The sequence below is a fragment of the Sander lucioperca genome, chromosome 19 (assembly GCF_008315115.2).
Source record: "Sander lucioperca isolate FBNREF2018 chromosome 19, SLUC_FBN_1.2, whole genome shotgun sequence".
Taxonomy (NCBI): domain Eukaryota; kingdom Metazoa; phylum Chordata; class Actinopteri; order Perciformes; family Percidae; genus Sander; species Sander lucioperca.
The window spans coordinates 20,509,952-20,627,560 of NC_050191.1; the positions used below are offsets into that span (position 1 = coordinate 20,509,952).

At 41.9% G+C, this 117,609-nt stretch overlaps 7 protein-coding genes and 1 long non-coding RNA gene across 13 annotated transcripts; 4 read left to right on the plus strand and 4 right to left on the minus strand.

The window, feature by feature from the left end:
- Positions 1-596: 596 nt before the first annotated feature.
- On the minus strand, positions 597-8,897 carry zfyve1 (zinc finger, FYVE domain containing 1). The gene is made up of 13 exons (XM_035995002.1): positions 8,526-8,897; positions 7,506-8,029; positions 7,170-7,413; positions 6,804-7,064; positions 6,466-6,680; positions 5,774-5,880; positions 5,472-5,580; positions 5,287-5,384; positions 4,962-5,079; positions 4,280-4,450; positions 2,811-2,991; positions 2,607-2,720; positions 597-1,666 (listed from the first exon to the last, which is right to left on the minus strand). Exons 2-13 carry the CDS (start codon positions 7,992-7,994, stop codon positions 1,434-1,436), a joined length of 2,340 nt encoding a protein of 779 aa, XP_035850895.1. The 5' UTR covers positions 7,995-8,029; positions 8,526-8,897; the 3' UTR covers positions 597-1,433.
- A 341-nt stretch (positions 8,898-9,238) lies between these two features.
- pigh (phosphatidylinositol glycan anchor biosynthesis, class H) lies at positions 9,239-11,933 on the plus strand. Of its 2 annotated transcripts, XM_035995003.1 has the most exons (5): positions 9,239-9,714; positions 10,073-10,282; positions 10,399-10,482; positions 11,214-11,289; positions 11,477-11,933. In XM_035995003.1, exons 1-4 carry the CDS (start codon positions 9,538-9,540, stop codon positions 11,283-11,285), a joined length of 543 nt encoding a protein of 180 aa, XP_035850896.1. In that variant the 5' UTR covers positions 9,239-9,537; the 3' UTR covers positions 11,286-11,289; positions 11,477-11,933. The 2 variants fall into 2 exon arrangements, with proteins under 2 accessions (XP_035850896.1, XP_031178478.1); XM_031322618.2 differs by having other exon boundaries at positions 9,240-9,714; positions 11,214-11,933.
- Positions 11,934-25,343: 13,410 nt separating this feature from the next.
- On the minus strand, positions 25,344-28,308 carry rhov (ras homolog family member V). The gene is made up of 3 exons (XM_031322422.2): positions 27,980-28,308; positions 27,636-27,694; positions 25,344-27,287 (listed from the first exon to the last, which is right to left on the minus strand). Exons 1-3 carry the CDS (start codon positions 28,182-28,184, stop codon positions 26,841-26,843), a joined length of 711 nt encoding a protein of 236 aa, XP_031178282.1. The 5' UTR covers positions 28,185-28,308; the 3' UTR covers positions 25,344-26,840.
- Positions 28,309-29,243: 935 nt separating this feature from the next.
- vps18 (VPS18 core subunit of CORVET and HOPS complexes) lies at positions 29,244-35,346 on the plus strand. The gene is made up of 9 exons (XM_031322056.2): positions 29,244-29,683; positions 29,825-29,966; positions 30,175-30,266; positions 30,629-30,879; positions 31,069-31,422; positions 31,599-32,861; positions 33,263-33,472; positions 34,204-34,440; positions 34,622-35,346. The coding sequence occupies exons 1-9, from the start codon at positions 29,581-29,583 to the stop codon at positions 34,916-34,918; spliced, it is 2,949 nt and encodes a 982-aa protein (XP_031177916.1). The 5' UTR covers positions 29,244-29,580; the 3' UTR covers positions 34,919-35,346.
- A 1,299-nt stretch (positions 35,347-36,645) lies between these two features.
- Positions 36,646-81,518, plus strand: ino80 (INO80 complex ATPase subunit). Of its 4 annotated transcripts, none has more exons than XM_035995342.1 (37): positions 36,646-36,834; positions 38,173-38,234; positions 38,638-38,832; positions 39,208-39,368; positions 39,523-39,593; positions 39,727-39,873; positions 40,060-40,180; positions 40,336-40,541; positions 40,668-40,721; positions 42,301-42,504; positions 42,685-42,889; positions 43,395-43,462; positions 43,581-43,802; positions 44,219-44,299; positions 44,734-44,829; positions 45,646-45,705; positions 46,740-46,882; positions 47,565-47,649; positions 48,143-48,260; positions 48,462-48,547; positions 50,032-50,199; positions 50,561-50,694; positions 51,610-51,677; positions 51,856-51,949; positions 52,093-52,309; positions 54,921-55,061; positions 55,784-56,009; positions 64,287-64,414; positions 70,632-70,726; positions 71,281-71,353; positions 72,447-72,605; positions 72,717-72,819; positions 72,945-73,033; positions 74,818-74,982; positions 76,760-76,931; positions 78,549-78,764; positions 79,889-81,518. In XM_035995342.1, exons 3-37 carry the CDS (start codon positions 38,678-38,680, stop codon positions 80,095-80,097), a joined length of 4,740 nt encoding a protein of 1,579 aa, XP_035851235.1. In that variant the 5' UTR covers positions 36,646-36,834; positions 38,173-38,234; positions 38,638-38,677; the 3' UTR covers positions 80,098-81,518. The 4 variants fall into 4 exon arrangements, with proteins under 4 accessions (XP_035851235.1, XP_035851238.1, XP_035851236.1 ...); XM_035995345.1 differs by having other exon boundaries at positions 79,892-81,518; XM_035995343.1 differs by having other exon boundaries at positions 74,821-74,982.
- A 2,707-nt stretch (positions 81,519-84,225) lies between these two features.
- On the minus strand, positions 84,226-86,067 carry chac1 (ChaC, cation transport regulator homolog 1 (E. coli)). Of its 2 annotated transcripts, none has more exons than XR_004895925.1 (4): positions 85,405-86,067; positions 85,215-85,250; positions 84,646-85,087; positions 84,226-84,589 (listed from the first exon to the last, which is right to left on the minus strand). XR_004895925.1 is itself a non-coding variant. In XM_035995549.1 (4 exons), exons 1-3 carry the CDS (start codon positions 85,573-85,575, stop codon positions 84,704-84,706), a joined length of 591 nt encoding a protein of 196 aa, XP_035851442.1. In that variant the 5' UTR covers positions 85,576-86,067; the 3' UTR covers positions 84,226-84,616; positions 84,657-84,703. The 2 variants fall into 2 exon arrangements, 1 of the variants encoding a protein (XP_035851442.1); XM_035995549.1 differs by having other exon boundaries at positions 84,226-84,616; positions 84,657-85,087.
- Positions 86,068-92,100: 6,033 nt separating this feature from the next.
- dll4 (delta-like 4 (Drosophila)) lies at positions 92,101-101,173 on the minus strand. The gene is made up of 11 exons (XM_031322238.2): positions 100,724-101,173; positions 100,287-100,547; positions 99,835-99,892; positions 98,936-99,199; positions 96,816-96,876; positions 95,420-95,550; positions 95,021-95,190; positions 94,691-94,910; positions 93,486-94,224; positions 93,018-93,126; positions 92,101-92,556 (listed from the first exon to the last, which is right to left on the minus strand). The coding sequence occupies exons 1-11, from the start codon at positions 100,775-100,777 to the stop codon at positions 92,551-92,553; spliced, it is 2,073 nt and encodes a 690-aa protein (XP_031178098.1). The 5' UTR covers positions 100,778-101,173; the 3' UTR covers positions 92,101-92,550.
- Positions 97,468-98,777, plus strand: LOC116066273. Its single transcript, XR_004108926.2, has 3 exons — positions 97,468-97,747; positions 98,072-98,229; positions 98,702-98,777. It is a non-coding gene; the product is annotated as an uncharacterized LOC116066273 (long non-coding RNA).
- Positions 101,174-117,609: the final 16,436 nt, after the last annotated feature.

The following is a 117,609-nucleotide window of genomic DNA, read 5'->3' on the forward strand; positions in this document are numbered from 1 at the left end:
CTGCCTAAACCTCCGTTTGTCTCAGTTTACATGCAAACAAAGCTCTGGCCGGAGGTTTTAGAAAGACTCGTTTTCAGAGGCGAATTCTCCGTTTGGTTGTAAACGAAGGGCACAAATGAAGGGAAATGTCTCAGTTTTTCAAAATAACCATGTACGTGTAAACAGGGCCCAAGTCAGCACCTGATAGGAAGAAAAAAAAACAGATCAATACAGTCAAAAGCCTATCTGCATCATTATATGTTGTATTTGTCAGATAATTGTGTGGGACAGTCTCAAAACGTTGCCCACTTGGTGCTCCTAGCTAACTAGCTACACAGCCTGAGTTGACAGAGTAAACGATTACTCTTCTAATTATTTCCTGTTTTGAGGGGCCAGCCTCAAAGATGGTTTCAAGTCTTCTCTGTTCCATATTGCTTCTGTGAGCCAGCCACTATAAAAGCAGTTCCTGTTGCATTTCATCCCACTGCAGTCAGATTTGTCTTGTTAGATAACAGTTTTAACATTTTAAAAACGAGGCCATTTCTTTCTTCCTATTTAAGTAAACTGTTTTCCTATATATATATATATATATATATATATATATATACACACACATACTATGCAAAATAACAAGGTCGACAGCATTATTAAGGCTGTTCTATTATCTGCCCATTCAAATGGACAAACAACCACAAAGCATTGAGGGATGATGTAAGAAGTTAATATTATGTGCTTCTATAAGTCGGAATGCATCTCGGATCTTGCTACAGTACATCATTGGCTTCTGATTGTTCTAATCCTCCTGAAGCCAAAGAGTGGCGGGAAAGCTAAAGCTTGCAGGGTGTAAGCAGAGGAAAACTACTGTAGATCCATTCAAAAGGATCCAAATTTATTGTGGTGGATATGAGGTTTTCCATTGTTTCCTCTAAAGCTAGCCCTAAATGCTATAAAAGTGCTTACCCGGAATCAGTTTAAGATGCTCAGTCAGTGATTCTATTATAACGGTTCACCCATGTAGCCCCAGACTACAAAAGGTGCTAATAGTACTAGTGTGTCACACTGGGAGGGATTGTCAAGGGGGGGATCACGTGCATCATTACAAGTTTTAAAGGATCGAATGGGTACATGGGTAGTTACCTGAACTTAATTGCAAGCAAGCACGTACAATACTCACTTTTATAAAACGCTGTCAAGTTCTCACTCTGACTGGTATTCTTCACAGTGTAAAATATAGGCATATTAAAGTGAAATAGCATCAGGGGACTGACGTGACGTGAGGACGGCGTTAGAAAACAATAAACCAAAGAGTCCAACCTGCCACAGGACAGTAGTGGCAGCCAAGAAATGCCACTAAAGAGACGAAAGGGAGCTGAAGCCTCTAAGCCAAAATGTTGTCAATTCCAGTTTTCGCAGAGGCCAGCTTCCTTAACCGTCCCCCTCTCTGCCTCGTACTGCTAGAGCTCCCCGGGTTTCTGGTTGCAGCCGTTGCAGACCCTCACTGGGTGGTCCCAGCCACGGGAGGGCACGGCGCGCCGCTCCTGAGAGCAGTCGTCGCACACTCCCTGGCCACAGGCGCGGCAGTGGTGGATGGAGAGACGTGGGGAGAACTCCCTCTGGCACTCGCTGCAGGAGTGGATGTCCTGATCTGGGACCCAGTAGGCCGGCCGAGCTGCGTCCTTCACCAGGCCTGGAAGCAGCGGTTAATATTAGGGCTGAATGATTTTGGAAAATAATCTAATTGTGATTTAATATTAGGGGTGGAAAATCACCAGAGGCCAGGCATCACGATACAATATTATTGTGATTTTGAACATATTGCAGTATTCTGCGATATACTGAAATGTATTACCTTTTTTTCAAACTAAACAAACAAATTTTTCCCAATTTCAAATGATGTCCTCAAAAGGAAACTTTGTCAACATTTGTTTGTTATACTATGCTGTATCGATCCCCCCCCCCCGCCCCACCTCTATATGATATGCGCCTATTTTTTTTAAGCGTGAGGCAGTTTTTGCACAATACCTGACGCATCTTCTTTTTTTAAAGCCAAAATTGTCCCACACAATTGACGTACTGTTCCTTTTTGACACTAAAGTTTCCATTTATCGGTGTTTTTTTTAAGCCCCCAACGTCTTCTTCCAGGCAGCGCTGCCTGGAAGGCACTAGGATTAGGCAATGGTTAGGGTTAGGGTTAAGGTTAGGTGCCTTGAAGTCAACGAACGCAGCGCTGCCTGGAAGTCGATTAGGCAGTGGTTATGGTTAGGGTTAGGTGCCTTGAAGTCAACGAACGCAGCGCTGCCTGGAAGGAGACGTTGGGAGCTTAACACCATCGAGCAAAGTTTCCGCAGTGTCAGGTTCTGTCAAGGTACGGCATAGCGTGCCAAGTTGACGCTTCCTCTGCAGACTGCTTTACCCTCGTGTGTCACAGGAGTATCTAGTACCAGAGTGTAATTGCAGCCTTTGCGATAAAAAAAAAATCTTTTAACATATTGCGATATTATTGCCAACGCAATTATTTTTTCAGCCCTAGTTAATATGACTGTTGATCAACAGCTGGGGTAGTTTCAGTTAGAAGTGATCTTTGTCTGCATTGTTTTGATAATCCTGTCGGCGGATGTAATGCTCACCGAGAGGTATGTCGATGGCACCGACTACAGCTCCTAAAGTGTTCTGAACCGCCTCCCCAACCTTCCTGGCTATCAGGGTGCCTCCCTCCTCCTCCAAGGCAGCATCCAGTAACTCTGCAAAAAGGGGAAACATGCACACGTGAAATCAGGCACTCACAAAACGTTTAAATTGATATCACATTGAATATTGAGAGAGAGATTTACCAGTTGAGATTCCCCTGTTGTGGAAACACGCGTCGCAGACTCGGACAGGTGCGAGGCCCCAGCCCCTCTCCGGGACCGGACGAGTCTTTGAGGAGCAGGGGTCACAGAAGCCCTCTCCGCAGGCACGACAGTGGTGCTTGGTGTCGTTGGGCTGGAACTCTTCCCCACATTTATGACATTTCTGCAACACACACAGTACTTCCAGTTGTCACACTGTAGATAGATTTTTGGGGGATTTTCACCATCAAATCCTGTCCATATTAGGAACACCATGTCTGGTTTCACAGGTGTGTAATAAACAGCCTGGGCATCTATTGTCCGTTGGCCTGTCGTGGGTAAAGCCCTGCTGGAAGGGCTTTACCCTACTAATGGAAGTAGGATCTCTATTACGCCCACCGGTCTTCATTTCCCCCTCACCACTGCTTCATCTAAGGAACAAATGTCCCTCTTCGAAATAAAATCTCTGTTTTAAATTGTTGCATTATTGAAAAGCTGACAGCTGGTTCTGCAGAAACTACCGTTTAACTGTTACAGTTTAATTTAGTTTATTATAGGATCTCTATGAGCTGGGCCCTTAAGCACAGCTAGTCTTCCTGGGGTCCACTTAGAAAAGCCAAATACGTGAAGTAAAAAGGCAAAACCCTGGTGAACAAGACCCTGAGCTGTGTACCAAGTTGAATTTTATGGAAATATATAACGCGTGGACTCTACTAGACTTTATGCTCTCTTGGCAGTGACTGAGGCTGGAATGTGTGAGAAGAAAAGTACTGTGTACCATGTACTCATGGTTCCGTTTCTTTTTTTCCAAGATTTTTTTGTGGCATTTGTAGGCCTTTATTAGATAGGACAGCTTTAGACATGAAAGGGGAGAGAGAGGGGAGGACGACACGCAGCAAAGGAACGCAGATCGGAATCGAACCCGCGACCACTGTGTCGAGGACTAAGCCTCTGTATATGGGCGCGCGCGCTCTACCAAGTGAGCTACCCAGTCGCCCTCGGTTCGGTTTCTTGAATCGACAGTTACACTCTCAGTGTAGAGCTGCAAAGATGAATCGATCAGCTGTGAACTATTACATGAATCGGCAACTATTTTCATTATCGATTAATCGGTTTGCGTAATTTCTTAAGAAAGAAAAGTTTTAATTCTCTAAATTTAGCCCTACCTCAGTGCTTATTAGGGGTGTGAATCTTCACTGGTCTCACGATTCAATTCGATTACGATTATCCCTCCTGTCAACGATTCGATATCACGATGCGCCACCACCTCAAATGTATTATATATTGCTACACATGGTTCTGAACACGGCAGACAACAAAAGGCAAAAACTAAAAACAGCAGCGAATGGAAAATCATCAAGCAACATCAGCAGGCAATAATCGATTAATGTCTGTCACTGCATCGATGCAGAATCATCCACGTCGCGATGCATCAATGCAATGGTTCATTTCGTGCAGTTTTAGTCACGTACCAGGATAAGGGAGTTGGGTTTCCAGTAGGTGGGAGCGATCTGGTCGGTAAGCCAGGAGGTGACTGCTTTGGCAGGCTTGACGCTGAGTTCAGACACTGACTGAGAAATGTATTTGACTCCATCCAGCAGCCTCTGGGCAGCGTTGTTGTTGTCTTTCAAAAAACCGTCAGACTGAAAAGAAAGGCAAGAAGAAAAGAACATACAAAGATACAAATGAATACACTTTCTGTTGTACCCGCATCATACTGTAACTATATATTGTAATATAATTTTAATTTTATAATATAATGTTAATTTTAGAGTTGTGTACAGTACACAGTTACAGTAGAGTATTTTAGTGTGCGACTATCGTCACTGATAACTGACCAGCACAGAGAATGCCAGAAATACAATAATTTAGGCAGTAGCATGATATGTGCTTGGCATTTATGCCTCTATACTCAGCACTTTTGATTGAGTATGCTTACGTCATCATGATTCCATGAAAAAAGGTCATAAACCACATTTTGCATTAGTTTTCTGGGCATCAACATACAACCGACTGGCAAGAATATACTGAACATGCAGCTCGCAATAGATGTGACAACACTGATTTGAGTTAAAACCTTTGAAATCTTGGCTTGCAACTTTGTTTAATTGGTTTAGACAGAATCTCATTTAGGCTGTTCCACTGTGGCCTTACCCCAGGCCAGATGTGCTGGATCTCTGTTCTAACCACTGTTTCCACTGGGTCCTGGTTTCCATACCAGTACTGCCTGCTTCTGTAGATCACTGCACAGTTGGGGCACTCGATTACATACCTGGACAAAGACAAAATAAATCTCAGTTCCAGTATGAAGGGGACAGATTTGATTGCCTCTTGGTCTTGCAATACATTTCTCTACGCACTTTCTGTTGTTATAATTGTGAACTAATAGCAAATAACAAGTAGGTTGATCACACTGTGCTCACAAGGAAAGCCATTTCCAATCATCTTCCAAATGGTTGTGTGTTGTAGCTGGACTCACCCAGACCAGGCGTAGATGGCCAAGCCAAACCACGGTGAGTCAGACGAGGCCGTCGTTTTGGGAACCACTACCACCTCCTTCCCGCCCTCATAGCAGGCCTGAGAAGTTCAGCACAGACACTCAGAACCTCGTCAAGCAGGAATACTTAAACATATACACGTGTGGCATTTTGGGCTTGTACTTGCCTTGCAAGTGTAGATGCGGTTGTCATACTGTGCAGAGTAGCGGCAGCGATGTTTGGCTTCGTGGTCGAGGCCCTCCTTTAGGTGGTTCATGCTTCTCTTACAGCCTGAACTGAAAGTCAGAGACAAAGGCCAGAATATTTAAGGGATATATTAATGTTGATTCTTTGAGGGTGACTTTTTTTTAACAAAACATTATTAAATCACAATTCCAAAAAAAAAAAAAAATACTGTTCCATTACTTATTCATGTAATAATTATCTCGTTAACAATGTTGTCATTTATAGATCCAGAGAGACACGTACCCACAGCTGAGGCAGAGGCTAGAGCAGGTAAAGTACTCATCTGGAAAGAAGGAGTTACTGGCCATGTACTCTTCGGAAATCTCCCCGCTAAAGCGCTCGCTCAGAGCCTGAGGGAAGGAGCCGGGAGGAGATGGAGGGACAGGAAGAGTCAGTAACGTTCACTGTAAATTAAGTAAATATTAGGGGTCGACCAATACTGGTTTTTCAGGGCCGATATCGATACCTATTATAAGTAGTTAAAAAAACCGATAACCGATATTTGGAACCGATATGCATTTACAGTAAAACATTTTGATCTTTTAGTCAAAATTGACATTTTGGAATGTTACAAACTTCCAACACAAAAGTTTGTTTAAATGTTTTAAGCAATTATTTAATAAAACTGAAACTTTAAAACATAATACACAGTCAAAAAAGATGAATAAATAAAAACAAAAATAGCTTCCTGGAGTTTTAACATGCTAACAGTTTGTTTGCAAGCGTTGCAGACTGCTCAGAGAGCTGTAGCGGAGCCAAAGTAGCCGCACTTTTTAATGAATTAACTTTATCGGTAAAATAAAACACTGATACAGATAATCTGCAAATTGCCCAATAACAGCCCCGATAATCGGCCAGGCCAATTTTTGGTCAATCAACAGTAAATAATAACACATTCTAATACGCACTTCTTCCATACAATCAAGCATCACTACCTGCAGAGCCTTGTAGATGACGCTGGCAGAGCGTGGCGAGCGGGTGGTGTTGTTGTCCAGCTGTTGCTCCAGGCTGCGCAGCAGACCGCTGAAGTCTGTGGGAGGGTTGTAGGTTCGAGTTCCACGGTACTGGATGGAGCTGAACGCTTCTGGAAACAGACCCAGCTTCCTGAAACGCTCCTGGAGAAGACGCTCGGCCGACTCAGATGGTTTGTCTAGAGACGGAGAACAAATAGTCACAGAGAGGAGAAAGAACATTAAAAAAAATCTTATCCCAGTCACGTTTATTAAATTCTAACAAAGTACAGTCCAAAGGAAAAAAAGGGTGACACATGTACCTGATCCTAGTAGCTTGGTGTGGACGGTCTCATGGAAGATGATTACAGCAGGGCCCAGAGTGGACAACGGGACGTCCAGACCACAGCGGGTGGTAGTCGCTTTCAGCTCCCTGGTGAAATGTTTAAGGTAGGCATCTGATGCGTCACCAAGGAACTTGAAGAGATCGTCATGGAGACGGTCGGCATGGGTACGGTAGATGACCACATCACAGATAGCCAGGACTTTGAGGAGCAGGCGTGTTCGCTGACCCTGATTAGCTCCTGAAGAGTGAAAACAACACAGTGGTGTGTTAATGGAGAAAAACAGCTTCCCACTAGACGCTGTTTATTTCGTGATATTACGCTAATCCATTGTTAGTCCCATACCAGCCCCAAGCAGTCCTTCTGTGTCGATGACTACCACCCGGTGTACAGGGTCCATAGCCGCCCACACACCCACAGTGCAGGACTCTTGGGTGGGTGAGGTCTTAAACACTTCTCTTCCAAGGAAAAATGTATGGTTCAGGGTGTGCGACTTGCCCTCCCCAGTGTTTCCAAAGATGGAGACCACTTTGAGGAGCTCGTCTGACCTGCAGCCCAGTCTGCTCACAAAGTCGTCCTCATCCTTCACCTGAGAATCCACACATGATCAAGCCCCATCGTCATAACATCCTCACAATGAGGTGCTATCAAATGATTAAAACGTGATTTTAAGATATTTACCTGCATCTCCTCCCTCTCGTCCACCAATAGGAAGCTGCACACCTTCTCCAGTTCGCCTTTCAGGATCTCCATCTGTGACTCCCCAGCACCCAGACTGTTATCCTGGGGAGCTTTGGCAGGGGGGTAGGGTGTCAGAGGGTGCTTCCTCTTGTTGACTCCACTGTGGGTGCGTTTCTGGCAGTCCAAACACAGGTTGATCTTACAACCCTGGCAGCGCACCAGCGCTCGGAGCCGTCCACCGTTGTAAGAGCAGCTGCTGTCCCCTTTACACGAGTCACAGAAAGGAACGTGGCCTGGCGCAATCCGAACCCGGTCGTGATTCCTCATCCGCTCCTGGCGATGGAGCTCCAGTTCACAGCGGGCACACTGCAAGCTGCCGCATTCATCACATTCAAAGGCAGCCTCATCTGAACCCCCACAGGCGTAGCTCTCCTGACAGCCTAAGACTGTGTTCATTGCTTTATCTACAGCTGGACCTTGACCACTCATCTCAAAGCTGACGGGTCAGGGGTTAGTGAGAGTAACTAGGGTTGCAAAGGCAGTGCAGCGGAAGACACAACGACTCGGTTAACCAAATGCCTACGACCAGATGTGATAACCTTGTTTGTTCAAATGACCCAAAAAGCCATTTCACTCATACTGTCATAGAGTAGCCTATTATGATGTTAAGCTGAGGATCCAATTACTGCTTACTATTAAGGGTAGCCTATTCAGTCGGTAGTAAAGCAAGACCAGGCAGCAATTTCAAACACTTGTTCAGAATAGTAATTACTTTATGTTTGGCACAACAGTTTGCTATTGTAGCTAACAGTAGCTGCCTTGCATCTCTTGGCTTGTTTTGGTAATGTTGCTGCTTAGTTGTCGATGCTGCGTTGCTATTTAAAAGTAGCCCGGTACGCTCGTCATGTCTAAAAAAAATACGTTCTCAAACTCAGTAATAAATATGTTTATGTTATCAATCAATAGCGACACAAAGAGACACACTGAAGAAACAAGCAACCTTCGTTTCTATCGACTGACCTAGCAGTGGCTTCCAGTCCGACGGACGACGACTTACTAAAATGCTGCCTCAACAGTCTAAAACTGGACACGTATACTGTCTAACACCATACCGCCGACTGCCACATAATAGCAAACGTTGTTGCAAAGGTTAGCTAGCTGAACTATTCAGACCCTTGTAGATGTTGTTGCTTTTACATCAGCTGATCGGCTTGTTTTTATCCAGAGTTCAAAAGTCATAAAACAGAATGCATTTTGGGAAATGCAGGATTTGGGAGTTGCAAAGAAAGACGAGGATTACATCGAAATTATAACTATTTGATAGGACACACACGAATATATACTCCTGTCCTGAAACGGTTGCTAAAGGTAGTTTGACAATAGCTACCCGCCTACTTAAACAAATCAATGCGGATGAAGACGACGAAGATACTAACCGTTGCCCATAATGCTTTGCACCGTCCAGCTGCTGTGTTCACTTTTATTTGTATCCGGCGTACACCGAAGCTTACAAAGTTAGACGGAGATAGCAACTGATATTAGTACACACCGTGTAATAACTAATTTCGGCGTCATATGTGTTTTATTACTAAGTGTATTGAATTGACTCTGGTTGTTGTAAAGACGCAGAACGACAGTGCCCGCACCGTACGTTATTTTAGTTACTCTAACAACATCCAACCGAACAACCCGGTGTCAGTAACGAGTGCATCTAATGTGAGAATTGATTGTGACAGTTGTCCTGCGAGTATTCAGTATTTTTGCCCTCACTTTTTATCTTATATTATATTTAACTAGAAAGACTTAGCATCGTATGTATGTAACGTGATGTATGTATGTAAGTATGCATGCATAATTCCCCGTCTAAGAAAGCACTACTTTATGATTTTAAACGCGAGTGACCTTGCCTGTTCACAGATAGCCAAAGCTAATTCGATGCTAACCTGTCTTCAGTGTTAGCTGGCTAAGCTAACGGTTTTTGCGAGTTCGCTTTTCCTCTCACGTTACTCTCCCTGTATTTGTTGGGTTCGTGATGGAAGATGAAGCCTTCACCGACATTAATGGCAAAAGCATATCTCTGGACTGTCAGAGTCACTCTAGCCTTTGTAGCGAGTTCATTGTTAGCGTCCCCAAAGTGTCCATCGGCAAGGTGATGGTGTACACCTGCTGTGTTTGGCTTTTGGCGTACGCTGTGTTCTTCTTCACAGAGGTAAGACAAATGACTGAATAACTGAATCACTGTGCCCAAATCGCTAAATACTAGACCACAATCATGTCCACAAGTGATACATCAATGTACTGTGACAGCTTTTTACTCTAGTATAAATATGCGCTGTTTCTGTGATAGTTTGCTATACATGTAGCATTAAGTAAAAGCTAATTATACATATTTTCTAAATCTTTATTACTTTCTATACTTTTTAGTGGACAGAATATTAGTGGTACTCCCTTTTGATCTGTAAATGTGTATGATCAGAGTATTCTTTTTGTTTTTGAGTGGTATAACGATTCATATGAACATGTTACACTAGCAAGATCTTCATGTATATGTCTTCCCTCTCTTGCAGAACACAGCTGTTCTGTCCAGCGCTATATTCATCACCCTGGTTGGCATGATGCTTCACATCCACTTTGTGAAGGTAGACCACGAGTCCCTGCTTGTCATCGGCTCCTTAGGCATACAGGTGTCCTCCAGCTACGCCTCAGGCCGCGAGACCACCACATTCATTGAGATGAGCAAGATCAAGGACATTGTCATCAATGAAGCTATTTACATGGTGAATAAGGACATTTGCATTATACACGTCGTTATTCTATATTATTCATACTACAGTTACGCCAGTTTATGCTTTTTGTAGGAAGAGCGCACTGACGTCTAATGCTTTTATTTCAGCATCAAATCATCTACTACCTTTGTGTGCTGTTGAAGGAGCCTTCAGATCCAAATGCAGTGTCAAGTGTTGTGCCATTGTTTCAGGTGAGGTTGAATGCAAGGTGTACGCGTATCCCATAGAGCACATGTTTCAAACTCTCAGCCCGCGGGCCGAATCCGGCCCCTTGCAGATTTAGATTCGGCCCGTATATCAATTTGGGTTCACAATCAATTTTGGCCTGCCTAGTTGTGCGCCAAACTAAAAACATAGGAAAGTGTTTTTTAAACTGCTGTTACCTGACATTCAAAGCAGAATATGGCAGATTTGCTGACTCTGAGACTCAGAAATTCCCCCAGAAGAAGCAGAGAGTTTTCATATTCAGGCTGAGAAAAAAAAATGTATCATTGTTTTTGCTTGATTTGCTAAATTCTATGATGGCTAAGGAACTCTTTTGATGACTTTTGTAGGGCTTCATGTCAACAAAAAGCATACAAAAATGTCGGAAAAAGCATCAAATTTACAAAAAGGTGACAAATGTCTGAGAATGCCACAAAAAAGTCGGAACAAAAATGAGGAAAAAAAACTACCAAAATGTTTTAAAAAAAAAGTGACATGCAGTAACAAAGCACGTCAATAAACTCTACATGTCTGGCCCTTGGTGTGATTCTCTTTTTCCAGTGTGGCCCTTAGTGAAAATGAGTTTGACACCCCTGCCATAGAGCAACTTGCTTTTGTGTTTTGGTTCTTGTTTACTTCCTGTGTATAGAATTCTAATGCACACAGTGTCATTCACAGTAACCTGTTTCTAATGAACTTTCTTTTCTCATTTTTTCAGAGTTCGAAGCCAAGGCTGAACTGCTTAGTGAAAGTTTACAAAAGCTGTCAGGAGATTATTTCAAAGTGCTAATGACACACAAGTCTTACATTAGCGGTGTTTCTGGTCATGTAGTATGCTTTTAATATTTCTTTAACTTATTTTTCTTTTCAGTTGATTAAAGCAGGTACTTTTTCTTTTCTTTTGGTACATCTTGATTTAATGTACAGTGTATTTTTCATTATTTTTCTCACCTGTATGAATGTGAATGTGATCTGTTGAATACAAAAGCAAGTGCTGCCATGTTTTAAACAACAATATTAGTTTCACAATGACTTTATGTTATACGTTGTTGTGTAGTTACTTGAATAATGTGAAAATAGCACTGGTGTTAGACTACTTCTTTAAACCTAAAGAGCCAAACCTTTTAACTGACATTGTATTTAAAGATAGACATTACCTTTAACAGTTTCAATTGACTAATAATGGCGATATCTGTATTTTACAAGCATTCCCACACTGTATTTTTTTATACAAAAAATACATTTGATAAACAAAATGAATATTGTTCCTATTGAAATATTTGTGTGCTTGGGGTTAACGTTTTTGAGGAGCTTTACTTTCCGTCCCCATTAGGGGGCAGTACCACACTTATCAAACTTTTGGAAATCAGAATCATGAATCAGTTCAGACAAAAGCACTTAAGTTGTACCAAAAATAATAACACACTTTTTTAATTAACCCTGTATAGCATAACGCTAACGTGAAAAGAGTTGTTAAATGTGTAGTGTCAGATGTACAATACATTTGTAAACCTAAACAATTCACACCTTCCTTAAGTATGTCTTCACTTCCTCATAACTACATATATCTTCATCTTTAGGCAGTTGCTCAGGTTGACCTCAGTTGTCATCTTACTTGAGACTGTTAATATACCAGACCTGTTTTTTTTTTTTTTTTTTTTTTTTTTTTTAGAAATTTTACCCAAGGTTACCTCACAGACCAAATGACAATGACCGTTTATGTAGGATCAAGATAAGAATGAGTAATATTTAGTACCAGAGGAATGACCCTACAGTTTGATAAGGCCTTAACTCCTCAAATGTGGAAGTGCTGACCTGATGTTTTACCCTGTCACTATAAGAAGTATGATGCAACAAATCACATCTTGTCTTAGATTATTGCTCAAGTGTATTTTTTTTAATCTATTATATTTTTTTCACTATTCATTTTAAAAACCAAGCGCCTTTGGCAAAGAAGCAGTGATTTTTGAGTAAGGAGCTATGTGCCCAGTGCTAACTGTAAAGTTACACTGCTTAAATAAATTGCTATATTAATATATTGAGGTGAGGACAATATAAGCATAGAGGGTGTGTTTATTAGTTTCTTCCTGGAGCAAAATGTTTTCCTCAAAATGCTTCCTGGTTGTAACTAATTAATAATAATGAAAGTTTAATAAGTCTCTATTACCCACAGTTTAAAGTTCAGAGCCCTTGTTTTCAACCCCACTCGGCCTGTGTTTCACCTCCAGGCCTTGTTTTTTTCCCATCCATTCTAATTGTCGATGACCATCTTCAGACCAGTGTGTGAACTCCACGCTCCACCGGCCAACAAGGCAGGAGGGTGTGACTTTCTTGGGGCGAAGCGTTCTGCTGATGTGAAGAGAAGCCCTTTGACAGGATAATAGTCCCTGCTGGAGGTGTGAAATAGCCAGGAACCAGGCCCAGGAGAAAACCTGGGAGTGACACCCCAGGGCTTCTGAATAGGCCTCATAAACCAGAACCCCCCCTCCTGAGTAAATTATAGATAGTGTTGAGGTTTTTTCAGCCCAGAAACACAGTGAGGCTTTCTTCAGCTAGAGGTGTGGACTGTTAATTACCTCCGTTTATTGGGGCTGTGATTGCACATTTACTTTTGTGCTTCACCTCCAGTATTTCTGTGAATGATTTGAACTTTATTAAAAAGTACCCAGCAATAAATACTGAACTCCTGTTACTGTTGGTTTCATTAAATGTGTGTTCTACGTAGGCCTAATTTTTATTTTTTTTTTTAGTTCTGTGTAATCCAAACGGTAGATGTGTAAAATCAGTTTACAGAGTTTTGGGTGTAGGAACCTCATGGTTTAGTGGGAGAGGAGGGATTGGAGCCCTACTGTGATGGGGAATTGCCACTTTACCACCTGCAGTGCACACACACCCACACACACGTGTACACATTCAAAGGTTGTGAGGTAAATTAAAGGAATAGTTGGAACCAGTCAAGAAATAGTGCAGCACATAACCACTTGTAAAAAGGTAGGTACATTTTGATACCCTCCCACAGAGCCAGGCTAGCTGTTTCTGTCTTCTTCCAGTATTTATGCTAAGCTAAGCTAACCGACTGCTGAATAACACAAATAAATCACTTTAACCATTTAACCTTTATTCCAAGTCTGAGAAGGACTTAATTAACCCATTGTACCTTTAGACAGAACTAGGCTGGCTGTTTCCCTCCATTTCCTTCCGTTTCCAGTTTTTTAAGCTAAGCTAACCGGCTGCTGACAGTACCTTCATATTTACAGTACAAACAAGTTTCAAGCCTATATTTTCCAGATGCAAAACAAGTGGAGCAGTCATTGGCAATGCAATTATTGTCCTCATGCTCCCTCCTACAATGCTACTACAAAATGTATAAAAGAAAAAACACACAAGTAAAAATAAGAATCCAAGACATAAAATAGTGAAGAAGTTAAAATATAGGAATAGAATAGAATATAAAATATGAATATATGCTACTGTAGTAGACTGGTAAACTGAAATAAATATATATGTAGACTGCAACAGCAGTGTAGGTAAAAACAGGAAGTAGAAGTAGTATAAAGATAAAGTGTACCAGCGCAGTGTGAACAAAGTTTCTAGTGATGAGCTCAAGAGTTCAGCAGTCTTATGGCCTGCGGGATAAGGCTGTCCCTGAGCCTGGTGCTGTGGGACCCGATGCTAAAACAGGAACACTCTCAGCAAGAATGCAAATGTTTCCCAAAATGTTAGTCACACATTTACTGTATTTAACCTTTACTCCGAGGTACATGAAAGATCTGACTAAATGAATATAACAGAAATGTATACGCATACACCAATAAAGGTTACATAAATGAATAGTGTGCAAAGGCTCGGCACTTGTCAGTGTTGTGTCTTTGTATTGTTATTCTCGTGTAGGGAGTTCTTGGCTGACAGATGAGGAAGGAAGAAAGCGTAATGGTATTGTTTGAAATGCATGAACAGTTTATCCACTCTACCTACCGGTCCATACAGGCCGGTGTAACTTGATGTCAGTTTAGATTTGAATTTCACAAAATCCCTCCCTGCCTCGCTGGTAACGTCAGAGAGAGTTTTACCGGTCGCTTCATTCTCCCTCTGCTGAACACATGTACTGTAAACTGTGTTGTAGGAGTGTATCCTCCTGTGGGACGTGCTTTTACATATTACCCTGCAAACCATTTTCTCCATGCAGGATTTCATATATGTATGTTATTACTTATAAAAAAGTTATTGGAGAAAATCAACATTTTTTGGGGATTTGGGCAGGTATCAATAATGCTAGGCTCCATATAATTTTCCTGACTGTTTGTCATTGGAGCTTACCTCGGGGACTCTAACTGCAGAACCTTATTGTTCTTCTCCATCAACGCTCAAAATGGACCTGATCACCTCTCCGTCCACAGAAATGGGGGGACTGACTGATACAGCCTATCAATGAAAGAGAAAGCAAACCATAGGGGAAATGTTTAGAATAATTGCTATCAAATGCTGTAGTTTTGGCTGTAAACAAGATAGTAAAAACAACTGTCCATAGACATGTCCAGATTTTTACTGACACATAACAATACACAGTAGCCTAGTATTTATGGAAGTGCAGTATACAGAAAACAGAATCTATTCATGTTCAACAGTGCTCAGCCCCTCCACACTGAACTAGATTGTGATCACATTAATGACAACTGAAGTGCAGATAAAACTGGGCTGCAAGTTGAGGGATACGCCTGGTCTGCTGAGTGGCATTGCAGAACCGGTCTTGGCACACTTATCAACGGAACCTTTTTGGTAACATGATACACGACTAAAGGTAAATTGTAGATGCTACAGCACATTGCAGAAAAAGTCCACAATAGGAAACCAAACGTGCAATTTCTAATCTTTGAATCTTGTCAGAGTGTTGTCTAATAAGGGTTGTTACGCTGCTGGCTTGCAAAAACTTCCCTTCCATCTCCTATTTAAAATATAAAAAGTGCTGCCTTCGTCTCCTCCAATTAAAGCTGGGTGTGTTGCCTGCAATGTTTGTTTTTGTCATACTTGGGTACTATGAATAAATGGCTCAAAAACTGGAATATTCATCTGAGTTGACCATAAAATCCTGATAAACCACTCTGAGGCTGTTTGACAAGGACCTTGAGGAAAAAAAGTCACATTTATTGTTACGTATCGCTTTATGTTCAAAAAAGTAGGATATTTATTTAATCCATCAACCCTGTAACTAAAGGCCGTGACATTGCATTGCTTTTGGTGTCTGAAACCAATGTGATTTATAGTTTTCTTTCTTCAGGGAAAGACTTAAGCGGTTATTTGTTCAGGGACCAGTTTCCTCCCTGGACAGGAAAGTCCAGTGTTGCCCTCCTTCTGAGCTCTATGTTGAACCTCAGTGTTGAGGCTGCCAAAATGTATTTACCCAAGCTTTTTTCACCTCAACCGGCCTGTTACTCAGTGAAACTTTTAACGACACTGTACATTTAACATTTGGCAAGGTGACAGCCAAGCTCTCTCCTTCTAAGTTTTTTTTATCTGATAGTCAGTTTTAATGCAAATGATTGAGAACAAAAAAAAAAACTACAATGAAACAAATGAAACTGACTCCTCTCAGGCCACGCCCTGGCAAGCGTCACCTGGTTAGTGTGAGGTAAGTGAGACGAACTTCAAGTCGGACCAGCTGGCAGCCGATAAGAGAGCGAGAAGCCTGCTCTACAGGTCTGTCAGGGCAGCTGACAGCAGAGAGCTGGCTGCAAACACATCCGTTTACTCTCTCTGTCTTAAGAGAAAAGAGCCAAGCCATTGTAATGTGTGTGTGTGTGTGTGTGTGTGTGTGTGTGTGTGTGTACATGAGCTTGTGTCGTTTTGTGTGTATGTATGAAGGCAGGTCTAAACTGCAATATTCAAACCCTCTGGTCATATTTGTGCTTTTAGTCAGTCTGCAAATAATCACAATCAGAATAAGTGATTTGATTTTCCTACCATTGTGTGCCCCCTCATTATATTGCTCTGTTCCCATTCCTATATTGGTTGTATACCATTGCTGTGTGATGACAGCTCCTCCGTTTCTTGATTTCCATTGGTGCCGCAGTGTCTGTGACTTGTGATTAAGTCAGAAATAATGTGGTTTGCATAAAACTTTAAAGGCAATACATTGAAAAAGGGCCATTGAATTTATAGATGGTCTTCTTATTTATGGAGTCTTCATACTAAAGACCACAAACAAACAGCACCAACTTGTATGGTTTTGTTGATGCTATAATGCCTTTTCTAAAGCCTGGTTGTGAATCATCCACACTGAAAACTCCCCTTAGACATCTACAAGGGTATAATGACAGGGATGTTTTCTTCATGCCTTCAATAGATAGGCATGCACTGATACTGTATCAGTAAGTGCAGTATGCTGCTCTGTAATCAGATGTTGCAGAGATGTGAATTTTAAAGATGCTTTGTCACAAATGCCCCCATGGTTTTTCCACATACCGATGGCATGCGCTCCACACGTGAAATGACATCACATGTTACAGACAATGGACAGGATGAGTGAGCGAGGATTAGAACATAATCCCAATGAATTATAACTTAATTATAATTCAAATTTATACTTTATTGACACACTACACACAGGCCTGAAATACACACACATGCTCAGGTCCTATACATGCACAAATGAAGCAATGTCAGAGCTAGGGGGCTGCGACTGCTGGCCAGGCGCCCCGAGCAATTGGGGGAGGGGGGGGATACAAACTACAATATTAAATAATTTAAAAAATAAATATTGGTACAACAACCAATATTTGGCTAATTTTTAAGGTTCATCCTTTGTATGCATGCATTTGGGGTTTCTATTGGAACATGTTTACATGCTTTAATGTAAAAAAAAAAAACTAAAAAAAAACATTATTTTCCTCATAGTGTCTGTATGAATATACCTGTTTTCACTCTTGGTGTCTCTGCACCATCTTTACAGCCGGGGAATGACTGTAACGGCACAGCATAGTGGCACTTTTTACCTAAGTATAGTATAGTTGTGACATCATAACAATAAGGAAGTCCTGACGGCTCATTTAAAGGCATTGTTTCTAAATTGTGTGCAATTTCTCTGAGAACTGAGCGTTTTGATAAATTCACAGTATTTTTTTATACTATAAATCTGCTTCATTATAAAAAAAATCATGGAAATCATACTGTTAGCAACATGGGACATTTAAAGGAAAACAATTGTCTAAATGAACACAAATGGGATAAGGAAGCACTTTTTCTAGACTTCTCTTCCAGTGCATGACATTTTTTTTAAGATACAAGGTGTGGTAGAAAAATGTGTCATGAAGAAATGTATGGTTTGTGTATTGTCATGGGTTTGGTATTTTCAGAAGTCCTTCACACTTTGGCATGCTTCATGTTGGGAGTCTCTGGTGCCAGAGGTAACAGATAAGATGGACCTTGTAGCTGTTCCAGACTCCTATGATAGAGTCTGGACCGAGGGTTACACAAGTTTATACTGTACATGATTCTGTATGACATACAGCTGAGCGGGTGTAATGTTACTTTAAGTTTTTGGTATGTATGTCTATGCACATGTGCTGTTCCAAGATCTTCTCTGATATCAGATTTGTGATGTAATAAACTTTTATATTTAAGTAGGGACAACCGAGGCTCATTGAGTTATTCCTTCTATTCATCTGGTGAAAATGGACCTGAAGTACAAGTTTTTCCCCATCACACAGTTTAACATTAAAACGACTTTATGTTATGTGATGAGAATATTAATCTTAGATTTACTTGGTGTTAACAGTGAAGGCCACATGCTCTGGAAAATAACCTAAAAGGTTCATCCTGCTTGCTGTCTCATTATCTTGACTCTTGGGAAGCCCTGCAGCAGGTTTCTGTTACGTCATGATGATTACATGACACATCCGCACAGTCCTAAAAGACTCGAAGGAATAGAAACATTGCACCTGAACAGCTTTGCTATCAAATTTAAAGACTTCTCACCATTTAAACTAGCAACGCAGTTGGCTCAGTGCAGGAGTGTTGCTGTGTTTTTGGTCGATTGCATTTCTGCATTAACCTATCACCTTAAGCTTCTTCTTGTTTTCCTGAGGTAAGTGGTTGAGGTCAACAGGCCCGCTTTACGTCACTACAGTTGTGTTGACAATCAATTAACACTGTTTGCCTCATGTTGCAACACATTAGAGCTGCGACTCTATACGTCTTTCTTGTATGACGAGTCAATAATGCTAAATACATTTACTCAAGCACATTTACTTAAGTACAGCTTTTGGGTACTTGTACATAAGTGTTGTTATGGTATTTTATACTTTATACTTCTATTCCACTACAGTTCAGAAGGAAACATTCTACTTTTGACAGCTATTTTCATAATTTATATTCATCATATATTTAAATTATTTTTCATACTAAACAAAACAATCAAGCCATTTTAACTCTACTCTACTAATTGAGTCAGTAACGTTTTATTTTCTCATAAAAAAAAAAAATATTCTGAAAAAAAAACAAAATGCCATTGAGGTTTTTGGAGATTAAACTGCCCAATACTTCAGATCCAACTAAACTTATTACCACAAAAAGTCTGCTTGCACATAAATGCATCAGTGTTAATATAGTATATACTGTATATATTACTATGAAAGAGGCTATTATAATGCATAATGTGCACTCTTATTGTGCTACTTTAAGTACATTTTTCTCATACTTCATTTGTTAAGTAAGATTTTGCATGCAGGATGTTTACTTGTATTTTACATTGTAATATTTCTACATTTAAAGAAATAGATATTTTTTTGGGGAATTTGCTTATTCACTTAGATCTTCTAACTACCTCTGTATTCATTTTCTCATCTTTCTCATCTAAAGCTCAGCTTAAGTAAATAAGCATATTTCCCAAAATGTCGAAGTACTCCTAACTAATTCATAAATAATAACTTAAGGATCTGATATTTCCTCTACCCCGTGCTAGCCTATTATAACAACAATAAAGGTTTAGATGTAAGAACAGAATTCATTGTAAATTGAACAGCTCTACTGACTCCCACCTTTTTAGACTGTCTTTATGGTGATATTAGGTCATTATATTGAGAGGTCTGGTGATGTTGTTCATATGGGAACACTGATTTATATAAATGTGAAACCCCACCCTTCGACACGCTCGTCTGATGGTGACACAGACAGGCTGAGTAAGCCGATTTACTGTACTCTGAGTAACCGGACAGCAACCAGCCACTCTCTACTGAACAAGTCCAGACACACCTTATCACTCTTTCAGAAAGTTGATTGAAACACACAATATCTATTGTCATGAACCCAGAACACTGTCTATATGTATGTGGGAGATGGTACGTGGGACAATAAGGGTTGTATCGACTTGCATCATGTCCACACTTGCTTCACTGCCACCATGTGTGTTGTGTGGATGTCACAACAGCCCCTGCTTTTCTCCTCACCTTACCCCCTCCCCCAGCGCCACTGTGAGAACACCTCAACCCCTTGATTCCCAGACGTGGACACGCCCAATAAACAGACTCACCAGCAATCCAATCACACACTTGCCATATGCAAATTGCACTCAGTGTTGGCTTCAAAAGAAGGTTAACTGTCACTTCTCGAACATATAACAACAAAATGTACTTGTCTATCTGTCCATCTCTTCTCCAGCTTGGCTGCAGATTAGGATGCAGCTCGATAAACTGCATCAAAGCAAACTCAAAGATACTGTTTAAGGGGCCATCTTTACTTTAGAATTTACCGTACCTTTGATATTACATATATAACATATATAACATATAGATACGTAGCTCTTTGGGTCAATTGAGAAGCAAATACTCACCCAGCACATTTTCAGTGTAGCCTAAATATATTTCAATATATGCCCTATAATACTGGAAGACTGAAGCAATTGTGCAAAAATGTAATCTTATATGACATTTTCCAGAGAAATTCCTGGCCTGGTTAGTTTAAACATTATGAAGGCAAATTGAATCAGCCAACATCACTCCCAGAATCACAATATTTTTAACAGTCTAAATTTACATTTGGACTTCAGGCACAAAAGCAAATACATTATTTATGTAATCCACAACCAATGTGTATCTCACACTTGATACTGTCACTCCTCACAACAGGTAGCAGTCGACTCTTTTAATTCAAATCAGAAGGAAGGTGTGAAGATCTGACACAGATGACTCCTACACTCTCTATTCTGGAAAGATAATACAGTGATTTACCTGTGATCTTCAGGGGATGTGTCCTGAAAAGAGAACAGTGCATTGGTAACATTTTGACATTTTTAGTGAGCAAACCATCACTCAGACTTTCATCAGATTATGTCAGTTTTTCATCATAGAGAAAACCTTACACTTTCAATAGACAGGACATGATGATTTCACAATAAACAACAGCACTGAGTTATACTGTATGTACAAATAATGTAAGTAATAAGCAAAAATAAAGAAATTGCAATCTATAGAACTGTTATAAGAACTCTTTTGGATGTGTTATATGAATACAATGCTACGTGTCTCTCAGAATAAGAACATCATTTAGGCCTTAAATTTGCAACAAGAAAATCTCATCATTGACTAGTAGCTGTTGCAGCAACCTTATGAGTCACCAGTCTTACAATTAAAAGATAATTAGTTGTTTTGTAACACACCTGTATGAGTTAAAGCAGTGTTGCAAACAGTAATTTCTGCCAACTTTAGCTTTGCAGCTGAATTTCATAGTACTATTATCAGCCTTACGGCTGTATTCTCTCATTTACACCTATGCTTATATAAGTACTTGCATACACACTATAGGCTGGTGCTGGTGTGTGTTTGTGTGTGTGTATTGCATCTGTCTGTCACTTCCTTTTGCCTATATTGTACTGTCAGTTACTTTTATGTGTATTTTCTTTTTATGTGCCTGCATTGCCAATCCGTTTGGGACAATAAACTTAATTAGCTAATCAGTGTCACGATATGATTGTGAATTCTGTGAAAGCACATCAAAAAAGCACACGTCACACACCAGTTTTCCCATTTTACAACACAAAACACAACACTTCCCCTCTGAGCTATGGAGAGCATGATGATGTCCTGGATGTCTTTGAGTCATCAGTGACATAATGAACCCCGAGACAGCCTGTTTGAAATGCTAATCACCTCATCGTCCCCAGACTGTGAAATGCACCCTTCATTTGTTTCATCTCAAAAGCTGCATGTACTAATAGCTGTGCACAACTTTGATCATGTGTGGTTATTGACGGTCACTCTAAAGTCATTATGTCCATGATGACACTGACAGCATACAATAGAAAGAAGTGTATCTAATAATGCTTTGGATGACCCAGGTGTACATCAAACCCTTGGAAAGCAAATTTAAAGTGTCCTGCAAAATGAGCAACAGCTTGTGATTGTCCGCTGTTGACCTGGTTTGCAAGTGTATGAGGCTGTTTGTATATTAACCTCCCTGTGTATTACTCCACTGCAGCAGATTAAGGACGACGCACTGTTGACTGTGGGACAGAAATAATCGTTGTTGCCTCCAGGCACAGTCACAGTCAGGAACTGGGACTATTCTCACTGGCTTTGCTTGACACCGAAACTGACAGTTTATGTTTTGACAGAAATAATGGGAGTTTTTAAATCAACAGACCTGCACAGTTGATGTGACTGACAGTTGGCTTTTGTTATTCAAATGAACCATATAAGTGATGTACATAAGAAATAGATGTATAGAAATAGTAATATAGTAAAATAGACAATTGACATTTTATAGCCACATGTTTTTTTCAGCTCTGTTGGGTAAAATATTAAGTTGCCAATAAATAAGTGGCAACATGTTTTGTCATTTCTGCCTTCTATCTTAACTTTGAACTCTGCCATCCAATCATAATGTCACACACACGCACGCGCGCGCACACACACACACACACACACACACACACACACACACACACACACACACACACGCACATGCACGCACAAATGGGGAAATACAACAATAACACAGAGTTTTTTTATCTGTGTGAAAGAGACATTGCCAAGTCTTCTCCAAAGCATAACTGTTCAAACTGCCAATTTGGATGGTCGAGAAGCAGCAGTAGTGAGCCAATAGGCTTTGTCCTGGGCCAGGTAGACGTGTCGGTGCACCTGCTCATTCCCAGGCCTCCTTGCCAATCTTCGACTACAGTGAAACCCAGCGAGAGTGAAACTGGCTGTGAGCCAGAGGTAGAGCTGGTTGACTACTCCTGACACAAGAGCTAAAAACAGGGGATCCTGGGAGGACCAGCCCTGTGTCGAGATGAGAAAAATAGATGACTAACCATGAGAAGAGAAAGAGAGGAGGAGGAACAGTTCTCTGCACTCCTGGGAACCTAAAACCTGTCTGACACCGCATTCACGATTGCTCAATGAATGTGACTGCACAACCTGTATGTGTATGTGTATGTGTTTGCATCATGTGTTAATGAGTGTATAACCACACGCATTTTAGATAGAGAATGTTTCATATTTGATATTGTTTGTATTAATGTGAAGGACCTTGCAAAGTGTCTGTTTGTCCTTTAAACGAAAGATGGAAAACAAGTTTGAGTGGAAAAGAGTCATAAATAAGACATGGCATTTGAGTGTCATGGCCTGCTTTGACCTTTCAAGAAGTTATGTAATAGCCAAAGTGCTCCTGACCTTCACCTGGCCTCACAGAAAGCTGAACATGCCTTACTTTCTGTAAAACACAGAGACACACGCTGTAAAGCAATGGCAACAGGATTAATCTTTTGATTAACAGCGATCATGTTTCAAAGTGTTCCCTCGGCTCCTTCTGAGCCTTCTAAATAACTGAGGGCTTAAAGGTGCCTGTTCATACTTACAGGGTCATTCCAGCTAATTCTGATTTTAGTCTTATTTTTGTAGTTGTGTTACATAATTTCTCTCTGCCATGATAACATCACACTCACCAAATAAATTGCAGAGATTTCGGCAACATTGCTGCAACAAGTCAGTCAACTCCACTCAGCCTAATGGGGTAAGAAACACAAGCAGACAAGTTATACAAATTTGGAGGTCAAGTGGAACATAAGCACACCTGAAATTTTGGAAATAATCCCTCCTGCCACTGAAAAACTATTTGCATGCAACTACAGTAGGCATAGTCTGTCAAGGTTGAAACTGTAAATTGTGATGGCTGTTTGGGTGACAATTTCACCATTTTCCTGTCTTGTGTTTTCTCCCTCAAATAAATTAGGTTAAATTGGGGTTTATGTGAACTGGTAAATAATATATTATTATTACTAATAGGAAAAATGGCCAAAACTACAAAAAAATAAGACCCAAGTTGGTAATGAACGGGTGTTTGAGCACTGGTTGGGGTTAAGCCATTGGTTAGAATTTAGGTTATGGTTAAGCATCGTAGAATATGACTTGTTGGGATTAAGGCTGAGGTTCCTCATTGGTAAGGGGAAACCAAAGAAATGGGACAACACCGAAAATATTCCTTAAACCTGCATTAGCTGTATATATGGCCAGTTGGGGAAGACAATATTAGCAGTTATTCGCATGCATAAAAAAACTCCTATGGGGGATTATTGGGGCCTTTAGCCGTTAAATGTTTCGCTATGTTCACCAGCTCGTCTCTAGCTTTGCCTGCCATTTGGTGTTGGGTTTTAAGAGCCTTTTTTCTAAAACAACTTCATCTGAAACAATGCTGATACAAGTGTAAGAGTAAGCAATAACAAGTAAGTCAGGGCCTTATAAAAACAAATGAAAAACTATGACTTGAAAGATGCTAAAAAGGGAATGATAATTTGTTGTGTGTTCATCACCACGAGCGACCCCTTTCACTTTAAACCACCCACTGTTAATATTAAAATATTGATTAGAGTAGCTTTAAATCCCTATATACATTTGATATCCCTCTTGGATCAAGCTTTCCAAACTGCCATGGCTGGCACCAACTGGTCCCTGAGGGTCAAATAGAAGTTCCTCATTGGTCCAATTGCATCAGCAGCGGTGGCGGATGACAACACATTGGCTCCTCTCAGTGACCCCTCCATACGATTTCATTTGGCTGAGACGAAGGATGTCCCACTTTAACCCATTGATAACAGCCATTCAAACAGAACCCTGACACATGGCTGCATGATGGACGGCACACTGACTAATGGCAAACAGACTGCTGATGTATTGGGGTGAGTGTGTGTTTTTTGTCCTCTCGCTCATCTGTGACTCATCCACCCTACTTTGAACAAATGACAGCTCCACAAGTGTTTTGTAACCCCTCTTTATATCTCTCTTTGTCACGTTCACTTCAGTTTGCTGTACAAAGACTCCTCTGTTCATGTATTTTTCTCTAACTCAGGCTAAATGCAGAACATAAGTTTTCATAGTCACACCTTTCAGACAACTGTCAATAATGTTAAAAAAAAGTTATAAAGTTTCATAAACAATGTGCCCACTCCATTGTTGTGATGAATCAGCACATTGCCATTGTTTCTTCTGAATCAGTGAATTTGACACTCTCTCGTGTCTATGGCCTTTCAAAATCAGACACAGCCATCAGTCACAGCATGGCACTGCCAAACCCCATCAGCAGTCATGTGGTTTGCATTAGAATTGGTTGAGCCGAGGCACAGCTGGAGGCTGGAGGTTACTTAACATATCCCTGCACCGATAGATGGTTGAGGAAAAGTACCCTCAGTGCTGATGAGGATTATTCAAACTCCCTGCAGAGAGAACAGTGCTCCCTGCTTTTTTAGGGCTTCATTTTTATTTAAAACTCTTCCCTATCAGACTTGATATGCGATCGGTTGTGAATTGCACGGTTTTGACATTGCAGGCAAGCTGTTCTAAAAATACACATAACACAGAAGATATAATTTGCACTTTGTTTATTTGCATCACATCACTCCCACGTGTTAAAAAACACACAGGTTAGAGAAGGAGATGGTAAATCGAGATTATACAAAATGTAACAAAACATGTGGAGTATATTAATGCATTTAAAATTCATGTCTTATCTAATATTTCATATACATACATTTGACAAATGACCTGTTTTAACAAACAGAATAGCATATATATTAAGCTGACTTCCACAAGAAGTATAGTGAAGCCTATCCCTGGCTCTGGTCACTCGTATATCCATCAGATATCACTACACTGGAGTGCAAAATCTAAATCTGATTTTCTTTAGCACATACATCACAGTCAAGGCGTTGAAAAAGTGTATTACCTAACACTTACATTCAAGCAGAGGCTGTTTAGCGTCCTCTAACTCTGTACACACTATAGGCTATTGAGGAGATAAGGAGTGTATTGAGCATGTAAACAAAGAGGGGAAAATTAAAAAAGCCAGGCTGACGGTGGTGGTGGGAGGATCCGCAGGGTGGAAGTCAAGACTCCTGCAGTGCTTGCTTTCAGATGCAGATTAAAGGGAGACACAGACAAAAAGCCAAAGGGTACCGCTCCCATGCAACCTTTCACCTCGGACAAGATAATTTTCAAAAAGTTCCTGTGCCAATCCGAGAATTAAGACATGCATTTGTTTCTGATTTGTCACAACTCTCATCCTGCTGTTTCCATAGATGTTAAATCGGCTGATACAATTCCAATTAAAGAGAAATGTCAGGGACGATACGATGTTCAGTCGATTAGCTTGACAGGTGAGAAAATACCAGCCCAAAGCAGCCAGGGGAGCTTTCACACACAGGTAAGAATGTGGCACCTCGCGCTGCAATCTGAGCTTGCAGCTGCCGCATATAAATAGGCTGGTGTAGCCAGACAGCAAGAATACAACAGAGAAGTGGCTAACGCCCATCAGTTTAAACACAGCCCCGGACACTTTCTGTTTCTCTCTCGCCTACATTAAAGGCTGCAGCTGGAAGCAAAGCTCAGCATGCAAATTCACGACATTTACATGATGGCCTATGCTTTCTCTCTGTGACTGTACATTGATATGTTCCTTTAAAGTCTCAATACACTGCCCTTCGTCTCTCAAGTGGCTCACCAGTGATGCATCCACATTAAAGCATACACACACTTTGATTGAATATGCAACATATGTTTTTTTTTCTATCGCCCTGTAACAATCAAACATTTGAATTTAATGTAAACAACACTCTGTCTGCTGGAGTGTGAAACAAGACCCAGAATCCTCTCTGCTGTCTCCACAGGGGTTAGTTCCCAATGCTCACTGTGCTGTTTTGTTTCCCCTTGCACCATTTGGCATCCCAGAGTAAAATGAGCCAAATACTTAATACAGGGAAGGATGCTAAACTGCCACAGATCAGAACTGTGACAACAAAAGCAAATGATTAAAATAAATTAAAGTTTAGTCCACAACCCACAGGGTTAGCAGTCTGTTTATGAGTTCAGATGAAGCAGAAGAACTTCTTCCAGCTGCACCTTGAGAAAGCTTTAGTGCGTCGGTCAGAAAACCTCCTCTTCTTAGTCTTGCGGTTTTTGTTTTTAATGGCAGCAAAGATGGCCGCATCAAACGCCTCCTTCAAGTTCTTTTGCGTGAGTGACGAACACTCTACATAGTCTGTAGCCCTGATCTTCGCTGCCATGCTCCGGGCCCGGGAGCTAAGAATAGGTTTGACGTTAGATCTGTCCAGGTTGATGAGAACGTTCACGTCCAGCAAGAGGTCCGACTGAGTCCCAACAAGAATGATGGGCGAGGACGGATTATGAGCCCGGATCTCCGGAACCCACTTCTTGGTGATGTTGTGAAACGAGGTGGGGTTGACCATGCTGAAGCACAGGAGGAAGACGTCCGTGTGGGCATAGGACAGAGCTCTGAATCCATCAAACTCTTCCTGAAAGGATCATGAAGACAGAAAGCAAAGGTTAGTGTCAATCAAACTATGTACAGACAGTAGGAATCAGTGAAAGAAAATGACTCACTAAAGTGTCAGGAAAAGATCATCTATTAACATTCAGGGTGAAACCCTGTCACTGAGTCACATATTGGATGAAGCAAGTGTACAAGTTCATCTTTCATGACTTTAAAAAAAATCTGTATATTATATTAAGAATGGGGGTTTATGTTATATATAATAATTTGGGACTTACAACAAAAACACACAAAAAATACCTTATAAAAATAACATAGTGGCATTTGTCTACATCATTTCTTATTGAAAACAAAAAACTAATAGTCTTACCTGTCCAGCAGTGTCCAGAAGCTGAACTTTAACTGGAGATCCTTCTACTTGGACCTGACCTGTTGAAAATCAGTGACATGAATCAGTCAGTATCAATTTAGTTCACTTTATATATTTAAAAGAAATAAAAATATTTCAAACATCAAAATTGCACATAAAGTACATAACATGCACACATTAAAAAGTAAAATATAGGCTACAAGTTTTAAGTTAAACCTCTCAAATGACAGTGTTGCATGTGTCAGTAAACACACCAGCATTCATGCAAATTATTGCCATTCTTAATTAATTTAGCCTAATAAAACTAGTGACTAAAAATAAAATAAAAGTCCACGATCACTAACCAGAGAAGACATCAAAACCGGTCTGTTGGTATTCTGTCGGGTATCCATTGGAGGTGTAGCTGACAATCATGCTGGTCTTCCCGACGGCTCCGTCTCCGACCAGCATACAGCTGATGACCCCGGGCTCCAGCTCATCTTCCCGGGTAAGCCCGCAATTGGAAGGGACTCGGGATTCGTGGTAAAAGTAATCCATTCGAGGTGGCATGTCGAGCCGCACATAAAACTTGTGAATGCAGACTCGCCTCCTTACTGATCTCTGACTGAGAGACTATGAGAGTCAGTCACATATCACCAGGATGCCTATCCTGTTCTGAGTGACGGGCGTCATGTGTGGGGCCGGACGTTTTTAGGGGAAGTTTGTGCTACAGGTTGTGATTTGCATAGACACACCCACCGAGAAAAGAAAGAAAGAAAGAAAGAAAAAAAGAAAGATAGATAGATAGATAGATAGATAGATAGATAGATAGATAGATATGTGTATTCCTGTAGGCTACTGATCATTTGCAATGTGCTGTACATAGACATAGCAGGCTACATACAGAACAGATGCCTTTAAATACATTTATTTCTCTTTTTTTTTTTTTTACTTACGTTATAGTTACTTATCTGTATGGGCTATTGTACATATTTTTAAGAGTAAAATAGGCTAAAAAAATGTTCTATTAGTATTTTTATGGTAAACTTACAACCTATTTTCGCCTATATTTGATTACAATTTTGCAGCTTTGTTCATATGCTACATTTCTTTATTTTAGTAGATCTGTACTTATTGTGCTACATGTTTAGTTTTTATTTCACACTTGCTATGGCAATGTAGGTTACATGTATGTTGCCAATTATGCTCCTTTGAGTTGAATTGAATTGAAATAGGCCTATGTAGGCTACATAGATAGATAGATAGATAGATAGATAGATAGATAGATAGATAGATAGATAGATAGATAGATAGATAGATGCAAGGCTATTGTTATAGCTTGTTCATAGGAAAATATTTAGGCATAAAATAAAAAGCTATGATAGCCTACATATCCTTTACAATCAATGATACAATTTGACAACTTTATGGTGCACCAAAAAATAAAGTGTAAAAGTATGGTAACTAAGGCACATAGGAGTTTATTTAGCCTATAATCATTTTTAATGCTACCAAATTTTCATGGTAACAAACCCATGGACTTACCAGCCACTCACCACTCTAAGTTTGGACGAACTGCAGCTGCGCCCCCTAGCGCCTAAAATGAACACGACTACACCAAATGTTATCACATGATTCCGTGTGTCACCTGATTATCCGTGTCCACCCCTGTATTGTGTAGTCGGAAGCTAAGCTAGCTGTTATGATAGCATGAATGATTGAAATTTCATATATTCACGTTTACTGCAGCGCAAGATATTATACTCCAGATCTTGCTTCTGAATTTAGACGCATGCGGAGAGAGGAAGTACGCTCGTGTGCCCTTAACCGGCAGAAGTTGTTTTAGCTAGCTAACGTTAGCTGTTTAGTCATGGCGTCCTAGGATTGTTTCTTCACCACTCATTATATATGTATAGCATTCATTTACAGGTAGTCGAATAAGGTGGGACTGTACAATCATAGAACCATGGCTTCAATTCTTGATGAGTACGAAGACTCGCAGAACACCAGGCAAAGTGCGCAGCAGCACAGCCGCTTGTCAACAGCCAACATCGGGATAACACATTCAGGTAGCCAGGTCGCTATTCAAGGATGCTATAACGTTATTATTACTTTTTAAGGAATGCTAAAGCACACACCTAAATATGGCAGTCATGTTGTTGACGCAGTGCCTTCACTGACATTACGCTGTACTTGTTCTCTAACGTTAGGTTTTGTGAATGTGAGACTTGAGGAAGAGAAACCGATATTCAACAAGCAGAGGATCGATTTTACACCGCCTGAGAGGATAAACCATCTTGTTGTCTGCAACAATCAGCTATGCATGAGTCTGGGAAAGGACACCCTGCTGAGGCAAATTACACAATCATAAGCACTTCAAACGCTGTTAATGGTCACTAGTGTTTGTGTGGTTTGGATTGGATTAGTTTGAGTTAATGGCTGTTCTTCTCTGTGATTTGTACTCATCTGTTGTTTGCTGTTGTTTATTGCAGCCTCTCAACGTGTTGTTATTACTGATACAAGATGCTGATACTGATGTGTCATGATCTGTTCTGTACAGGATTGATTTGGCCAAGCCAGATCAGCCTAATCAGATTGAACTGGGAAGGAAAGATGAAAGTAAAGTGCACAGACTGTTCCTGGACCAAACCGGTGAGAAAAAAAACCCTAATGCTTATTCAAAACAATGCCCATAGGCTTTACTTAGATAACTAATTTACATATTATTTATTGTGATTAAACTTTCTTTGAGTCTGCCTTCTATCATATTGCTATCTGAAGATATAGTCCTTTTTAATTGTATATTGATTGCTGCTATGCATTCTACATGACAAGTTTTTTTTTATTCTTATCCAGTAAATTTGAATAAATAAAATGTCTGAGAGACTGCAGAAACACCTTTAAGCCCTGAAAATATATGCTACTATATAATGCATAAGATTACTGTGGCAGTATCATGGTTATGACTTATTAACAGCAGCAGCTGTATCCTCCTCCAAATTTTCCCATTGCAGGCTCCCATCTGCTGATCTGCCTGAGCACCAGTGAGTGTTTGTACCTTAACAGGAACACGCAGAAGGTGCGCAGTCTGTCCCGTTGGAGAGGCCACCTCATCGAGAGCGTGGGCTGGAACAAGCTGCTGGGCAATGAGACCAACACAGGACCCATCCTGGTTGGCACCAGTCAAGGCATTATCTTTGAGGCTGAGATCTCTGCCACTGAAGGCAGCCTGTTCAACACCAATCCAGATCAGTACTTCAGACAGGTCAGAGCATGTGTGCTCATCCCATATTTGTAGTGTTTAGGGTGTGTTATTTATTTTATTTTGTGTATATATACTATGTTTAGTGGTACTGTTAGGTTGGTTTATACTACTGTAGAAAACACTGACCTACACCTTTTATTTCTTCTGCTTGGCATGCAACTGCACAATAATATTCTCTTCCTGAGACAGGTCCACTCTGTGGACGAGGATGGGAAGCCTGCACCAGTCTGCTGCCTGGAGGTGGAGCGGGGCCTGGAGAACAAGTACTTCATCATCGCCACCACCCGCAAACGCCTGTTCCAGTTTGTGGGTAAGGTGGCTGAGGGGTCAGAGCAGCAAGGCTTCAGCTCCATCTTCAGCCAGAACCAGGACCTGCTGCCCAGTTTCCAGGAGTTCCCAGCCAACATGGGCTACAGCGAGATCACCTTCTACACCTCCAAGCTCCGAACCTGCCCTAAGGCGTTCGCCTGGATGATGGGTAATGGAGTTCTTTATGGTCAGCTGGACTATGTCAGGCCTGATTCCCTGCTGAGTGATGTGCAGGTAAATATCTTTGTATGTGAGAATGTTTTTCTTTTAAATAGGTCTTGTTCTTTAGAAGCTCAAAGTAATGCATCTCTCAATAATGTTTAGTTCTACCCTCTCCACATTTACCTCTGTTCTCTTTGTCTTTATGTTTCACGTACTTTCTCTGTATTTTCTCCCTCGCAATGAAACAGGTATGGGACTACACCCCGGACATTGACCTTAGTCTCAACAAGCCCATCTCCATTGTGCTGACGCAGTTCCACTTTCTGCTGCTGCTCCATGACCGAGTGAAGGCCATCTGCACTCTGAACGGACAGGTGGTATATGAGGATGTGTTCCCAGATAAATTTGGCGCCCTTAAGAAGATGATCAAGGACCCAGTTGGTGGGTTGGTGTGGATCTACACTGAGAGGGCAGTTTTCCGGTACCACATCCAGCGCGAGGCCAGGGACGTGTGGCAGATGTATATGAGCATGACTAAATTTGACCTGGCCAAGGAGTACTGCCGTGACCGGCCGGAGTGCATGGACATGGTGCTGGCCAAGGAGGCTGAGCACTGCTTCCAGAACAAGCGATACATTGAGAGTGCCAAGTGCTATGCGCTGACACAGAACTACTTTGAAGAGATAGCACTCAAGTTCATCGAAGCCAAACAAGAGGAAGCTCTAAAGGAGTTCTTGCTGAAGAAACTGAACAATTTGAAACAGAGTGAGAGAACGCAGATCACCTTGCTGGTCACCTGGCTAGCCGAGCTCTACCTTAATCGGCTCGGCCAGCTGGAGAGCGATGGTAACAGCGTCATCTTACAGGAGACCCGTGAGGAGTTTCGGCAATTCCTCAGCAGCGCCAAGCATAAGGAGTGCTTGTTCAACAACCGCAGCACCATCTACGACCTGCTGGCCAGCCACGGCAACGTGGACGACATGGTTTACTTCTCAGTCGTCATGCAGGACTATGAGAGAGTCATATCCCACTACTGCCAACATGACGATTACAGCGCTGCCCTGGACGTGCTTTCCAAGCACTGTGATGAAAAGCTTTTTTACAAGTTCTCTCCCGTCCTCATGCAGCACATTCCCAAAAAAGTGGTCGATGCGTGGATTCAGATGGGCAAGCGGCTGGACCCGAAGAAGCTCATCCCAGCTCTGATGAACTACAGCCAGATGGGCAGCACCCAGCAGATCAGTGAAACCATCCGCTACATGGAGTTCTGTGTGTACGAGCTGACCGTGACAGAGGAGGCCATCCATAATTACCTGCTGTCGCTCTATGCCAAGTACAAGCCGGACTCTCTGCTCTGGTATCTGGAGCAGGCAGGTACACACGCCTCAGAGATCCACTATGACTTGAAGTACGCCCTCAGGCTGTGTGCAGAAAATGGCTACCTCCGGGCCTGTGTCCTGGTTTATAGGATCATGGAACTGTATGAGGAGGCAGTGGATCTTGCTTTACAAGTAAGCATTGCATGTAAATAAATACTATTCAGTCACAAAACATTACATGTCATTTAGCCAACACTTTTATCCAAAGCGACTTACAATTGCTATATATGTCAGAGGTTGCACTCCTCTGGAGCAACTAGTGGTTAACTGTCTTGCTCAGGGACACATTGGTTGATGTATTGCAGTGGGAATCGAACTCAGATGTCCCGCAACAAAGGCATGTGTCATATCCACTGCCCCATCACCACCCAAAACATATTATCTAAATCGTCCAGCCACTGTGTGGAATCTGTATTTTTATAATTGTGTATAAATGTTTCACCAGATTATTGTCCAAAAAAATCCTGTCATCATCAATCTTTGACAGAATTTGACAAAATGCCACTGACTTGCACTGTATTGATGGTCCGTAGGTAGATGTAGACTTGGCCAAGTCATGTGCGGACCTTCCTGAAGATGACGAGGAGCTGAGGAAAAAGCTTTGGCTGAAGATCGCCCGGCATGTGGTGCAGGAGGAAAAAGATGTGAAGAAAGCCATGAACTGTCTGTCCAGCTGCAACCTGCTCAAGATCGAAGACATCCTGCCCTTCTTCCCAGACTTTGTCACCATTGACCATTTTAAGGTCTGCAACAAAATATTTCCTTTCTCTTTTTTAGTATTAATAAGAAATACACATCATCAAATAAATAATACAATAAAGGCCTTTTTTTCAGTAGCTGCAGCCGAGCTGGTGCGCGCAAATGTGACGTCACGAGAGCGCCGTAACTGTTTATACTCACGCGTGGTGCTCCCATCACTAGTTGCAGTCTTCTCCTGAACAGAGGTGGCGCTAATGAGGAAAGGCTACCGACTTTGCTATTTCTACGGACTAGAAGAAGAAGAAAAAGGTAAACAACGGCAGAACTGGCAGCAGCATTGTCGTCAATGCTTCGATTTGATTCGATGACCTACTTCGTCGTATCAAGCCTTTCATTCACCATAAAAGAACTCCTCTTCACCCAGTAAGTTTACAAGAGAGACTTGCAGTCGCTCTGAGAGTCCTGGCATCCGGTTGCCCTCGAGCTCGTTCAGGCTTCCTGTTTCCGCTTTGTCGCGCGCCGCTGAGAAAAATAAAGTGGTGCACAACCTCTGGTCACGTGCTATAAATCCTCGCGCGCCAGCGAGATCTACGTCATTTTGACGTCACATTGGTGCGGCTTCTAGTTTTTTTTTTTTTCTCCATTTCATTGACAACCTGGGTGTCACCTACAATGGATGAAAGTATGCTCAATGTATGGTTAACATACAAACACAAAATATAGTACATTTCTTCAAATCTTTGTACTTTATCCTCTGTGCATTCTGGTTTCTCAGGAGGCCATCTGCAGCTCCCTGGAGGAGTACAATCAGCACATCGAGGAGCTGAAGCAGGAAATGGAAGAGGCCACGGAGAGCGCTAAACGCATCAGAGAAGACATCCAGGAAATGAGGAACAAATATGGCGTAGTGGATTCCCAAGAAAAGTGTGCTTCTTGTGACTTCCCTTTGCTCAACAGGCCCTTCTATCTGTTCCTATGTGGACACATGTTCCACTATGACTGCCTGTTCCAGGTAACTCCCCAAGCTGCTTCCATACTGTTTTTTCAATGTCACTATGTTCTCTCAGTTTAGTAACAATCACATTAGTATCATGTTTGAAACTTACCACAAATTATACATTTTAAAGATACCTAAACTATGTTTGTGTAGTAATAATTCCCATGTGTCCCTTTTTATTTCTTCTACCTTCTAGGAGGTGACCCCTCACCTGACGGTCTATAAGCAGAGTCGTCTGGAGGAGCTGCAGAAAAAGCTGGCCGCGACCACGCAATCGTCCAAGTCACGCCACCGCCCGGCACCCAAGGACGAAGGAGACACTTCCAGCCTGGGAAAGGGCAATGCAGGCACAAGCCGCGAGCAGATAAAATCAGACATGGATGACATCATTGCGTCTGAATGCGTGTACTGCGGCGAACTGATGATCAAGTCCATCGACAAGCCTTTCATTGATCCACAGAAATTTGAGGAGGAAAAATCCAGCTGGCTATGAATGAGGCCTCTCAATGTGAAAAGACACCAGATGAGCCCATCATCTTACACTGTATGTCAATGAAAACGGCACCATCCGTAGGACTGACCCATTCAGTGGATACATACATTCTCCTGATTACCTGTTGGTAGTGCCTACTTTGAAAAATGTATGAGCTTCAGTTGCTCTCTACAGAATACCCTTTTTTGTTGGCAGTATTTGAAGCAGAGTTAAAGACCTTTGCACTTTGTATGGGAACGTCTAGTGAAAGGTGGACATTGTGGGCAATGATGTAAGATGATGTGGTGATGTAAAATATTGGCAGGGTATTACAGTGCATACAATGTGCCTGAACTAGGGCTGCTCAATATGAGGAAAATATGCGATAACGTTGTTGAATATCGCGATAACGATATTACATGCGATAAATAAACAGATATTAAAGTGTACTCAGTTCTGCTGCTTTCAGTATTCTGCTAAAATACAACAAACTGCTCGTTAAATTTAAAACAAATAAAAGGAAATCATTTCTAACATTCTTTTATTGAACATTGAATTGAACATAAAAGGCACCACTTAAAAAAAAAATGTTACATTTTAATTTGCAATTTTGTACTGATATTTTCTTTCAACTAACGCAAAAAAATCTCGTGTCTATCGCGATATGTTGCAGCCTTTCGCGATGTGTATATTTCGCTAGTTGATATTGCGATGACGATTAAAAAAACAACATATTGTGCAGCCCTAGCCTGAACCTCTGATTATAATGGCAGAAAAGAGTTCAAAAGCTAGAATCAGATATAACTGCACTATTCATCTAGGTTATGCTCTTGTTTTGTCTACTGGAAACATAATCTGTCTGTGTCTCTTTAGCTCAGTTCAATCACTCCACTCAACTCTGTGTTCATATTACAGTTAACGTGGGGGCAGCTTATCTGTTAACTGTTATTTCATATATTAACAGTTTTGCAATTGAATTGTGCCACATTAAAGCTTGTCAGCAAGGATATACTGATTGTTCTTTTTGTTTGAAATGTAATAAATATTTAACAAATCATTTTAACAATCAGCTGGACTGAGAGAAATCCATACCCTTTATCACAATTCCTCGGAATGGCATCTACTGCTCCATGAGCAGTACAATACACAGCACACTGGGGACCTGAAGCAGGACACGAACAAGATCATACGTACGCTGCGTAAAAGAAAAATATGTAAGCTGTGGTTTAACAGGAAGATTTGAGTTAAGGCCAATGTGACAGCAAGCATTGTTTGGATCCAAACCAGACCCATGATGAACGTTTTGTGTGTATCACATAATCATTACCATTATAAGTGACAATAAACGTTCATACGTTTATACATAAAAATAAGTATGTTATTTTGAAATAATCCTAGAGTTCTCTTTCAACGCTTGACATCAGAATATATATATATTTTTTATAGTTATAGTCACATTTACTCTGGGTATCCCAACTGCCTCGCCATACCTAAAACGGAGTTCCCGTCTGATGACGTCAGACGTCGCTCGGTAATCTTCGCAGTGAGCAGACGCTGTTAATCGACATCGGAATTTAGTCGATGCGTTTGTATTAGTTGTGCATATACGGCCTAAAACGATATACACGGTGGACGTGTGCCTTACAAAATTAGTAAAAGATACCGCTGGGGTTTCTTTGCACAGTTATATCCTCTGAGACATCGACGAGCGAGCGTCCCTCTCTCTGCGATTGATTAAAATGCCTGCTCCTTGCTGTACCCTCGCCATGGCGTCGTGTCTCTGCTCTCTCAGTAACAGAAAGTGGCCGCCTCTCTGCTGTTGCTGCCGACTCAAAGCTCACAGACTCGCTCGGCGCCTCAAACCGCCATTTTGGAGTCAGAGAACCGTGAGTCGGCAGCAGCGAAGAGAGAGACGAAAAGGGGGACACGGGGCCGAGGTGAGAGACTCCATAGTGGTTGTTATGGCGAAGGAGCAATGGGGGAAGATGGCCGGGAGGGAGAAAGAATTAAAACATGGGGATCATTCGTTCACCAGGCAACCGAGTCTCCGCTCGTGTCCGCAATAAGGGTACGGGAGGCGCGGGCGACGGGCCTTGCTGTCTCCGCATCGCCACTAGCCTGTTTAAAAAATGCTATTAAACCAATATCAGATCTTAATACATTGTTAAGGCAGCAGGGAGGTGGTGGTCTTAAAGAGACAGAGCCGATTTGAATACTTCATATTAATGGTGTTTGATCAGCTTATAATGAAAAGCTAACGTTACATTAGGAAAGAGATAGCATAGAGGCAGTCGGAAAGGTTAACGTTAGATGTTTAGGAAAACAACTAGCTACCAGTGCTAATATATGGTGTGGCTTTACGTTAGCTACCTAAACCCCTAAGTTGTCAGTGTGCGTGTATACAAGCACCTTGACCCTTTACTATCATTGATCGGAAGCAATGCTGCTTGTGCTTACACAGCAAGGCAGCTAACGGTCGTTAGCCTGCAAGCTACAATTCAGCCAAGGTTAGCTAGCAACCCTGGCTAACGCTAGCTTGGATTTGCTAGCTGGCTAATAATAATATAACCACGGGATAGCAAAATAAGATACATATTATTTATAATAACACAGCTCTCAGTTTTTCTTCATTTAAAAAAAGAGGACCACATTCTTGCTTGGCTTTAGTTCTTGTCATCCTCTCACACGCGAGACTGCGAAGTTGCCTCAGAAAGTGAAGTGAATAGGTAATGAGTAGTAATTACAGAGGACAGGTTTAACGTTACCACACAATCGTCACTGTCAGAACAATCACTTGCACACACAGAAATGAAATGATAACTCCGACAATGTGGTAATACTTGGCTAAGTCACATTTATAGCGGAATTGGTGAAATCAAACGTATTCAGTCTGACCCTTTAATGAACTGAATGGACTGATATGAACATAGTATGCAATATAATGGCCTTGTATGTTATATAAAGAGGAAAACAACTCTAACAGCCAGTGCATTTCTTCAGTTAAGAAGTTACATTATAAACATGATAGCTAATCATGTACAGTTTAAATACATACTAATGTTGCAGGAGCTGCTGTTTCCTTTATTTTTATTTATTTTTTAGACATTTGTAAACAATATTTTATCGTTCCTTGAAAATCATGAGCATTCACATTGTCACTATTGCACAGAACACAACATGTGAAAGAGCACCATCAGCACCATCAGCCCATAAAAACACTTCATTATTGTCATGTGGATATCAGTGTGTTACTGTGGGCTTTTCGTTTTGTAGGTGGGATTTCCATCATTGATCATTAATCTTGGAATCAAGAACAATGGCTTTCCTTACTGAAAAGGTAGGTCCACTTTTGCTCAATTAACTATCTGCTAGTACCATACTGCGTGCCCCGCCATTAATTGAGAGTAGTCTGATATTTAAAGTAAAGGACCATGACAAAGTTTGAGATGTAGGCAGTGATTGAGCGGTGTGGAACCAGGCTAGAAGGAAATGAGTTTTCAGACTATCTGGGAAAATCTGGATTGGGAAAATAAAAGCAAAACTAAGCAACATCTTATGAACCTCTCGTAAACAATTTATAAATCCTAACTACCTCCAGTTCTTGCTAGATAAATGAAATAAAACAGCAGAGCATTACTCATCCCATACTGTAGTAGACAGTGTCCTGTGCTGCTCATTCTGACCTTGAGCCATCTGCCCATCCCTTTCGTTTTATCTTCTCTCTGCTTCTCTCCCTTTAGTAAAAGTTGCTGCCCTGCTGGGCAGAGGTGTTTGTGCTGCATGGCGTCAGGGCAGGGTGGCCGACTGGAGGCTGGGGCATCAGGGAGCTCTGGCCTGGCCAAACCTCTCTACCTGCAGCGCTTGGAAAGATCCCTGAGGTTGGACAGCTTCCTGCGCCAGACTGCTGCCATCTTCAACGGAGACATAACCACAAGGTACAGGCAAAGTTCCGGGTGGGTAACACACTCATCACTTTTAGACTCGGGTTTGTTCCTGAGAACATTCTCGGATCAGTTTCTGTCGGTGCTGCAGTTTGAAGATGGCTCATGCATGGATGTAGAGATTAGTTCTATAAATGCAATTTTGTTGGAATGGAGTTGCAAGCTGAACCAACTGCAGCCAAATGAATTCAAAAACACTGTGTGCATTGTAGCGATTTTCCATTCTATCTGTAGACCATCCAGTTAGATCAGGTCATTAGTACCTAATGTTCTCCCCCCAATGTTCCCGTTATGGATATCCCAACAGATGATTTGAGATATATAGGATGCAGTGAGTTGGCTTACAGCTACATACTTCTTATGTTCTAGTGATGACAGTGATGACAGCGATGGTGCATTGGGGACAGGGCTATCCATGGACCCCTCCGCCACTCAGCATACAGCTTTGACCGTTAAGAGTGAGCCATGTGAGCAAGAGGACTGCTTGTCAGAGGGAAAGCCCCTCAATGGAATTCTGCTGCAGGGTAAAGGTAAGATACATACAGCAACACTAATATTTATGTTACACACCTGTTACTACACAGCCTCACTGGTGTCATTTAGCTGTGACACCAGTGGAAGATATAGTTCATGCACATCTATATTGTGATGTTTTTTTGCCCCCCCCCCCCCCCGTGAACTCAGCAGACCAAAAGGCAGATAAAGCTAGCCTCTACAATTTCTCCAAGCTGAAGAAGAACAGAAAATGGCTTAAGGTATTTCACTACTTGTTCAGAACTTTTCACTGCTATGTTCATCTTCTTTCTTACACACTACATATCTATACAGTATATACATACGCACACCCTCAGCATCCTTTAACCATGTTCCCCCCTCTGTCACCTGCAGAGCATCCTGTTGAGTGACGATACCACAGACTCGGACACAGACTCAGATGACTCTGACTTCAGTTTATCTCGGGAGGAGCTGCATGACATGCTCAGGCTTCATCGCTACACCAGGCAGCATCAGAGCAAGTTCCACTCTGACCGGGAGGTACAAACGCGCACACACACACACACACACACACACACACACACACACACACACACACACACAAACACAAACAAACAAACAAACAAACAAACAAACAAACCTGGTAATATTAAGAATATCTCTGACATAATGTTTTTTGTGGTGACATCACTGTATTTTTTTCATTTGTGTATATTTGTCCTGCAGCTTCACCAATATCAGTACTACAGCACTGGACTCCTCTCTACTCATGACCCCTTCTATGAGCAACAGCGCCACCTACTGGGGCCGAAGAAGAAGAAAATCAAAGATGAGAAGAAATTCAAGGGTAAAGACAACAACAACAAAAATAAATCTCTGACATCTGCCAGATTGGTGATAAATGCCCCAAGGAGGAAAACAACTTAAATAGTTATTGGAATAGTTGAAAAGTTTTCATATTGATCATTCACATGCTTTTTTTCTTTTCTTTTCATTTTTTAGCCAAATTGAAAAAGGTGAAGAAAAAGAAGAAACGGGGAGAGGGAGAGTTTCTGGATGATGGGCGTCCTTATATCACCAAGATCTTCGCAAAGTTCTCCCATGATGCTCCGCTGCCCGTAGTGAAGAAGAAACATCTCACTACTGAGCAGCTGAATGCACGGCGGCGTAAGGTCTGGCTCACCATCTCTAAAAAGGAGATTCCCAAGGTTTGTATGCACGACACTGATAAAAACGATGGTCCAAAATTGATGCTTACAAACTTTCTGTTTTTTGGTGAAATATTCAGCACCATTTGAAATGGTCCTAATTATCCTGTTATACCTATTTCACAGTCTTTCAAGCAGAAGACCTCTGCTAAGAACTTAGTATTGACCAATACTAAAAAGGTAAGAAGTTGTTTCAATGTATCCTCTGACCTGAATGTAACATGTTATCAGTCAACTATATCTTACAAACTGATACCACCCCCACCCCTACCCCCTTTTCATGTTATGTTTCTACATGCTTTGTAATTCCAGTGTTACTAGTATACTATTTTATATAATTTCTTAACCCGCTGAGGACAAAAGACACACCGGCGAGTAGGGTTGCAACTAACGATTATTTTCATAGTCGATTATTCTGTTCATTATTTCCTCGATTAATCACTTAGTTGTTTGGTCTATAAAATGTCAGAAAATGGTGAAAAATGTGGATCAGTGTTTCCCCAAAAGCCCAAGATGACGTCCTCAAATGTCTTGTTTTGTCCACAACTCAAAGATATTCAGTTTACAGTACTGTCACAGAGGAGAAAAGAAACTAGAAAATATTCACATTTAAGAAGCTGGAATCAAAGAATTTTTACTTTTGTCTTAAAGGTCCTATGACATGCTGCTTTTTGGATGCTTTTATATAGGCCTTAGTGGTCCCCTAATACTGTATCTGAAGTCTCTTTACCGAAATTCAGCCTTGGTGCTGAATTACAGCCACTAGAGCCAGTCCCACAATGAGCTTTACTTACTATGTGCCATTTCTGTGTCTGTAGCTTTAAATGCTATTGAGGAGGAGAGAGGGGGGGCAAGGTGGAGGGTGGGGGTGTGGCCTTGACCAACTGCCACTTTGCTTGTTTGTAAGCCATGATGTCTCTCTCTTTCTCATGGGCAGACCAAATTCTCTGGGTGGGCAAAGCAGAGAAAGGGGAGGTAACCTTCCTCCTTATGACCTCATAAAGAGCAGATTCCAGATCGGCCCATCTGAGCTTTCATTTTCTCAAAGGCAGAGCAGGATACCCAGGGCTCGGTTTACACCTATCGCCATTTCTAGCCACTGGGGGACCATAGGCAGGCTGGGGGAACTCATATTAATGTTAAAAAAGACCTCATCAAGTGAAATTTTCATGCCATGGGACCTTTAAAAAATTACTCAAACCAACTAATCCATTATCAAAACAGTTGGCGATTAATTTAAACTAATCGATTAATCGATTAATCTTTGCAGCTCTACCGGCGAGTCCAAGCGATGTTTGACAACACTCCTACTCAAAATGCGATATTACAAAATTTCATTTTAGACATTTATTTACTACTTTTGTAAACCCAAGACTTTTGTAAACTCATTTCAAACACCAACACAATTGAGTGTAGGTATGATTTCACAACTGACAAATTTCAACAAATGATGTTGATGTTTATTATCTCTTTATACATTGCTCTGGAACAAATTTGGGCATAACTGGACAGAAAGCTGAGTTTGTTCTGGACATTTTGATAAGAAACACATTGGTATCAGGTTATATGCAAAGACCCTTAAAAGGTGAATTCAAGAAGATATGTAAAAATGCCCGTAGACCTCAGAGGGTTAATATGGAAAAAAATAATAATTAAAAAAAAGGTAAGTAAAGTGAACACATTATTGTTGTTAAACCGAACTTTTGAAGGTAAATTGTAGATTAAGTACAGCATTGAACCTCCGTTCTGTTTGTCCCAGTTGGCTCATCAGTGCATGAGAGAGGTTCGACGTGCAGCCATCCAGGCGCAGAAGAACTGTAAGGAGACGTTACCCCGGGCTCGCCGCCTCACCAAGGAGATGATGCTTTACTGGAAGAAATATGACAAAGTGGAGAAGGAGCACAGGAAGAGGGCAGAGAAGGAGGCCCTGGAGCAACGTAAACTGGACGAAGAGATGAGAGAAGTAGGTGGAATGGAAATTGTTGTCTTTAGTCTCGTTTGGCTTTTGCTATCTACAGCTAATGATATTGTTTTTATGGCAATATTTGCATCGATATAAGTTTTGAAAACATGAAAAAAACAAGTTTTAAATTGTAAAGATTTAGAATATGTTGAACAATTTTTTTTTCTCTGTCTCTCGCAGGCCAAGCGTCAGCAGCGTAAACTGAATTTCCTCATCACCCAGACAGAGCTGTATGCTCATTTCATGGGCGGTAAAGCCAGCGGGGGGGGTCCAGAAGGAGGTACGTCTCAGGAGGAAATTCTGAGCAAGCTGGAAGACACTGGGGCACACAGACAGATTGACATTGGAGGCGGTGTAATGGTCAACATGGGACAGGAGGACTATGGTACGAACAGCTCAGTCAAATTTTAGTGTTTGGAGCAGAGTCAGTTAGTAACTGAAACTCAATATTGATGGTGGACATGTTTATATCTTACTAAGTAACCAGACATGTGTCAATATCAGTCATTAAATGGCAAATGGGCCAGTTATCAATATATTTATTACCACCTCAGCTTATTTTCTCTCTGTAGATTATATTTCACGTGTTTCCCTCCCCACAGTGTGTGTGTGTGTGTGTGTGTGTGTGTGTGTGTGTATGTATATATATATATGGTTATTTAGGGGCCTTTGTATGTCAACCAGCAGATCACTTATCACTACAAATTACAATCTGCTGTTGACTAATGACGATATTCTACAATTAATTGTCTGCTTAGTCAGAAAATACATGGTATTTCTTTGTAAAATAGTTTTAGACGTGAGTAATATGCCATTGTTTATAGGCAAGAAATGTGGGTTTGAATTTGATTCTTTTGTTTAATACACAAGTTGATTGTGTGCGATTTCAGATAGCGATTACTACAAGTCCCAGGCCTTGAGGAATGCCAAAGAAGCCTACCAGATTCATCAAGAGAGAGTACGTTGATGCACACACACACACACACACACACACACACACACACACACACACACTGACACAGACACACACGCTACCCTGTCTGTACTGTGCTAATCTCCAACTGTTTACCCTGTAGACGCGAATGTTTGATGAGGAGGCTAAGGACAGTCGCTGTGCGTCGCTCCACTCAGCAGTGGGCTCATCCTCAGGCGCCGGCTCTGGGTTTGGAGAGAGCTACAGCCTCTCTAACCCGTCTATCCATGCAGGTGAAGACATTCCTCAGCCCACTATCTTCAACGGCAAACTCAAGGGTTACCAACTCAAGGGCATGAACTGGCTGGCCAACCTCTATGAACAGGTAACCACATCTGTCTTTGACATTCGAGACCTGTCTGGATTTGTTTGTTTTTGATCTATTGCGATGTTATCATTCGTCATGTTGTCATTTTGTGGCTAGAGGTATGGATTGCTAAAAGAGCTCAGTGGTAATGCTTTCGTAAGGGTATACTTATAATACGGCATTAGAATAACCTGTAATTGAATTGTGAAACCACCTACATAATAAATCAGTTGCAGTGTCCTCTTTGGCCAGCAGATGTTGTGAATGGATGCTTTAGTTTATGAATCAATTAAAACTTTTTTTTCTTCTTTTTTTTTACAGTCTCTGATGTTTTTTTTTGGCATTCACATGATTCCTTATTATGATGTGCTTATTTATACACATTGAATGACATTGAATGATTTATTTTCTCCTTTGTTTTCCTCTCTCTGCAGGGAATCAATGGAATCCTGGCAGATGAGATGGGGCTGGGGAAGACAGTCCAGAGTATCGCCCTGTTGGCACACTTAGCAGAGGTGAGCCAGAGTACCAGGCCAAAGGCTTTCATTCATCACACACTTCCAAAAAACTTTGTGGAATATTCAATTGTCTCGGCTGTTTTTATAGACTTATGAAAACATCTAACATCCAGCTATTTTGTGCACCTGCATCCTTTAAAGAGTCCCTGGTTACTGGCTGTGCATTTCACTCAATGACTCACATTTCTTTATATCATTGTTGTGGAACAGCTGATTTGCCACCTCTTTAGATCGTTAAGTTTCAGAGCACCAAAAGCAGAAAAAGTGGAATTTAGGGGAAATGTGTGCTTTTCAGAGTCGAGCTATCGTTGACAGGAAGATGCACGCCGTGTTCCTCCAGGGCTTCCTGTTATCGGGTGCTCGCTCACACATAAAAAACACCACCTGTTGGGGTGGCTGACGACGTATTCTCTTTTCTTGTTCCTGCACAGAGAGACAACATCTGGGGTCCGTTCCTGATCATCTCTCCTGCATCCACACTCAACAACTGGCATCAGGAGTTCACCCGCTTTGTGCCCAAATTCAAGGTGAGAATCCTTGATGCTGCTGAGTGAGCGCGGCAGCGGAAAACCTGCAAAAAACAACAACAACATGTCTGCAGGAATCTTGGCTTCCTTATTTCTCTCCCTATTTTAGTGGTTTTCACTCCTCTAATGAACCCGGTGCTGCATTGCTCTTGTTAAAAAGTCTGTCAACATCAACGACATCTGAGAACTGACGAGGATAAAGGACTCAAAGCTGCAAGCATGTCTAGAACTATCCATCAGGGGGCAGTGTTGTACCAAAACATTGGTAGCATTGCCTATGTTAGGACTCCAAAGCTGTTAACATTTTGACTGTTGAGAGGCCGCACTTGTAAAAACTTTTTGCACGTCTTAACAGGCCTTTGACAGGCTGTGAATGAATGAATATGTCGGCTATGCTTACACACACACACACGCACACGCACACGCACAGTTTGAAAATAAATCAATTCCAGTCTGTTTTGCTAATGAGGTGTGAAAAGACCCTATTACACCATTTGAAGATAAGCTTCCTGAAAACTCAAAGCAAGACTGACTAAAAACAATGGAATGCCAGTGTGCGTTGAGTGATGTAATGATGGTTAAATCTTTTCACATCACATTTTATTATCAACTCAACAACAGAAGCTGTGATTCATACATGTTGCTATGCCTAAATGTTTCCCTTGGGAACATCAGCGTAGCTCTGTTTTCATTACATTGCTCCATGTAAAAGTAAGCGTTTAGGAAAAGCTCAGTTTGGATATAGGTTGGGTGAGTTTCTTGACAGAGCTGAGTCATTGTTTGTTCTTGTTTTAACCTCACTGATTTGTCCGTTAGGTGTTGCCATACTGGGGGAATCCACACGATCGCAAGGTGATTCGGAAATTTTGGAGCCAGGTAAGGAAGAGAAGACAATGCTGATGATTATGAACACCCAGGACCAGATGTACTAACGCTTTTGCGCCCACTTCAGGTGTATTTGTTTCGCAACGTGCGCGTAACAGCATGGCGAGGTATGTACAAACGGGCCGCACTGAGGTAAAAGGGCAGACTGCCTGTCGCGGGACAGAGCAGCAAATTGCGCTTTTCCGTGTCATGCATATATTTTCGCGGGAGGGTCAAGGGGAAAGTGGGAGTTTCCCATAAAGAGATGGGAGGGGAAGCGTAAAGTGTGCCTAATTATGTATTCCGCGGTACAAAAAACGGCCATGAAAGTGCGCCTCTATTTTGCGGTGAAAATTCTCCGCCTCTTAAAAGCAGATGTAAACCTGGAAGCAGGTTTCCTCGCATATGCCTCCTGGTGAAATGGCAGCAGTAATCCAAGCAAGACGAAGATATAGGACAAGGAGACGAGCTGAAAAGGTTTTTGCCACAAGGCTCACACTTTTTCAGTTGAGTGAACACTAAATCATTAAGCGTTACAGATTAAGCAGCCATGCAATATTACCGTTACTGGAAGAAATCAAAGATGACATTGAATCTCCGACTCAGCGTTCACATTCCATTCCAGCAGTTGTTAAACTCCTCGTTACATTACAAATATTGGCATCAGGATCATTTCAAAGAGTCATAGCATCAGCAGTGGGAATATCGCAGTCTGCACTCAGCCGTATCATAGCACCAGTACTTAACGCTTTGCTACAGCACAATTTACGGTATAGTGGGCGGAGAAAGGCGCTGATTACCCGAGGAACTGCAGGTTTGGTAAATACAACGTAAGCTGAAGTATCACAGCGTGCGCTTTCTGCAGGTTGGCCATGGCGCTGATAACGCTACATTCACAAATGTACGTACATCTGGCCCCCAGTGTTGTGAAGATACGATACTAATGAAATGCTTTGTTGTACTGTTGGCTCAATAAATCATATTCTTGTTTTCTTCTTCTAGTCTATAACTCTGTCTGTATCTATGTTTTGTCTATGTTTGAATAGAAAACCCTTTACACGCAAAATGCACCGTTCCATGTGGTGATCACAAGCTACCAGCTGGTGGTCCAGGACGTCAAGTACTTTCAGAGGGTCAAGTGGCAGTACATGGTTCTGGATGAGGCCCAGGCACTGAAGAGCAGCACCAGGTAAAAGATGAACATGCTTGCTGTATCATCATTGAACACATGGCATGTGTTGATACCCAATACTTGATTTATTATAGTTGATCATTTCAATGATTGGGTTTAGAGGACCATACTGGTGTTTCAGCACACTCACATAAATAGAGTCAAATATACATTTAAAATATGTTTTCCAAAGTTTCTCACAGCTTTCAGCTGAAAGTTGCATTTTTTACCTTTCCCTGATTCAACCGCTAGTTTCAGCAGATTGACTTATTTTTGTACAGCTTTACTAACTACACAAAAAACTAAGTGATATATAATATAATGGTGAGTTTCAAGTCTCTGCGAGTTGATTTTTATTCAGTGCTAACATGGGTTCCTTTAATTAGGTTTGACGTGCAATTTGTAATACACTGGCCTCAACATGCAGAGCTGCGAAATGGTTCTTTTAAAAACGTTTAGAAAATCAACGAAAAGTCTGAAAACCTGTGTAAAAATGTAGTTGTTCATCTGTACAACTACATAAAGTATGCATCATTTCATGGCTACTATTGGACACTGGCCAAAATCTACAAACCTAGTCACAAAATGTTTTGAAAAAGTTTAAATCTTGAAATGAGAAACATACAGTCGCATACAAATGGTGTCCCACAGTTTTGAGTAATTGGTGTGATTACAGTACTGTTTCCCTCTGTGTTTTCAGTGTTCGGTGGAAAATCCTTCTGCAGTTCCAGTGTCGAAACAGACTGCTGCTCACCGGGACGCCCATCCAGAACACGATGGCTGAGGTGTGTGTGTGTGTGTGTGTGTGTGTGTGTGTGTGTGTGTGTGTGTGTGTGTGTGTGTGTGTGTGTGTGTGTGTGTGTGTGTGTGTGTGTGTGTGTGTGTGTGTGTGTGTGTGTGTGTGTGTGTGTGTGTGTGTGTGTGTTTGTTTTACTATATTCGTGGGGCCCAAAAACCGGGGAATACAGTATACATGTGGGGTCTGCACAGCCTTGTGGGCCCAAAATGCTGGACCCCACAAGGTTAAAGGGCTGTTTGAGGGTTAAGACTTGGTTTTAGAATTAGGATTAGAATTAGGTTATGGTTAGGATGAGGGTAAGGGTTAAGGTTAGGCATTTAGTTGTGATGGTTAAGGTTAGGGTAAGGGGCTAAGGAATGCATTATGTCAATGACGGGTCCCCACAAAGATATTGAAACGTGTGTGTGTGTGTGTGTTTATGCGAGTCGGTGTGAGCAAGACAGAGGTGTTGACGGCTGTGTGTTATTACTGTCTCTCAGCTGTGGGCCCTGTTGCACTTCATCATGCCTACATTGTTCGATTCCCATGAAGAGTTTAACGAGTGGTTCTCCAAGGACATCGAGAGCCACGCTGAAAACAAGTCTGCCATTGACGAGAGTGAGTACAAACTCTTGGCTCTGAGAAACATTTTTCCTCGTTTGTTTTTCCTATTTTCCGGCTACCGACACAAGATATTTTTCAGCTGATTTGTACGGATATTCTGTTGTTTGTGTGCCCACATTGAACTTTTATCTTTGTTCAGTGTTGCGTGTGATATGTTCTGTAGCTAAACACGATTGTGTGATGTTTGTGTTCCAGACCAACTTTCCAGACTGCACATGATCCTCAAGCCTTTCATGCTGCGCAGAATCAAGAAGGATGTGGAAAACGAGCTCTCGGACAAGGTAGATGAGCCAACTTTCTTCTCTGTGTTTACTGAACCAAGCCTTTTGTCCAGAGCTGCGCATTTATTTGGACAATTGGACATTAATGCAATAGCAAGTCTCAGTTTTTAAATGACAAAAACTGTATTTACCATATTTTGAGGGAAAGGTTTTCCACACGGTGTAATCTAAAACGGATTCAGGTTTTCCATGAAGATTCTGGCGTATGATTGGACAAGATGATATAATATTATATTCTGTCAATACTATGTAGCCCCTACTTCTTTCCTCTCCTGATTAAACCTGCCCTCTTCCTCCATCCGACTCCTCGTACACCTCATTGACACAGAAACGTGTTGTAATAAGCTTGTGCTGGCAGATCCTCTTGACAGATGTTGGACTCGGAGTCTTTTGCTGTAACACAAGACACATACTCACTCACACGCTGCGGGAGTCTCGATACACGGTGTCAGAAGAATGGCAGAGTTCACCGCTCCCCCGCATCGGCCTTTTTCGCTTTCCTTCGCACCCGCATGCAGTCCTGCCAGCCCACTTCCTTTTATTCTCCACTTGTTGCTTTCTCCCGCTTTGTCAGCACTCTGAAGCCAGTAGTAACCGGCGAAGTTCCCTCGTGGTTCATGGCTGGGATTTTACAGTTTGTTGATGTTCAATTTCATTGCTTTCATCAAAGCGTGACACTAGATAAAACCAGAGATTTGTGTTTGTGAGAATACTGTGTCTTCAGTGGAGGGATAACAAAGCAGTAACGCTGAATCATTTGTCTTCACTGTTGCCTCATGTTATATATGTAGCCAAGCATTACTTTGTAAATCAATCTTTTTACTAACCAGGTCCAAAGAACAACATTTTTCATTCACTGTTGTCCAGGGCTGGGCAATATATCGATATTATATCGACATCGATATATGAGGCTAGCAATCGTCTCAGATTTTGGACATTGTAATATGACACAAGTGGTGTCTTTTCCTGGTTTTAAAGGCTGCATTACAGTAAAGTGATGTCATTTTCTGGACTTATCGGACTTACTAGCTGTTTAATTATTTGCCTTTCACTACTTAGTCATTGTATCCACATTATTGGTGATTATTTATCAAAACTCTCATTGTGTTAATATTTTGTGAAAGCACCAATAGTCAACCCTACAATATTGCCGCAATATCGACATCAATGTATTTGGTTAAAAAACATCGTATATCGTATTATATTATATACTGTTGTCATGTTACACACCCTTCCTTTTTGTTTCATTTCATCCTAAAATAATTCCGTCCTCAATCCTAAAGACCGAAACTAAACAATAAAAAAACAAAACAGAGACAGTTTACAGTGTCATTGGCCCAATAAAATCATTTATTTTATCATTCAGTTTTGAAGAAATGAATCATCAGCAAGGTAGTAGTAATGATGGTGCTTTAGTAGCACAGTTTTAATAGCTTAGTCTGTGTTTTTTTTGTTTGTTTTTTTTACACACTCTCCGTCTCCAGATTGAGATCCTGACCTACTGCCAGCTGACGTCCCGGCAGAGGTTGCTCTACCAGGCTCTGAGGAACAAGATCTCCATCGAGGATCTGCTGCAGTCGTCCATGGGCACGGCCCAGCAGTCCCACAGCACCACCTCCTCCCTCATGAACCTGGTCATGCAGTTCAGGAAGGTACGAGCTGCGGCCTGGCCTTTTTTGGCTTCCAGGGCAGAAATAGAATAAAGCACAACTAGATGATCACGGCTATAAAGAGTATGGGTTGTTTTGTCAGACGCAGCAGTCCCGATGATTAATGGCTGTTATTAATCCTAATAATTTGAGGCTCTTTTTAAAGTATCATTTTATCAAAACTCTGATTATTTTTTTTGTACAGCAGATTTCCGAAGGATGTTCCAAAAGTAATAATAGAGTTACATTTTATGAGTGGGAATACCATTTAAGATGTACAACTAAACAATGAATTGGCAGTCTTTGAGTAGTGCTGGTGCCTTTTATTTTCTTTTCTAAATACACTGTGTCTGCTTGTGTTTAGGTGTGTAACCACCCTGACTTGTTTGAGCGCCAGGAGACGCGCTCTCCTTTCCACATGTCCCTTAAGCCCTACATCATGTCTAAGTTCCTCCACCGGCATGGCCTCATCCACGCACACAACCAGGCCAAAAACAAGTAAGTTCTTCCACACAGATACACTTCTGACAAGTACAGTGCCGCTCATGAGTTTAGGAACCCATGCTAAAGTTGACTAAAAATTGATCTTAATGCCTGATAAAGTTCCCTTGGCCTTTGGAATTAAAATAGCCCCACATCATCACATACCCTTCACCATACCTAGAGATTGGCATGGTTTTATTTCAGTTAGCCTAATAGTTGGTTTGATTTGCATTGAGAAATGATTTTATGGAAAGTACCCCATGCCAATCTCTAGGTATGGTGAAGGGTATGTGATGATGTGGGGCTATTTTAATTCCAAAGGCCAAGGGAACTTTATCAGGATGCATAGTATCCTGGATCCATGAAATAACTTTAAAAATAAACATCTGCCTGCCTCTATGGGAGTTTAACATAGGGGTGTACTTACTTATGCACCCTGTATATTAAGGAAGAACATTTATTTATTTACGATACATTATTCATTCACAAAGAAAATTGGTGTTCTCAAAGGTTGGCTTTTTCCTATTTTTTTAAATTAAGGCGTTAAGATCAATTTCCAAAAGATGATTTTTTTATTCCTCTTTTTAGTCAACTTTAGAATGGGTGTCCTAAACTTATGAGCAGCACTGTATGCTCGAAATCCAATGAAAACAGGTCTATCCAAGTTTCTACAAGCATTGTTTTTAATAGGGTTAGGTTTACATTTTAAATTGCTGTGTTAAACACTGTTGAATATTTACTTTTTCTGGGCAAATCTTTGTTCTTGTGCACATTTGCTGATTCAAGCTATTATCCCGATTAAAGCTATTCATACTCGGAGAAGTAGGTTGTGGGTCGGACTGGAATTTAATAATCGCAGGACAATTCAGTCTCTTTTGCTTGTACTCACGTTTAGTGCTGTAACTCTGTCTGTCTCTACTTCCTCCTCAGATTACTTCAAGTGCTGTTGTCTCCCTTCTCTCCAAATCACATCCAGCAGTCTCTTTTTCACAGAAAAGGTGAGAACCAGGAGTTTCAAACCTCAGCTTCACCCCAGTTCCTCTCTTCTCCTCCTCCTCTGATGTTTCCGTCATTCCTTCCTATTCTCCCTGTTTGTTATTTCCACATTTGTCCTTATTGTGTTTCTTTGCTTAGTTTTCATATTCTTCGTTCTATTTTCTGTTTTTACCTCTCCAGGTGATGACAAAGGAAGCTGTTTCTCCTTCCTGCGCTTCATCGACGTGTCACCGGCTGAGATGTCCAATCTCATGCTGCAAGGCACCTTAGTAAGGTGGGCTTGAAGCTTTGAGTTTCATTCATTCATGTTAAATAATAAAATAGCGGCCAACTTTACACAACAGTTATGGTTATAGCAGAATTATTTAAAGTATTTCTATCTTTTCCTCTCCTGCCTCCTGCTATTTTCTTTCACAGATGGTTAGCCCTTTTTCTGTCCCTCAAAGCTGCATATCGGCTCCACCATCAGCGCCTGTTTGGTCTTGAAGAAGAGGGTCAGGAGGAAGCCAGACACTCGCGGGGGGAGAGCGGGAGGTTACAGCCCAGGAGTAAGTGTCTGTCTCGCAGTGACCTAATTCTGTGGCCGAACAGACCCACCAGTTTCCTGAACACGAACACCAGCCCCGTTCTACAGGTGAGAAACATACAACACACACGCACACTCTAAAATCATACTAAAATCTATGTACAAAAACCCCTGAGTAGCCATCTGCAGTGCATGTGGGTGTATGACAGACAGGAGAAACCCAGCAGTAAGGCACGTGCTGCTGATGATGCTAAAATCTTTCCGCCAGAGCATCAGTCAGTGTTTGGCCACACAGCTTGCTCTCTGCCCCAGGCTTCTTCTCCCTCCTCTGGGCTCCAGTGTGGAACACAATCCCTTTGTAGCCCCGTGATCCAGTAACACTGTCCTCTCCCTCTCTCTGTATGTCTCCAGGATCTGTGCAGTCCAGCATCTCTCTGTACTACTACTGTCAGACGTGTAGAAAAAAGGACTTAAAAAAAAAATAGGACTAAAGGCCAATCTACACCAATAGAAACATTTTTAGTTTGTCTTCCAGAGCAGATGTGCATCTATTTCTGCAAAAATGTAACATCAATGGGGAAGCCCTTCTGTTTTTGACACTATTTTAGTCTATATGTTATATACACATTAGAGCCCAATAAACAGCTATTTAAATCCTATTTTGGTGTGATATGGAAACTGTTTTGCTGACTGCTGTTTTTTCAGCACCAGAGGCTACACTGCTTACAGGGAAGCTGGTTCTGAGGACACTGATGGTCGTAACAGAGGTTGGAGTTGATGTGGATTTGGTACATGGTAGATCTTAAATGGCACCAATGTGTTGCTGCTGGTTTATGGGAGATTTGGAAACAAGTTGCATATTGTTCCATCAAACTATTCTTGTAGCTTAGCAGTCTGTAATGTTTGTCAGTTCAGTATCTCAGAGGATAAATGTAGCAAACCACAGTTGGTTTCAACTGCACTCAAATGCTTTCATATGTGTTGGATTCTGCAGAAGGAGAACCTCAGGGTTACATTGAGACAGCCCATATTTCCTCCAATTTTTTTTTTTATTATTTGGCAAGTTGGAAACCTAATCGTTGGTGAGGAAGAGACAGTACAAAGCATAGATGCCAATTCAAATATACAGACCGCCTCAAAGAAATGTGAACAGCTGCAGATCCACTGCAAAGCCACTGTGTTTTAGTCATTGTTCTTAGCTTAAACAGTTACCCAATTGGCAGATGTGTATCACGTTACCATCCTCCACCAATTTTCACTTAACTTGTTGGGTGGAAACTACTCAGGAGAAAATGCTGTCGGGGTAATTCCATCCACCTCATCCTCTCTTGGCCTTGACACACTGAGTCAGGCAGCTGCCGAGCGTCTTAGGTTCCAAACCCCGAGCGGCTTAAGGAATGAAAGAGCAGAAAAATATAAGAAGTTCAAATATGAGAAGAACCGAGAAAACTTACAGACACCTGGAGAGCTAATACTGTATGACCATGCTGACCCCAGACTCCCACCTAAGCTTCTAAAAAATGACTCACCCCCGCAGTTTACTTCTTTCAACTCCTCATTTTTCTTTTTGAAGCTGCGTGTAGCTGGCATCTTCTCTCTGCTTGGCTCATCTCTCTCTGGCTGTGGACTCGACAGTGTTCTTACCACTGCTTTCAGCTGTCCTGCTGCTACCGTTGAGGGATTCAATACATGTTTTACTTGTATAGCTTTTGAGGCTTCAATATCATGTCATACAATATGTATTGAATGTGTGTCTCACTTTTATCTCTGTTACCACTTTTGAACTGGCAACATGCAGTAGTTTCTAAACGTTATGTCTTGTCTGAATTATGAAGAATTTATTCATGAAAATCAATTTTCTTCTCTCACAGAGAGCTCTAACATCTTCCTATTTGTTTACAGTGTTAAACACTTTAATACTCTTAACCTATTGGCTACACATTGGCTTCAGAAACCAGTATCTGCTCTGGTGCATGCTGCAATACACATATTTTGACCTATCAAATCCAATAAGGCAGAGAAAAGAATTCTTACTAACCCATGGAGATGACCTGATATCATTTGATAAACTGCCATTAGGTGGCACTGTGTATCCACCATTTTTTGTGGCGTCACACAGTAACATACGCATAACTCTTGCGTTACATATATGAATTATTCATTCATGTCTTTGCTCTAAATCTATGTATAATGTATGTCTTCCCCAAAAGTTCTTTGCAGAAAAGATGACATGATCCGGCGTGCTGTTTATCCTGTGACAACTGAAATCATATAAGCTGCATAATCATAGATTTGACATAACATTTGAAGCATTTAGCTCACATTTTAAAAAACATGTCAGGCTTGTACCCAATAAAATTCAAATATGCTGTTAGAGTAGTCTAAAAAAAACAAAAACATGAGCGCTGCACTCAGTAACCTCTATCAGTTTATTATTTGTAGCACCTCTTTTTTTCTTTTGCCCACTTTGCCACAAATCAAAGCAGGAATCCGTTCAGCAGGAGCTGCAACATCAGTTGTGATGTTTTTTGAAATGACTAGCAATTTCATACAGTGTGTGTGTGTGTGTGTGTGTGTGTGTGTGTGTGTGTGTGTGTGTGTGTGTGTGTGTGTGTGTGTGTGTGTGTGTGTGTGTGTGTGTGTGCGTGCGTGCGTGCGTGCGTGCGTGCGTGCGTGCGTGCGTGCGTGCGTGCGTGCGTGTGTGTGTGTGTGTTTTCAGGACCTGGTGTTCACAGCCTTAAGACCAGGCATGATGGGACACACAGACGTGATGATCTACAGTCGAAACTCTGCCACCTCCACGCTGCGACCCTGCCAACCTACACTGCCACCCAAGTTCCTGCTAGCCGCCACACCCAGGGTATGTGTGTTGTGTGTGTGTGTGCACACGTATATCTGTGTGTGTGTGTGTGTGTGTGCTGACCCGTTTAAGACAGACAACCATTTGGGTGGTCGTGGAAAGGGAAGAGGGAAACGCTGTGCACATTGCCTTTTGTAGGCTTTCAACAATGAGAAAGTCTTATCTGTGAAATGTGTGTGTGTGTGTGTGTGTGTGTGTGTGTGTGTGTGTGGTTGGGGTGTGGGGGTGTCCACTGTGGCTTCCAGCTGCATATAAAACAAACAGAGCCTCTAAAAAAAGGGCTTCTTGCTTAGGTTGTTCACCATTGGTTAAGCTTCTGCTTGACCCTCTCCTACACATACACACACACACACACCCACACACACACACACACACACACACACACACACACACACACACACACACACAAAACCTGCTGATTCAGTGTTTTTTTCTCTATCTCTAGTGTAGGTCTCTTGGTGGTACATTTCTTAACGTTTTTTAATAAATAGTTTAATAAAAAAAAAAAAAAAAAATCATCACATCATGCAGACAAAAGCAAATGTTTTGAATAACATGTATTGTAATAAAATGTATTGCTTAGTAAAAGTAATAGCACACGTTGTATGTCAACCTATTTGTAACACGTGTATTATTATAAAATCGTCCTTCTTTCACCACACAATACGTTCTTTTGTTATAAAATAAAGAAAAAACCTTATCTTTTCTTTTTGGTTTCCTAGGTGACAGCAGTTCCGATGGAGCGCTATTGTAACGACCGCAGTGCAGAGTACGAGTGGCGGGTGACACGCAGTGGAGGGGGCACAGTCTTTAAACAGTGTTTCCTCTACGGCTCCCCCGAACTTGCCTCAGACTGGCGTGTGAGGGCCAATGCCTTTCACCCACAATGCCATGGGGGTGTGATGGCCCTCTACCCGCGACATGGATGGTCCTTCATTCGGATACCTGGTAAGGACTTTGTGTTTGTGTGTTATGTCATGTTGCTGCTATACTTTGTACTTGGGTTTGTGCCATGTCTTTATTGGACAGGTGTGCAGCTCTGCTGTAGCTCACACTGGCTAACTTGAGGCTATGTAGCTAAAGGGTAACACATAAATGAGCATCTACTAGTGAATAAATATTAGTAAATGACTATCTATTAGTAAATACACTGTTACTCCACAGCAGCAGCCTGCATTGCCATGGAAAAAAGACAGCTTGTTTCAAAAATACAGATGATGCTGTCCAGAAAAAAGTGTTTTGTAAGCTCATAACTTCAGCAATAACAATCTGATCAGTTACCCGTTATCAAAAATGTATTCATGAAATTTTTTTTTTTTTTTCTCACAGAGAGCTCTAACATGCTCCTATTTGTTCAAAGTGGTAGACGATTTAATACTAATAACCTATTGTGGCTACACACTGGCTTCAGAAAACCAGTACCCATAGTTACTACCTTCATTTGTTTGAGTCATATTTTAACTGACAAGTTTATCAAATTGTGGATATTGGATGGATATTTTCTGAGTGAAGGGTGAAATAGGGGCCCGTGGGAGAATCGACAGAGGCCAGTCCAGGGTCAGTGGGGCAGATCACTCTCCTCTGTCTGTCTGTCAGGCAGCCAATCCCTCACAATCTAATGGAACTGCTGAGATAAAGGGCTTCTGCAGAAGTTCCCTCGCATATACACATACCAGCGATTTCCAATTAAGGTTTGAATAAAGGGTTGTGTGTGTACGTGTGCTTACACGTGTGTTATCTGAAGAGAGCTTGAGTTAAGGGTCAGCTGGGGCAGAGTGGGAGCTGATACGTTGCCAGGGTTCAGATGACTGATGGATGTCCCGGGTGAGAGAGGCCATTACAGTTTTACAGAGAACACTTCCCTTCTCACTGACCTGCTCAGCCCCTCTACGTCTGATAAACTGTCTCCGTCATGGATTATGATGACTGCTCTCTTTTTTTGTTTTTGTGAGGCAACAAAAGTTCCTGGCACAGAAAATGGATGTGTGTCTTTTTTTATACTTGTTCGATAAGCCTGCAATGCAGTTATCGTGTGGGGTTTGGTACTTTAAGACACAACAGTCCCTAAACGTGATATAAAATCCTATTGACACTCTCTCACAGATTGCAGTGTTGTAAAGCTTAATTTTTTTTCTTTTCTTCTACCCATCTGTGTATGCATGTGCTTGTGAGAGTGTTTGTGTGTAAAAGTGAGAAACAAAACAAGTATTTGTGTGTCTGTGTGAGAACAGTCTGAAAGCTCCTGTGAAGTTATACGGAGGCAGACAAAGCGAGGAAGTTTAGCTACTGGTCATTGTTCAAGTGCTTAGTTAGGTAACACTAATAGATGGTCTGTGTGTGTGTGTGTGTGTGTGTGTGTGTGTGTGTGTGTGTGTGTGTGTGTGTGTGTGTGTGTGTGTGTGCGTGTGCGCACCACCGGGTCCATTTAGGGAACTGCAGCGCTCACACGGGGCCTGAGGTGTCTCTCACCTCTCCCTACACACTCTCCCACGCTCGGCGACGTTGCCTTTCTTCACACGCAGTCCGAGGACAAGCCTCACCTCCATCCTCTCCCGCTAACAGACAGGACCGGGCGCTGATCTGAAATCAGTATCTGGCCACAGCCTTTCGGTTCGTCTGGTCTCCCACTTCTTTCTCAGCCTCGGTAGGAAGGAAGTGACCCAACACTCCGGCACCCGTCCTCCGCTGAACACATTGTTGCCACATCAAGGCTCAGATATGTACAGTAGCTCAGCTGAAGTTTCCCACCCTCCCTCCTGTGCACTCCCAGCCCCACACCTTTTAGAACAAATGGCAGAGCTGAATAACTGTTTGTTTTGAGCGCCATGGCGTGAGTACCGGTGCCCGCTGATATCGACTGAGGAATCTAATCAGAGGACTTAATAAGAATCAGGCCGTAGAGGAGGAAGAAAACAATTGAGGCTGTAATGTCTCGGGCCTCAGATTAGTTTGTTTAGGATGTTATTGTGATGGCAGAATTTCCCTGGAGGGAAGATATTTTTCATTGAAAAAAAGAATGAACTATCTGCTCAATGTTAATAATGTTGACATTGACAATGATGCGATGCTGCTGCACCTGATCACAGAGAAAGCAAGATGCATGCAGGGTATTAAAAGCCGTTGAATGGAACCCATGCAGTAAACTAGTCTGAGCCACCACAAGAGAAGAGGTTTTCACTATAATCAGAGAGACATTCCAGTCTTGCTAAATTGCTGCAGTTCTGCGGTCACCTCTCTTTCACTTTCCGGAAACAAATTTCATGCAGAGAAATGGTATGAGTCGGTTTAAAAATCAGTTTGAACATTCGTGCTCTGGGATTATTTGCAGAACATTCCAGAGTGACACAGAAATAACCTTCCTCGCTGTCTGTGTGGCCCCTGTGACGCTTTCAGTAATTAGAAGGAACCGTTCCACAAAATGACGGCCTTCTCACTATAGCGCCGACCCTCAAACTCTTATTCCAGCTTTATTGTGAGCTGGGAATTGACTGTCACCGCTGTGGAGGAGGCACATTATGTGCAACTTGTTGTGCATCTTGTTTTGTAATGGCTGTATTTGAATGCATTTCTGTGTGCGAGTGTCTGTGCTTCAATCAGACTAAGAGAGAGAGAAAGAAAGGGAGAGAAAGACAAAGGGAGAGAGAGACAGAGAGTTACAGAGAGAGAGAGAAAGGGAGAGAGAGAGACAGAGAGTTAGAGAGACAGAGAGAGAAAGAGAAAGGGAGAGAGAGAGACAAAGGAGAGAGAGAAAGAGAGAGAGACAGAGAGTTAGAGAGACAGAGAGAGAGAAAGAGAAAGGGAGAGAGAGTTAGAGAGAGAAAGAGAAAGGGAGAGAGAGATAGAGAAAGGGAGAGAGAGACCAGTCAGGTCTTGTCCAGCAGCCCACATCAGGCTGTGGGAAATGCAGTTCTGCCTTCCTGTCCCTTCAAAGAAACTCTGCTCTCCAGCAAAATGGCAGGAAGCTTCCCCGACCTTCTGATAGACAGGCACAAAACAACATAGACGGCTCACCACATCACCGTCTGACTCTGCCCCTCTCAATGTGCATTATACTGGCACCGCTTCACCGTCTGCGGAATTCTTTTGGCAGCCGAGAAAAACAACAACATCCCGCCAAGTGTGTAAAGGGATCGTGATGTTTTGATTTCTTACTCCAATTTATGGCTAATAATGTGTCCACAAGATGGAAAAGCGTGTTCACTGATACTTAAGAAACTTGAATCACAAAGTAGACTGAAGGGGGAGACATTAGCCACATTATACCTCTGTGATGATATATTTGAACATGGAAGCCAAGTAGTATCTAGCTCGCTAGCTTTCATCTGTGGTGTGTGTCGAGCCAGTGTTGGCCAAGGGTAACTAGCAGTAATCTATCTTAATGACAGAGTTCACAGTGGGCTGCTGTGGTGTGGTGAGATTCCCCTGTGAATCTCTAAGTCCTCATCAGACTGTCTGTCTCTTCCCTGCTCAACGGCTCCTAGAGAACCAAGAGAAGTGCTCTTCTTGCATGTTTGAGGGGAGACAGTGATGTATTTGCAAACATGTTCTCTCTCTCATATATATATATATATATATATATATATATATATATATATATATATATATATATATATATATATATATATATATATATATATATATATATATGCGCATACGTACATACACACGCACGCACCCACGCACAAGCAGTTCATCACTCAGTTTCTGCTACAACATTTTTGGGCTTTCGTGGATGCATTTTTGTCATTTGGCTCTTCTCCAGAGCTCCAGAGTGGGAGAAACTGTAGTCTTGATGCGGACACATGTTTCTGGGGAAGCATCTGTAAAGCTTCACCAAGCCCTAAAAAGAAGCTGAAATCCCCTGTTTTCTGTCAGCCACTTCACTCCAAGCTTCCAAAACCTCCCGCTGGCATCTGGCTCTTAGCTATACTTATGCCGTGGCTGCGAGAAAATTAAGTTTAAGTCCGTTTTTTGTCAATACATGCAGAAGCAGCAAAGTAATGTCAGGCTAATATTTCCATCATCAGCAGTGCTGAACAAGTGTTGCCCATTGACTTATTGATTGCACAGTGTAATGTATCATTATACAGTGAGGGGCTGACGCTCGGTTCGATCGTTGATTCGACCTGCTCTGTGGCCCCCCATCTGTCTCTGTTTCTCACATAACCATCCATCTATCTTCTTTCATCAGCTCTCGACTCTTTTTTTTTTTTTTTTCCATTCTGCAATCTCGCTGCTGTTGGTCTCCTCCTTTTGGATTGCATCTGGCCTGCTTCCCTCCCTGGTTAGGGCGGCTCCGCTCTTAGCTTTGGCAGCAGCCACAGCAGCAGCAACAGAGGGGACCGGACAGGACAGAAGATTGTAGTGGCGTATTAATGAAATTAGCGCCATGGTTGGTTTGGGAGTATCAGGCGCCAGGCACCAGGGCTGGGCCGGGGTTAATTAGCTGGCAGCAGGCCTCTAATTGGGTCAGGACCGTGTCAGGCCCCTGGCTCTGGCCCTACAGGGATTGGATTACACTGTCGGGGGACAGACAGCAGGGGGAGAGGGTGTATTGGGAGGAGCGGGAGGGAGAGTTTGTAGTAGCGGAGGAGGGAAGGATTGAGAGGAAGCTGGAGGGTGCAGTGGATGTGGTAGAAAGAGGGAGAGCGGAGGGACAGAAGAGTGTAGCTTAATCTGCCAGCAGGAGGTAGGGAGGGCTGGCCGGGTGAATACCGCTGTTAGACTGGATTGGATTTAGGCGGGTGGGGGTGGGGGGTGCAATGAAAGGGGGGCAGGGCAGGTGGTGAAGCTTGATATGTGTATCCATAGCAACAGCAGAGTGGTGTGATACCACATGGGATTTGCTTGTGTTTTGGGGTGTGGTCTTAACCCAGTCCTTGTCCTTGTCCGTCCACAATAAGAAAGTTGTTTTGTGTCCACTTCAGTGCATTTTAATCCACATTTTCATTTTGCCACTCGGGTATTCAGATTGGAATTTTTCGTCCCAAATGTCCTGCTGTTTGGTTTTTGTGTGAGGTCATCTTTTGTTTTGCTATCCGCTATATATGATATATATGATGCTGGTACTATGTGAGGTAATTTTGACTGACTTTTAGCTGATCAAATCTTGTCAGACAATTCTTTTAAAGTGCCACACGAGTGAGATGTACAGACATATCCATTTTAATCCTTCTAAACTCTCCATAATCCATGTTACATGCATTACTACATCTAGTTTGCTCACATTTATGACCAATGGTCATGCATTTCACTGCAGCCACATGCAGCTTATAATGTAAGCCATAAGTGTTATGTTGGAATGAGACAGACCACAAAAACCCTTCCTAAATTGCAATTATTCATTTTCTTGGCTTGGCTTTATAGGGTATGGCAGCGATATTTAGAAATACGGGATTTTCGGTATGCAGCTCTAAATGTTTTGAACTCGGCCACCTCTCTCTCTCTGTAAGCCACATCACTGGGCTTTAGGGAGTTTGGATAGTTGCAGGGGTGGGATTTTTTTTCTTTTTAAACGGCCTCTTCATTTTTGTTGGACATCTGTTTCCCTGCTTTCCTTTGATAATGAAGCATCTTTTTTGTACAAACCATTTCTCTTTAGGCTGAATGTCACTGAGTTAAAATATGTTAGTGATCAGATCAGATGGTGCCCTCAGCTAGTACACAAAGATAAAATGTAGAGAGATATCATCAGTCTGATCAAATATCAGAAGGTGGCTTTCTTAAGGAGCAGCTCTCCTAGTAATGGTCTCCTTCATAATCCAGGCACAAACAAAAGGATTACCCTGGCTGACATGTCTCTTCATACAGAAATAATAATATCCAACTGTATAATATGGGATTTTCCGATTTACAGTTAATGCCCTTCAAGAATTAGATTAAATGCATACATCATTCAGTCCTGTTTGGTCACAGAAATCCTCAGATAGGGGCTTTAACCCATCTTCAAACATGACATTGGAGTCTGGAGGCTTAAATATAATCTGCTAAAGAGAAACAGATTGGTGGCAGGGGTTGAGCAATATTGCCTTATATGAGCATTTGCGTCTTTGCCAAGCGGTGGTTTGCATCTGGGAGGTTGGCAGCGTGGGCCGCAGCGCTTGTTGGTGCCCTTGACTGAGCAGCAGCCCTGGTTAGACAGGCACCTGCGGTGAGGAGGCCCACATCTGATCTCAACCTCAACATCGCCGCTGCCCCCGCCGTGCTAATAGCGCCTCACTGTAGCCGGAGCCACCACAGACCCCCTTCACTCTCTGTCTGTCTGGACCTTTTTTTATTTTCCCGCACATGTCTAATCCTCTGCATGTCTCACGCTCGCTTCCTGTTACTTTTCAATTCATCCACTTTCTTGATGCCAAGGCCAATTATAGGCCTTTGATGGCAGGATACAGTGTTTGTGTATCTCAAGGACTGCGGTGCACTGGTCTCTTGGTACATACCGAATTGAACCACAGCAACGTACAGCAACTGCCTACCTCACAATAAACCTATAGTTAAGTTGGATCTGCTTCAGATTTAGTTTATTGTCTCTTGCTATTAGTGTATTATGAGTGTATTTTATTATCCTCCTATGTCTATTTTCCCTTCTTATTCTCCATCTCTCTATCTTTAGTCCATTTTATCTCAGTTATTTTTATTCACCCGGAGAATGTTAACAAGGAATGACAACAATGGTGAAAAACATATATACTTTGACCGCAATACACCAGCTGTCTGGAGGAAAACCAAACAAGTGAAATGAAAGACATAAATGTGCTTTGGATTCAGAACTCACCCTGTTGACACTTTGGGAGCTCTAGGGCTGTGTGACCAGGGCCGAATGTGTTTGACAGGCTGACAGCACTCCACGGTGACCTGTAGGTGAGCTCTCCTATATGTCCCCAGAGTGTTTCCCCCTGTTCATCTGTTCTATTAGTTCCTCTTTAACACCTCTACAGGGCCTGACCTTTTTTGGGGGCTATACTGAAGGGCCACAGGTCAGGGTTCAGCCTGAGTACACATTAGCATAGCATGCTACTGGTTAAAAATGGAAAAAGATCCAGTTTGTGAGTCTTGTCGGCTCATCAACCATACTTTTAACGCATGCGATTGTCTTAAAGCAATGAGTTCATATCTGGGTTTTCCAGATATTTTGGCAGAAAGTTATCGTATGCATGTATTATCACAGCCTCAGTTTAAATTTTCTGACCATGTGTTTTGGATTAATGGAACATGATTTTAACGTGGTTGGTTACATTACGTTGACAAAGCAAGGAAATAAGACTGGGAAATATTTATAAGCCCAGGTTTTCTCTGTACAAAAGGGCTTGGGAACAAGTGTCCAAGTCGAGTGCGAGGCGGTGCTCTTCCACAGGGACTCTCTGGTAACCCGGGCCTGACCCTGTCACCCGACCCTGGACCTGGCCTTAGGTTCTCCCCACTCAGGGTCACGACCCCTCGGTCAAACACCATAGTGTGCCTGTCGCTGGGTCGATGGCAGCCCCGGCCCTTTTCTCATTCTGCCATTGTGCCAGGTGACGTTAATTCCTCATCAGCTGGACATGGAGGAAACAACTTGAACAGCAGACCCAGGGTCAGATTGCTCCCCATTTGCCCTCTGTAGTCACCTGATGTGGTGCTGGCAGTAATGTGACCAAGACCAACTGCCGGGCCTATTTGTTCCTCTTTTGTGCCATTGTGTAAAATAGAGTGTAAATCACTTTTTCTCACAATTTCTTTCTTGTTTTCTCTCTCTCTCTCTCTCTCTCTCTCTCTCTCTCTCTCTCTCTCTCTCTCTCTCATCAGCAATCCAGTCAATAAGTGCACATGCTTTATTTAAACAATCCCCGGATCAGGGACAGATTTAGAGGATTGATCCCTGGGCTGATCCGCTCTGGTGAAAGGGTCTTTATCCTCGAGTATACACTCTTATTAAAGACTTGTATTGATTAGGGAAGGGTTAAAAACCTCTGAATTGATTGGGCTGCATTTCTGTATCGTGCCAGTAAGCAAGTAAGCCCATTCTGGTAAATGATAAGATATATATATATATTTATTTATTTATTTTTTTGTTAATGATCTTAAAATGTACATAAACACATGGAATCTCACATCATTTGGATACAACCTCAGAGAAATGCATTTTTACATTTTGTGCTGGACATTCTGTGTTGAATGAGTCGCATCAGTCTCTCGCTATCCAGGTAGTTTGGGTTTTCACTTTACTGCTGTCTCTTCCTCTTTTAGATAAGGAGAGCCTGATCACTGAAAGTGGCAAGCTCCACACCTTGGATATCCTGTTGAGTCGGCTAAAGGCCCAGGGACACAGAGTCCTCATCTACTCCCAAATGACCCGCATGATAGACCTGCTGGAGGTACACACACACACACACACACACACACAGGACTCTCTACCTCTACCGAAATTATCGAAACATTTTTTTGTTGTTGTGCCGTAAGCAAAACTGTTGAAGAAGAGTAAAATGTGTAACACACAGGTATACACACATTGACACAGACACGTGTATCAACCACGAAGAATTATTTTCAAAAACTGTGTTGTTCCAGACCAGTTGATTAACTGGTCGGCTTCCACTGGTGAGGTATTGAGCTCCAGTACCTCTAATCAGCCTGCCAATCCCTCGTTAGTGCACTCATTAGACGGCTAATTAACAGGTCAGGGCTTGTTAGCAGGGTCTCATCTGCAGGCGAGGCAGCCAGATGGGAGGGATGACTGGAAGGAGTGAGGAAAGAGGCGAGGCGGAGGGGGAGAGGGGGAAGAACTTGTGCAGAGGTAGTTGAGGAGGCAGAGGGGGAGAAAAGATAGGAACAAATGAGGAAAGATCAACACAAAGCCAGAAAGGAGAAATGCCAGGGTGAGTTTTAGGGACTCTTATTACTTTTTTTCTACACAGGGTAAGTGCTTTAAGCTGCTTGGAAGGACACAGAGTCAACGATGCAGATATGTCTTCATATCGTTTAGGTAATTTATGAACAAGGACTGTTAAATTCATGCTGAAAAAAACCACTACATCAAACACAGAGACTCTGACTCTTTGTTTAAGTGTCTTGGCTATCTGTTTTAAAGTCAGGGGCAGGTTGAAGTTCAGATTATTTGTAAAATCTGCGTCGCCACCGCTCTTCATAGGAAAACAATGGCGCAGAGCAATTGTGCCAGCGATCATTTTCAACAGCCTCGGTGCAATACTCTATTGTTGCAAACATCACTATGGAGCCAAAAGCCTCTGGCATGATGTCATTGGGAATTCCTTCCCCATTCCCCATCACACGGTGTAGTGCTGTTTCTACAGCCAAATCTTTTGATGGCAGATGGACCCAGCCCAGGTGGTTAAGGATTGTCTTCCTGTGTTTCTGGGACACAGTGGGAATGCCTTGTGTTTAAGGCCGTAGGAAAACGGCAATGGTGAGAATGCTGGAGCTGGCTTCGACAATGCAGGCTAGTTAAGTTCTGTGTTAACCCTTTTCGTCGCCGCCCAAAAACCTTTTTCTTCCTACTGCCAGTTATGTGCTTCTTAGTGTCTCTTATTAGCTTCAAATATGGATGTATTGCACATTTTCTTTTTCAGATTAACCCAGATTAACCAGGACTATTTCAAATGAAGATTTAATATATAGTGAATATTTCAAGATTTTAAGGGATTATATGTGTGTGTGTGTGTGTGTGTGTGTGTGTGTGTGTGTGTGTGTGTACACACACACACACACACACACACACAGTTGTGTTCAAAATAATAGCAGTGTGTTTAAAAAAGTGAATAATGCTCAAAATCATTAGAATAGCTTTTAATTCCATAATATCAATGCATTGGGAACACTGCACATTCAATTCCAAATCAAAACATGACCAAAATTGATCAAGTTTGTGTTATACCTTTACAGAAAGTGAAGAAAAATGAATATTAGGCTGTTCAAAAGTATTGCATTTTTCTTTACAAACTCAAACATTTACTGTATAAACTGAAAAATGTCTCAAAGGTTTGCTTTACTTTGAATCACTGCACTAATATTTAGTTACATAACCATTATTTCTGAAAACTGCTTCACATCTGTGTTGCATGGAGTCGACCAACTTCTGGCACCTGTGAACAGGTATTCCAGCCCAGGACGATTGAACTACATTCCACAATTCCTCTGCATTACTGGGTTTTGCCTCAGAAACAGCATTTTTGATGTCGCCCCACAAGTTTTCTATGGGATTGAGGTCTGGGGATTGGGCTGGCCACTCCATAACATCAATTTTGTTCATCTGGAACCAAGACTTTGCTCGCTTACTGGTGTGTTTTGGGTCATTGTCTTGTTGAAAGACCCATTTCAAAGGCATTTCCTCTTCAGCATAAGGCAACATGACCTCTTCAAGTATTTTGATGTATTGAAACTGATCCATGATCCCTGGTATGCGATAAATAGGCCCAACACCACAGTATGAGAAACATCCCCATAACATGATTTTTGCACCACCTTGCTTTACTGTCTTCACAGTGTACTGTGGCTTGAATTCAGTGCATGGGGGTCATCGGACAAACTGTCTGCGGCCCCTAGACCTAAAAAGAACAATTTTGCTCTCATCAGTCCACAGAATGTTGCGCCATTTCTCCTTTGGCCAGTCAATGTGTCCTTTGGCAAATTTCAACCTATTCAGTACATGTCTTTTTTTCAGCAATGGGACTTTGCGGGGGCTTCTAGCTGATAGCTTTGCTTCACATAGCCTTCATCTGATCGTAACAGTACTCACAGGTAACTTTAAGTCTTCTTTGATTTTCCTGGAGCTGATCATTGGTTGAGCCTTTGCCATTTTGGCTATTCTTCGATCCATTCGAATGGTAGTTGACCGTTTTTTTCCCACGTCGTTCAGGCTTTGGATGCCATTTCAAGGCATTTGAAATCATTTTGGCTGAGCAGCCTATACTTTTCTGCACTTCTTTATATGTTTTCCCCTCTCCAATCAACTTTTTAATCAAAGTCCGCTGTATTTCAGTGTGAAACGCACTATAACCAGCATGCACAACATTTGCTTCCTTCCTTCCTTAAATATGGGCCATAACTGACACCTGTTTCTTCACAGAATCAATCACCTCACTAACTGAACACAACACTGCTATTATTTTGAACATGCCCCTTTCAATTACAGATTCAATTACACAGAATGAGCAGCATGCATGTCATGACTGTTGGGTCTGTTGGTTTTCTATGACTACAACACTTACTAGTAAATTATTTGCCATGTAGAAATTCAAGCAATTCAAAAACGATTCTTGATTAAAAAAACGATTCACAGTATGTAAATGTAGTTACTTTTACCATGTGATTGCAGTAGACATACAATTAAAACAGTTTACAGTATCAGTGACCTCATATAGTAATGGGAGGCCTCTACTAATGGGTTGAAGAGATCCACGCATCAAATCATGTATTTACCCGATCTGGCTTCAGTTTTCCTAGACCATATTATCTTTCTCATCGGTTGGGGATGAAAATTCTGCAGATGGAGTTGATTTCCTGAACATGAGCCTAAGTCTATGTGACTAAGTGAAACAGTGAAGGAGAGCCTGATGCTAATCTCTGCCATTAGCGTCATTGTTTTCGTCGCCGGTCGGCTGCCTGGTTCTTCTGGTGACATCACGTAGTTGGGTGATGGATCGTTGAGATCCGGGTGGCCCGAAGAAAAATAACATTGTTGGCTTTCTCTGGCAGCAGCCGATAGCGGAGCAGGACCGCCAAGTCACTGCCCTCCTGCTCCAGTTGTGTGGCTGCGGCTGCTTAGACGGCACTTTACTTTACTGCAAGTCTGCAGCTTAGCTTACAGTGCTGGCGGGAATGCCCACAATGACTCGTTGGTATTGCAGCCAGAAAATCAGCAACAGATTTTCTTTACGCAACACAAAGCATGGTTGAAATTGGGATTATTTTATGATACATTCGGACTGTTTTATTATATATTTCTGCTACACTGTGAATGTAAATACAATAGGAAAGGTTTAACCTGTGAATTAAGAGATATGGTGCAATGGATGGATGGAATCTGTTGCGGCTTTTCCTAAAGTTTCTATCATGGTCCATGTTCATGCAATAGTCTGACCAGGATGCTGTTCTTTGATGTGACTGGCCCAGAAGCTACTGTAAGTCAATGTGCCTGTTTACTGATATGAAACACTTTAAAGAGTACTCCACTAATTTAGCATTGCGCTCCAGTAACATTGTGGGACTCAAGATGGACAGTGTAAAACAAAAGGATCGATGCAGCACAACCGGAGGTGTCGTCTTTTGTATTTCACCCATTGTTCTTCCTTGTCAAAACCTGCCGCCTACCTTACCCACGATGCAACCTGGCAGCCGACAATTGACTCTGGGATTTGGGTGTGTTATTCTAGCAGCGGCTAATGTGGCCTTGATCCGGCAGCCTCAAGCCAAGATGCAAAAGCTCACTTCTTTCTAACTCCACACCCCCAGATTTTATATATTTTCAAAATTGTAGCCTTCAGCCCCCACCGACGCTGACTTAAGTGACAGCACTTGAGCAAATTTATTTTATTTAATATATTGCCTCAAGTGTTTCAAATATTTGATTCATAAGATGTCGTGCAGCTCCCTCTGAACTTACAAAAGGCTTTATACAACTGTATTCACCACATGCAGTAGTAGTCCCCTGGAAACAGACTTTGATGTGTGAAATCAGTAAAGTCCTTTTAAGTTTTTTGTACCACACAAATAAGATATTCTTTTGTTGTTTTGATAGTTTTTTTTCAGTATCTTTTTTCAGGCTGTATGTATCATGGATTGGGAACAGACTGTGACTTTGCACACCATGTTACCAACCTTAGAACTGCAATTAATACACACTGGTTCTTGACTTTGGGGACTCATTATTTTTTGGGGAATTTGAGAACAACCTGGCTGCCACTCCTTGCTTTTTCTAAGAGCTGGTTTCATGCAAATCCAATTGTCAACTCTGAAGACTAAAAGTAAAAATGCAATTTGAGTAGGGACAGAAATATTAAACAGGAAAGAGGAAATGTCATCATGCTTTTAAACAAATGTCTGTTCTCCCATACATCATTTCAAGTTTGTTGTTGTTGTCAGATATGACAACCATAATGATTTTGTTTGACTAAATATGACCTATAATAGGCTGCTGACAGTTAGTTGAACAAGATTAACATTTTGTCCAGTTAAAGGTTGACCTGAACCTACACCTTGATTTATAACCTTTGCAATGGAACACATTGCAAAATCAGTGAAAAACTGCAGCAATAAAGCAGTGTCACTTATGATTAACACCAGTCCAAACAAAATACGAGAGAAAGATGCCAGCTGTTGCGGTATATTTTTCAGTGTGGCAGTCCACACCAGGACTCAACAAGCTTTAAATCATGGCAGCTGAAGGTTGCAGAAATTGTAGCAGACTATTCTCAAGTCCGAGAGACCTCATGTGATCTAAACCTGAAACTTTTGACTTTAGAAACTGATGATTTTGACACAGATGGGATTTTAAGATTAGGAGGGCTGAGTAAGGCTTTCTGTAAGAGCAACAATATCTGCAACATCCTGCTGGCGAGCTATCAAAACCCAATACAACAAGGTTAGCAGCATTTTGGCGAGCACAGGGCTAATGGCCCCTAATGTGGTGTTCACTCGGAGCAGATGGGGCTGTTGGGAACAGAGCCAGACTCACAGAAAGAGGAGGGCAGGCCCTGCCGGGGCCGAGGCCCCGAGTGTCATGACAGGCGTTTAGGGGGTCACAGAAAACATAGTGTGAAATCATTGATATCGTTGTTAATGATTGTGAGAGGTGAGTTGTGATGTGTGCCAGTAATTGTGGCTGGTTCATTGGTTTTGGGGGCACTGACATGTTTGAGTGAGGAAGTCGGGGGTTCAGGGCAGTGCTTAAAGAGAGATCAACATGTCACCTCATCACTGCAGTTGCACTTAAGAACCCCTCCCATCAGACCTAACACCCCCCCCCCACACACACACACACACACCCGCTTAGCAGACATTTGGGGGGATAGAATATCAAATTCTGCATTTCTCAGTGTCTCTTGGGCTGGAATTAAGGTTTCAACTCCAGCACAAATGTGGGATTTTGATATTTTCAGAAATTCTTACATTAACGATGAGTATTTCTACACTTTTGGAACTTAACAAGTAGACCTGCAGGGCTTATGTGCTCCACAGAGAAAGCAGTGCATATTTGAGAACTTATTAAATTCGGAAAAACCGCTTCAGATTCCATCCAAGTTTGGATGACAAGAGCCTGTACATTTGTTGGTTTCAAAATCAGTATCAAAGGTGATCCAGGAAGGTTTAGTTCAAATCCATGAATTCAAAAACCTTTTTCATTAATTCCACGCAGGACTGGATCCAGTTCTTTTGATTAAAGCAGTTTAAAAGTGCTTCACTGATTGTACATGACAACTTTGCTGTAGCAAACATTTTCTAATATTTAAATTGTTGGAGATCCACTGAAACTGGGACTGCACTACACTGGAAAACAAAAGAATAAATGAGGGGCAAAGTACAACACCACATAATTGCCTCATGGGTTTTCTTAATTGTTTTCTCCCGTCTATCCAGGAGTACATGGTTTATCGTAAGCACACCTACATGCGCCTCGACGGATCCTCCAAGATTTCTGAGCGCAGAGATATGGTGGCTGACTTCCAGAGCCGGTGGGTGAAGAGCGATCTGATCTAGTGTGTGTGTGTCTGTGTGTGTGTGTGTCTGTGTGTGCATGAAACCAAACACTTACTTTTTGCCACTAACTAAATGTAAATCTTTTTTGTATATTGCAGCAATCAGTGAGCAGTTTAATCGTAATCCAAATATGTGTGTGCGTATATTTTCTAGTGAGTCCACATGCTCTGGTTTACATTAGTGTGCAGCTCGGAGGCGCCATTGTTATTCTGTTTCTCATTGTGTGTGTGTGTGTGTGTGTGTGTGTGTGGAGGGGGGCGTAGGGGGGCGTAGGTGAGAGAGTTTGTGGCTTTTTTTATGGCACTCTACCGTTGGTATCAAGTACATGTTTCATTTTCAGTTTTGCTGCCAGGCTTAAGTTCATGTTGACATTATTTTAGAGGTGGTTCTTAACTAACATTGTAACTTCATTTTGTGCCATGTTACTGTATAAGGATATCTGTATTTGTACAGTTGTAAATGATATCTTTCCATTTTATGTGCCTCTCCCTCTGCCCCTCTCCCCCTCCTCCCCCACTGCCCTCTGTAGAACGGACATCTTTGTTTTCCTGCTGAGTACGAGGGCTGGAGGGCTCGGCATTAACCTGACTGCTGCTGACACTGTGAGTCACCGGCACACTGAAGGAAAAGCATTTCACTGATATGATATCAAAGCTTTATAGGTCCCATATTATATCATTTTCGGGTTTATACTTGTATTTTTGGTTTCTACTAGAACATGTTTACATGCTTTAATGTTAAAAAAAATCTGTCTATCTGAATATCCCTGTATTCATCCTCTGTCTGAAACGCTCCGTTTTAGCGCCATTCTCTTTAAGCCCTCCTCCCGATAAAGCCTAGTCTGCTCTGATTGGTCAATCTTTCCTGATCTTCCCTATCTGCATTCTCGGAGTATCTGCACCGTCATTGCAGCCAAGAATAACTGTTAAGGGCACTGTAGCCACACTTTCTATCTATATATAATATAGTTGTGACATCATACCTGTACGGAAGTCCTGACAGATCGTTTAAAGACACTTGTTTCTGAATAGGGGCTTTGTTCATATCTCTGTGGATTGAGTATTTTGATACTTTAACAGTATTAATATAGCACCCCGACCTGCTTTATAATAAAAAAAAAAGACATAGAAATCTCACCTTTTACAATATGGGATCTTTAAACTGCACTAATATTTCCTAAATGTATCAAAGTGTAGTGTATATTCTTCGCCATCTGTTTTTCTTTTACTAACAGTCAGAAAAGATAGTTTGGGATGACCTATGTCATTAATAATATGTTGATATAATGACAATATAGTGTGTGTGTGTGTGTGTGTGTGTGTATGTATGTATGTATGTATGTATGTATGTATGTATGTGTATGTATGTATGTATAAATATAAATAAATTGTGATCGCTCTCTGTCTTTATCAACATCTTTCAGCCTAATCTCCCCTTGTGTCCCTATAGCCCTGTTCAAGTGGGATTAGCTTTCATGACAATGATTTTGAAGTGACTGTTAACACAGGACATCTGTCATGTTAAATGGCCGTTCACTTGGGTTAACACATCCCTGTAATTAGTGTCACCAATTACGGAGTAAGGGAGTGTCTGCAGCATGTTCGGGCTGTCATCGCACAAATTAATCCATGCGGTAAACAATAACAATACAGCAGAAAAGTCAAGATTTTTTTTTTTTTTAACGTTTTCCTTCAGGTCATCTTCTATGACAGTGACTGGAACCCCACAGTGGACCAGCAGGCCATGGACCGAGCTCACAGGCTGGGTCAGACCAAGCAGGTCACCGTCTATCGCCTCATCTGTCAGGGCTCCATCGAGGAGAGGATCCTGCAGCGGGCCAAGGAGAAAAGCGAGGTCTGAAACACAAATACAGTCTCAATTTGAGAGTTTTAAAAAGACTTCTATTCCAGTGAACCAACAAATGAACAACGCAAGTAAATCGTACTGCTGTTTTTGTGTAACAAGATCCAAAGGGTGGTGATCTCTGGAGGCAACTTCAAACCAGACACACTCAAACCCAAAGAGGTAGTCAGCCTGCTGTTGGACGACGATGAGCTGGAGAAGAAATGTGAGTGTTCGAGTACATACACTCACAACGTCATGATTTCATTCTTTTTTTTTTTCTGTGCACAAAAGCTAACCCTCACCAAAACTATAAGAGTTTTTTTTTTTACATTGTGTCTTCTCCTGTAGTGCGTCAGAGACAGGAGGAGAAGAGGCAGCTGGAAGAGAGCAGCAAGGTGAAAGAGCGCAAGAGGAAGAGGGAGAAGTACGCAGAGAAGGTATAGTTCAACATGTACATCAGCAGGAACCCCCTCAAACTGTCCGCAGCCGTCTCAGTCTGCAGTCGCGTGGTTGGTAGAGCAAAGAGACAGCATGTGTAGAATAAAAGAAGAACGGATAGAACAAATATGGGGTGTAAAGTAGGAAATTAATGAGGTGAGAAGGGAAGGAATGATGTAATAGAGGAAGAATAGGAGCGCCACATAGAGGCTGCATTAACACCTTGCCAGTAGGAGGACGGTCCTAGAAGAAGGACCAAGGGGTCATTCAAATCAAAAAGGTTCACCCTCTTGTGAGCATGACTGTGTCAGCAAACTTAATTTGACCATTGGATTTGGATATTTCTTGTGTATAACTGCACCCTGATGGCTAGAGCTTAGGCCCTGTTTACACAACAACGCTCGTGGGGGGGGAAACGACAAAAATATTTTATCAGATGTGCCTTTCGTTTAGACAGCGACGGCGTTTTTGGGGCTTAAAAACGCAAAAAAGTGAAACCACCCTCCAGAGTGGAAATCTTCAAAACGCTCCACCGTCGCGTTCCCGTCTAAAGGCTAAAAAACACAAAAGTCTGCTCCGATCTGCTCACGGTGGCTCTCGTCACAGGCATGCGCCAGTATAGGAAAATAACAACAAACATGTCGGATTATTTCCATACGTCGGACCTCGTTCACTTCTAATGTTTCAACCCCAGCCTCTATCGTTGTGGTGGCTGGCGACCCACTAGGGGTGCACGATTCAGAAAATGTCACAATTCGATATTGATTTTTAGGCTCAATGTGAATAGATTTTTTTGCACACCCCTACGAACCACTCCATATTTCGTTACATAAATCAAAATATAGAGTGATTACTCGCCCATGGCCACTCCGCCATTGGGTATCCACAGCCTGCCTACTTGGTCCGGATGGCTTTCAGCTTTGATGATATTTGACTTTTACAGGTAGCGTCTTTCTCGTGTGGATATGACGTCCCTCCAGGTACAGGATACTGCTCGGTCCATATGTCTATATATTTTGACTGGCAGGACTCCCAGTCCACGCCCTGTTGTGCCTTTGTGGCTTTGTAATCTAAGGTTGTTTGGAGCAATAACTCCACCTCCTCGTCTGTCCAGACAAAATTGTCAGCTTTTGTTGTTCGCTTCGCGGTGTTTTGGTTTTGCGCTACTAGGGAGAGAAGTAGAAGGAAGGTTCTACGCAGGACTTGGTGGTGTTGTGTGGCAGTGCTTCACACTACCATCTAGCCGCCTGTTGTGCATACTACATCAAATTTCACACACTTTTGCGTCAACATATGCACGCAGATTTCCCCCCCCAAAGCGCTCATCTAAACGCGGAATAAAAAGTGAGAATGCAACGCCACTTTTGCGTTTTCTCTTCAGATCGTTTCCGTGTAAACATAGCCTTAGCTAGAGAAAATATTCAGTCACCAAAAACATTACAGCTACAGTAGCGAGAGCAAATTTTAATGGAAGTCCAACCAATCGTTTGCGATACCTTGTCATGGACTTGAGTAGTGCTAGATGTGAGGTCAGGGGGTCACCAGCATCATTAGATATCATCCTCTGGGGACCTTATCCATACTAGATTTCATGGCAGTCTGGCCCCGTACTTGTTGAGTTATCTGTCTCTCTCTAGACTTGAGTTTTGGATAGACACTCGACACAGACGTCCTGAGTCCTTGCAGGCGAGACTAAAGGATGTGGGATTCAGCTGTGACAAGCAACAGAGTGGCTATGAAATGTATGAAAGCTTACCTGCTCCCCTCATCTGTTTCAAACCAGCAGCAGAAGAAGAACAACGAGGAGTCCGAGGTCAAGAAGAAGAGGGAGGTGAACCTGGTCATCTCTCATGCGCCCTCGGCAGACAACTCCAACCTCTCTGCCGACGGAGACGACTCCTTCATCAGCGTTGAGATGGACTCGGCCATGCCCAGTCCCTTTAGTGAGGTGAGAGATCCAGGGGGAAACATAGAAGGGAGGGAGTGTCCTTTTATGGAGGAGGAGGGAAATACTGGATATGACTGTGCTTTATGGTACAGAAGATGGTAATGGCCACCATGGGACCATAATTTGGGAAAAAATATGTACATAGACAATTTTTTTATTTTTATCCCATTTGAACTGAGCCATGGATTACACATATGATGTTTCTCAATTTAAAAGATAATTTTGCAAGTCAAGCAAGTTGTTGTAAAACTATTGAAGTATAAGACTATGAAAATGCGTATTTTAGAAAGACTACAGACTTCAAGTTACTCACACGAGCAGAGGATCGTGCTCGTTCTATCGCTTCCCAGGTGATAAAAATTGTGGTGTTTGGTGTTTTAAGCCCCCAATGTCGCCTTCCAGGCAGCGCTGCCTGGAAGGCACTAGGATTAGGCAATGGTTATTATGCTTAGGGTTAGGGCATAGACAGTAAAATGGATGGACAAAGTGACGCCGTAGACTTCCCACGGAGACCAGTGAAGTCTATTAGAAGCACTTTTCCGGTGAGCGCTGAGCGTTACGGCGCAGCCTCAAACTGAGCTTGACGACGTAGATGTGACGTGAGCAACGTGTCTGAAAGTTGTAAGTCTTCTGGTAGCTGTGCCAAGAGAAATCTCAGTTATTCCGAATATTCCAGAGACGGAGAGCGTAGGTATATGTAAGGAGATAACATAGGCACAGGCTAATTATTGCTAACTAAAATGCTAGTTAACATTAGTAACTAAACTTAAACAGCTAATCTAAGTTGAAACTGCCTGCGAGCTTCTCCTGTACTATACGGTAATTCCTCTACTATGCGACAGTAAGTCACCATAACGTGAGGTACAAGGTAATGGAGCCTTTTATACATTGTCATGTTTCTTTAGAAATAAACAATGGACAAATAGAGTCTTTAAACGCTTCAGATGTAAAGTTATTCGCTGTCAAAGTGACGCCAAAATGAATGGCAGTCAATGATGCTAACGGTGATGGCTTATTAGCATCAAAATGGCGTCATAGGAGGTACGCTTTGCGGAGGCTCGCTTACCCCCTTGGGTTAGGGTTAAGGTTAGGGTTAGGTGCCTTGAAGTCAACGGTTGCAGCGCTGCCTTGAAGTCGACGTTGGGGGCTTAAAACACTATCGAGCGTAAATTGTGGGAGACGAGAGAAGAAGTTCACTGAGTGGTTTCACACAAAACTAAGTGGTACTACAACAAACCTACAACAAACTGTGACTTGCTTCACTTGCAAAATTATCTTTTAAATTGACGAACATCATATGGCTCAATTCAAAACGGGATCAAAAAAAGAATTAGTCTCTCCCCGTTCACTACCATGCATTTTTTTTCCGAATGAAGGTCCCATGAGGTCCACCGGAAAGGGAGGGACATCGCCTCTCTATTAGGACACTTTGGCATGAATCCACAAACTGTCTCCTCTTAATATTTCATTTGGTTGTTGTTATTGATTCCTCTGTTACCATGTGTTCCTTTCTTCTTTCCTACTATCCTTCTTCTTTCCCTTCCTCTAACAATTCCTTCCCCTCTTCTTTCTTACTTTCTATATCCGATCTATTCCATACTTTGTTCTCTTCTTCCTGTGCCTCCTGTCCTTCGATGCTCCTTTCCTTCTCATCGTTGTTCCTTCCATCGTTCCTCTATTGTTTTCCTTTGCTGTACCGGCCCAGTTTCCTGTTGTTCCCTGTGGTGCTGACCCCCAGCATGTGTGCATGTCTGTGTGTGCTCCTGTGCCCGGCCAGATCTCCCTGAGCAGCGAGCTCCAGCCCGGCTCGTTGCCCCCGGACGCAGACGCCGATGAGAGCAGCAGCGACATGCTGGTTATCGTGGACGATCCGGTGTCCTCTGCGCCGCAGTCTCGTGCCACCAACTCGCCCTCCTCTGTGTCTGGATCAGTCTCTGACAACATGAATGGTGAGAGAGCAAATAGACTTTAACTGACCTCTGTCTTTGATGATTGAGTGGAACAGTGTACTATATAGTTGCTAATTTATTTCAGTATCAAACCTGGAGTGATTGATAATGGGATAATGGGGAATGGGAAATATGTTGGAGCTGAAGACCTGATTTTACTCAGCCAGCTTCAGCAATTGCAGTTTGTAAAAATGTAAATGACATCTTCGTATCAACCCCGATACATTTAACTAACACATATAATTACCGTTTCATCTGCAGATTAAAATTTTATGTACAAAACATATGGTCAGTTTATAAAAAAGTATATGAAGTAGTTCAAATTAGCTCCAGCTCGACCACTACAACAATAAAATGCTGCTTAATAAAACCCCAAAGTGTAGGATATAGTAAATGTAAATAGTGCATACAGGTATTTTGCCTTCTGTAGGGATATTTTTTTAAAGATTTTTCTGTCGGAGAGAACGACATGCAGCAAAGTGCCGCAGTTTGGAATCGAAAACTGCGACCACTACGTCGAGGACTAAGCCTCTGTATATGGGCGCACACTCTGAGCTACCCAGGCGCCCAGGGATATTCTCTATTTATTTATTTTTTTTACAAAAAGGCACATTCAATCTTTTCTAAAAGCTCCAAACTTGCCACATAAAAGCTAACCTGTGTTATTTATGAGGCAGTATTATCGTGTTGGAAAAGCAAATCTGTGTGACTCACATGAAGGTCATTACTGCACACAGAAGTCCTGCTTGTTATGTTCTCTCCACTATCAGGACTTTTAATGTGTTTTAATAGGCTTGAGTCCATTGAGACAAGTAGTCTGTTACCTCATATGTATTATGCAGACGATTATTTTTGATTTATAAGGGTTTTTATTTTGACTTGGGGTCAATGTTTCGGTATGTTCCATATCCAGATAGACAGTGAGCTTATCGTTTGTATTGCCTGTACAGTATATCTGTACTTTGGATGCACTGCAATAAGGTAATCCCTCCTAAATACATGCTGCTTTGTTAAAACCCATTTGGGATTTTTGCCGGCATGCTAAGAGGCTCCTTCCAGAGAGATTATTAAAAAAAAAAAAAACGTTGGTGCTTTCAGAGATGCGAATGACGTTATAATGACTTTGGTTTTGGTTTTTGAAAGACAGAATGAAGGTTAAAGACTGGAGGGAGGGTAAGAGTGAGGGATTTGTAGGGGGTTTTCATCGGTGTCTGGGTGTTAGTGATAACCCCCCCCCCCGGAGAAGGGTTGTCTATACAGTGTTTGGATGGAAACATGCAAAGAAAACGCAGACCAGTGGAGAGAGTAGGGAGTCGGAGAGAGGGGGAGAAGGTATGGAGGGATTAAGCACATTACCATTGAGGCGAACACTGGCTCTAATTCTGCAAGCAGTATGGAAAATGAGAGCAATATTTTGGTTTTTGCCTGAGCCTGTACTTAGGGTAATGATGCGTAATGATTAATGTGTAGTAATGTTTCTATATTACAGGGAAACTATCATGTCAGTATCTTTGAAGGACTGGGTAAATGCCAAGCCAGACGGAACATCTTTCTTACCGTGCTGTTAATTCCTGCCTAACTTGATTTCTGTATCGTCTGTCCGCCTTCCTTCTTCAGGTGTTTCGGCCTCGGAAACAATCAGTCCCGGCAGAGGCAGGTCTGGGCGGAGTCGGGGGCGGCCTAAAGGATCAGGAGGCGGGGCCAAGTCTGGAGGGAAAGGACGTGGCCGCAAGTCAACAGCGGGCAGCGCAGCAGCCATGGCGGGAGCGATGGCTGGTGCGGCAGCTGCGTCTGCAGCAGCTTATGCTGCCTACGGTTACAGTGTTTCTAAAGGTAAGCGAATGTTGTATACGCTTTCACAGGAATGCATGCACACTGGCGGGCCACGTCTGCCCTGCACAGAAATCAAAAAAGAATGAACACCCCCCCCCCCCGAAACAAAAATAACTATTTAACATTTGAAAAAAACATTTTGCCGATTATTTGTGAAGTTTAATTGGCAGTAACATTCCAAAGTAGCAGTTTGATTGACGTGCGTTAGCGCACATATTATTTCCTGTTATGCCTCGTTTCTTCTTTGCCGTACTCCTGATTGATGTTAAGCTGCTTAACAAAACACAATGCCTCATGTTATATTCCACATTAAAAGCCTACCTTTGAAAGGGAAGGCTGCAATCATTTTAACGTGAAAATTGTACAGGAAGTGTTGCGTTTCATTCATGATAAACTACAAAAAAAGAAGGCAAAGTGGAAAGACTGACATGATTTTTGTTATACTGAATAATGGAATAAGTGTTGTGGAAATGGACATTATACTGAATGTATTAAGACAAGCGGTAAACATGAAGGTAGTGTTGTGAGTTTGCATAAACAAGGGGAAGGCATGTCTCTAAATAAAGGCCTGGTTCTCTCTGCCCCTGAGGTAAATAAAGGTCACTATGTGATACTGTATTACAGGGTATTCAACTTAAATTGCAGGAGGTCCAGTTGTCAACCCTCCGCCCCCGCAGAGGTCCTAAGAATTCGATACTTACAAATATAGACTATATACTAATAATACTAATAATAATACTAAAGGAATCAGTTTAGTCAACATTTTTAAACTCATCTCGGAAGATTCGGTTTCTATATTTTGACAATGCCATGTTCTTTTATCATATTTTGTACCTGTGTGCCTCGGTCATCTTGCGTCTCTGTCTCTGTTTTTGCAACGGCAACAGGCGGTCGCAGGACCCATTCAGCTCTACGGAGCTGGCCTCGTTCTGCCTGACAAAATAAACACCCATATCATTTATGTTGTGTCGGAAGCCTCCTGCGGTCCGGTTTTGGACCGGAGTCCGCCAGTTGGTGACCCCTGCTGTATTATATATTGTACAAAGTTAGAATGTAGTATTTAACTTCGGACACACTGCTAGTTTCCTCAGAGTAACCATGGCTGTGACCGTCCCTCCTTCCAGCAGGCCTCGCTGCGTCCAGCCCCCTGCAGCCTTCCCTGGGCCGGTCTGGTACCAGCCCCGCCTTCAACCCCAGCAGGAGCTCCTCCCCCCAGGCCAAAGGAGGCGCCTCCACCCCGAGCCCCAACAAACAGCTGGCCCACAGCCACCACCACAGCAGCCACGGCACAGTCAGGAAAGGCAAGGGCCCCGGTGGTCCCGGCGCTCGATGATGCACTCATACACACTTGAATGTGCCCTCACACACACACACACACACACACACACACACACACAGAAAACTGACCTTCTCTCACTGTGATCCCCACACACGCCCTACACCTAAACTAATAGGGATTACAGTACATATAGTAACATAGGCTCACTACATGGAGGACCATGCTGTGTCTGCTGGCTCAGCAACTAAAAGGACTGTCTTCACACACACACACACACACACACACACACACACACACACACACACACACACACACTTGAAGGTACAGTCCCTACCAGCCTATACATTTCTTGGTTCCGTTTTATTTTAATGTGTCCGGGTCAGTGGACAAAATCTGCCTTGAGTATTTTTGTTTGCATTGTGACAAGAGTATTTCCAAGTGCTTTTTTGAGAAGACAGACAGTACTTTTTTATTCATGATGACAGGAAACTGTTTTGATTTGCTACCTAGCTATGATGTTACAACAAAGAAGTGAACCAACACATGTAGCTTAAAGGGCTTTGAAATGATTGCCAGTTTAGGGAGGCAAAGGAGTTTCTGTCAAATGCACTGAGCCACGTCTTCCGTTTTTTTGGTGTTATTGATTCTCATACTTGTACATTAGGTTATTTAATTGTCCTGTAGATGTGCTTGGCTTAACTGGTGGACAGTTCTGCATTTCACAGAGCTTAATGTGAACACACACCTTACCAACCCACACTTTACCAAACAATACGTCTACAGCTTTTCTACTAAAGCTCCTATTTTTGTAATAAAAGATGCCAGTACCCATACCAAACATGGCAGGTCTTAACATTTTGAAAAATATTTGTCCATAAAATGTATTTCCCGTGCAGACGGAAATGTAAATCGATGATATATTTTTTGTCCAATGGGAAAATGAATGAATGGTTGATGTGAACATGATAATTCAAAATTAGGGGTACTGGTGGATCCGGCTATGCTGCTAACAGTAAATTTATGAATTCACTCAGATTATTTGGTTGTCTATATTTAAGTTATTTGAGTTGTGTTAAAATGGGCAATTGATAATTGTGAACGGGGGTATTCAGCTGTAAAACAGTGTAAATTGTACTGAAGCCATTTTTATTTTTCAGAAATTGTTTTTTTTTTTTTTTTGTGATGAGTCTGTGGTTCTCTTTGATGTCATTGATGTTTTAGGAAAAAAAGTTTGCATCAGTGTCCTAAGTTGAGCACTACGTCTGCTATAGGTTTGTTTGTTTGTTTTGTGTTAATAGTGTGATTAAAATATGATGTTCTATATTGATGTACATAATGATGAGAGCGACATTTCCTCTGGCTTTTCCCTCATTTGCCTGTCTATTTTTATAGGTCATGTGTACATATGAAGAAAATGCATCTGCCATTTTACTAACAGGAGGAGCCGACTGAAAATAAAAGAGTGCTAAATTAGCCGTTCTGCTTATTTTGAATTATTACATTTTTTTGTGCTCATTATACTAATACTGCTCACGTAAATCTGCATTGTCGTTTAAGATGATAGTTAGCATGGGGTTTGTAAACTTGGCTCCATCATCCAACCACAAAGGATGGAAAAAATAATGCAAACATGAACACTATGTTGTTATATAAAACACCTAATGGGGAGCAATTGTGTAATGGGATACTTAAATGTTTCTTAAAGGTCCAATGTGTAGAAATTTCTCCCATATAGCGTTGAGATCATATATCGCAATCAACTCTCTCGCACCACGCAGTTCAAAGTAAGTATTACAGCTACGGTAGCCTTCACGCTTCAAAAAGCCGGTCTCTTGCTCCTTTCAATATCCTTTTTCTTTTTCTGGGCGAAGAAGACTCCTGTTCCTGAAATTTGGATTTTGAATACGTGTGGTCCTCCATGTTTCCTTCTTCAAACTTGCCGGGGCCGGGAAACTACGATACCCATTAGCATTAGCAGCACCTGTGAGTTTATCATGTGACAGCGAAAACGCAAAAGGCGGAGCAGTATGTCCTGTATGTCCCTTACCGGCTAACGTATTTCAAGATGGCGCATGAATATGGAACGTCTACCCCAGTTCATGCAAATGCAAATGTAAAATTTCAAGGCAAAATGAATACTTGGAATTGATGGTGGTGATAAATACTCATGAAAAAGGACAAGTTTGTGAACGGGCAACACGGGCAATTTTGATAATGAACAACTAAACATGTTACACACTGGACCTTTAAAAGAGATTTTAGTAGGCCACAAGTTACGATTTCAACTTAGTCCTGATATTCATGAAGCTGGTGTTTGGCACCCGATACACCTGCAGTCATATATTTTTAGAAAATGTTTACACACTGAAATTGGAACCTGAGACCAGCAGATTTCCAAATCTCTTCACCGAGCCTGCAAAGTACAACCACAGTTGTCACTTTGCATTCTGTTTACAATTCGAAATCACACTGTTTTGCAAAATACAGCACACAGTTCTCAATATTAAACATAAAAAAAAAAGCATTTTAAATAAAATCTTATTTGGAAGGCCCCCCTATGCACCCCTAGGTCACATCCAGTCCAAACGTAATTTGCTCACAGCATTTATAGATTACATTAAAAAAAAAAATCAAACTGTAGTCTTTCCAGAAACAATGTCCCTGTTCCTCAGGGTGATCTACAGACCTCGTTGTGGACAGTTTTCATTGGAACTACTTTCTATTGAAGAAATAGTCCCTATGAAAACTGTTCACAGTGAGACCTCAGTAATTGTTTTTGGAAAGACATGTTGATATTGAGTTTTCCTAATGTAGTTTGTTTTAGTGCTTTGAGCAGCACAAACTATATTCCATTCACCTCCATTGTATCGGCGATGGAGGTGGAAACCTCAAAGGCAGATATTCAAAACCCTGGCTCTGAAACTATCGGCAAGGCTCAATAGCACTAATGAGTTTCTTTCTAAACCAACAAATGCATTGTACATAAAGTATTGGCATTGATAAAATGTATAGAAACAATCCAATAAAAGCAATGCATTTTGCAATTTTGCAATTTTCAAATTGTGTGGGTAAGAGGCAATACTCTGAAGTTAACCTGAATTCATGTCAGTATGATTTGATCTCGATGAGCACCTCAGCAGCATGTTCTTCCTGCTGCACTCTGACATGACCACTGCACAGACTGTAAACACAGGACTTCCAGGTCTGGGCTTGTTCCCGGCCAGCGGTTATATAAGCCTCTGCAACTAGATAGACTCTTGACTTGAACCACGTCCAAGGTACAAACTGCTCCGGCCAACATTTGGGAGTGTCCAATGTATGTTTGTATTTGTAAACTGTTCCAAAAAAGCAGATTTAATGAGTTATCTGGATAATGCTGTATCCAAGTACATTCTGCAGTCAAACCTGGAACAGTCAGGAAGGTTATCGAGCAGACTGCATCTCAGGAAACCTGCTTCTTGGAACAATCCCCAGGCCTCGTATGGTTGTCAAAGGTGGCATGTTTATATACAGTTGACATATCCATATATGTAATATGTGCAATAACATTTGGTCTGTGGTGGTTCCCAAACTGTTTAGCTTGTGGCCCCTTAAAACAAATCTGTCTCCCTCATCACAGGTTTGACTGACAGTTTCAACATGAGTGATTTTTCCTTCTCAGATGGTTTAATTCTAAGGATTTTAAAGGCCTAAGGAGGTGAGTTTTCAGTAATTAAGAAAAAAAAAAAAAAATTAGTTTAAAGTTTAAAGTCTTTTGTGATCCCCATAATCATCCTGTGACTCTGATTTTTGAAGGACCCCTTGGGAGGGGTTAGGTTTAGCCTACATGGCGTTTCCATGGATGGATGTAGACGTCACATGGCCCTGTCCTCCAGATTATCGTTTTTATATTGCCAGCATTTTATTTACCACAAGCACAATAGAAAATTAGTTACTATTAACAAAGCTTTACTTGAGTGATCTGAGCCTATAAACCACATGCTATTTAGGATTTGTTTTGTATGAATAGGTTCGCTGGCACTAAATTTATAAAAATTTATGTTTCAAAGAAAACTCATCCCACTGGCTCACATCAGTTACTGTAAGGCACAAACAAGTTATTTTAACTTTTTATTGGCGTTTGCTACTGGTTAAAAAGTTGCCACAAGCAGCTTTTTACCTTTGAAAAAGAAATACACATTGTCACAGCAGCCATTTATTGCAAACAGGTGTAACTACCACAATTAATTGCTGTCCCGTCTGTATGGATTGGACGGAATCTGAGCTGTGCAAATAAATAAAACGTTAATTTCTAAAAAAATTAAAAGCACAGATGTTTACAGTCAACAATTAAGTCATCATACATTTTGTAACTGATGTACAAACATGTACCAGGAGTACCTTTACAATGTCAACATGAGGTCATGCTTCTGAAAAACAAAAAATATCGTGCTTCCCTTTTGTTATCACTTCAGGAGTAGTCGATGGATTCAAGTACACTGGATGGTAGTGTGAAGCTAGATTATATAACATAACATAGGTGGACTGGCATGACTGGTGAAAAGCCTCGTGTGTGTGTGTGTGTGTGTGTGTGTGTGTGTGTGTGTGTGTGTGTGTGTGTGTGTGTGTGTGTAATTTATTCATCCACTATATAAAAAGATAGTGAGACAAAGGGTACGAGCTACTGGGCTGCCAACAGATAGGACGTCACGGTCAGTGCTGCTTTCTCGATGGAGAACAGGTGATGGTCTTCCACGTGCGGGCAGCTGTTCCTCATGAACTCAGCCAGCCGGAGCAGATACTCCAGGTTGTGGCCCGTCTTCCCTCTGCACACAGCGATCTGGATGCCAATCATCTCCGGGCTGGCCGGCCCCAGGTAGAGGGCGTTGTCGGAGGTGGCGATGTACACCAGCGCCTGAACCGGAGGCTGGTTCTCCCCCTCGGGGAAGAAATCCACCATTTTGGTGATGTAGCCGCCACAGACCGTCTCGCGCACGTTGAGGTACTTCAGGGATTCCTCGACTTGAGAGCCTGTCACCTCGAACGCCACACCCCAAGTGCTCGCCTGTAAGAAGAGGAAAACAGTTATTATGCAGTGGGGGATTACACAGATTGTCTTTAAACCTGTTAACTCCCCTGTAGTTTCTGCAGCATCACTAACAAACCAATAAGAAGTAGAGCTTTCCACTTACGTCATCATCTTCAATCAGCGTCACCACTCTTCCGGGCTGCAGAGAGGAAGAAGAAAGGGTCACCTCATGGACAACGCCCGATGTAATATGAGCCTAGCAGCTCACGAACAGCAGCTGGCTGTGCCAAAGTAAACAGACGTACACCATGTCCCAATCTAAGTCAAGCAAAAACAAACATTAAGCAGCTCACCAACACGTCGCTCCCGCGATGGAAGTTGTCTCCATGCCAGAACCGTCTCTTGTAGCCTTGAATGTAACCGACCTGGCTCCTCCTGTACTTGAAGTCAGGCTTCCACACCAGTGACCCGTACCCGAAGATCCACAGGCTGGTCTTCCCGGTGGTAATGTGTTGAGGCTTCATTTTGATCAAGTGTGTTGACGACGTTGAGATGAATTGATGGGTCACTCTTTCAATTGATGTTATTAGCTAAGAGGACTAGCTAGCTAGCTAGCGTTAGCTTCCTCCGGTCCAGGAGCAGTGGTACCGGTTGGCTCGCAGGTATACCGCGGACGGTATTAGAGCCCAACTGCTTAGCAGTTGCGAAGATGGAATTTCGCAGTTGATTTTGCCTTGCACTATGCATTGCCGTTGCATTAGAGGTGCCGCATTATGCCTTAAAAATCCATGGCAGCCGCTTTGGCCTTCAAAACAATGGGGGAAAAAAATCAAAACCCGTTTACGCCAGCTGCTTTGCCGGCCTGTGACATTACGAATTCAAAGTTTACAAATTAAAAGATCGAGGTATGCTTTATAGCTAACGGCGTTTCAAACACCTTGTGGTTAAGCTTCTCCGGTCAAGATGCGACGGTGATTTAAAGCGTTTCCCCCGATAACATGGCGCAGTGGCGTCTACGTATTTATACCATCCAGGGCAGGTGGGCGAGTCTATCCCAGTGTATTTCAACCAATCATTTTTAAGGAAGGCTTGTCCTCTATCACAATGTATCCAATAAGATTTCGGTGCGCCGAAAAAGGCGGGACTTCAAACCAAACCGGTTACACGATTGGATCAAATTTAACTTGAGACGCGCAGTCATCTTTCAACCTGTTTGGCCAATGAACTGTCACTCCAACTGACTCAACTTATGATTGGTCACCTGTGTTGTCATTCTTTAAAGATATTTCCATATTGTTCAGACTAATCTGGCTGATGCAACTTCCCACAGCATTTCAGGACCAAAGCAGCATCCAATACAAGCAACGTACCAAGACATTGCATCAGACTTGGGAGAAAGAGGCCTATATAGGTCGATGTATTTTATTTCACAAGATATGCCACAAAGAAAATAAATTAAAAACGATATCTAATATATTTGAAGGTAAACTTAACAAATAAAATAAATTATTCTGCTTGTGGGAGTAATATGACCTTGACACAGTATGAATCGAAATTACTCTTGACATGTGAGTAAATGAATAAGCCCCCTACATTAAATGAGTGAGGGCTCTAATCTAGTCCACAGCTGAAAGATCCAAAGGCAAGACAAACGTCACTGACCGCTGAGAATCCCTCACCACCATTGTTCATCTCAGCTCTCTGAAACCAGGGAGAGAACTTGTTGAAGCAAGGTGGACATGTATACTTTTCTTTTCAAATTTCATGTATTGTGTATATTCACAGTTTTTTTGATGACACTTCCAGCAGCCATTAGGGTCATTTTAATAGGTCACATGTAATTGGCTGCCTCACCAATGGGTCAGCCTGTTATCATTGGAAATCTTACTTTTGCAGAATCATTCCAACTTTGTAAACACACACATACGTCCCTTTTTATACGCTTTACCCAACACACATCCTACTTTGGCAGCCAAATACAGGCTCATACAGTAGAAGGAATGGGTGATTTCTGAGTTTTATAACCACCCCAGGTTTAGACTGTGTTTTAGAATTACAGCTGTACTTTCATATGGCTCTTTGTAGTTTGGCTTATTTAAAGCCAATGTACTTGCACTTACTTCTTGCTTGTCCGGAGTTTGTACCTTCAAGGTTGAAAGCACTTGGAATTGGAAGTCGCTTTGGATAAAAGCTTCAGCTAAATGACATGTAATGTAATATAATGTAATGTAATGTAATGTGTTGACAATAGGGGTGCAAGATATATCGACTCAATATCGTTATCGCAATATCACGTTGCGCAATATTATATCAAAAGTGTCGCGATAAGTATGTGATATTTTGTTTATTTTGTGGAGCGCTGCGTCCCGTCCGTTGGCTGTGGGCTTAGTTGTGTTTGATTTAGAGCCAGCTTGAAACGCTATAATGATCATGTTTCGTTGGCCAGTTACCGTGCCACTTGCACACGTTAGTGCACGTCAGCGCACGGGTCCATTACATGACAAACCCTATGGAGCGTACCACGTGTGTGCATATTTTCAACAGAGTGACAGTGTAAGTGAAGAAATAGATAGAGAGAACAAAACGGAACGAATCAGAGAAGCGAAAGAATCAGAATCAGAATCAGAATCAGAAAGGGCTTTATTGCCAAGTACGTTGCACATACGAGGAATTTGTCATGGTGTTGTTGGAGCATGTCACACATACAAATATAAGAAGGATAAAAAGAATATAAACAATATAAGTATAAACATATACACACAGTATGTATTAATAACGATAAAATAAAATTAAATAAATAGTAAAATAAGTTAAACAGTAGTAAAAAGGAACGCTACAGCAGAGTAGGTACAGAGTAGGTACAGTAGGTACAGAGTATTTACAGTGGGGTGTGGAGAGAGTCAGGATGGATTCCGGGCCTTGTTAATAAGGCTAGTGGCGGAGGGGAAAAAACTGTTTATGTGGCGTGTGGTTTTGGTCCTGATGGACCTCAGCCTCCTGTCAGAGGGGAGTGGCTCAAAGAGCTTGTGTCCGGGGTGGGAGGAGAAAAGAAAGAAAAGTTGTGTCCTGTTCTCTTTATTTATTTTACTGTTCTGTAGACATGGTTATTTATTTATTCATGATGTACCAGTCCAATATGACAGTCAGTTGAAATAAACCTTGTGTTGTAAGAAAACTTGTTTAATTTGTTATGAATCTATTTTGATGCGTTTTCCCGTAACTTTTGTAATTTTACATATGTTTAAAAATATCGAAATTAATATCGATATCGCAATATTCATAATCGATATCGCAATATCACATTTTGTCAGTATCGTGCAATCCTAGTTGACAACCCATGCACACTTCTAACAAACCAAAGAAAATACAAATAGCAAAAGTAAGAAAAAGGCAATAGTGAATAATGAATTGCCAAAACACTGTCCACTGCAGGGACACAATAAAAGAGAGCGATGATCAGAGAGATGGAAGACCTGATCCAATGTCAAAAATGCCCACACCCTCCTGCTGGATCTGATATAGTGTAATAGCAGAAGCTCATCTGTGCTCAATTGATAGATTATCTATAAATAGCTGGCATTATCAGACTTGATAAGAGGCCAGACAACTGTATCAGCTCTTATAAATCTGAAGCACCTCACAATCCAGGCCTCTGAGCCACCCTGCGTCATGCACAAGCTTCCATCAGTATCTCTGGGCTGCTCTAAGCACATAGGCCACCAAAAGCTTCACTCAGCCATACTTCCAGCACTGCCTGTCTGCCTGTAATCTAATATAGTGCGCTGCTTCGATGTTTTGACTTGTGGATTTATCAAATATTCACTAGTCTGGTTGTCTTTGCTGTCAAGCTAATCCATTTAAGATGATCATTATTCAAGCCCCAGGCTAACTAAAATATGAACTTATGTAGTAACGTGTGTGGACTTTTCCCCTAAATATCCCTGTGTTTCCGCTTGTTTTTCCAGCTCGAACTATGAAGTTATATGGAGACAAAAAAATATACTGCTCTGGTTAAAGAGGGTCGGGGTGCATCACTGCATATATCACTCCTGCAGCAGTGAAGGTGGGGGTTGCTTTTTTTGAGTATGACGTAAACATTCTTTAGGTCAGGAGCTCGTTGCTGTGTTACTGGGACAGCTGAGTGGCATCTAAAAGTAGATCCTGCAGAATATGATCCCACAGAATATGAATATGACAGACTATGTGTCAAATATGGTTGCATTAACAATAATACATGAGCATGTTTCATGTTCCAAAGTGCTTATGTGCTGAGGATTAATTATGCTGCTTTAAACTTGTACTGACCACCTATTTCCTGTGTGTGGGTTTCTTACTGACACCTAGTGTTAATTAATGAGACCGCTACAAGTGCAGGACAGGGCAAGATTAAAGAGCACTGGGCAACAGCATCATAATGTATTAGTATGACGTGCCCACGCATGCATGTACAAAAACATGCGTGGCCAAGAGCCAAATAAGGCTTTAAATGAAGTGACAAAGATTTGCAGCTAAGGAAGCTGGAGCTAAGTAGCAGTTTTGCACTCCTGATTGTGATTGAGCATCACCGTTTTTGGAAAAGCGCGATGTATGAGGCCCTTCCACATTCCTCATGAAGAGATAGGAAGATTTTAATTTCAAATCTGCTTCCTGATTCTCCATTCATGACATCAATGTCACACATTCTCCCCTCTTCCTTCTTCAGAATAAATAGTTGCTGATTAGCGCGTTTGTCTGCGCTCTCACTTGTTTTGAGGTTGTTTCCTGAAAACTCGAGTGCAGATTGAAGAAACCGATGCGTGAGAATAGCAGTTGGCCTGCGCCGGCATGTTCTGCATTTTATAATCAGGGAGGAAACAGGAACTGATGTCACTGGGTCACAAACAGGATGCTGTGATTATAACACAATGAAAATGCCTGGCCGTGCTATGGAGACCCAGAGGCCAAAGAGCAAACCTCTAGCATGTGTTTGCCACTGCGATCAAGTGTGAAAGAGGGTGTGTGTCTGCTTATAGGTGTGATGATGGTGGGAAGAAACTCAAATTACTATCAGGCTGGGTTAGGTAACAGACCGAAGCATGAGGAGCTTTAACCAGATGATTAATCGTTGTGATAACATGTATGTTTTTCTGGAGCCAGGCCGGAAGCACCCTTTTCCAAACTCTTTTTTTTTACCCACCACACACACACACAAGCCCTTAGATGAGGATGCCTAGGTCAACAGGCTAACAGGATGTGTGTGAGGGAAAAGCCATCCAATTCTCTGCCGAGTGTTGATTGCTGATGATTAGAGGGTGTTGACTGTCGCAGGATTTCTGTTAATTGGAAGCAGGAGAGGTTTGCATTTGATAATGCGGATGACACATTTCCTAAAATGGATTTTCAGACACACTGTGACACATTTTAAGACTGATCAGAGCGCGATATCTCTTCGACGTCAAAGAATGGTGGTATATAGTATAGTATATTAAGAAGACACTGTGTTGAACAACAGCATTTTCCAAAAGACAAGAAGGGCAAAGGGCAATAAGACTGAGCAGATGGCTCTGATAAGTCACATCATTTTTCTGAATTCATAGCAGTTCCACTGGCTCCCATTTGGCTTCCCCTCCCCTCTGGTGCCAGGCCCTCTCCCCAGCTTTGTTTACAGGAGTGGGTGGTACAGAACCGGGCATTGAAATATTGCTCTTAACCCTGAAGGGAAGGCAGGCAGTTGGGGAGCCTGTAAGTGCTCGAGTGGGGCTTTTTTTTTTTTTTTTTTATGGAAGGAGGTCTGCTCACTCTGTGTCATGCACACGGGGCGAGAGGCCTGGCATATGCTGCTGTTTTTATGGCACTACAGGCTCACTCCGTGCTCCCCCACGGCATCTGTTTGGCTGGCTGTGTGTGTGTGCGTGGACGCGTGTGTGCGAGCATTATGAGGGGTGTGGGGGCGTTCCCCTTTGCTCTGCGCCTGGCTTTGTTTCGCCATTTCCAGCTTGAGGGGGTGGTATCCGTGGAAACGGATTTGAATTTCAAGCCAATTTAGTGCCAGAACAAGACCGAGGGGTGGGTGAGTGGGGTGGAAGCCAAAGGCGTTTCCAGGAATTACTCGAAGATGCTACAGTCAGGGGGCTTTATGTTTCTACCTAATGTCCAAAGCATTACATGTGATGTGTGAATGTAGGAGAGCAGCTGGATTTCATATTTATAAACCTGCTAACAATTTAAGAGGTCTACCTGAGCAATATTGGTATGAATTGAGTACAGGATGACATTTCCCCCCCTGGATAAAAATAATAATAAAAACAAGACACATTTGATCATCATTTGTACTCAATTTCATTATTTAAAAAACACCTCAAAAATAATTTCCTTTTCCATTTACTGACATCAAATTAAAAACTGTTTTCAAGGAAGTTTTATTCTTCAGAAGTTTGGTCCTTATAAATATGCATTATATACAAAATAATATTATAAAACATATAAAGAGCAGTGTGTCATATTTAAATTAAACTCTGGAAATAATCATTTAAAAAATTACATTATTGGTTCTGTATTTTTGAAATTTATTATAGGCAGGCAGTGGTGTGACAGTCTTTTCTTCATGTTTTTCTTAGTTGGATTGCATAAAAAAAACCAACTAACTTGCACTTTTCTATGCAAACTTTTCCTTTCTCTTGGATCTTGCTGGCACAGCACTGACTATTGTGCTCCTGTGGTTTTCTCTTCAAATCCCTGTTGATTAAAAAGTATTTTCCTCGATTTTTATTTTTGTAGTGCAAATGATCCAAGAACAGACAAGGGCACAAATTTAGCATTCAAACCCCCTCTTTTAAGGCTTCTAGTGAATTTGGACTGCATACAATCTTCACCGTTGCATGGAAAAGTCCAACCAGTCATTTTCACGTGATTGACAGTTGAAGATTAGTTTCAGACATTCATAACTCTCAGTGTTTGAGGTTGGATTGCGACAGTGGGTGAGTTCGCTCGTCTCGACCCGTAGTCTTGCATAGCAGGCGAAGCTGGCAGGAGTGAGTGTGTGGGAGGGGGATTTGAAGGGGTCAAATCTTTTTTTCAACTGATTGGTTGGCTGTCAAAGACATCATGATTATCACAAAAGGCCAGATACGAGGGGCAAAGATCCGCCTTCACCTCCTTCTACTGTCCAGGATGGCCGAGATTATAAATTAATATTTCACCGATGCTCTGTCAGTCTTCACACCTTGTCACATTGTCTATTCGCCAGTCCGTGTAACCATTGTCACAACTGAGAGAGGTCCTTCACTGTACATGTTTTGAATACAAACACTCGGTCAACATAAAGTTTCTCAGTTCTGTTCTGTCTTTGTTTTTTGAAGAGCAGAGGTTTCTGCCCTCTTCAGTTCTCAAGTGTTCCAGAGCAGCAGTGGACATCTAAAACAATCTCCAGTCTCTTCTGAGTATTTGTAAACAATCCAGAATATTTTATTCTGCCTCGATTGTGTCTTTTTCCTCTTTCCTTCGCCTTCAGACCCCTCAGTTTATACCTGTAGGGGGGGAAATAAAGGAGAGGAAAATCTTTTTATTAAGTAAGACAATAATAACAAAACTCTTATAGGTCATACACTCTGGTATCATCATTATATTTTCCTTGGAAATGAACAGCTTTAAAAATTGCACAAAATGCCACAGCAGTAAAACATAGCACCTCTGAGACCAAGCAGAGCCAAACATGTGTGAGGAATTAGTATATGTTCAGACTTTAGGTCATGACATGGCCAAGATAAAGAATAGCCAGTGTAATTTAAAGAAACTAATAATGCAGTTGATTGGGCTTTCCCCCCAGCTTATACCCAGAATTCAGTCTTTCTACCAATAGCATATTCCCCTGTCATAAATGTTGGTGCGCTGGTGAGGGATGGCGCACTCGGGACGACATGATGATGCATTACAAGTGGAGGATCTGCGGAAATGCTGATGAAGATGTGATTTTTTTTTTTTGGCTTACCTCAGTTGCTATGACGCACTCCCTCCTCTCCTCTGCTATAACATATACCGACTGGTACATGGAGTCTCTTGAGGAACATATCGTTGATATCCTACACTCTGGCTTTTCACTGCAAACACAAATCACACTTTGCGTTAACACAAACTAGAAGCACATGGCAGAGATATGCATTAGGGCGCGCACATATACAGTGTTGCAGCAGAAAGCAAGCGTCAAATATGTATATAAACTTTGTGTAAATGGAGAACAATGGGTTTACAAGTTTGAAAATAACAGTTGGGGTTCAATGTTGGGTTCAAACAACTGATAGGCAGTGTGTGAGTGAGAGCACTTCCACTCAGCAGGGCTCCAAATATACACCACTATATGAACACAATAAATAAAGGAAATGTCCTAGTACAACGACACAAATGATCATATTTCCCCATTATCGTTTAGTACAAGCATTGTGAATATGGTTGTTCTTACCTGTACATTTTACCCAAGGGCATTTTGTCTTCTAAACATTTGTCATAAATAAGACTTTTATCCTCTTGTGACTTTTCATCCTTGAACTCCTTTGATTTAGAGCTGTAAGGGTCCAAGATATAGTTTTTATGGATAAAGTTTGATTTCTCGGAATCACAGTCCACCTCCAGGCTCATTTTCTGGTTGGTGTTTTTCAGCTGGGACTCTGGGATCAGGTTGTCTTTCTGAACGTTGGACAAGTTGTTCATAGTCTCCGTGTCTCCCCTCTCTCTTTGGGCCTGCCTGTGGATGTGCCTGAAAGCCAGGCCCACCATACACAGCAGCACCAGCAGCGCCACCAGCCCCACAGCCAGAGAAACGGCCGCCCACTGGAAGCCGTCTTGAATCTCTCCGTTGGTCACGGGAGAGGTGACGGCGGCGAAAAACTCGCAGCGTGGCCCGGTGAAGCCTGATGGGCAGACGCAGGTTGCTGGAGGTTTGCCTGGCCCACCACCCCCAGTGCAAACACCCCCGTTGAGGCATGGGCGAAGGGAACACTCATCCAGGACTCTGTCGCAGTTGCGTCCCCCGTAGCCCGCGGGACAGGTGCAGGTGTAGTCGTTGATTCGGTCTTGGCAGGTGCCTCCGTTGAGGCAGGGGTTACCGGCACACTCATTAATGTTAATTTCGCAGCGCTGGCCGGTAAATCCTGCACGGCAGCTACACACGCGCATGCCACTGTGGATCAGACACAGACCACCTACACAAGAGAGGACGATGGTTAGTGTCAACAAATACAGATTTTCCAAATGAGACATACAAATTGACAGGCATTACGACATCAGAAAGAACATGATCTCCAAAAAGCTTCCCATGAGGCCCATTAAGTTCACACATCTCCATCAAATCCGCAGTGTGACCACAGCACTGTGTATTGTTCTCCCAACACAGAGCAATCCCAGAGCCCTCCATGTTTACAAGAAGACAGAAATCGAGCTGTGCTGGATATTTGTCCCCTTTCATCAACAACCACAGCGAGCTGTGGCGACATTTACAAGCCGCTGCTCTGAGCCGCAGAGTGTTTATATGGAAGACAATAGACACCAAGTTCCCACCAATTCCTGTTGTTCCACACTGCTTCCAGTTGCAGGAATTTGAAGGGGGGAGAAAGAGCGAGGGGAAGTTCAGAAAGGGGGGGGGGGCAAAAAGGGGGAGGAAGACCGTACCATTAGCGCAGGGAAGCGACGTGCACTTGTCCACTCTCTTCTCGCAGTTGAGTCCGGTGTAGCCGCGGGGACACTCGCACATGTAGCTGCGGCCATTGTCCTTCTCCCAGCATTTGCCGCTGTGGAAACAAGGGGAGTCGGCGCACGTCAGCAGGCTGTGCTCACAGTGGGAGCCCTCGAAACCTTGGGGACATGTGCACATGTAGCCACTGTCCAAATTCTAGGGAGAAATCACATGAAGGAAAAGTTAGACAGACAGTTTGAAAACAATGGAATTAAGCCCAAACAAATGTGAATATTAAAAATGTAAGGTATCTGTTTCCAACTTACTGTGCATAGCCCTCCATTTCTGCAGGGTTTGCTGTCACACTCCTGCATCTCCAGCTCACAGTTGACCCCTGTGAAACCTGGCAGACATGTACACGTATAGCTGCCCTGTCCTGTGTTCATACAGGTGGCGCCATTCACACAGGGATGGTGATGGGTGCAGAAGTTCAGGTCTGGGGGAGAGAAGAGTGTTTGTTTACAGGGAGCCCGCAAGGGAAAAAAAAAAAAAAAAAAAAAAAGAACTATCTACCCCGGATATGTACAGAGCTATGAATGGAACACTTCAGAGGAAACCTAATTTACTAATGCTTTCAAGTTAATTCAAATGAAAACAGTGTACAAGTAATATGAGAACATCTCCTAAAAAGGAACAGCAGCAGAGGTCCAAGTTGTCTGGTGTACCTTGGTCACATAATAGGCCTCCCCAGCCCTCCTGACAGTTACACTGCCATGGCAGCTGGCAGGTACCGTGCTTACAGGCCGGGTACTTCTTACACTCGTCACAGAAGGTGCCCTTCCAGCCATCTCTGCATCTGCAAAATGACAAAATATATTCCTTGATTAATCACTTATTTATCATATTGTAGAGCTTATAATTGCCATGACTAACATATCTGAATGTGGCACTTAAAACCTGCAATTTCCCATTCTATTTAAACATGCAAACAGTCGACTTTAGATGAAATGAGAGCAGACATCTATGCTTTATAGCCCCGTCATGGATTAGCTAGTGATTACATAAGAAAGCAATCATCAATCATGCAACCAGACATTAATAGCTGCACCACAGTTGGATACAGTCATTTAATGCTCATATAAATCCATCACAAAAAAATGATAAATGAAAAGTGTCTTTTTTTTCTTCCAGAAGGCATGATATAAGTGCAAAGTGAAATCATGCATCAGCTCTGGTGATTATGTTTTCCCCAACCTCATTACACATCAGTTATTGCATACAAGACACATTGTGTTTTGTATAACCATGCAAATAATAATAAAAGCATTGTCTACATTACAAACAATGTGAATGTAACTACACATTGCACACAGGCAACCAATCATGAAGGTATGTGCAGTATACTTAGGATAAAGAGTAATAATATAATAGCACAAAGGTAAAATATGGCTTCCAAGATTTCTGGCAGCCAGCCAACAGTCAAAGCATTTTTTTCTTGTTTCCCATGAATATCTGTTTCTCAGCACTGTGTGCAGCAACCTTGTCAAACCATGAGATTGTGGGTCTTAAAATGCACTTTTAAGGTTTCAACATTTTTTGCTGAGTGAGCGTACAGCTTTACGGTGTTAGGTATCTAAAGGGTTTAACCAAAATTTGGGTCAGTTTTAGCAGTGGGAATGATGGATTTGTGTCTAAAAAGAGGGCAAAATAGGATTCAGGGGGATTTCTCACAGCGAGTGGGTGAGTGTGTGAATTATCCTTGCTGGTGAGTGAGACATGGTAGTAACAAGAAAGGAACATGGGAAGCAGAGAAGTCAGTGAGTGATGCAGGGAAAAGCGGGAGGAGAAAACACTTATATTTCGTTGATTTAGTGAGCTTAACGTCTCTTACTAAGATGCCAGAAAAGCCTATGTGACTCTTCAAGGCATTACATATCCCGCTGTGATTAGTATATATAAACATAATTTGCAGGAGACTGAGTTGCTGATGTATGACATATGACGATTAACTTGAAAATGGATTTTAGAGAAACACAACCACGTGGATGTAACTACTATATGTGTTGCTTCCTACACAATGGCCAACACTTATTTCAACACTTCCCAATTATTAATACTTACACACACTCGCCAGGTTTGGAGCAATTTCCATTCCTCTCGCTGCAGCCCTCCAGACAGATGGCTAAAGCAAAGAGAAAAACACAGACATACAGTAAGTCTGCTGCTCTTTTTTGCTAATGCTCCCACCTGTTTGTTTTAGCATAACCGTGCATGGTGACAAATGTCAAATATTAAAGTTTCACAACTTTCAAACCGTTAACAAATAATAAGTAAGAAGCAAACATTGCAGGCAGCATGTTGGTCTACTCATAAGAAATACTCAATACTTAAAATGAAACATGTAGGCTAGGTGCTAGAAGTAAAATAAAACTGTAGTAGCCTCTCACACTCCATGACAACCAAGGCTACAGAGCCCTCATTTTCTTGAAATAGCCAACTGTGATCCTACTTGTTGAAGTGAGGCCTCAATCGGTCTCAACTTTCCTTAGAAGCCTTCATTTGATCTAAACCTGTCCGCCACGCCCCCTGCTGTCACGGGGGAAATCGGTTGAGGGTGTGTTTGTCCTGTTTTAAGTGTACCGGTCTTGCATGACACTGATTCGCAGGACAACATATCAGGCGACTGGCGGTAAGCGGCCGGTTTAGTCCAGAACAGATGCTTGCTCTCAATAGCGGACAGCTGTCACTATTGTTGTTTGTGGTCTGCCAGAACCATATTTGCAGCTGCTACTACCGCGCGCCCAACAATGGAAGGGACTCACCATCGATGGCGCGTGGCGGATAATAATGCCGCGATTAACCTTGGCGCGTGCAGTCGCCTGTGCTCCTCCTATCAATGCCCGCGCACCCCCTCCCCGTCTGCGGATTATGTTACCGGACACGCGCGGTAACTTTATGAAGGTTAAAAAAGAAAGTGAAAAAAACAACAACCGAACTCTCAGTTCTAATGTGGCTGTAAATGCCTTTTAGACATAATTGTAACAAAACGCCAGGTAAATGCACACCTGTGTAAACTAATTTGAATATTGACCAGCTACGGAAATCGTTAAGCTAGGAAGTGATCCTTTTAGCCTTTGCAGCTGTGCTCATTAGCCATTTGTTTTTAATTAGGTTGATTTTGACCGTTACTGCTGCTTATCTTAAATGTACAATGTGTGCTTTGTTGTCCTTAAAAATGGAGTTTCTTCAACCTCCTAAAGTGTTCAGGCCCAAATGACCAGGCTTGTTTAAGTTGATATATAGGAGTGTGAGAGAGAGGCAAAATTATAGTGTCTGAAAGATGCCTAATCTGTCTTTCTAATGTATATTTTCTGTAGTCACCGACGATTGATGTGTCTGTAATTGCAACACGTGAGCCCATCTGGTTAGAATTTGGCGCCACAGTCAAAATAGCGCATGCCATTTTCTCTTTCACCACCAAGTGACATGGATGACAGATCCGCTGTCACCCATGTGGCCACATATCCAGCACATGGTAACTATTACTCTCACGGTGCCTCCTTCCAATTTTACTCTTTGATTAATTTGTTTTGGTGAAAAGGGCCCTTGGTATTGTGGAGCCAAATGGCATCGGGCCTCCTCATAGGCCCATTCAGCGATGTCCAAAACATGGGAGTGTTGGTCTATGATTTGGCCAAGTGGGTTAGCACAAGTATAATGTGCCTGTTGTCATGCTAAGCCGTCTGTCCCTCAACCCATATTCAGTGACTGTTCACAAACCCACAACCAATTACCCATCAGAATTATATGATTGCAAATTATATGAGACTGAAAATGCATTCTACACCAAAATTGCCTGTCAGACTTGCCAGATACCATCACGTCATGTCTTGCTATAGCACTCAACATTTTGTGGCCTTAATGATGATGACCTTTGGGTTATCTTACAACTTAATAACTATGAAATCTGTAACTTGTGTATGCTGACAAATCTTTTTTCTCTCTAGGACCTACACCGTAATGTCGAAGGGCAAATATCATACATCATGAGGAAGTCTTGCAGAAGTAACAACTCTTTTAAGGTAAGGACTGCTTACCCAATCCTAAAAAGAGTTCTTATCATACTGAGCTCCACAGCTAGGCCGAAACAGATTCCACTATCTATCTACTAAACTCCAGTGTCAATTACAATGCATAACTAGGCTGCTGATATGTGTGAATAGGCTTAGTAGATTGCTTACGTTCTTCGCAGTATTTCCCCTTCCAGCCAGGCAGACAGGATAACTGCCCGTCACGGTTGCAGGTGTAGTGGCCAAATCGGTCGTCCCTGGGCGCACATTTTTTGGAGCAACTTTCTCCATAGTAACTTTCGTTGCAGATGAACCGGTAAGCATATCTCAGCTCAGTCTGCTTTCCAGTCTGCGTATCCTGAGACCAATCAGTTCCTACACCCAGCTGTCTTTGGATGGCCATAAAGCTAATCAAACACTCTGGGTTGTTCGTATCTGAAAGAGATAAAAAGAGAAGGAAGTCAGAATTAATGTAGGATATCTACACTTTTTTATGTCCTGGGATGATTGTGGTTTTATGTCTACATCATAAATAGCTTGTGGGTTCAAAAGTCATCCACTTTCGCTTTAATAATCTGCCCAGTACCAAGCTGCATCCCTTATCAAATCCCATACAGTTTAGATGAAAGATAAACTCAGGTTGAAATTTCCTCTTTCTTTCCGTCAGCAAAAACATTCCCAGGCCCAGTCCCCTCTTCCAAAGGGCGGAACAGAGTAAGGTGTAAAATACAGGAAGATGTAGTCAGGGGTTTTTGGCAGGCACTGTGTATTCTCACCAAAGCCCACAGCTCTTTCCCACGACAAAAATAAACCAGAGGAAGTTCAATTGTATTGGGTACAAGAATGAAAAAGGTGTTCTGAAGTTCATAACAAAGGAGTGAATAGGCATGAAAATGTGTGAAATTATGAACAATTAACAGGAGGGAAATGTGGAGTGACTGAGCTGTATTTAATAGCCTACATTTATCTTTTTTTGCATGTATTTGTGAAAAATGGTAAACTAGCTGGATCCTCATGTGTTAAATGTACTGACAGAGCTCCCTCCTGTGGTAAAAACACGTCGTACTTACCTACAGGTAGATTTCCATAAGGTGAATGCCAGGCTTCAATTATTAATGAAAATGACCCCTAAGAAGAAAACACATGCAGTTAATTAATATCCATTTTAATCATTTTTTTTCTTCATTTGTTTTTACAGATTTGATAATTTAGGGCAGAAAGCTTATAATTTTTTTCTTTTTTTCTATTCTGTTTCATAGACTGTTGATGGTTGAAAAGAGCTATTTGAATTTCATTTGAATATGTGTAACAATGATCATTGCATGGCCTTCTGGATTTTGAAATGAACGACGTCGTAGCAGTCCAATCAGTTTGTCGACATGAGTATTACCTAATGATATGGGTTAGATGAGCTGACCAATAACCGGTGCGCTCCCAAAATGCATAGCAGTTCCCTGCAACAACATAATAGCGGTGGCTGCAATAAAATACATAAAGTGGATGTACTGCTCCACGCTCTTACCGGCCATCCAAAGGTGAACGGTATCTGAATCGGTCTAGGTAAAGTGCCACTGTCCTTGGCGCTGAAAGAGTTTGTCCCCAGCACTGCTGTCATTGTACTTCCAAAGATGCAGTCACCTGGCGAGACCACAGCCTGATAGTTCTTCAAGCAAATTCTAAAATAAGTCCTGCAGTTGGGTTTGCACGCGTTTCCGTTTGCCAGCAAACCTTTGTGATTTTTAAATTCGTGGAGATCAAGCTCAAAAACACCGGATCCAAATACCTAAAAGAGAAGGAAATATGATTTAAGAAAACGTCGTTGCGGTTACAAAGCCTAGGCTATAGTTTATTCTTAAAAAAACAAACAAAAAAAAAAAAACATGAAACAAGTGGCTCTTCATCTGTTTAAAACCGAGAGGTCTCAAGACCACCGGGGAGATGTGTTTTCCTCCTTCATACCTGTGATATCAACGTGGTGCTGAATGCGATGGTAAAGGTGAACCAGGCTGCCATCCTTCTCGCTTCTCCTATGCAGCCGCGTCACCAGCCAATAAAGCAGTAAAACCTTCCTATTCCAAAGTATTTACCCCAAGGTAAACAAATTAGGGGGGAAAAATCTCGTATAAATCCTTCTTCACTCCCAGGGAGTTCTCCTGTAGCTCCTTGTTGGTGTGCGTCTGAAGCGTCCAGAGAAAGCGTTTCAAAGTTATCCAAAGGTGAGGGAAGACCAATATCCACAGCCGTGCTTCTTTCTGTCAGCAGGCGTCCCCTTCTTGCATCGTACTGTACTCCACAACGGTCACTCCGCTGTGTGCGCGCGGCTCAGAGGGCTTGTTTTGGTGCTGAACTTGGTGCGTCAGTGCGCCACGGATGTTCATCACTCGTTTTATTACTCGTGAATGAACCGTAGTGCGTCTCCTCCCAGATATATAGACTTGCACCGCGCTGCTCATTACATAAACTGCCAATCACTCCACTGACACCGCCCACTCCACATATTCAACCCCCTTCCCTTCCAGCCCAACAACAATTATCCAGATTTAATACCCACTGGCACTGTGCTCACTGACCACCATGGATACTGGGCGATTATTAACAAGCCTTAACATCTGTTGACTTATTTTTAGCGCACAATGCGCCCGGACGCACATTTACACATTATGGACAGTGAGTGAGGACAATTAAGGAGAGCCGAAACTTACGAGGATAGAAAGCAGGAATTCAATTACTTGCTTACTCCTCGCAACCTTTTGCCCTTGGTTCCACTCAATTGCACGCCTTATTAGGCTTCACCACAGAGTTGGAGCCGTTCTGCGCACTATTTCCTCTTAGGCCCTTCACTCTCTGTGGGGTCATACGTGTCTCCCTCTGGCCGTATCACAAACAATGAAACTAGAAATGCGATTAAAAGAAAAATCTCCCCAGCATTTGTTGTAATTGCCGTTAACGTTGAATTGCACTTTTTTTTTTTTTTTTTTTTTTTTTACTGTTTCTTCTTTTGTTTGGCATTTAGAAGCAAAACAGATCCATAGTCTATATCAGATACACTGTACAGAGCAAATGTCCTAATATACAGTATCTTCCCAGTATATTATATATACCCCTTAATCTACAAAATGTGTATTTTTTTAACTTTAATATGACATTATCCTTAACACTCATTACGTTTCCTTTTATGCACGGATACACAGGCCTACATTGTGTCCAAAATGTTTTCTCTGACACGTCATTTTGCCGGTGTTTCATCTTGTTGGTGGCGTGTGCCCATTCATGCCCACCCATGCGTTTTACGGTTTAAGATGCAGCGTGCCTCCTATTGTTGAGACGCGTGTCCCTCTCTCGCCCTCATGCGGGTGTAATGTGCGGGAGACATAACTATTCAGCTGTATGCAAATGAGTTCTCTCTCTCTCACTCACTCACTCACTCACTCACTCACTCACTCACTCACTCACTCACTCTCTCTCTCTCTCACACACACACACACACACACACACACACACACACACACACACACACACACACACACACAATCACCTGGATCCGTAAAATTGGTTTATTCTTCCCCTTGGCCTTTAACAGCTAATAGGAATGACACGGGGCTCACGCGCAGCGAGGTTCCCTGGATTGAGATAAAAGATTTCATTTGATGGCCTGGAATTGACAGTGATGATGCGAACAACTAATAAACTGACAATTTCTCCCTCCCTGACTCAGTTGGCCACAATGAAAAAATACATTACACACACTCAAGTATTGTAGGATGCTATTAAGGCTACTGAAACACACACAATTATTAATAAAACAAGTCCCTTTTTAGATACCCCCTTAAATTGATGGATTTTATTTTACTCAGAAATAATTATAAGGTGGAACAACCAAAAAGGAAATAGTCCATATAAACAAATTAATGCTGAATTGTATGAATATTTAATCACTTTTCCTCAGTGTTTTTTTCCCTTTATACATGGCTTGTTTTTGATAGTATGATTGGTTGTATTTGTTATTTGATCGCCCGTGTCTCTCTCATTTACCATCTGGTGGGAGACTGGCAGCTCCGACACACCGTTTTTCTATCGTCTGTTCACGGAGGGGAGAAGCCAATTTCCTCCAACCTGTTCATCTAAATTCTGTTTGGCATCAGTTGTGCGTTTGTGAAAAAAAGACCTACATTAATCCAGTAATAACATGCATGCAGCAACATGATTTCACAATGTCCACAATTATGCCACATGAAGAGAATACAGTAGGCTTCTGTGAAATACGATAAGGTCACTGAAGACATTATAAAGTACCAAAACATGGAACTTTACTGTGCTTTTTATTAGTGATATAAACTGCATCTAATATTTATGTTAATAAGACTTAAAAGGTAGTATGCAAAGATATAAAAAAAACCTAGAATTTTCCCCATTGCTATTGTGTCATTGATTATTTTGTGGCTTGAATTTGGATAGCTGTATATTGTGATTAGAATCTGTTAAAGTTCAAGTTTGTAAATAATTTAAGTTTAAACAGACATGCAAACTCTATTACTCTTCCTTACGGTATGGGTTATCTATGAATTAATGGCTGATTTGATGCCTAGAGAGTTGATCTAAAAATGACTCTTTCTAAAGAGAAAATAGTTGTAGGGCTTTTTGCGTTGGTGAACTCCACACTATCTCTGAGTGTTTGTTTTCTTATGGTAGCCGTGCTATGCTGAGAGTGAAAATGGAAAGCATCTATATTTATTCAGTGTTTATATGAGGCTGCCATAGTGGATTGGTTGAATGCTTGTCATATTGACACACCTGTTGTGTCGCCAATGGGTCCGCAGAGACACAATGGCATTGCATGGCTGTATGCCATGCAGCTCCTCTCTGTGTCTATATGCCCTCGGCTGCTAATTCTGTTACTTGTTGACTTTACAATGATGATGGTTCTTTGTGATTTAATGAAATGAAATCTCAGTCTGAACACAGAATCTGTGGGCGTTGGTCTGGTTTTGATACTCTTCATGGAATAAGTGAACTCATTGGCACAGTGTGTCTGTGCCAGTGAGCCAACATCATCATCTGCACTTCTCTTGTTTGTTTTGGTGGCCTGGATGGGTGAATTGAGTTGTGATTGCAGGTTTGCCCTCATTATTGCATCGCCTGTCGTGCCAATAATGTTTTCTAATGGTCAATATTACCTAGCTTATCTCATTTTATAGCCATATGTCTCCAGTCCAGCTACCCACTAAACTGCAATAAAAAAAGGTGCCAAATGCAGTTTATAGTCGGCTTAACAGGTGAGCACAGCTGATAACACAAAACTCTCATCACTATGAAAAGTAGTGAATTATATGTGAGCCGTATGTCCTTTTCCACACAGCTGAAACAAACCATACACAGCGGCTATACTTCACCATAATGCTGTCAATGTCAGATGGTCTCTGCTTGCACAAGACACACATCTCACATATTTATTTACCTTAACATCCTGTTCATTCTTAGATAACTATTTTCTTTGTCAAAAATAAATATAAATGGTTTAGGGGTGGTTGAGAGTTGTTTATTTGGTTAATAGAGTGGAAAAATCATAAGCGAGAAAACTTAAAAGCACAGTTTATGAAGTTTAAACATATGCCGTGTGATGTCTGCAGGCAGAGCTTCAGGGAGAGCTTAGCTGCTGTCAACAAATGCTTTCTGTGGCTTTATTTATAACATGCCTCGCTGAAAAAGCATTGTATTATTACACGCTTATGCAATACCAGGCAGCAACTGGAGCCTACGAGGAACCAACTGCTCCCATACCAAGGCTATTTGGACCCTAAACCACAAGCTGGGACCATGCATATATTAAAATGTTGCAACGAAGCTCTTTGCTTTCCAGTAACACAGCAGGGTCTGACTGACTATACTTTTGTTCATACTCAAGTCTTCATCCATTGACGTTTGCGTGTGTGTGTGTGTGGGTGTGTGGGTGTGGGTGTCATGGAAGATGAAGAAAGCATCACGTCTCATGTCCCCTCTGCTTCCCCTCGCCTCTCACTCCTCAGAGAGAAAACCTGCAGGTTTGAAGGTCCACTTCAGAACGTTCCGTCTGCTAGACGGATGCCTTTCCGATTGTTTGTGGATTTTAAGAGAGAAAGCCACAGTTCCTGTTCTCACCATTCTGGCCATGTCTCATGAATAAACCGTGATCTTCTGACAAGGAAGTGTAAACAGGTTGATCGGTCAGAGAGCGGACACGAGAATATCTATTGTTGTCGATGGAATGTGGAGAATGCTGCTCTATAAAGTATGAAGCAAGAATGCCGCCATGACGTCAGCTTCCAGTTTTATCACCTGCTCTCTCTGAGTCATCTGAAAAAGAAGCGTGAACGCTACTGTATATGTGAACACATCTTTAATGCAACTTAAAAATGAGTAACATAAACTTTTAGACAAAAACTCTGTTAGGGTGATATGCTGTTTCATTGTTGAGCCAAGTCAATTTTATTTACATAACCCGAAATGTGACACCCTCTAGCCTCTCAGACCATCGAAATCCTTAAAACGTTTAGCAGGTCAGGGGTCAATGAGACAGATAGTGGGTTTAGAAGTCAACACCAGCTTAGAGGGAGAGTTTCATCATTTTTCAGGACAGGGACTATATTTAGGACTCAAATTTGGGCCACACAGGGCCTGTAGAATTAACTGACTATTAGGAACGTATTTTAATATCATCCATTATTCTGCAAAATTATCTAAAAATGATCTTGTTCAACAAGAAGATCAATACCACTGCTAACTCTGGTTGTCCATCTTTGGAGTTGCTGTTGTTGCAGAATGTGATGAAAAATACATCACAAAAAGATCAAAGTACAGCTAACTCTTTAATAGCAAAACAAACAAACATATTTCATAATACATACTAATGCAATTCTCACAATTAATAATAATTAACATAACATAATTAAACTCTTTGTCATGCAGACAAAAAGCCATAACATGTTCAGTTTGAGGCTGCAGACTGTGAGAAGAAGAATGGAACGTATTCTGCCGTTATCAGATAACACATGGATTCATTTAAAGCTTTGACAGTCTTTGCATGTCTTAACGGCAGACATGACTTGGACGCATGTTATGGAAAAGTAACAGAAGCACAACAGGTGAAATAGATTTAAACTTCACATTATGGGAATATGACAGCAGACTGAGTCGGCGCTATATGCCACATATCTGTGTCGGACATATTTATCTGATCTTGTTAAGCTGGCTGATGGGGCCACCTGTTATATTGATCATGAGGCCCCCGGCCATATTTGCTCTTTCGTAATGCCGCTCATGTTTGAAGTCCAGCTGGTCTAAATCGTAAAAGTAGTATAAAACTTGATTTAAACGAAGGGAGGCCACTATGTTGTAGCAGATTGACAGTGACGTCGGCTATAAGAGCAGAGGAAGAAGGCAGATTTATGTCCTGCTCTTCAGAGGCATAGGTTCAAGTTCCCGGCTGAACGATGGGTCCCTCTGAGCCACACCTGAACGAGCTCCCTTTAGGAAGTCACCAGTGACGTACATAAAAGAAAGTCAGAGAAAATCAGCCATCAGATTGGAGTCTCTCTGGATTTCTCATTTGCTGCAGTTGCAAGTGAAGGAAATGACCCGCAGAGGCTGAGTAGGTGGAAGTTGAATAAAGCGTTCTGAAAGCTGAAGTCTTTTATGTTGTATTTGATCTGAAAAAAACATTTTTAGTTTTCTGTTTTAGGGACCTAACCGGATAAAAGTCCTGACATTTTAATTTGAGTAACTGAAATCCACTGTAGATAAATCCACAAGTAAGTATTTTGATTCAAATTCAGAAGTTAATATGACCTGTCACACACTTAAACAAGGAATAACTCTCAAGTTCATTGGTATCCTACTGACATTTTGCCTGTTATATCTCATCTGCCTGCCTTAAAAATGTTCCAATACAGAACATGGGGGAGAACCAGGTTCTGTTTTGGAAATTTCTTGTCTTTTCTCTGACTTTTTGGTGTTTACTACAAACAGCAGTGCACCAGCACTGACTAGCCTTTTGACGAGTACACTGGCAACATGAACCAACAGGGTTGTTTAGCTGTGCTGCAAACGACAGGAAACGTGTCGTCATCGGCATTGAAACTCACCTTTTCAGAGAACATCATGATGTGGAGGAGGGGGTTGAGGTCAACAAGTTCACATGGGGTACTGCTGTTTTTCTTAAGGTTTAAGGTGATCTTTTAGTTTGGTAACGCAAAGCACAAAAAGGGTTAGGAAAGAACAAAAGTAGTCTCCGTTGTCAGGCTATACATAATAGATTGGATTTGAGTGTAACTGAAGAGGGGCTTTGCAGAATTCACTCAGGCCACTTATAGTGAAAATCAAACCAGGCATAAAACACTACATTGTAAAAAGTCAATTTTTCATGGATTTAAGTAAAACGTAATGTTTCAATTGCACTTTATTTAAAATAAAAATTAAAATAGATGACTTCTCTTAAAATTGTGGACTGAACGGATTTTGGAAAACCCCTTTAAATTGGATGCAGTATGTGTGTAAGTTAATGACCTTTAGGTGGGATCGTATTATGGGACCCAGGTGGAAGTGATTCAGAAGTCAGACACACACGCTGTGATTACTGACATGTTCTCAGAGTATATAGATTGGATAGATTTGCTGCCTTCAGCACACTTCAACTCTTGTTGTAGCCATGGAAACACAGTCTGTAGAGGCTAAATATAGTGACAGCAGCTCCTGAAGTTGATAAAAAGCATTGAATATCATTCAGCATGAACAGAGAACCTTCATTATTCATTCAGATAAGTGGAAGGACTCACACCACTCTCTGAATTAATGCTGAGATTGAATTTACGAACACGCAGTCCAGGACCAAGAACATAGATTAATGAAGAATCCTGCTGTAGAATAACTGGTTTATCATGTGGTCAATGAAAAACAACACAGCTAATACCAAACGTAACCACAGTAACTCTTAGTTTGGTGTTGAATATGAAGTAGAAAAAAAGGGGCAGTAGTATAATTCTTAATGTGCCTAAAGCAAATTCACATATTTATTTGTGTCCTTTTCAATTTATAAAGTTCTTAAAGAGTTCATATATCAATGATTTGAAAATGAAATTCAATCACCCATAAGCTGAGCAATGAGTGAGAGAAACCACTACACAAATGCCACCTCGGGCATAAATGTCCCAGCGGATTGGTGCCGTAAATGTGAGTGTTTGGGAGTGAGAGTGAAGTGGGTGTACACGGTCTCTCCAAAGCCTTAACCACAATGAGATTAGTGTCAATCGGCAGCATTAATCCCAGTAGTCTCAGCAGCAGCACCACCAAGCTGGCCCACCGTTAGCCGAGGAAAACACCACAGGGAGACTGAAGGGAGTGGGTTGGAGCGACTTAACCAAATAATGGATTAATCAGATACAGCCAGAGGAGGAGATGTCTTTTTGCATAATACGTAAAGCTGGGATATCAGTGGTACAATAGTGTCAGATGGGGCAGGCTGAGTGATGTCATGGAGGAAGGTTTGGTAAAATGCTGTTTTTTGTTTTTTAAATACAATCCAGTTTGTAAGGGAGTGACCCTAAAAAGGGCTTAATAACCCCATTGACAAGAATACTCTGAACACCCAGACATGGTAGTTTTTACATTTGTGATCTGTGGCCTGTCGGTGTCTCTTCTTTTAATTTATTTTTTTAGATATTTTATTATTTTTTTGTATTTTTTGTTCCACAACCTAATTTGATAATCGATTTATTGTTTTAGTCATTTTCAAGCAATAATGCAAACAACTACTTATTTCCTCTTCTCAGATGTGAAGACTTGCTTCTTTTCCTTCTCATACATGAAATATCTTTGGGTTTTGCAGTGGTGGCCGAATAAAACAACCCATTTGAGTACATCCCCTTGAGCTGTAGGAAATCATAATGGCCATTTCCCCACTATTTTATGACATATTATAGGACAGATTAATTGATAATGAAAATAATTATTAGTTGCAGCCTTAGTGGCATCTATGTAGTTTGTGTCTTGATTTTAGTTCTTTGCTCGAGAAGCACTAATTACTATTCAATATATTAACATTAGTTTGCTGAAGAGGACCATAAGATTTGGATTGAAAGCTCAGAAAAAGCAGTAAGGGAAAATGTTTAGGGTTAGTTTATTTTGTTATTGGACCATTGTAAGATTGTATGGTTATGGAAAGACGTTTTCAGCCAGTGTTGGTGACCCACACATTAGAAACACACCTATCGGTTTTTTCAGAGATGCTCTTTTTTGGCAAAGCTGTAACTCTTTCGCCTCTCTCTGCTGCAAAAACTCAACCCACTGATTCCCCACCAGAGACATCCCTCGGCTCCCGTCCCCTCCCTTCCCCTCCGACGTTGGTACGATCCAAAAGCCCGGCGGTTTGTTTGCTTGGGAAAGGAGAATATCCTCTGAGGTCAAGTCAAACAGGATGTGCTAGAGTGTGGTCCTTCACTCCTATTGGCTCTTTGTAATAACGCTCTCAGTGGGGCTGATACACACATACACACAAACATGTAGGAACGTGTGCGCGTGTGTATGTCTGAAGTCTGAAATGCCATACCGAACAACCACAAACTTAGTTTTGTGAAATGCCTATCTGACAGGCTTTCCAGTTGTATTTACTTTAAAAGAGGAGTTTGTGATTAAAGCAGCGTGCCCAGAGCAGGCTTGTTTGAATAAGTAGTTGCGTTGGGAAAATGTCAAACACTAAAACTAATAAACAGAAACTGCTGCAGATGAAGACACCACTAAGTGAAAGCGGGAGCGGGACAGCGCAACCAGGGGAATCGCTGCATCAGCAACCATGGCGTACTTGTCAGAGGATTCTTTTTTTTATTTAATCAACAATCCTGGAAATGTTTGTTAACTCCAGTGTATCCAAGCAAACATGAGATTTTGTTATTTTATAAAGCATCCCCCAACTGTGAAAAACCCAGAAATTCTTTCGCCCACTTCAGGCCGAGAGCCAACAGTGTAGGAGAAGGGAAAGAACAAGCAAATTACAATTGTTTATTTTTTGGTCTGTCGTTTTGCCGATGAAGCATTGTCTGCATCATAATGCTTAACTGTTTGCCAGATTATATAAAACATGTTTCAGTCATACTGAGCTGATAAAAACCACAGAATCCAATAGTGCTTTAATGTGAACTAAAAGTGAAGTTTATACTATTCAGGAATGGTGAAATGCATCACTCATCCAAATTTCAAAATGCAATCCATGGTTGTCTGAGTCATATTGACTTGCAAATGCAAAAATGAAACATCTCGCCTCGGGCCTTATCATGAAATTCTCAAGTGCAGTGGTGGGATGTATTATCTCCATCAGAGGTTTTGTCAAATTCGATCAGCAGTTGCATGAACAAACAAACATAAAAAATGATGAATAAACAGACATCAGAACAAACAGAGGGAGACCAATCTGGAGTCCTCATAACTACTTTAATTACCCTGATGCCATATTGTGTTTACATGCACACACAAACGGGTCTGACTTGGGTTGAGTTGTTTATGGATGTCATCACCCAGCTGACACGTTTCCTCTATACATCCCTCGGTGCTTTCATCATTGAAACTGACCGACTGCGGGACACGAAAACCAGTGACCGAAAATGTATACATGACGCATGTATGCAAGACGTGCATCTTCATCAAGTTTTTCTCAATCAGGATTATCAATCATCATCATTAATTGGATGTATCTGTTAAGTGCACTGTGTTAAATGGTGACAATGTGTGCACCTTACTGCTGAAGCAGTTCTGCTATCTACCCGTTGCTTGTTTTGCGTGGCGCCTGAAGGCAAAATAGTGGTCACACACTGTGCCCTGCCCGTGAATTGTCTGCAACATATGATCCATGGTTTATAGATAGATAGACTACTTTATTTATCCCGAAGGAAATTAAGGTGTCCAATAGCTTGTACACATCATACAGGCACACAGACATATGACATATGACATCCACACACACACATACGTACTACAAAAATACAAAGGAAGATATCAATAGTGTGCCCTTACAGTAAAGTTAGGTTGTAGCATGTTTAAAGGAGTGGTGTGGAAAAAATGCAGAAAGGTGCAATGGTATTATAGTGCAAGATAGTGTCAGTGCAGTGTCAGTTTGGTGGGCAAAGGCAAAAATCAAATGTAAGACTACAATAATCTGATCACATAAAGCATGGATGAAAGTCATTACCTAGTGTAAAAAATACTAGTTTTATATCTGATACTTTTAAAGCTACAGTTAGCGTTTCAAAAATGTGTTTTAAATATGTCCTTCACTGCATGTAATGCATTTAAACCTAATCTACTTTTATGTAATAGTTTTAATGTCAAGGCAGTTAAGAAATACAAGGTAGGTGCCAGATATGAATCTCAGCTGTAAACACAAAGCAGTTGGATCTCATTCAAGGCAGTTTAGAGAGGTTCTGGGTGGCTGCAGACATTGCTCCTGCATGTTGTCATTTAGCTCAGGTAAACTAGAGATGACTCAATCGCCACTTTGCAGTCCCACAGTTCCGCTAGAGTTCAACAGATGACGATACTATGTTAGTGAAAGGTTATTTATGTTATTTAAAGGTTATTGGCATTAAGAGTCCGGAACAAATGCGTGGGGACGGAATTGTGCATTTAACTGACATCACGTGTGACTAGGATGACAAAGTTTAGTGACACAAAGTGAAAATGTGTCCTTTTTTGAAGACAAAGGAAGGGGATATTAAAGAGGAGGTATGGGTCTATTAGGACATCCTAATAGGAGGCCAATGGCTAGGAAATTGAATCAATTAGGAAGAAGAGGTCAGAGGAAATGACCTCAGGGTCAGTGAACCCCACCTCATAGCCACAGGAAGGGCTCTGTCACGCTGCTGCCCACTTATATCTGCTGAAAGGAGCAGATCTTTATGCAAAGCTTACATTAACGTACATTTTGTTTGGTCCAAATGGATGGTCCAGCCTTTCTAATAAAGTTTTACACCCCAAAGATCATCCTTTTTTTCATATACACACTTACATGCTGACACATTTCAGAAGGGGCATTAGACTGCAGCTCTTGACCTGCTTGCGTGACTGTGGTGCAATGCAAAACTAGGGCTGCACAAGCTATCGTTTTTTTTTTTTTAATCGTCATTGCAATATTAACTATCGCAATAAACACTTTGCAAAAGGCTGCAACATTTTGCGAAACACACTCGGAGATTCTTTGTGTTAGTTGAAAGAAAATATCAGTAGAAAACTGCACATTAAAATGTAGTCTATATCCGCAACGTTCCACTTCCGGGATTGCTCGTTGCCGATGGAAATTCCGCCGGATTTCACTCTTTTTGGCCAGATGTCCGTTACCTTCTGCTTTCTTTGTGTTGGCATTTTAAACTCCAGTCAATATATGAGGACTGTGGTTAACTGCTCCTCAGATCTCTGCAGGGTAAATCCAGACTATCATCTATCGTCACCAATCTGAGTTTTCTGTTGCACGACTAAAACAACTTTTGAACGTACACGTTCCACCAAAACAAGTTCCTTCCCGAGGCTATTTTGCAGCGGCACAGTGGCTCTGCCCGGTGCTTAGCCCCGCCCATGACGATTGTGATTGGTTTAAAGAAATGCCAATAAACCACAGCACGTTTTTCTCCCATCCAGGAATGTTGTGTGGACTAGCCAGATCTTCCTCCGCAGCGCTGTGGAGGAAGGTCTGGAAAACATGACAAATTTTTTAGTGGTGCCTTTTATATTCAATTCATTGTTCAAGTTGTTCAATAAAAGAATGTTAGAAATGATTTCCTTTTATTTGTTTTACATTCAACGAGCAAATTGTTGTATTTTAGGAGAATACTGAAAGCAGCAGAAATGCAGAACTGAGTACATTTTAATATCTGTTTATTGCAAGTAATATCGTTACGGCGATATTCAACAACGTTATCGCACATTGCATATTTTCCTCATATCGTGCAGCCCTATGGAAAACCGTATTACACCACTTTAGGAAGTGAAAGGAAAATGGATAGAAAGACTAGACCACTAGCTGGTGGTTTCTGGTCTGCGGTCGAAGGACTCAGCGGCTCCACTTAGCACTGATTAGCTCAGGGCCTTATGAGGTTCTTAGTTATTCTGCATGGCTTTCCTGACCTGTGTGAGGCTGAGGAAAGTGTGTGTGTGTGTGTGTGTGTTGGAGGGGGGGGGGAGATGCAAGGACCACATTGGGCAAATATCAAAAAGCCATGCTTCTTAAGCAAGAGTTTCCTCGAAGTTGCATAGCCAGGAGCAGAGTTGAGGAGCAGAGGATGAGATGAAGGAAGTGTGTAAGGAAAACTATCCTGAGCTAGAGCATGAGAGTAATAATATTTCTGTTTATCTGCGGAGATGGTCCTGAGGTATTTTTGGATGGCTATTGTTTTTTCCTCCGTAAATTCCAGGTTCCGGCTGTTTTTCCTTCTCCTTGTTCCCAGCCTGTGAATGCAGAGCCGCTTCCTCTCCCTCCTTCCTATTCTGAGCCTCTGATTGCATGGAGGTGGGGGTGGTTAACAGGATAGTGTGTATATGTCTTTGAGAGCAGGAGGGAGCTGTGTGTGTGTGTGTGTGTGTGTGTGTTGTAAATCTGTGGGAAGGACTTTTGCAATATGTATTTTTTTTTCTTCTGTCAGTCGGTTCAAACTAATGAAAGCATGTGTGTCTGAGTGTCTCGGGTGTTGGGTGTGGAGGATGTAACCATTAAAGAGATCAGTGTGTCAACTGTTCCCCAAGTGCTGCTTTCTCCGATCCAGCTGGTGATGGGAGGTGTGTGTGTGTGTGTGTGTGTGTGTGCACTCTATGCCCCACACGCTCCTCTCAGCAAGGAACAGACAGATGGATCTTTGCTTTAGCAAATGTTGTCTGAGTCTGGCTTCTGATCTAACTGTACGGCCCTGCTGCAGGCCAAATTACTCTGCATTTTTCTCTGTAAATGAACTCGCTTTTATCTGAACGAGCTGCAGAAGAAAAGATAAATGCATATGAATACAATATTACACAATGAATAAATACATATCGCATAAACAATATGCTGCATTGTTGCCTTTTGGTTGCCATGCAATCACACATGTTGCTGCTACAACACAACATTAATCTTGGTTACATCCTTTATTTTACACTTTTGGAACAGGGTTCCTGACTGGCGTCTTATCTGCTGAAGCCTTCATTTTTGAATGTTTTGCAACGTTAGAAACAAGGGGGTTAACATCTACATTTGGCTGCAATTTCAAGGAACAAAACGCTTGTTGGGTTATTTTGTGATTTTCTTCCAATTGAAAATGTTTACATATTTACGTAGTTGCTGCCATTGCTGTGTGACCTTGGGTCTTGATTGCTAGACGGTATTGTAAACACTTGAAAGAATCAAGTGTTGCACAGAAACACATTTCTAGTCTAAAACTGTGGGCTTATTGGGATTCATCAGTTCAGCCTCTCTGTTTCTGTTCTTTTACAGCACAGAAACAAAAAATGATATATTTCTTCTATTGCATAGCCCAAGTCTAAAGCCGCCTACACATGATCCGAGGTAAAACCGCGAGGTACAGCGCAGAGCAGAGAGGCAAAGCGCAGCACAGGTATACGTCATCATTGCTTCTTGAGTTGGTTGCGCCTTAAAATGTCAGCGGCAAGAAGGTCAAAGTCTTTGGCGTTGAGCAGTGCGCGACTCCAAAGAGTAGCGCTCGGCCTAGTTGGCCGGCGCTGCTCTCCCCATAGTACATCAATGGAACGGCCAGCGCAGAACGCTTTTACCGCGGATCATGTGTAGGCGGCTTAACTCTCAGCAAGAAAGAAAGTAAGCGTATATCACAAAATGTCGAACTATTCCTTTAAAATATTTGGACTAGAGTTGTACACATTTGGAGCAGGTGACTTGCAATAGCAGGTCAAAGGGGAAAGACAAAAACGTGTGTGTGTGTGTGTGTGTGTGTGTGTGTGTGTGTGTGTGTGTGTGCGTGTCCTCTGGATAAACAGCTGCGTGTTGACATAAAAACAAAGGCACACTGCAGCTTGCTCCTCTGTTTATTGCACAACAAGCCACCTAAACCACCGCCATATTGGATTTTTCCTCTGTCTGCAGTTTTTAGCTTAAGGACCAAGCTTTGCCGTTTAATGTGGAGTGTAAACACACCAACTTGCACATGGAAGCACTGCGCCGGGACTTGTTTCACTGCGGGGGTCTCCCATTTATCTTCTCATTTCTCCAAACTGAGTGATTTGTGCAGCCTGGTTTATCAGATTTATAGTTCGATGAATCTCTGCAGCAATTCCAAAGAGGATGTCTTCCCCTGAAGACAGCACAGTGGTGTTTCCCTAGTTTTGCTTTTACAATCATTTGGCGTTCATGATCAGGAAAGTGCACGGTACATTTGTAAAACTATTGTTTGTATCTTTCCCATCTATCTCTCACAGTAAATCTTATATATTTTGCTCTTTGTCTGCTTCCTTTCAAGGACTTTCAGGGTGATTTGGGCCGACAGCTGAGACACTCTTTTTCATTCCAGTTATATCTAGACGGGACATAGACACTGTAGTATTTGCTGGGGATTATGAAAAATGTTTCTTCTCCCAGACAGGCAAGAGCTTTCTACTTCAAAAAGATATATTCTTATCTTCTTTCCCCATTGGACGGTTGTCTGGAATTTCCAGCTGAAAGCAAAGTAATAGCGGTTTTATCTGTGTTTAGACTATAAATGTTTATGAGGGATATATTTTTGAGTGTAGCAAAAAACATACAGTACCTCATGTGTGAGTGTGTTTTACTGTGTGTAAGCATACATGAAGGCCAAGGCTACAAGGGATAGACGTTTTTGTCAGTTTGAAGATTATCTCTATTAGAGTTTTATTTGCCTGATAACCGATATAGTTAATTAAAAGGTGCGCTACTTTGGCTCTGCTGCAGCTCTGTGTCTGTCCCTCTGCTTCAGTTTCACTCACTCACTGAGACTGACTTAATGTCCCACCCATTACACTATCTGGGCCCTATTTTAACGATCTAAGCGCACGGTGTGAAGGGCATGGCGCAGGTGCGTTTAGGGCGTGTCCAAATCCACTTTTGCTAGTTTGACGCGGAAAAAAGGGTCCGTGCGCTGGGCGCATGGTTGATAAGGGTTGTACTTAGTGTCTTCATTAATTCATAGGTGTGTTTTGGGCAATAAACCGATCAGAGTGTCATCTCCCATTCCCTTTAAAAGCCAGGCGCGTTTGTACCTTGGCACATTGCTATTATGATGGCGGATTTGCACCGTAATATTTAAATTTTTTTATCTTTTGCATGTTTGTGTGCTGCTGCGCTTCCCTGTGTGTGTGTGTGTGTGTGTAACAAGCATAGTGTGCGCGCGCTGTGCATAAGCCTAGGCGCTTTTTATTAATTTGCTGTCAAAATAACAATGAAATGCTGCGCTATTGACTTTAGACCAGGTTTTTGTTGGTCAATGGCGCGATCACTTCCCGCTGCCTCAAGATAGCAATACGCCAAGAATTCACCTGAACACACCTCCCTGTAAGACCAGCACAGCCATGGGCACAAAGATGGGCGCAGGTGCATTTGCTATTTAAACCACGTGGGCGCTGGACTTGAAATTGACAACTGCGTTAGTCTTAAACTAGCAAAGACACTTCCGTTGGTCTTTGCGCTGCGCTAGGTGCATGATAGGGCCCTCTGACTTTTACTGTGTATTATGTTGAATGTTTCTAATTTATTAAATAATTGCTTTGTTGGAGTTTGTAACATCCCAAAATCTTAATTTTAACTTAAAGATTTTCATTTTCACTGTAAATGCATATCGGTTTGAAATATCGGTTGTCGATTTCATTAACTACTAATAATCGGTAGCGGTATTGGCCTTGAAAAACCAGTATTGGTCGATCCCTAAGAGCTACACCGTCAGGTTAGAAATGGATAGAAAGGCAACTCGCCACGGCTAAGGTTTGTTTTGCTGGGATAGAAGGAATTTGTCTTTTCCTGGCCTCATACATCAATATGGCAGATGTTTCCTAAAGGATGGATCATGAGACCTTTCAAACGGATTCACAAACTAACTTAATTGCGGTTTGTTTTGTCTCCCTCCACCCCCCTTCCCACCTCCCACTCGTGATCTTGCGTCAAACATCTGAGGAGCATTTTCAAGAACAAAAAGAAACTCATATTGCCGCTGCATATTTGGCTCTGGGACACACGGGGAACTGGGGTATTGTTTCCAAGCTTTTATCCATCCCCTATTTGATCTTCTCTCCCATCCACAGTCCAAAATGTGCTCCAGCTCATTTTAACTGAATAGTGAATCCCATTCATGGTGTTTTTCCATGCCTGAGATGGGTATTGGGCGCTGATAGGATATCAAGCACACCTAAGTGCTTCCCTTTCCTCCCTCTCTTTATTTTCTTTCCTTTTCTCATCGGCCTCTGCCTCTCTATCAGGCCCCTCACACATGCTCTCTGTCACGTCCTGTAGCGAATAACAGCCCTACCTTCCCAGTCGGCACGGTGATCGCTGCCATAGATCAATCCTCTACATGTTTGCATGATTGATGGAAAGCTTTGAGAAAGATTTACTGTTTTTTGGTAGACAGCAAGATTAGTCACATTTTACACCTCCAGCCTTCATGTTCTCTCTCACTCTCCACCCTTTTCCTTCTAATTCACACATACAATAACACACTTGTAGACACACACGCACATCTCCCCTTGCTTATTCATCCCCATGAACTTCACATTAAAATTAAAGCAAGGATCCAAACATTTGAAGCTTTATTGACCTGCAGCCATCTTTCAGCCTCCACCATCATCAGGTAGGACCGTGTTTGTTGATGTTGTCTTGGTAACAACAT

Coding starts and splice junctions, on each gene's coding strand:
- zfyve1 (XM_035995002.1), bottom strand. CDS start 7,994: ATGAGTGGTCAAGGTCCAGCTGTAGATAAAGCAATGAACACAGTCTTA. Junction 4,451..4,961: donor TCCAGCACATCTGGCCTGGG/GTAAGGCCACAG, acceptor CTTTCTTTTCAG/TCTGACGGTTTTTTGAAAGA. Junction 2,992..4,279: donor AACCCAACTCCCTTATCCTG/GTACGTGACTAA, acceptor TGTGTGTTGCAG/AAATGTCATAAATGTGGGGA.
- pigh (XM_035995003.1), top strand. CDS start 9,538: ATGGAAGATGAAGCCTTCACCGACATTAATGGCAAAAGCATATCTCTG. Junction 10,283..10,398: donor TCAATGAAGCTATTTACATG/GTGAATAAGGAC, acceptor CTTTTATTTCAG/CATCAAATCATCTACTACCT. Junction 10,483..11,213: donor GTGTTGTGCCATTGTTTCAG/GTGAGGTTGAAT, acceptor TCATTTTTTCAG/AGTTCGAAGCCAAGGCTGAA.
- rhov (XM_031322422.2), bottom strand. CDS start 28,184: ATGCCACCTCGAATGGATTACTTTTACCACGAATCCCGAGTCCCTTCC. Junction 27,695..27,979: donor CGGTTTTGATGTCTTCTCTG/GTTAGTGATCGT, acceptor GATTTTCAACAG/GTCAGGTCCAAGTAGAAGGA. Junction 27,288..27,635: donor TTCTGGACACTGCTGGACAG/GTAAGACTATTA, acceptor TGATCCTTTCAG/GAAGAGTTTGATGGATTCAG.
- vps18 (XM_031322056.2), top strand. CDS start 29,581: ATGGCTTCAATTCTTGATGAGTACGAAGACTCGCAGAACACCAGGCAA. Junction 30,267..30,628: donor ACTGTTCCTGGACCAAACCG/GTGAGAAAAAAA, acceptor TTCCCATTGCAG/GCTCCCATCTGCTGATCTGC. Junction 34,441..34,621: donor ACTATGACTGCCTGTTCCAG/GTAACTCCCCAA, acceptor TCTACCTTCTAG/GAGGTGACCCCTCACCTGAC.
- ino80 (XM_035995342.1), top strand. CDS start 38,678: ATGGCGTCAGGGCAGGGTGGCCGACTGGAGGCTGGGGCATCAGGGAGC. Junction 46,883..47,564: donor GCACTGAAGAGCAGCACCAG/GTAAAAGATGAA, acceptor CTGTGTTTTCAG/TGTTCGGTGGAAAATCCTTC. Junction 48,261..48,461: donor CAAGTCTGCCATTGACGAGA/GTGAGTACAAAC, acceptor TTTGTGTTCCAG/ACCAACTTTCCAGACTGCAC.
- chac1 (XM_035995549.1), bottom strand. CDS start 85,575: ATGAAGCCTCAACACATTACCACCGGGAAGACCAGCCTGTGGATCTTC. Junction 85,251..85,404: donor ATCGCGGGAGCGACGTGTTG/GTGAGCTGCTTA, acceptor TCCTCTCTGCAG/CCCGGAAGAGTGGTGACGCT. Junction 85,088..85,214: donor CGCTGATTGAAGATGATGAC/GTAAGTGGAAAG, acceptor CTCTTCTTACAG/GCGAGCACTTGGGGTGTGGC.
- dll4 (XM_031322238.2), bottom strand. CDS start 100,777: ATGGCAGCCTGGTTCACCTTTACCATCGCATTCAGCACCACGTTGATA. Junction 95,551..96,815: donor TCCAAACCTGGCGAGTGTGT/GTAAGTATTAAT, acceptor GTCATTTTGCAG/ATGCAGAGATGGCTGGAAGG. Junction 95,191..95,419: donor AGGCCTATTATGTGACCAAG/GTACACCAGACA, acceptor TCTCTCCCCCAG/ACCTGAACTTCTGCACCCAT.